This window comes from Triticum urartu, chromosome 3A, assembly GCF_056163025.1.
Source record: "Triticum urartu cultivar PI428250 chromosome 3A, HENAU_Tu73, whole genome shotgun sequence".
Classification (NCBI taxonomy): Eukaryota; Viridiplantae; Streptophyta; class Magnoliopsida; order Poales; family Poaceae; genus Triticum; species Triticum urartu.
In genome coordinates this window covers 16,438,026-16,582,204 of record NC_141875.1, presented here as the reverse complement: position 1 = coordinate 16,582,204, position 144,179 = coordinate 16,438,026, and the positions used below count along the sequence as shown (strand labels likewise).

Sequence of the window (144,179 nt, the reverse complement as noted above, 5' to 3'; positions counted from 1 at the left end):
CTATGGATATCCTTGTTTGTTCCTTGTGGGACTAACCCATGTAGGTATTGAAAGTGCAATTCACTCAAATGGATAGCTCCAAGTGATCTACATCAACATTGAGCATCCACAACTTCAACATCTACATGAAGTCATCATCGACAAAACCCAAGGTTAGTTCACCCCTCTTAGGGGGGGTATCACATCTAGGGGGAGCTTTACTCTAAGACTTGAGCTAAAGCAACTCTAAAGATGTGAACACAACAATGCTTTATGTAAAAGTGGTAACCCCACTTGAGCTTAAACGATGAGTATGACCTATGATCAAGTGTTCTCACTTGACTCCTAAGTCAATATACTCATATATAGATGACCTAGTCATTGCAAATTGCTTGATAGTTGCTAGAATTGGTTGTGCATGCCTTGTCACATATTTCGTTTGCCATCTTATTGTGTGAGCATGCTGGTTGCATATTTTACTCATTCGAGGACATCCACTTGTTGTTTTGATTGTTCGGTTTTATTTTCTTTTGCCAAGTGGATGGACAAGAATGCCTAAGAACCTCCTCTAGCTATCTATGCTTTTCTCGTCTCAAACTCTATTCATGCTACATCACAAAATTTGATCAAGTCAGATTGGAACCACTCTGTGTGAGGAGCGCTCGGAGTCCCCAATTCGTCATAGACTTAAACTTCCAAAACCTCTTTATGATTCTCGGTCTGACCGATACCCCACTTTCGGTCCTACCGAGATCATTAAGTTGATCTAGGTTTTCGATCTCGGTGCAACCGATTTGAACCTTTCGGTCAAACCGAGTTTCAGTAACGGCCTGCAGTTATGAATCTCGGTGCCACCGAGTTGTTCCACTCGGTCACACCGACAGGGTCGGGCTATATATAGTCACGGGCAAAATTTTGGAAATTTCTCCGAACCCCTTCGCCCGCACGATAGCCTGCTCTGCCAACGTGGTCTCCGGATCGTCTCCTCGCCGCCAGCCGCCTCCAGTCGTTGGTCTCCGTCGCCGTCAACAGGAATTCTACCCCGCCGTTGCCGCCGTAGCGAGTCTCCGCCGAACTAGGTTATGGACTCGATCTTTGTGCTATTCTCCAATCCGATTCTTAGCACATTGTGATCATCATGATTCTTGCCACGATTGAAACACTCCTATCTAGTCAATGCGCTCGTAGATTAGGTTTGATTCGAAAATTTTAGGGTTAGGTTTCCGCCGAAACCATCTCGGACCCACTGAGTTGAAAAACTCGGTCCCACCGATTTGGCTTATGCCATGGCACAAGTGAAACTCGGTCTGACCGTGAATTACTTATTGGTGTGACCGATTTTGGAACTCTGTGAAACCCTAGCAGTCTCGGTGCCACCGAACTGTGACTCGGTCTGACCGAGTTCACTAGTTTAGGTGCCAAAACTGCTTCGGTATCACCGAGTTTAAAAATCGGTAGATCCGAGATGATTTCAGTGGGAAACTAAAACTAAGTTTTTGGATCATTCTTTTGCAAAAATCTCTGCATTTTGTGATGCTCATCTATTCTACCTCATCTATAAACTATTCACAGAGTCAGCAGACAGCTTGTTCATCATGTCAGATCAGAGTGACAGCCAGAATGTGTTAGAACAGCAAGTGCACATGAGTGAGGGCACTAGTCTCTCCAGCTCTTCAGATGATGGCAGCAGGAGTACCCCAAGCAATCTGCCTAAAGCTGCCACCAGACAGAGGAAGAAGAGAACTTCAGATTCTGAGGATGAAGATTATGTGGGAGAAGAGGAAGCAACTTCAAAGAGAGTTGAGTCAGCTCAAGGCACAAAGCCAGGGTTGAAAGTCAAAAGGCCAGCAGGCAGGCAGCCTATGTCAAAGGCCAGAGCTTCAACTGAGAAGCCCACTCCCAAAGAGCTAGTTGCTACTGAAGGCAAGAAAAGGAAGGAAAGGGTCAAGAAGACCATAGCCAGAGTGCTTGGAAAGGATTCCATCATGGAAAAGAGGAAGAAGAAGAGGTTGCTGCACCAGCACCTAAGGCACCTAAGCTTATGGGTGATGCTATAAGATCAGGGGCTGCCACATCTAAGCCCAAAGAAGCACCCAAAGCTGCCTCCAAGCCCAAGTCTGCACCAAAGAGGAATACAAGAAGCATACCTGCTACTGAGAAGAACAAGGCCCCAGTGCCTGAAGCTGTAGAAGAAGATGATGAAGAGCAAGTTCTCAGAAAACTCAAGCCCAAGATCCCAGACCACAACGATGCTCATCCTGTGGATGAGGACATGAAGCTCAGGAGAGACTCAGGGCTGAGGAAGTGGAGAGAAGCAGACCAGTATGCTTCAAGGAGGAGGACTGCTGTGGATTACAGATTTCACACCAAGGAACAGCAAGATTTCTATGAGACAGTGCTGCTTGATAAGAAGCCAATAGTCTGTGATATGAGATGGGTTGACTGGCAATACATCAAGGACAACGAAGAGTACTACCCTGGAGTGCAGGACAGCTTCAAGGCATGTGGAGTAGAGGACTTTGTTGGGCAGAAGCTCACAAAGTGGAACGAGGAGCTTATCATGCAGTTCTACTCCACAGCACATTTTTATCCAGATGGAAGGATCACATGGATGTCTGAGGGTACGAGGTACCAATCTACTGTTGAAGAATGGGCTAAGTTGATAAATGCCCCAGAGGAGCATGAGGATGACTTGGATATCTATGCCAAGAAGAAGATGGACCACAACTCTATGTCCAACATGTACAAGGAAATTCCAAACGAGGCACTTGACACTTTCAAGTTTGGGTCTGTGCACTATCTTCTGTCAGAGCTGCCAACCATCAATTGGATATTGAGGCACACCTTATTGCCCAAGTCTGGAGATCACAAGATGATCAGAGGCCATGCAATCAACTTGCTACATATCTTTGATGTGCCACAGAAGTTGAAGGTGATGAGCCTCATGGTAGAGAAAATCAAGAGGACAGCAGCAGACCAGAAGAGGAGCTGTGGATATGCCCCACAAATTCAGGAGCTCATTAACTCCAAGATGGGCATGGGCATATACTTATTGGACAAGGAACACTTGCCCATCCGTCCAGATTTTGAAGATAATCAAGTTGTCATGACTGAGAATGAACCATCGTCTTCACAAGCACAAGCAAAGAAGGAGAAGGCAAGGAAGGAGAAAGCTGCCAAGATGCCAACTCAAGAGGAGGCATCTGAGTATTTCCTGAAAACCAAACAAGAGCAGCTTGGTTACCTGATTGCATCCACCCTGCGGATTGAGAAAGGACTAGCCACCCTAACTCAGAACCAGGCAAGCTTAGAGAGGATCATGGAACAAAAGTTCTATGACTTGGATGTCAAGGTGACAGAGAATCAGACTGCAGTGGAGCAGCTCCAGGATGATATGCAGGAGAGGAAAGGGAAGACAACCACTGATGCCTTTGCCAGAGTGCCACGAGGTCCGAGGTCGTCTGCAGTGCCAGTTCCTGACACAAGAGCAACTTCCTCAGCTCCAGCCGTAGCACCAGCCCAACCTGCTCCAGCGTCTACTTCAGCTCCAACTCCAGCGTCTACTTCAGCGTCTACAGAAGCCTTCGTCCTTGGAGTGCTCCGGGCTCCACCACCACCAGAAGATCAAGCTTGAGCGTCGATCTAGCACTATGCATTTTCTAGAAACTTTTTGGTAACTTGTTGCCAAAGGGGGAGAAAAATGTATAGATCATAGGCTTCGAGAGAGAGAGTGTTGCTTTTTTCTCTCTTGCTTTATTTGGTGGTTTTTTGAACTTTGTTTGCTTTTGAGTGCTTGAGATACTACGTCATTATCTGTGAGACATTGATGATCATGTGTTTGATCATAAGCTACACTTAATGTTTGCTTAATGCTATTATCTTATCTATCTTATGTGATCATTCACTATTCTTGGTGATTAGTGCATGTATTTCATTCTTATCATTTTAAGCGCTCCACCAAGATGTATGTGACATGGAAGAGTAACCCATGACTCTAACTCTTTGTGCATTTGCAGTCTAAAGCAAATTTTAAATATGCACAAATTTAGGGGGAGCTCTTACTTATCACATACTTCTCAAAGCGACGATATATTCCATGCTTATTATCATTTGTCGAAGCTTTGATCTATATGTTGTCATCAATTACCAAAAAGGGGGAGATTGAAAGTGCAACTATCCCTAGGTGGTTTTTGTAATTCATAACAACATATAGCTCATTGAGCTAATGCTATTCCAAGATGATTATTTCAGGAAAGCTCAATGATTGGCATGGCATGGATGGTGAAAGTGGAACCCTCAAAATGCTAAGGACAAAGGATTGGCTCAAGCTCAAAAGCTCAAGACTCTTCATTTTATATTTTAGTGATCCAAGATCACATTGAGTCTTTAGGAAAAGCCAATACTATCAAGGAGGGATGAGGTGTTGCTTAATGAGCCTCTTGCTTCATGTGCTTAGTGATATGCTCCAAAATCCTCAACTACTTTCCCATATCCACATATGACCTAAACCCTAAGCCAAACTCGGTCCTACCGATTCTTCCTATCCGGCGCCACCGAGTTTCACTTGTCATAAGCCACTGCCAAACCCTAGCAATTCGGTTCTACCGATAGGGATCTCGGTCTCACCGAGATGGGATTGCAAATTCTCTGTTTCCCTTTCATAACTTTTCGGTCTCACCGAAAGAGCGGATCGGTCCCACCGAGATTGCAATGTAAATTCAGTGTTTCCTTTTTGTAACTTTTCGGTGTCACCGAAAGAGCAAATCGGTCCCACCAAGTTTGCCTGACCAACTCTCTGGTTAGCTAATTACCAAATTCGGTCTCACCGATTTTGTGTAATCGGTCTCACCGAGATTACGTTATGCCCAAACCCTAACCATATCGGTCCTACCGAGTTGCATGTCAGTCCCACCGAAAATCTCTAACGGTCACTAGGTTTACATTTTCGGTCCGACCGAGTTTGTTGATTCGGTCCCACCGAGATTGGAAAACTGTGTGTAACGGTTGGATTTTGTGTGGAGGCTATATATACCCCTCCACCTCCTCTTCATTCGTGGAGAGAGCCATCAGAACACATACACAATTCCAACTCATATGTTCTGAGAGAGAACCACCTACTCATGTGTTGAGACCAAGATATTCCATTCCTACCATATGAATCTTGATCTCTAGCCTTCCCCAAGTTGCTTTCCACTCAAATCTTCTTTCCACAAAATCCAAATCCTATGAGAGAGAGTTGAGTGTTGGGTAGACTATCATTTGGAGCACAAGAGCAAGGAGTTCATTACCTACACACCATTTGTTACTTCTTGGAGAGTGGTGTCTCCTAGATTGGCTAGGTGTCACTTGGGAGCCTCCGACAAGATTGTGGAGTTGAACCAAGGAGTTTGTAAGGGCAAGGAGATCGCCTACTTCGTGAAGATCTACCGCTAGTGAGGCAAGTCCTTTGTGGACGATGGCCATGGTGGGATAGACAAGGTTGCTTCTTCGTGGACCCTTTGTGGGTGGTTGCTTCTTCGTGGACCCTTCATGGGTGGAGCCCTTCGTGGACTCGCGCAACCGTTACCCTTTATGGGTGGAGCCCTCCGTGGACTCGCGCAACCGTTACCCTTTGTGGGTTGAAGTCTCCATCAACGTGGATGCAGGATAGCACCACCTATCCGAACCACGGGAAAAACATCCGTGTCTCCAATTGCGTTTGAATTCTCCAAACCCTTCCCTTTACATTCTTGCAAGTTGCATGCTTTACTTTCCGCTGCCAATATACTCTTTGCATGCTTGCTTGAATTGTGTGATAATTGCTTGACTTGTCCTACAATAGCTAAAATCTGCCAAGAACTAAAATTGGGCAAAGGTTAAGTTTTTATTTGGTCAAGTAGTCTAATCACCCCCCTCTAGACATACTTTCGATCCTACAGTTTGCACATCCAAGTATCGTGTGAGAACTGAATTGCGGTGCGTAAAAATGAGCTATGGAACACAGTGTAGAATGTTAGTCATTACCTCAGGAAAAACAGAGACGCCACTGAGGAAGCAAAGTGATGGAATGATGACATAGTTATCATATTATTTAAAATTGAAAATCAATTACCATGTACTTCATCTAATAGTCAGACTCTGACTAAACTACCATTTTACCTGGACTACTGAAGGGTGATCTCCAGAAGTTATCATCTCATTCCATTCAGAGAAGCCTCTGCAATTGCATTCTGGAATCTCAGGAATCTTGGCTGAATGTACTACTGAGTTCACGTGGTTTGTCAGATCCTTGTACAACTCCTGCAATTCAGAAAAGAGGGGAAAACTAATAAGAAAATAATGTGTTGGCTTACACAGCCTTACACAGCACAGATGGAAGGCCAGCAGGCCCTTACACCACTAAATATTGTATCAGATTATAGCGCGACATTATTTGTTTTGAGATAAGCTACATTCCATCAGGATAAATGCAAAACAGTTTGTGCTCTACCCTCATGCGGAGCAGTTCTTGAGGGCTACAAGCATCATCAGCCTTGGTCAAGGCCATGACCTCACCTTCAACTCCCAAATCCCACACTAGCACCCAAAGGGGACTCCAAACCATTCCTCGGCCATCACGACAAACTCGATCTGCTCTGCACGTGACGGCCTAATAACCAATTGCATCTACCATTCACATAAGAGACATTTAACAACTCTTTTTCATAACCTCCAATCATAGAACCAATTCACATCCATCATCATCAAGTTGAAACAGGAATTACATGTGCATCTCATAAACACACTTGCTAAAGTTCTAGAGACCAGACTAAACAAGGACAGCTAATTTTCGCTTCAATTATTCAGTCTCAGAATCTACAATTCACCATGCCTATACACAATGACGCCACCCACAGCACACAAAAAATTAAAATTCATCAACACCTATACATACACTTACCTAATTTCGCACTGCAGATCGCTCAATCAGCAACTATAACAGCCGCCGCCGCTACCCTGCTTCTCTTCCTCTCCTTTTCTCCAGGAGTCCAACCCCACTTCTTTCTTTGCTCCGCCGTCCGTGCCCGTCCCATCATCATCTCCCTTCCCGAGCTCCACCTAAGGAACGCCAGGTGCCTCTTGGCAGGAGAGGGGCGATGAAAAATCTCCGCACTCTCTCGATCTCACGGGGCAATGGGCTCCTGTTCGCGCCGCCATGTTGTCGGCATGGATGCCCGGGCTCGCACAGCCGCGGCGGCCTCGGTTCTTTCCTTTCCTCTTAGGCTCCAAAACCACGCCCTTCCCTCCCACTCCGCCACCACTGTTTTCTCGCCCAAATCCACTGCCTGCCGCCGTCCGTCTCATTCAGAGCTTGGTCAACACACTGCTGAGCTCTTTTTCCACAACAATATAACCCTCATAAAAACTGGCCCACTCGGTCCTTCCAGCTGAGGTCCAAAAATACCATCCTCCTGGCCCATGCCAAATGCTCAGCCCAACTGTGTTTTCACAGCCAAAGCCCAAAACTGGCTCTACCGATTCCACACGCCCGCAACTGGGTAAATACCCCAACTTACGTGTCCATCTACCACACCCGTCCACATTTCTCCACACTCTTGACCGTAGCCCTCTAGGGTTTCCTTCTGCCGCCATGCGCGGCTACGAGAAATGCATGTTGTACAAGAAGCACCTCGCGGAGGTGCACGGTTACACAAAGACTGCGACCTCGGCAACCACCTCGGCGAAACTCCGCCGCCACCAGATTCGCAAGAAAAGAGCCCACCGGCGCCGCCAAAATGCTCTGGCTGCGCCGGTCGCCCTCAATGACGCCGTCAACCATCAGGTCTAATTCCGTTCTGCTCCTCGTACAGTAGAAACTAGAAAGCTCAAAACTTCTATTTTTGTCGATCGATGGATGTCGTCGTCGGTTCGAGTGCTTGTATACAGGACATGATGTATGTACCTTAGTATTGTTCAACTTGCAGCCAGATTGCTAATTTACTCCAAAATTATCAAGCACGAATAGAGGGAGGGCTCTCAAATTTGTATCGGTGACTTCTGGTTTGCTTGCTTGTTAAGTTTCTCCTTGTATCACACGCAAAAAAAATTAGAATAAGAAGACCCTCCTTGTATGATTAGGCGCTTCTTGACTTAATTCAACGGCCTGTGTTTTCTCCGTCATTCAAACAAACGCTAGAATACTTGAATCCCCATTTAGCATGCCACCTGAATCCTCAATCGTGTAATCTATACAATGTTAATAGTAGGCATCTTTTAGCCTTCCAAAACTTGTCAACAAGTGTGTACTTTAACATACAATTTTTTTAACAGAAACATACAAGTTGTTGTGAGACTAGGCTGGATAGCAAGAGCATGCTGACACTCGACCCATGATGATCTCCAGGACGTGGCATCGATAGTTACTTTTTATACCAATGTAGTAGTACAAGAGCATATACATTACCAAATTATAAAATGTGCTTCGCACGAAATATCTCATCATTTCAGTTTGATTAGCTAAACTTAATATTTTTTCTCAATATTCACTAAAGGTTCAGATGCAAAGATTATATTGTTTTCTTACAAGTATGGCAAAATTCCCTAGTTCAATCGCTTGACTCGTATGACTAGAGAAGTGTTTCCTCCTCCCCTGGCCGCCATAGAAGACCCATAACGTACCTCACTAGCTTGCGCAAGTTTTATAAGCAACAAAACATTTTTAAAATTCATCGCTCCGCAACAAAACATTTTTAAGATTCATCGCTCCCGCATCCCGTTTTACTCCTCTTTCGTAGATAGATCACATTTCATAATTCTAACTGTGTTTTATGATTTGATGAATAGACTCAAGAGAATGAGAATGAGCAGCAAGAGTACATCATTCACGGTGAGCACTAACCTATTTCTTTATTTTCAATATGTTAAACATCAAGCTCACAGCTACATAACAAAGCATGTGTCTGTCTATTTCTTTATCAACCGCCTTCATTTACTGACTACATCTGTTAGATTCATATTTATATCCTTTCCTACTGATTGGTCTCACGATAGTTCTGTCATAATGTTGTGAATCACACTGCTCTATTCTACTCTTGCTCGCTCAATGTTTGTTTTCTTTTGTAGTCATTAGCTTCACCATGTCACACAATGCTAATCTGAATTTGATGCTTTCTCTATTTTACAAACTGCTTTCACCATATGCTATATTTTACAACTTCACTTCTCTTATTTTAAAAATTAATCTTTAGTTTCATTATATGACATCATGTCTAAAAGCCTGTTTGGATGGCTGCCAAAGACTACCCTTCCAAAATTCTCACCATTCACCACGGCGTGGCCAGATTAAGCAGTGCTAAGGTATATATAATGCCTTTGTGTCCCATCTTCCAGTGTATTGATGGGAGTTTGGGTAACCGATCGACCGATGTTGGCCTCAAGGTCAAGGCTGTAATCCTTCCTGGAGTTGTGCCCATAAGGAGGATTTATATTTATATATGATAATCATAGGAACAATCAGACTGCATTTGTGTTTTTCTTCTTCTTCTGTTCATGCTATCCTTGGTGTTCATATGTATTATTATGCTTCTCAATTGGAAGCTTTTTTCTCCTCTTCCTGTGAAAAAACAAAGAGTGAGGCTATGTCATTCCATAGCATATATATATAATTTACATTTCCACTACCAGTAAACCATGTTGTTGTCAATCTCTGATGTGTAGAGTTGACAGAGAAGATTCGGTGTTGTGATGGTGACACTTTCCTTGAATAATGTTGGAACTGCATGGTCCTACTCCTTCTGGTGAAAGCATTTTTAGGACCTTCAATGAGTTCTTCACTTTTTTCTGTTACCAGTGCTGAGATTGAGTGGGTTTAACTGATATTTGAAAAATGATCTTGATATAGTGAGTTTAACTGGTATTTGAAAAGTTCGAAGGGTTTACGGCTTCAGGCACAACATGCATTTTATTGCTGTGGTACAACCTGGGCTCAAAACATCATTTTCTGTCTAATGATTCAATTAAACCTCTTTTTTTAGTCTACTCTCTTAACCTCATTTCTTTAAACTCTCTTTTGGAATAGTTTTGAACTAATGATTCAAGAAAATTTCAAAACCTATTGCACTTGTTCAGTCCATAGATCAAACTTCACAAAACATAGACCTGAGACTAATCAACTCATAAGTTGCACGCTATCCTGCCTCCCCTCCCCTCGATACGGCTCGCCACACGGCCTAATCGCCGGCCCTAACGCAGAAGGATTCCACCCACGATTTTCTTTTCTGTAAAACGTTTGGCACCTGTGTTTTATAATTCCAGTGCCCAGCGGGTTCAATTTAAGGTACTCTTTAGATCTGAAGTTTGTACTGGAGTTGCTGTTGGTTCATTCATATTCGTTCAGTACTGCCTCTGAATTTTGGTTCTGCAAGTCTTTAGACCTCTTATCTTTGCTATGACTAGATTATAGGAGAATTTTCTGAAACAATAGATAGCAAGGGTGTATATCTGATCGAGCAAGTTGCAGGATGATGCTGAGAGTTTTCAAACACCATTAGGTTATTAGCAATCCTTTGTCAATATTTGCCATCGTTGGATATTCACACAAATTCAGGAATGTATGTTGTCAAAAGATTTTGAACCCTTGGTCTTTGGGTTGTGATCATATTATCCTTTGTTATCCGACTGGAGCTATTGTTGAATATTATTGATGAGTGTTTTGCTATTTTGGATTGTCTTCCAATATTTGTTGTTTGAGCTGTTGTGCTTGTCAGTGGAATAATATCTAGAATTATGCTGATTGGGGCTGCATCCAGAGAACTGTATTCTAAAAGTCTAAACACCTGGAAATTAGTATTGATGGAGACCATTTAATATTTAATATCTCCGTAGGGAGGTTGCTCTGAGGAGAACAAAATGGAGTTGCATCAACGTTTTCCGGACAAAATATCATGGCGGGGCTAGGTAAGTTACCACACATGTAGTATGTAAGTTACCATGATGTTTACACTGAAGTTACGAGGAGCATAGAAAATGTTTGCCTCACCCTTCTCCCCATACGCACTAGAGGAGGGAAATCTGATGGCATCCTAGATTATCCCCATTTCAAAAATTCAAAATGTTTTATAGCTTAAACCGTTGTCATGATTCAAAAATCCCTTTTCACCATCAAATCCACCATGACAAGATGTTCAAAACTTGATCTCATGTTGGTATATTTCAATAATTTTTTGGTCAAAAGTAACCAGGCCCTATGGTATGTAAGTTACCATGCTTTTTACACATAAGTTATCGGTGTATGTTTCAACAACTTTTTTCCCGAGTCAAAGTTACATGGTGTTGTACGTAGTTTATCATGTCTGCAGTGCGTAAATTACCAAATTATTTACACATAAGCTAGGTATGTTTCAACCCCCCCCCCCCCCCCCCCCCCCCGCGAACTTACTGCGGTGTTTGTACGTAATTTATCAGGTATGTCGTGCGTAAATTACCATATTAGTTACACAAAAGTTATCGAGGGTGTGTTTCAACAAAAATAATGCCCTGGTCAAACTTACCATGGTGTTTGTATGTTAGTTATCATGTATGTGATGTGTAAAGTACCATATTATTCACACAGAAGTTATTGGGTTATGTTTCAATAAAAAAAAACCCGAGTCAAAAGTTACCACAGTGCTAGTAAATAACCTGTGAGATCTAGGGTGCGTGAAATTACCATGTTATTTTAGGAGGGGGGGGGGGGGTCAAAAGCATGGTTCTGGTAATGCATGTGCATGCTTTTCATGGTTCATGCACACAACTAGCACGTTTCCTTCAGGGATGTGCAAAGCACTTGAACCGCCTCCAGGCTGCAATTTGTATTGATGCACTAATAAGAAGAGACAAAATGATCAAATGTTGCTACTTTTTTTGAACTTGACAAGAACCAAGTACGGAGTAGTTGGTAAATGGATGAAGGTCTTAAGGTTGTAGTCTTTAGTTCAACTTCTGGCTTTGACATCAGTTTTTGTCCTACAAAACTAAAATGGCGTACTCTGGAGCCACCCTCGTGTATGGAAATTGCACCGTGAGGGAAAAATTGGGTCAATGTCCACTCACCCATGTTGGCCACCATTAAAAGCGCTAATCCCACAAAATATCGATCCAATTAAATAACGTGAGAAGAAAAGAAATCTGGTCGACGCCCACCTGTGATCGCCATTAATCTTCTGTCTTTATTAAAAAAAGAGGTATCAATACACACATAAGTGACCATTTTCTTATTAACTTTTTTTCATATTCCTTCATTTCCATAATAAAAAAATCCTTGCCCCCAACCAGATATAGTACGGACTGTAAAAAAAAATCATGCTTCAAGGAATAATCATGTGGTCGAGCTTCTATGCGTTAGTAGCTACATATTTGTGCATCTCCTTTTGTTTCAGCATATCATATTATATAGCTGCAAACACGCTGGCTTTGGCTATATTTGTAATTTACTAAATACGAAATGTAAATTGTATTTCAAACATTCATGTCAACATGGAAAGACTATTGCAAAAGCATGAGTTGTTGTAGACAATAACTGGTATCCAACAATTAATGATGATACTCTGGGTAAGTAATTCCTGCTACTAGGACTCCTGGAGATAATCATAAAAGGATCAAATTGAAAGCAATAAATGTTTTTTTGTAAAATATATTTAATAATAATTGAAGGAAAAATAAATCATCATTTATAAGAATTACTTAGAACTGTTACTTTGGTATTCTAAACAATATTTCAAATTTCTGAACGGATTTGAAAAAGAATAATAAAAAGTTCATAAAGGATAAAAACGAATTAACAAAAAAAGGGAGGAAAAACGAAAAATTAGAAAAGAAAAAAATATGCTTAGGCCTTGGCCTAACTAGGCGACGGCATGGCTCCTGTCGGGCGCAACTGGGCCGGCCTAAGTGCTCGCTAATCTGAAAAAGTTTATCAATTGTTTTAAAAAATGTTCACAGATTTCAACTGTTTTCAAAAACAAATTCACTAAAAATAATTGAAAAAAGTAGCATCACAATTTTGGGAACCTCAGGTTTGCAGCCGATTTTTTTTGTTTTAGGGACCTTCTAGGATATTGCCAAGACGAATTTTTCTTTTCTTTTTCTTTTAAATTTTTATCTTCCCTCCTATTTCCCTTTTATATTTCTTTTTATTTCCTTTTCGTATTCTTTGACTTTTTCCTTCTTTGTTCTTTTTATGGTTTCTATTTTCATAAATTTAAATTTTTTGAATCCACAATTGTTTTTTCAGAATTTTGAAATTTTTCATCGAGAAAAATGTTCGGAATTTCAAAAAATGTAATTTTTAGTCAATGTTATAAAAATTGATAAATGTTCAGAAATTCCAAATTTTCTTCACATTTCAAGTTTTGTTCATATCTATGAATAATTGTTCAAAATTCAAAAATACAGTTCATAAGTTTAGAGAAATGGTCACGTTGTCAAATTTTGTTCAGAGTTCTAAATAGTGTTCCCATTTTCAAAAATTGTTCAGACATCGAAAAAAATGTTCACATTTTGAGCAATTTTTAAGGACACGAACTTTTATTTGAAATTTATGTATATTTTTTATGAATTTAAGAAAATGGAAAATATAAAGTTCACGAATTGGGCATTTCAAGTTCATCGATGTGACAATAAGTTAACGTTATTGGAAAAAGTTCGTCGATATGAAAAAGTTGACGAACTTGTAAAGCTTTGCCAAATTTTAAAAAGGTCATCCATTTGGATATAATTCCATGAATTTGAAATAAATCATGAAATTTTGTGTAGTTCATGAATTTAAAAATCATGATTTTAATTTTTGTTCACAAATTTAGGCAAATGGAAAATAATAGACAAAAGGAAAAGGAAAAAGACATATAAACAGAAGAATACCAAACAGAGAAGATGCACAAAAAAAGAAAAAAAGAAATTAATTAGGCACAGCAAAGTTGCTTTCCCAGTTGGTTAGATGGTGTGGAAGTACACCAGCTTTCCCAGTCGGTTAGATGATGTGGAAGTACACCAGGAGGTCGGGAGTTCGAACCCAACTTTGACGCACCTATTTTTTCTAAGGTTAAAAACAAGAAAATAAAAATAGCTAATGGGCACATACGACGTATATGATTCGGGGGGGGGGGGGGGGGGACCCGCTATAGATGAAAGTGGGCATGATTTGCCAAAGATCCAGATTGCCTTTTATATGTTTAGTGAGGGCGGTTGTACCGAAGCGGGGCTCGGAATCTAAGAAATAACACGCAAATGAGTATCACAAAGCAAATGACCGTAAAATACACCCAAACTTTAGGCTGCTGCACCGTCAAGCAAGACCTTCACAACTTCTACCATACCACAATAAGGCCGCTTTCGTCAAACGCTCATTCGTGGAACGTCGCGACATGCAGCAACATTAATCTAGAGACAACCATAGTAGCATGGCGTGGTTCCCTCTTTCTCCTTAGATCAGTGGCGGAGCCAGAAAATATGTATCATGGGGGCCAAGTGCTACTAAAGCAGGTTGGGGAGGGCCAGAGTTTTGAAAAATAGTTTTTAGCACCAAATTATTACTAATTTTGCCACTGTTCATAAATTACCTGCAAAATCTTGGTGTTTGGGGGGTGGGGGGGGGGGGGGGGGCAGGGCCCCTGCTGGTCCCCTGTCTTCGCCACTGTCCTTAGTAGCATGGTGTGGTTCCCTCTTTCTCCTTAGAACATGAATACGATGATCACAAGGTCCTATAGGGTTGAACACAAATTTTGGCGGAAAAAGGAAACTCAAACACCCATAGCCAAAGATCACATTCTAGAGGTGCTGAGCACACCAAAACAAAAAGTGTCTTGTGGAACATAAACAAATTACAAATTGAATGAAAGGTGGCCGACACAAAAAGATAAAATTACATTCAAATAAGGAGGGTGGAAACTACTAAGAACATCGGTCTCACTTGCTTCTAAATATGTAGCACACACATCACTTTAATTTTGTTGCATCTCTATATGAAGCAAAGCCTGGAGCACACATTCCATCACAGAAGGTGGGTCACCTTGAAGGAAGTTGTCCACCATCCTCTGTCCCTCCAGGAAACCCCCCAAGGAGTAGAAGCCAATCCAGCATCCGAGGAAGAGGGCCAAGTAGACCCACGACGAAGGCAGGGGCCAACTTCACCGGCGGGTAATAAACCTGAGGCCCATCAAGAATTTGGGGACATTGATGAGTGCGGTGAAGAAGAAACCCGGCATGTAGATGAACAAGCGCCTGGACCATTGGGCATGCTCCGGCGCCACCACCACCTTAGGATCCTCGACGACGTCGGCCATGCATGTGTGCAGTGACGATTCTATGTGTTGGCTGTGGGACCAGCTGACCTCACAACTTTGAAGAAAATAGAGTAAAAGCACTATATATTGTGAAGAAAAAAATTCAAAACATTAGCAATTACCACATGGATTCTTGGGGCAATCGTGTAAAAAGTACGTTGGTGTATGTACTTTCGTGGGATCTACAGCTGTGGAGATAAATTTACGCGAAAAGTCATTTATTCCTTCAACTCGTGGTACGGTACCAAGCCAATACTTCTCCTTGTCGGGGATGGCTACCAAAACCAGCACGGACACATGCACGTCTTGTTTGACTCCAACACCGAGGAAATTGACTCAGGTATTGCCGTATTGGGATAAGTTGATCAGCCATCACAAGAGTCCCTAAGAATAAGGCACGCAGCCGTCGTCTAACTGTAAGATCCTAAAGACTGGGACAAGGAGTAACGTGTACAAACAGTCAACATATACAACATGCCTCAGCACCGACAGTCGAAATCACACGGGCCGGTCGGACACGAGACCAGGACATGGCCGACGTTCAGCTGAATCTAGACGGCAGCACGACGGCGGCAGAGGCGGAGCCCGTCGAGTGCAGTAGGCGTGTGTTCATATGCTTGGTGGGTTGCATGACCGTCGCGCTCGGCGTCATCCTGGCATGGATGTTCGTGTACGAGAAATCCCTTCGGACATTGTCGACAGCGGCCAAGCTCTTCGTCGTGCTTCTGACCGGTGCCGTCTCGTTCTGCTTTGCCTTCTCTTTGGGCAAGTTTGCTCTTCTCCTCATTGAGTGGTACCACGGCAATCCCGAGGGACAGAGGCTTGTGGATAGCTTGATCCAATCCGATCGGCCCTTGATCAAAATGTTGTAGGTGCATATTGTTTTTTCTTTTTTGAGGTTTTGTAGATGCATAGTTTGATCATCTTTTCATCATTAATTTTGAAACGCTGTGGTAATTAGCGTCTAGAATATATACCATTATCAAAGTGCAATGATATTTTTTGTTTAATTCTTTGTATGTGCAATGAGACTATTCCACATGTTGCCAGCAGCCGCGTCTCTCCACTTGCTTCCTCGCCGCTGCCGCCTCCAACACCTAGGACGTCAGAATTCCACCATCACCCTTTTTTGCACCTACAAATCTGGATCTGGTACTAAATGGTAGTCCTCCGAGAGTCTCTCTCCATCTCACGATATCTGGACACAACAAGAGGACTCAATTCTCCGGTAGACACAACGGCAAGACAATTAAGCAAACACCTCTCAGGCAGCATGGCTAAGAACAGAGCGCACACAAACACCAGTGATCTCCAGCTCCTCTTTCAGTGGGTTTGCCTTCCTTGTTGCTATTTCCTGTAGCTACTCACCTCGTCAAGACACTGGTGGGAGTTCCACAAATTGGATCGTCCATTGCCGGTGCCGCACCACCGTTTTCCCTCGACATCGCCCCAAACCCCATGTCTACAACACAGATAGCAGAACAGGGTGAGCACGTTGACCACAGGCACATTAGCCCTGGTCTATGACATCTGACCAGCGGCTCCGTTACACACTATATTATAAGATAAATGTTACAGCAAAGAAATAACAAGAGAGCAGGATTAGATTAACTAACACTTCTCTCCCTATCTTTCCTCGATCCCAGAAAAGCCCCAAAGTGCACCAAAATCCTCAGGGCTTAACAGTTAACAATGTTCCCCTGTAAACTACTCCCTCTGTAAAGAAACATAAGAGCATTTAGATCACTATTTTAGGGATCTAAACACTCTTATATTTGTTTACAGAGGGAGTAGATTGCTACTTTAGGCTTTTGTTTTTCTTTGTCGGTGGTTTATGCCTTATCTTGACGGTCCTTCCTGCAATAGTCAATGCATATTTTTTGCACAGGTGACACTTTGTTTCCTCCTAGACCTTTTCCGGGCGGCAACGACGAGTAAAGCTTTATCTTGACGGTCTCACCACACTTTTTTGGGAGGATTGTTGGATTGATGGTATGAGGGTTCAGGAGATTGCTCCAACTATATATGACATGATCCCACCGCGCATCAGATCGTCGAGGATGGTTGCCCCGGCCATGGAAAATGGGTCATGGGCAACAGACATTGGCCCAAATCTTGGGGTGGATGCGCTTCAGGAATTCCTCTTGCTATGGCTGAGAGAAGGCACGTGGGAGCCTGATGCGGATGTGACGGATACTGTTTCTTGGTCCTGGGAGGCCAACCGCCACTTCTCGGTGAGGTCGGCGTATGCGGCTAGGTTTTGGGGCCGAACTGTGGTGTCCTCGGCGGAGCTGACTTGGGAATCTCAGGCCCCATCGACATGCAAATTCTTTACTTGGCTCGCACTACGGGACATGTGCTGGACTTCGGATCACCTTGCACGGAGAGGACTACCGCATCAGGATGCATGCCCCCTGTCCGATCAAGAGGAGGAAACTATCAATCATGTGCTACTAACTTGTGTGTTTGCCAGATCGACGTGGGTTGTGATCTGTGAGGCCTTGGGCAAGCCGGACTGGACGACGAAACCAGAAGACTCCCTTGACTCATGGTTATGTGGCATGCAAGGGCCTAACAACCTAAGAGGGAAGGATCCCCACACTATCTTCATTCTAACGATTTGCGAACTGTGAAACCATCGGAATGCTATCGAGTTTGACGGGGCATCTCCTTCGAAGGAATTACTTCTAGGAAGGGTGAGGTCCGAAGGCATGGTATGGTTGGTAACCGGCAAGTTTAAGCGGAATGTGGACCCCCTTCTCTGTAGATTAGAGAGGTGGGCGAGTAGTGAGGAGTAGTGAGGATGTAATCGGGGGCTCGCTAAACTATGATGTGCGCACTCGTGCATATTCGAGAAAAAGAAGAAAAACAAACTTCTCTACACTCAAAGTTCATGCCAACCAGCAGACTATATGCATGGAGCACATGAACTTTAAAACATACACATACCCTAGGACTACTGGGTCTGAAGATGACTATGTCCTTTGTTTGACAGCAGAAACTTGACATGAGGATCAACGTGAAGATGGACGCACTAGTTAAGTTGAGTTCCTGCATGAGGCTATGCGTTGAGTCTGTATGTAGCACGCTAAGATGTGACAACGTGGCTAGTAATCCGGAAAATCGTTCGTTCAAGTCTACAAGTCGGCGTGAAAAGGATGACGATGAAGATGTGACCATCATTGCGAGAAGAGAGAAGTGGTCCGGTAAGTCGCGTCATCGGAGACAACTAGCGGGACAAGATGTAGAGGCGATCGTCTGCGTGTCTTATCGAGTAAAAAGTCTGATATTTGGATTACGGGGTGAATGTTAGGTAATCCAAATTATGTTAGTCTAATTAGAAGAGTTTTCATTGGAGTATGCTAGCCGGTCAGTTGTAGTATACTACAGATTGGCTCTTGCCGTGGTAGTGTACGGCTGAGTTAGATGGCTAGTCCGGTTAGGTTTCTTAGTACGTGTCCGTGTAGATTAGAAATTTGCAGTCTAGGTCGGTGGCTTGGAGTCAGGTTTTGCACCTGTATATAGATGGGTAGTGTGCGTGAGTTTTGTAATAATCAAGAGAAAAAGGAGAAAAGCAATAAAGAGAGGAATTAGAGGGTGCGAGACGCATCCTTGGCTATCAGTTTTGTGTGCGCGTGTGTTCGTGTTATTTTGATGTGATCGATCCTGTGGGCGAATTTCCAACAATTGATATCTAGAGCAAGGTTCGAGTGAAGCTGCACTTGCCCCGGGGTGGCGACCCTGCTAGCGCCTCGGGGCGGGCAATAGAGTCGTAGCGACGAAGAGGAGCGGGCGACATAGTTGCTGGGTGGTGCAGCGATGTGGAGGAGCAGGCAATTGTTCGGCGGAGCGGCGACAAGAAGGCGGCGAGGACGCTGTCGCAAGCGAGGCGACGGGTGATCGTCGTTCGACAGAACTATATACCTGGAGGAGGGCGACAGGGCTATCGTCGGTAAGGCGTTGGTGATATTCGATGGTTATGGAGGTGCTGAAGTTGCGACACCGAGGAAATCATCGAGATCATCGTTGGAGGGTGCAAGGTGGAGATGGCGAAGTTGCGAGCCGTCATCAAAGTTGTGCACATAAGTTCTTGTAAGGTGCGTCCAAGAGCTCAGATGTGTGAGTTTTCTGCTGCAGTTGAGATGCGTCACTGGCAGAGGAGAATTGCGAGCGAGAGCGAGCGAGAGCGAGCGGAAAAAGGAATTTGTGCCTTGCGTTTCCGTTCGTGGTCGTGGAATTCCGGCGAGTTCATATACGGTGGAGATGAGTTGCACGTATATGGCGAGTTGTGTTGCCGCTGGACATGATGTGTCGTTCGATAAGATGTGGCATCGGCGACAATGAAAAAAGATTGGAGATGTGGCGGGTGAAGAGATGTGTCTCCCCGTGCACAAGCAAGCGATGAGAAGATGAAGATCAACGTGAAGATGGACGCACTAGTTAAGTTGAGTTCCTGCATGAGGCTATGCGTTTAGTCTGCATGTAGCACACTAAGATGTGACAGAGTGGCTGGTAATTCGGGAAATCGTTGGTTCAAGTCAAAAGAATGACGATGAAGATGTGACCATCATTGCGAAAAGAGAGAAGTGGTCCGGTAAGTCGCGTCATCCGAGACAACTAGCGGGACAAGACGTGGAGGCGATCGTCTCCGTGTCTTATCAAGTAAAAAGTCTGATATTTGGATTACGGGATGAATGTTAGGTAATCCAAATTATGTTAGTCTAATTAGAAGAGTTTTCATTGGAGTATGCTAGCCGGTCAGTTGTAGTATACTACAGATTGGCTCTTGCCGTGGTAGTGTACGGCTGAGTTAGATGGCTAGTCCGGTTAGGTTTCTTAGTACGTGTCCGTGTAGATTAGGAATTTGCAGTCTAGGTCGGTGGCTTGGAGTCAGGTTTTGCACCTATATATAGATGGGTAGTGTGCGTGAGTTTTGTAATAATCAAGAGAAAAAGGAGAAAAGCAATAAAGAGATGAACTAGAGGGTGCGAGACGCATCCTTGGCTATCAGTTTTATGTGCGCGTGCGTTCGTGTTATTTTCATATGATCGATCCTGTGGCCGAATTTCCAACAACCAACACCAATCGTGTAACAAATATATTCTCTCTGTTGTCGGCCTTTTGGGAGTGCATATCTAGATGAGGGAATTGACTATGTACTTCAAGGGATGTTGTTTTATGTTCTTCTTGTAATGCCTCGGCACCATGAATCTACAGAATTTCAAAATTTGCGCACATTAATTAAAGCAAACAGACTCGTGCGTTCAAGCAATCATGTTTGGACAGAATACGAGTCCATGCGAAGCATATGGCAATGGCTGCGACTAAGTGGAACAGCCAATGGTTGAAGTGACTAGATAATAAGGCCTGTTTTCTACTAGTGGGGGCACCCAAACAATAATGTTGAAGAACATGATTTGGAGGGCTCGGGCATCACCAAAAGTTAAATACTTTGCATGGTTGGTCATGCAAAATAGGGTTGGGACGCGGATTGACCTGCTAAGAGAGGGTGGCCGAATGGTGGCTTATGCCCCCGATGCAAAACAAAGATTGAATCCGCACATTTTACAAATGTTGTTTCTGGGTAAGGTTATGGAGGTTGTGCAACCAATGGTTGCACCTTGATGTCCTTGATACCTCCACTTGGGCCTTGGGAGAGCTACATCAAGTCTTGGTGGATCAACATGTCTAGAGCGGATGTCCCAAATAGGAACGCAATGGCCTCTCAGCCCTCTCTCATCATGCTGGTCAACTGGGAAATTTGAAATGAGAGGAACTCTATTTCAACCATTCAAGAGACTGCCCTTTGGAGTTTGGACCACCACGGATGCTAAGTACTTCGGACAAATTATCACGCGAGAGTAATTAGTTTGTAGTGTTTTATGTGTGTGTGTGCGGGCACGCTATATAAACTCTCCTTCTCTTTAATTGATGATTGATGGATGAGACTATATATATTAAAGATAGTATAATCGCACCCAATCTCTGCGCTCAGTGATTTGGGTTTTCGGCCGTCCGTTTTTACGATTTGGTCGTTTTCGGCCGTCAGATCTACTTCTCTGTCCGGTTATAAGTGTGCATCTAGCATACTACTCCCTCCGTCTAGGTGTGTAAGTCACCTTACGAAAATCAAATAATCCCAAAACACTTAGGCACGGTACATTAACTCCTTCCTCGTTTTTTGTTTTGTGACATATCAACCAATAAGAGATGTGGGTCATGCATGCTTTCAATGACTTGAGACTACCAAACATGACATGCAGTGGTTAGTTCATTGCATGCAATGCTATTAATTAGCAAAAAGACATTAAGTTTTCTCGTTTTTCTCTTCGCCTTGGTCGCGGTGCACAACATAAGATAACTTACACACCTAGACGGAGGGAGTATAATTTTTCCCCAGAAAAAGTGTACATCTACACATCCTATGTAGTTAATAAATGCAATTGCCTCCTAGTAATCACTGCCCCCACTCTATCCTCCAATCTCATTCTTCTCCCCCGCATCATCCCCCCAATCCTCATTCTTCTCCTTTAATTTAATTGGTGGAGACTAATAAGAGGAGAGAGAACTAATGTGTCACCCATTTTCTAGATGTACAATTATCACGGGAAAGAGGGAGTGGGTGTTAAGCCTGTCCCCGCGTGTGGTAAATTAGTGGCCCAACTGTCCAATCGGCTGCTGCTCCAGAGGCCAAAACGGAGCCGTCTGGTTAACTGGGCCATTAGCCAGCGACCGGGGAACATTCATCCAGTCCCGATGGGAGGACCTGGATTGGATCGACGAGAGGTGAGGGATCGATGCAAGCAGGAGGTCCGGTTGTGCGGTTAACCCCGAGCGCGGTCAGGGCGGCTCCAACACGGACTCGGCACCCCCGTCGCTAGAAGCCACTGCCCCCGTCGCGACACGCCGCACGCTACCACCCCCGTCTCCGCCCTTGCAAGGGAGAGGTACTCCTTGTGCATTTAGTGCCCACTCACCTCGCCCCTCTCTTTGATTCATCTGTACATTCTCTGTCCCTCCTCCCCCTGCCCAGGCCTGTTTCTCTCACAAACAAAAGGTATGGAACCCTAGAAGTTTGATCTGCGTGGGTCGGCGCTTACGCAAAGATTTTGCACCGATACCTTTATTTGGGCATGTCGGTCGGTTATCTCGAGTTGGAGATGAAATTGGTTTGGCACCCTAATCTATGATATTTGATTTCTTACCTTTTTGTCAAATTTGCATCGCATATTCATTATATATCAGAATGATTAAGAATGACTGTTTTTCAGTCATCTTGCAGTTTTTGGGATGAGCGGGAGCACGAAGTGCTTTGGCTGTTCGCCGCCTCGAGCGAACACGGGATTGGGCGGATGCCATGGCGGCAGGTGCTTGCGTGGTGAGCAGCAACCTCCGGCTGATTGTTGAGACCAGATTTCGGCACGGCCAAAGAACTTAATTAAGATGGTCTCAAATGGAGAAGTGCTGAAAGTGAGAAAGTTCCGTCTCGTCGAAAGGAGAAACTTTAATATTTGGCCCATAGCCATCCGGTCTCATCTCTAAGGCCGAAGTTGTGTTCTAAGTACTCAGATTTTGTATTCAGAACACTATTCGTCTGATTACACCCCCAAAGATGGCCTCATATGAGAAAAGTTTCTACATGGATTGTCTTCGTCTCGTTGAGGCGATCGATTCTGATATAAAAACGTCTAAACAGAAGTTCGTATGCAAAAGTTAGAGCCAAAACAGTGTGTTGCATAAGTCTGCCCCGGAAGTTCCGGGCAAAACTTCTGGGGAGGTTCCGCACTAAACAGAAACTTTGCACGTGGTGCGCCCCGAAAACTGGAATTTCAACATTATTTGCAGATTTGCAGGCCCAAATCCAACCTCAAGATGACCTCGCATGAAAAAGTGATCAACTGAAGAGTTTTTCTCCATTGCGATATTTACAACTTTGCTTTTGGGACCATCGTGATCCGAAACCATATGTGACCTACAGGAGCTGTGCAAGAGGGCTACTTGATGTAATTTCAGCCCGGAAGTTCCGGGCTGACCGGAAATTCCGGCCCTCGTAGTCCGAGTTAGGTTATCTTTTGATGTTTTGGACGGGATTTGAGTCCTTTTCTTGTACGAAAAGTCCATCCGCCTCATATATATGTAAGAGGTGACGGCCGATTGAACAACAACACACAATCGAACAATCAATCTACTTTTTACCCTAGTTTTACATCTCTCCCTTGTTCTTTCTCTCCCGTTCTTCGTTGAAGGGCAGCGATCCTCGAGGCCCTAGGGGCGGGCAAAACCGACCTAGGGCAGCCCATAGCCATCGTGCGTCCAGACGGGGTCCCTCCCGGGCGCGTGGGGTTTCGGGTCCTGAAAAGCGCCCGCCGGATTGCTTGCGTACCGCGCTTCCGGACGGGTCTCCTTCTACATGAGTTGTGGTGCATCACCCTCGGCGTTGGAGGTACACGGTGACGTGTTCGTGCGCGAACACACTTTTTGGCGACTCTGCTGGGGACAGAAAGATCAAGAATCATCATCAACCATGTCTAATCTCCCCAAGCCCTCAGAAGTTGACGCCGATGATATCATTAAGCCCAGTCTTGATGAACTATCGGAGGAACATATCCAAGCCTATGAAACACGCAAGAAGCAGCGTGAAGAGGCTTTTGAAGCGCTCAAGAAGAAGCACGAGGAGGAGGATTTGGAGGCGTTTCTTGCAAGTTTCAAGAAGGACCGTCAAGGCAACATCACTCCGGTTGGAAACGTCAATTTTCCTCTCCTCATTGACCAACAAGATGTAAGCAATGTGAGTAAAGTTTTTCTCCAGAGCAAGTGACTGTGATTGAAAGTTTTGTTAGTAAGGGTAATGTGATGACATGTAATTCTTTTATGGCAAATACTAATGCTAAGAAAAATATGCCTGCATCATCTAGTGGTACTGTTGGGGTATCTGAAAACCCTAGTCCAACTTCACCTATTTCATCAGCACCTCCTATACAACAACAATATAGTATGTCGTTGAATTTTACCCTAGTCAAACCAACCATCTTGCGCTTGTACCTGCATATCCTAATCCTATTATGAGTGTGCCCAATTCGGCATCAATGCCGAATCACTTTGTCACACCACCCATAGGCGCAAGCATGTTTGGTCTACCGCCGAATTATGGTTCGGCGCCCATCCCACAAGTTGCACCAATAGCTAGTACTCAGGTTGCTCCTATGTCATTGCCACAAACATCTTCGTCTACCTCAGATCCAACTTTAGCTAAATTAAGTGAGGATTTGTATACGATGTTTCTAGAAACTTTCGGAAACGAGGCGAAAGTAAAGAGTCGTGTGTACCAAAAGCCTTATCCTGAACACTTTGATGCAGTTTTCTACCCTCAAGGTTATAAGGTTCCTGATTTTGTCAAATTTAGTGGAGAGGGCACGAAAACAACATGGGAGCATGTCAGTCAGTATCTAGCATAGTTGGGTGAAGCAAGTTCCATAGAAGAACAAAAAGTGCGTTTATTTCCCTTGTCTTTAACTGGCATCGCATTTTCATGGTTTGCTTCTTTGCCACATGGCTCAATTCTCTTATGGTCGCAATTAGAGCAAAAGTTTCATTATCACTTTTATAGCGGCGATAATGAGCTGAAGTTGTCACATCTTACATCAGTTAGGCAAAAACATAATGAATCGGTCACCGATTATGTCAAGAGATTTAGAGATATAAAAAACCGATGTTATAGCTTAGTGATAACTGAGACAGACTTGGCGGATCTTGTTCTTAATGGTTTGAAAACTCACATTAATGAGAGACTAGAAAGTTATGAGTTTTTGAGCATTAATCAAGTCTTACAAAAAACTTTGGCCCAAGAGAGTCGAAGTAAAGAGGTCCATAGGTCTTCAACCGATCGTCCTAGAATGCATATGGTTGAACACAATGTGTTTGATATCTATACTACTAAATTTCTTTGGTCCTCAAAGGCCAAACCCTATATGTGCAATGCTCTTTATCCGATTCGCAAGAATCGTGATGAGGAGATGAGGTTTACTTTTGATATATCAAAGTGTGATAAAATATTTGATGCTCTCTTGCAAGACAAGGTGATTAGAATATCACACACCATACCGCCGTTTGAGGAGCTGAAACGGCGTGCCTATTGCAAGTACCATAATTCATTTTCTCATGCTACTAACGATTGCAATGTTTTTCGACGACAGATACAATCGGCCATTAATGACGGACGATTGAATTTAGCTGAGATGCAAGTTGATAAACAACCCTTCTCGATAAACATCATGGACTTGGGGGGAAATAAAATGTTGATTCGGCCTAGCATAGCCGAATCTGCTAATAATGATAATGTTATTGTTGGTGAACCCAGGAAAGGCAAGCAGGGCGACAAAGTCTTGGGACGAGAGGTTGTGCTTGATAAGCAACCCCATGGCAAGGAAGTATTGAGGATCACCATAAAAAATCCTGCACTGGGGGGCAACCACAAGTATAAAAAGATACTCATGTTAAATTTATCAAGCCCAAAAATTCAGAAGTTGGCAAGTGGGAAAAGAGTGAAGCTAAGCGCAAGCAAATCAGACCAACTTTTGATATGTTGCTATCCAAATATGCAAGTCAAGCGGCCGGTTCTAGCTCTAATCGGCCATCACATTCAAAGCGTTCAAGATCACCTCCGGAACAAGAGTTTCGATGCTATGCAAGGCCATATGGGTCATGGGCACAAACACCATGGATGTCACAACCCCCCTATGGGCTATATTACATTGGAGACTTCAATGAAGGATGGGGGCAGCCCCCAATGGCTCCTTCTGCTTTTCATATGGGGTGGGCAGCACCTAGAAGGCCTGCTCGCAAGAGGCTTTATTATCCCAAACAAGGCCGTTTGAGCTATGGTGCTAATCAGACAACAAAAATTTCTCCAAGCAAAGCCAAACCTAGGGATCTCAAATATACTCAACCTAAGTGGTGTCCTCCCGGTTTAACTAAGACCATGAAAAGGAGATTACAACGTATGAGGAACCACGAGAAGGTAAAGCAAAATGAAGAAAAGCAAATGGACGAATTGTTCCATGAAATTCGGCCCATGACACTCACAAAACAAGTGTGGAGGCCTAAACAAAAAGAAAACGCAGATGCTTCTACATTAACTACAGCAACACCTTCACCACCAAAAGAGGATGATGCGACCCCTATTACATCGTCCACATCACCTGAAACATCCCCTTCAATTGAGGAGACTTTAAGCCCAATATACACATTGGGAGATGAAGATGAGATGGTGGGTTACGAATCTACGCCGGTTCGGGAAGGTATTGATATTAATATGGTGTATTACTTACCTGCCGAGTTTCGTGCTATAGGTGAAGAAGGGGAGGTAGCCCAACTAGATTTTGGTCCTAAGAATGTTATCTTCGAGAAACCAAAAGAACCGGTGAAACACTTGAAGCCATTGTACCTCAAAGGTCATATTAACGGTTCGCCAGTTGCTAGGATGCTCGTTGATGGTGGTGCTGTGGTAAATCTTATGCCCTACTCGGTCTTCAAGAAGTTGGGGTTAGATGATGATGCATTGATGAAGACCAATATGGTACTTAACGGGTTTGAGGGTAAAGAAAAGACAGAGGCCAAAGGTGTGATGTGCATGGAACTCACCGTGGGAAGCAAAACTTTGGCCACCACATTCTTCATCGCTGAGGTGCAAGGTAACTATAATGTTATATTAGGCCGGGATTGGGTTCATGCTAACCAATGTGTGCCATCTACCATGCATCAATTCTTAATACAATAGATCGATGATGAGGTAGAAGTCATTCACGCGGATAATTCGGCTTGTGTTGCTTTGGCCGATGCATCGGTGGATTGGAATCATCCCGATATTACTTGCTTAACAGGGCGTGACCTCTCCGAATTTGATTTCCTTAGTGCTATGAGGAACGGATTCATTCCCATCTCTTTAAAGCCGATTGGTGTTAATCGGTTCCAAGGTATAATGTAAACAAGAAGTTAAAATCAATGGCCGATATAGAATTATCGCCCTAAGCATAAAGATGGCCGATATATAAATTATCGCCCTAAGCACATAAAATGGTTGATGGAGTGTAGACATCGTCCTTAGAAAAATTACCGTGCAAGTTATTTTTCGGCACACAAGTTTGCCCAAAAACAGGGGGGCATGTGTTGACACCAGATTTTGGCACGTCCAAAGAACTTAACTAAGATGGCCTCAAATGGAGAAGTGCTCAAAGTCAGAAAGTTTCGTATCCTCAAAAGGAGAAACTTTGATATTTGGGCCATAGCCATCCGGTCTCATCTCTAAGGCCGAAGTTGTGTTCTAAGTACTCAGATTTTGTATTCAGAACACTATTCGGCTTATTACGCCCCCAAGATGGCCTCATCTACTACCCCTATAAAAGGAAGAGAGGGCGAAAAACCAAATCATCCTATCCATCCAAACCTGCAATCTGATGGTCTACATCGCTTCAAAACACCAAACACATTTTATGCTTTAATTACCCACCATATCATTATGTTTAATTAATTACCAACCATGCCATTACCTTAATCCTCTCCTCTTTCATCACGCAGGAACAAAACCAAAACCGCTGCCCATGCCTCACCGCCAGCCACACCCCACGCCTCACCCCACCTCTTTCCCTACAACCTCGCCGCCAACTACCGCCTCCACCTGTGCCTCGATCTCCATGCGCCGCCGTCCGCCAGACCGCCTCGACCTGTGCCTCTCCGCGCGCCGCCGGACAACCGGGCCCACGCGCCGCCGGCTTGCCTCGACCTGTGCCTCTCCACGCGCCGCCGTATCGCCGCGTCCACGCTCCAGCCGCCCGGCCGCGTCGTCCACGCGCCGCCTGGACCGTCACGTCCATGGCGCACGGCCGCGTCGCCCACCGGACGCCCGGACCGCCGTGTCCACGCTCGAGGCGCATGGCCGCGTCGTCGTCTACGCTCCAGGCGCAGCACCAGGCATCCACGCTGCAGGTGCCTTCCCCTCCGATTCATCCGCCGCCGCCTTCGTCCCCATCCCAACTCGCCGCCTCGATTCGCTCCGCGTCTCCAACCGTACCAAGATCTCAACCCCATCGTCCTCTTCGACCTCCCTCTCTTATTCCCCTGTGCCTGGGCGAGGTGGGTCATGACGTGCACACGGCAAAGAGCAGTTGCGGCTCCGGCACCGGTGGACCTCCTGCGGCTGGTTGTTGATTGCCGCGACATCAATGGGTGGCGCCGCCGTGGAAAGCCTCCACGCTCTACAGCCCTTGCACGGCGAGACTTCCTTCTCCTCCCGCCTTGCCATGATGCGCGGCTCCTCGGCTGCGCGCGCCCCGGGGACTCCCTCTTCTTCCACTACAACGGCCACAGCCTGGGGTTGCTGCTGTTTGAGACCCGCTAGGACGACGACAAGGGGTTTGACTCCACACCAATGTCATCAAGGTAAGCTGGCTTGGTACACGAATTAGACTCACAGATTAGTTCAATATATAGTGAGTCAGCAAGCAAGCGATTAATAATTATTCCCAGGTTCCTGTTTCAGACAATCCTGATGTTGCTGTTTTTTAGAGCAATGCTATTGGCCTATTGCACACTACGGTAAATATTTGAATCCAAGTTTTATTGATTCTACACTGCCTAAATTAACCACTATTTTCTTTTCTTCCTTCAGTTGCTCGGTCAAAGTGTGACAACCTGCTATGAGGTGGTTCTCTTATTGAATATGTGAGTAATATAAGTACTCCTATCGTCATAGCTGAGCAAGCTTTAGTGCATTATTTGTTAATAATGGATGGACTTTACTGCCACAGAGGTTGATCAAACTATCACAGGGTGGTTGTACCTAAGGCATGGTTTTGTGAGTTACAGTGCCCATGTAAGTGTATATATTAGATATCAGAATTCGTTATGTTCAAGCATTAGAACACTGGAAAATTCTAACATTTACCACTACAGCCTGAGGAATTCACCGTTATTGGATTAAAGAGAAAACACCGAGCCTTTGTTTGAGCAATACAAATAAATTATTATGGAATATACTATAAACTCTAAAATCATGATTCATAAGCAGGATAGAATAATTTACCTATAGATTCAAGTGTGTCTATACAGGTGTGAGGAGGTTATTTACCTTCCACTGAAAGAATAGGTTCCCGTGAGCTTCCACTGGATTTTTCTTATCTAGAATAGAGTTGGCATCTTTAATCCCATCGAGTCGATGTGCTGACACTGCTCATAATCATGACACATTTGTACTGTTTACAGAAATTTTCACTTTGGAAGTGGAAGTAATGATAGTGAGAAGAAGTCAACTAAGCAACAGAAGGTTAAGAGTTCAACTTGAATTATGTATCAAATTAATTATGTCAGCAAGATGTCTTAGATTTTAATTAGATGAAATTTTATTACCTTGGCCATTTGTTGGAGTAGAGTAGAGTAGTCGGTGACCACAAACCCCCCTCGCTATTTTTAGATATTGAGGATCTTTAGGATCTTTGAAGAACAACGTGACTGTACATCTACTCTAGCAATTTTTCATATTGGTTGTATATGTCCTATAAATGGCTTGGATTCCTATAATAATAAGGAGATCATATGTGGCTGATGTTTTCTGAAATGACCAATTAGTTTTGTTGTTTATCAGATATTCCTAATATTGGTGTTATTGCAATCCAGGAACTTGCCTGTATGGTGTTTGCTAGAATAGAAGAATCTGCAAAACGGTTGGTATAACCTGTTTATCTGCAGGGATTACATCTTCTTTCTTGTTAACTGTGGTAACAATCATTGATTACAGCTAAACTAATTATAATGCGAATTGTTTCTTTCTGTGTATGTGTGCAGAGGTCGGATGTGGGCTGTACATGGGCATTAACTCGTTCCTGGGATTCAGGAGGGAGCATGTGCCATGGAACTTCAAGAAGACAAGAACCATGCGTACCTCCACGTCATGCAGCGGCAGAAGCCGGATCACGATGAGCCAGAGCACCCGCTGATGAAGTCACTGTCCTCACCATCAGTATGACAAACTTGTCGCTCATTAGATCATGCACGTATCGTCTACATCTATGCACAGCCTGTGGCCTACGTGAATGACATGCTTTGGTTGGCAACGTAATATCTTCTGTTTGGCTCTGTTTTTTTAATAATGATGACACCCAAAAAATACATTATCAATGGATTCACATCATGTGTTATTCTGGAGCAGGTTACCATACATGACTGAAACTATGCAAAGTACACATGATAAGATGTGTTCTGTCATAGCTGATTGTTACAAATGATGTATTATTGTAATGTTGACATTTGGATGCCCTCGCTCCAATAAACATGCACACAACCAGCTGAGGCACCTGCTTTGTTAGGATCCAAGGAGTGTACCCCTTGGAGCAACATAACCAACATGCACGCACGCATGCAGTGTTACTGTCGAAGTACCTCAGAGTTCTAACTTGCTATGTTCACCTGGTAAAAACACCTTCAAATTCTACTACATTAATGACATCTTCACCTTTATTTATGAGTTTGTCAGCTCTTCTTCTAAACAGGTTCAGCCTCTATGGTACCAATCTCCGAGAGTACTTCTCTTCCGGTGGCTCAAAACGACAGCTGCAACCGCCGGTGTGAGTGTCGAAGAGTGTTAACCATCTACCGAGGAAGCGTCATTTGGTATGAAGGTCCAACATTCTGTTGTAGGAAAGGTAAGGTCAAGGTATTTATCCCAGAGGTTCCTTAAGAGATGCAACAATTGTTTACAAGTCAAGTAGATAAGGATGAAACTACTTTAGACAACACATTAGATATTTCAACTCCCACTTCTCCTTGACAGGTCTTGGAGTTATCCTTGACCAACAGGTCAACGCCATGGCAAGAACCGGCGTATGTATATTTCGTGCTCATGGTCAGTTGTACCATCGTCTGGACCATCTTGTACAAGGTAGTCATAGACCCAGACATATGCAACTATATATTTATGATACGGATGAAGCCTCGGAACATAGGGTGAAGCGCTCTCCGGATATTTATATCAATCTCATACGAAAGATTCTACGTATATTGGAGAACAACCCGTATGTTCAGTTGATCACATGTCAGATTTTTATCTTTCTTATTATTCTATATACAACCATATTATTTGAACCTTCACGTAGTATAAGTTTTCTAATGTTGTATTTTTATGGCTACCCAGAGGTTCTCATCATTGATCTACTACTTGAAGAAGATAATGGTGAAGGAAATATGCCCTAGAGGCAATAATAAAGTTATTATTTATTTCCTTATATCATGATAAATGTTTATTATTCATGCTAGAATTGTATTAACCGGAAACATAATACATGTGTGAATACATAGACAAACAAAGTGTCACTAGTATGCCTCTACTTGACTAGCTCGTTAATCAAAGATGGTTATGTTTCCTAACCATGAACAATGAGTTGTTATTTGATTAACGGGATCACATCATTAAGTGAATGATCTGATTGACATGACCCATTCCATTAGCTTAGCACCCGATCGTTTAGTATGTTGCTATTGCTTTCTTCATGACTTATACATGTTCCTATGACTATGAGATTATGCAACTCCCGTTTGCCGGAGGAACACTTTGTGTGCTACCAAACGTCACAACGTAACTGGGTGATTATAAAGGAGCTCTACAGGTGTCTCCAAAGGTAAATGTTGGGTTGGCGTATTTCGAGATTAGGATTTGTCACTCTGATTGTCGGAGAGGTACTCTGGGCCCTCTCGGTAATGCACATCACTTAAGCCTTGCAAGCATTGCAACTAATGAGTTAGTTGCGGGATGATGTATTACAGAACGAGTAAAGAGACTTGCCGGTAACGAGATTGAACTAGGTATTGGAATACCGACGATCGAATCTCGGGCAAGTAACATACCGATGACAAAGGGAACAACGTATGTTGTTATGCGGTCTGACCGATAAAGATCTTCGTAGAATATGTAGAAGCCAATATGAGCATCCAGGTTCCGCTATTGGATATTGACTGGAGACGTGTCTCGGTCATGTCTACATTGTTCTCGAACCCGTAGGGTCCACACGCTTAAGGTTACGATGACAGTTTTATTATGAGTTTATGCATTTTGATGTACCGAAGTTTGTTCGGAGTCCCGGATGTGATCACGGACATGACAAGGAGTCTCGAAATGGTCGAGACATAAAGATTGATATATTGGAAGCCTATGTTTGGATATCGGAAGTGTTCCGGGTGAAATCGGGATTTTACCGGAGTACCGGGAGGTTACCGGAACCCCCCGGGAGCTATATGGGCCTTAGTGGGCCTTAGTGGAAAAGAGAAGGGGCAGCCCAAGATGGGCCACGCGCCCCTCCCCTCCCTTGGTCCGAATAGGACAAGGAGAGGGGGCCGGCCTCCCTCTCTCTTTTCCCCCCTCCGCGAATCATATTCCAACTAGGATTGGGGGGGGGGAATCCTACTCCCAGAGGGAGTAGGACTCTCCTGGCGCGCCTCTCCTAGGCCGGCCGCACCCCCCCCCCCTTAGTCCTTTATATAAGGAGGCAGGGGCACCCCAGAAACACACAAGTTAATCCACGTGATTTATTCTTAGCCGTGTGCGGCGCCCCCAGCCACCATAGTCCTCGATAATATTGTAGCGGTGCTTAGGCGAATCCCTGCGGCAGTAGTACATCAAGATCGTCACCACGCCATCGTGCTGACGGAACTCTTCCCCGACACTTTGCTGGATCGGAGTCCGGGGATCGTCATCGAGCTGAACGTGTGCTAAAACTCGGAGGTGCCGTAGTTTCGGTGCTTGATCGGTCGGGACGTGAAGACGTACGACTACATCAACCAAACGCTTTCGTTGTCGATCTACAAGGGTACGTAGATCACACTCTCCCCTCGTTGCTATGCATCACCATGATCTTGCGTGTGCGTAGGAAATTTTTTGAAATTACTACGTTCCCCAACAGTGGCATCCGAGCCTAGGTTTTATTTGTTGATGTTATATGCACGAGTAGAACACAAATGAGTTGTGGGCGATATAAGTCATACTGCTTACCAGCATGTCATACTTTGGTTCGGCGGTATTGTTGGACGAAGCGGTCCGGACCAACATTACGCGTACGCTTACGCGGGACCGGTTCTCCCGACGTGCTTTGCACAGAGGTGGCTTGCGGGTGACAGTTTCTCCAACTTTAGTTGAATCGAGTGTGGCTACACCCGGTCCTTGCGAAGGTTAAAACAGCACCAACTTGACAAACTATCGTTGTGGTTTTGATGCGTAGGTAAGATTGGTTCTTGCTTAAGCCCGTAGCAGCCACGTAAAACTTGCAACAACAAAGTAGAGGACGCCTAACTTGTTTTTGCAGGGCATGTTGTGATGTGATATGGTCAAGACATGATGCTAAATTTTATTGTATGAGATGATCATGTTTTGTAACCGAGTTATCGGCAACTGGCAGGAGCCATATGGTTGTCGCTTTATTGTATGCAATGCAATCGTGCTGTAATGCTTTACTTTATCACTAAACGGTAGCGATAGTCGTGGAAGCACAAGCTTGGCGAGACGACAACGATGCTACGATGGAGATCAAGGTGTCGCGCCGGTGACGATGGTGATCACAACGGTGCTTCGGAGATGGAGATCACAAGCACAAGATGATGATGGCCATATCATATCACTTATATTGATTGCATGTAATGTTTATCTTTTATGCATCTTATCTTGCTTTGATTGACGGTAGCATTATAAGATGATCTCTCACTAATTATCAAGAAGTGTTCTCCCTGAGTATGCACCGTTGTGAAAGTTCTTCGTGCTGAGACACCACGTGATGATCGGGTGTGATAGGCTCTACGTTCAAATACAACGGGTGCAAAACAGTTGCACACGCGGAATGCTCAGGTTAAACTTGACGATCCAAGCATATACAGATATGACCTCGGAACACGGAGACCGAAAGGTCGAGCGTGAATCATATAGTAGATATGATCAACATAGTGATGTTCACCAATGAAACTACTCCATCTCACGTGATGATCGGACATGGTTTAGTTGATTTGGATCACGTAATCACTTAAAGGATTAGAGGGATGTCTATCTAAGTGGGAGTTCTTTAAGTAAATTAACTGAACTTAAATTTATCATGAAACTTAGTACCTGATAAGTATCTTGCTTGTTTATGCTTGTTTGTATATAGATGGCTCATGCTGTTGTTCCGTTGAATTTTAATGCATTCCTTGAGAAAGCAAAGTTGAAAGATGATGGTAGCAATTACACGGACTGGGTCCGTAACTTGAGGATTATCCTCATTGCTGCACAGAAGAATTACGTCCTGGAAGCACCGCTGGGTGTCAGGCCTGCTACTGGAGCAACGCCGGATGTTATGAACGTCTGGCAGAGCAAAGCTGATGACTACTCAATAGTTCAGTGTGCCATGCTTTACGGCTTAGAATCGGGACTTCAACGACGTTTTGAACGTCATGGAGCATATGAGATGTTCCAGGAGTTGAAGTTAATATTTCAAGCAAATGCCCAGATTGAGAGATATGAAGTCTCCAATAAGTTCTATAGCTGCAAGATGGAGGAGAACAGTTCTGTCAGTGAGCATATACTCAAAATGTCTGGGTATAATAATCACTTGATTCAATTGGGAGTTAATCTTCCAGATGATTGCGTCATTGACAGAATTCTCCAATCACTGCCACCAAGCTACAAGAGCTTCGTGATGAACTATAATATGCAAGGGATGAACAAGACTATTCCCGAGCTCTTCGCAATGCTAAAAGCTGCGGAGGTAGAAATCAAGAAGGAGCATCAAGTGTTGATGGTCAACAAGACCACTAGTTTCAAGAAAAAGGGCAAAGGGAAGAAGAAGGGGAACTTCAAAAAGAACGGCAAGCAAGTTGCTACTCAAGAGAAGAAACCCAAACCTGGACCTAAGCCTGAAACTGAGTGCTTCTACTGCAAGCAGACTGGTCACTGGAAGCGGAACTGCCCCAAGTATTTGGCGGATAAGAAGGATGGCAAGGTGAACAAAGGTATATGTGATATACATGTTATTGATGTGTACCTTACTAATGCTCGCAGTAGCACCTGGGTATTTGATACTGGTTTTGTTGCTAATATTTGCAACTCGAAACAGGGACTACGAATTAAGCGAAGATTGGCTAAGGACGAGGTGACGATGCGCGTGGGAAACGGTTCCGAAGTCGATGTGATCACAGTCGGCACGCTACCTCTACATCTACCTTCGGGATTAATATTAGACCTAAATAATTGTTATTTGGTGCCAGCGTTAAGCATGAACATTATATCTGGATCTTGTTTAATGCGAGACGGTTATTCATTTAAATTTGAGAATAATGGTTGTTCTATTTATATGAGTAATATCTTTTATGGTCATGCACCCTTAAAGAGTGGTCTATTTTTATTAAATCTCGATAGTAGTAACACACATATTCATAGTGTTGAAGCCAAAAGATGCAGAGTTAATAATGATAGTGCAACTTATTTGTGGCACTGTCGTTTAGGTCATATCGGTGTAAAGCGCATGAAGAAACTCCATACTGATGGACTTTTGGAACCACTTGATTATGAATCACTTGGTACTTGCGAACCGTGCCTCATGGGCAAGATGACTAAAACACCGTTCTCCGGTACTATGAAGAGAGCAACAGATTTGTTAGAAATCATACATACAGATGTATGTGGCCCGATGAATATTGAGGCTCGTGGCGGATATCGTTATTTTCTCACCTTCACAGATGACTTAAGCAGATATGGGTATATCTACTTAATGAAACATAAGTCTGAAACGTTTGAAAAGTTCAAAGAATTTCAGAGTGAAGTTGAAAATCATCGTAACAAGAAAATAAAGTTTCTACGATCTGATCGTGGAGGAGAATATTTGAGTTACGAGTTTGGTGTACATTTGAAAAATTATGGAATAGTTTCGCAACTCACGCCACCCGGAACACCACAGCGTAATGGTGTGTCCGAACGTCGTAATCATACTTTACTAGATATGGTGCGATCTATGATGTCTCTTACTGATTTACCGCTATCATTTTGGAGATACGCTCTAGAGACGGCCACATTCACGTTAAATAGGGCACCATCAAAATCCGTTGAGACGACGCCTTATGAACTGTGGTTTGGCAAGAAACCAAAGTTGTCGTTTCTGAAAGTTTGGGGCTGCGATGCTTATGTGAAAAAGCTTCAACCTGATAAGCTCGAACCCAAATCGGAGAAATGTGTCTTCATAGGATATCCAAAGGAGACTATTGGATACACCTTCTATCACAGATCCGAAGGCAAGACTTTTGTTGCTAAATTCGGAAACTTTCTGGAGAAGGAGTTTCTCTTGAAAGAAGTGAGTGGGAGGAAAGTAGAACTTGACGAGGTAATTGTACCTGCTCCCTTATTGGAAAGTAGTGCATCACAGAAAACTGTTTCAGTGACACCTACACCAGTTAGTGAGGAAGCTAATGATAATGATCATGAAACTTCAGAACAAGATACTACTGAACCTCGTAGATCAACCAGAGTGAGATCCGCGCCAGAGTGGTACAGTAATCCTGTTCTGAAAGTCATGCTACTAGATCATGATGAACCTACGAACTATGAAGAAGCGAGGGTGAGCCCAGATTCCGCAAAGTGGCTTGAAGCCATGAAATCTGAGATGGGATCCATGTATGAGAACAAAGTATGGACTTTGGTTGACTTGCCCGATGATCGGCAAGCAATAGAGAATAAATGGATCTTCAAGAAGAAGACTGACGCTGACGGTAATATTACTGTCTACAAAGCTCGACTTGTCGCAAATGGTTTTCGGCAAGTTCAAGGGATTGACTACGATGAGACCTTCTCACCCGTAGCGATGCTTAAGTCTGTCCAAATCATGTTAGCAATTGCCGCATTTTATGATTATGAAATTTGGCAGATGGATGTCAAAACTGCATTCCTGAATGGATTTCTGGAAGAAGAGTTGTATATGATGCAACCAGAAGGTTTTGTCGATCCAAAGGGATCTAACAAAGTGTGCAAGCTCCAGCGATCCATTTATGGACTGGTGCAAGCCTCTCGGAGTTGGAATAAACGCTTTGATAGTGTGATCAAAGCATTTGGTTTTATACAGACTTTTGGAGAAGCCTGTATTTACAAGAAAGTGAGTGGGAGCTCTATAGCATTTCTGATATTATATGTAGATGACATATTACTAATTGGAAATGATATAGAATTTCTGGATAGCATAAAAGGATACTTGAATAAGAGTTTTTCAATGAAAGACCTCGGTGAAGCTGCTTACATATTAGGCATTAAGATCTATAGAGATAGATCAAGACGCTTAATTGGACTTTCACAAAGCACATACCTTGACAAAGTTTTGAAGAAGTTCAAAATGGATCAAGCAAAGAAAGGGTTCTTGCCTGTGTTACAAGGTGTGAAGTTGAGTAAGACTCAATGCCCGACCACTGCAAAAGATAGAGAGAATATGAAAGATGTTCCCTATGCTTCAGCCATAGGCTCTATCATGTATGCAATGTTGTGTACCAGACCTGATGTGTGCCTTGCTATAAGTCTAGCAGGGAGGTACCAAAGTAATCCAGGAGTGGATCACTGGACAGCGGTCAAGAACATCCTGAAATACCTGAAAAGGACTAAGGATATGTTTCTCATATATGGAGGTGACAAAGAGCTCATCGTAAAAGGTTACGTTGATGCAAGCTTTGACACTGATCCAGACGATTGTAAATCGCAAACCGGATACGTGTTTACATTAAACGGTGGAGCTGTCAGTTGGTGCAGTTCTAAACAAAGCGTTGTAGCGGGATCTACATGTGAAGCGGAGTACATAGCTGCTTCAGAAGCAGCAAATGAAAGAGTCTGGATGAAGGAGTTCATATCCGATCTAGGTGTCATACCTAGTGCATTGGGTCCAATGAAAATCTTTTGTGACAATACTGGTGCAATTGCCTTGGCAAAAGAATCCAGATTTCACAAGAGAACCAAGCACATCAAGAGACGCTTCAATTCCATCCGGGATCTAGTCCAGGTGGGAGACATAGAGATTTGCAAGATACATACGAATCTGAATGTTGCAAACCCGTTGACTAAGCCTTTTCCACGAGCAAAACAAGATCAGCACCAAGGCTCCATGGGTGTTAGAATCATTACTGTTAATCTAGATTATTGACTCTAGTGCAAGTGGGAGACTGAAGGAAATATGCCCTAGAGGCAATAATAAAGTTATTATTTATTTCCTTATATCATGATAAATGTTTATTATTCATGCTAGAATTGTATTAACTGGAAACATAATACATGTGTGAATACATAGACAAACAAAGTGTCACTAGTATGCCTCTACTTGACTAGCTCGTTAATCAAAGATGGTTATGTTTCCTAACCATGAACAATGAGTTGTTATTTGATTAACGGGATCACATCATTAAGTGAATGATCTGATTGACATGACTCATTCCATTAGCTTAGCACCCGATCGTTTAGTATGTTGCTATTGCTTTCTTCATGACTTATACATGTTCCTATGACTATGAGATTATGCAACTCCCGTTTGCCGGACGAACACTTTGTGTGCTACCAAACGTCACAACGTAACTGGGTGATTATAAAGGAGCTCTACAGGTGTCTCCAAAGGTAAATGTTGGGTTGCCGTATTTCGAAATTAGGATTTGTCACTCCGATTGTCGGAGAGGTATCTCTGGGCCCTCTCGGTAATGCACATCACTTAAGCCTTGCAAGCATTGCAACTAATGAGTTAGTTGCGGGATGATGTATTACAGAACGAGTAAAGAGACTTGCTGGTAACGAGATTGAACTAGGTATTGGAATACCGACGATCGAATCTCGGGCAAGTAACATACCGATGACAAAGGGAACAACGTATGTTGTTATGCGGTCTGACCGATAAAGATCTTCGTAGAATATGTAGGAGCCAATATGAGCATCCAGGTTCCGCTATTGGTTATTGACCGGAGACGTGTCTCGGTCATGTCTACATTGTTCTCGAACCCGTAGGGTCCGCACGCTTAAGGTTACGATGACAGTTTTATTATGAGTTTATGCATTTTGATGTACCGAAGTTTGTTCGGAGTTCCGGATGTGATCACGGACATGACGAGGAGTCTCGAAATGGTCGAGACATAAAGATTGATATATTGGAAGCCTATGTTTGGATATCGGAAGTGTTCCGGGTGAAATCGGGATTTTACCGGAGTACCGGGAGGTTACCGGAACCCCCCAGGAGCTATATGGGCCTTAGTGGGCCTTAGTGGAAAAGAGAAGGGGCAGCCCAAGATGGGCCATGCGCCCCTCCCCTCCCTTGGTCCGAATAGGACAAGGAGAGGGGGCCGGCCTCCCTCTCTCTTTTCCCCCCTCCGCGAATCCTATTCCAACTAGGATTGGGGGGGGGGGGGATAGGGAGTAGGACTCTCCTGGCGCGCCTCTCCTAGGCCGGCCGCACCCCCCCCCCCCCTTTAGTCCTTTATATACGGAGGCAGGGGCACCCCAGAAACACACAAGTTAATCCACGTGATTTATTCTTAGCCATGTGCGGCGCCCCCAGCCACCATAGTCCTCGATAATATTGTAGCGTTGCTTAGGCGAAGCCCTGCGGCAGTAGTACATCAAGATCGTCACCACGCCGTCGTGCTGACGGAACTCTTCCCCGACACTTTGCTGGATCGGAGTCCGGGGATCGTCATCGAGCTGAACGTGTGCTAAAACTCGGAGGTGCCGTAGTTTCGGTGCTTGATCGGTCGGGCCGTGAAGACGTACGACTACATCAACCAAACGCTTCCGTTGTCGATCTACAAGGGTACGTAGATCACACTCTCCCCTCGTTGCTATGCATCACCATGATCTTGCGTGTGCGTAGGAAATTTTTTGAAATTACTACGCTCCCCAACAAATGGAGGTAACACGATGCGAGAAGAAAATACTATACCTGTTGTGCTTCACTTGGCCTTCAGTCAGCAAGATCAGCAGCCAGCTCCTACCTGTAGTTCAACCTCTCGGGATTCAAAGACTTCCGCAAGGATTGGTTACAAGAGAGTCTTTTCCTTCCTATGATCTTGTGTATATCTTGTACAGTTCTGCTCAATGTTGCGCTTGAAATATGGCATTGGATTGAGCTCATGTGTGAGACTTATGGATTCTGAACCTTTTGCTTTGCAATGTGTGATAATGATGTGTGAGACTTATATATTGTGACACCAAATTTATGTGATGTGTGCAATTCTATAATGCGAGGCAAAACTAAGTTCTGTCCATTTTATTGGATTTTCAACATATGGTATACCCATGGTGGTCTAACAATGCCTAAATGATGCCAATTTTGTTTGTCTAATATACTACTGATAATTTTGGATAAGTTTAAGACATTTTGTTCAAATTTGTGAAGTCTGAACACACTTTTGGGTGTGGTTAAATGTACCGAGTTGTTTTTGCTTTACATGCTGAACACACTTTTGAAGTACCTTTACTTGTAAGCCTTATTTTTCTTTTTTCCAAATACACTCTCAGCAAATGCCATGGAAACCTAGCACGTAAGCAAGCTTGTTTGCCTAATTTTTTTAAAAGAAACTGCATGTTAATTCTCACATATATTTGTATATTAGCCGAGACGTGCATTTGCACGTGCATGCTTACCAGTATGAGAAAAGTTTCTACATGGCTTGTCTTCGTCTCGTCGAAACGATCGATTTTGATATAAAAAAGTCTAAATTGCAGTTCGTATGCAAAAGTTAGAGCCAAAACGGTGTGATGCATAAGTCTGCCCCGGACGTTCCGGGCTAAACAGAAACTTTGCACGTGGTGCGCCCCTAAAACTGGAATTTCAACATTATTTGCAGATTTGCGGGCCTGAATCCGACCTCAATATGACCTCGGATGAAAAGGTGATCAACTGAAGAGTTTTGCTCCATTGCAAGATCTACAACTTTGTTTTTGGGACCATCGCGATCCGAAGCCATATGCGACCTGCAGGAGCTGTGCAAGAGGGCTACTTGATGTAATTTTAGCCCGGAAGTTCCGGGCTGACCAGAAATTCCGGCCCTTGTAGTCCGAGTTAGGTTATCTTTTGATGTTTTGGACAGAATTTGAGTCATTTTCTTGTACGGAAAGTCCAGCCGCATCATATATATGTAAGAGGTGACGGTCGATTGAACAACAACACACAATCAAACAATCAATCTACTTTTTATCCTAGTTTTACATCTCTCCCTTGTTCTTTCTCTCTCGTTCTTCGTTCGTTCTTCGTTGAAGGGCAGCGATCCTCGAGGCTCTAGGGGCGGGCGAACCAACCTAGGGCAGCCCATAGCCGCCGTGCGTCCAGACGGGGTCCCTCCCGGGCGCGTGGGGTTTCGGGTCATGAAAAACGCCCGCCGGATTGCTTGCGTACCGCGCTTCCGAACGGGTCTCCTTCGACATGAGCTGCGGTGCATCACCATCGGCGTTGGAGGTGCACGGTAACGTGTTTGTGTGCGAACACTGATCATCACGTCACGGCACCCCCCCCCCCCTCCCCCCGTGCATGTGTGCCACTGAACCATTCCTTTAGCTCAAGGGACACTACAAATCTTCAGCTGTAAGTGCCTTTCCTTCATAATACTATGCTCCTGCATATGCTTCTTTGGCTGACACATTTGCTTTCCACAGCAGGTTATTAGCCTGTACAAACTGTAGGTCTTACACTAACATGACAGGCCCATATTTTCTCTTATAACAAGTACTCATTTTGGCCATGTTGCAGTTGTTAGAATTCTGCTCATGGGATCGATCACATCAAAACACAAACACACACGACAGAAAAACTGATAGCCAAAGGTACGTCTCGTACCCTAAAAATTCCTCTTTATATTTTCTCCTTTTCTTGCCATGGTTACAAACTCACGCAGGTGCTACATATATATATGCAGGACCTGCCGACCCAACTCAGCCTAAACCTACTCGTATATGACCTCCTAGTAGGACACCAATCAGCACACCTGCAGGACTCTCCTAGTTAACGCAACTAGTACTCCTGTTCCTTTCCTAACATCATAACACGAACTAGACACATGCATGCATGTCTACGTACACAACTAGGACACGGCTAAAGATCAACTCTAGCCGGACTAGACGAGCAACGCCTGCACAACATGTACATGCACAGAAACCTATCTAATTAGAATACCCAAGATTATGTTAACAATCTCTCTCTAATCTTGACCTTGTCTTCCATGCTTCTTCGATCTTGACGTTGATGATTCACCATGTCGACTTATCTCCTCGCACCACGACAAGTCAAATTGCCGACTAGATTGTTGTCAACATTCTCCCCCTCAATTTTGACTTGGCGAATTTACGGACCACCTCAAATATATCTTGGACTACCCAGCCTCGCTAGTAACCTGTGGAAAACACCACCCCGTGAACTTGGCCATCCACCCTAGCAAGATACATGCCGACTCCTTGTGGATCACACCACCCTGTGGACTACACTACCCACTCCAGCCTCATGTAGAGACATGGCCTCATTGAAGAGACTCACCTTCACTGGTTTACCGCCCCCACATAGTTGAACTTGATCCTCTCGTCGAGACACATAGACGACCTTGGCTTCATCTTCAACTTCTCCTCACAGAGACGAGCACTTGGACATGACGACGTCTGACACGACGATGACCAACTGACCGACCGACCGTTCTAACCTGCACGCCTCCTTGACTATAACTCCCGGATGACGATCTTGACGACTTTCCGGCACCGCATCACCGCACCACCGCTCCCGTCAATGATCTCCATCCGCCACCTTGCAGACGACAGCCTGCCGTCTCCCTCCATGTCACTCCGCCGAACAACGATCGCTTGATCCCTACTCGTCGCTGCAACACCACCAACGACTTCATCGCCCGCCCCGAGGCGCTAGTCGGGTCGCCACCCCGAGGCAAGCGCGGCTTCAAATCGACCTAGCTCTGATACCAATTGTTAAAATTCTGCCCACAGGATCGATCACATCAAATCACGAACACACGCGACAAAAAAACTGATAGCCAAGGGTACGTCTTGTACCCTAAAAATTCCTCTTTATATTTTCTCCTTTTCTTGCCACGGTTACAAACTCACGCAGGTGCTACATATATATATGCAGGACCTGCCGACCCAACTCAGCCTAAACCTACTCGTATATGACCTCCTAGTAGGACACCAATCAGCACACCTGCAGGACTCTCCTAGTTAACGCAACTAGTACTCCTGTTCCTTTCCTAACATCATAACACGAACTAGACACATGCATGTATGTCTACGTACACAACTAGGACACGGCTAAAGATCAACTCTAGCCGGACTAGACGAGCAACGCCTGCACAACACGTACGTGCACAGAAACCTATCTAATTAGAATACCCAAGATTATGTTAACAGCAGTCAGTGGGCGCTTACGGAAGGATTTTGCATAGAATGTCTACCTTTATTTTGGCATGCTGATCGGTCATTTTGAGTTGGAGATGAAATTGGTTTTGGGCACCCTAATCTATGTTTTTATTTTACCCTTTTGTCAAATTTGCATCGCACATTTCGTTATACATATCTGAATGATTAAGAATCTGAAGGTAGGACTGTTTTTACTCGTTTCTGGGACGAGTGGGAGCATGGAGCGCTTTGGCTGTTCAGCAACTCGAGCGGACACGGTGCTGGGCAGGTGCCATGGTGGCCAGTGCTTGCGTGGTGAGAAGCAACCTCTGGCTAATCCTCAGTGTAATGGGACGCCCTCTCACTCCTGTACAAATCTTCAATCGTATGTGTCTTTCCTTCTTATTGTACTATCGTTGCCTCCTTTATTAGCTTCAGATTTGGTTGGTCCTTTGTTCGCTGAATTGCACAAGTCAGATTTCTTCTTGGATGTCTATGTGTGCATTCTCTTAATTCTTCGATTCATGAAAGCAAAGTACCGAAAATGTGCATGTTATGACTGGCCAATACACTGAGAAATAATAATGGTGTGCAGCTTTAAGGATCGATTAGTTAGCTACATATCAGATAAACACATTTTGTGCATCATGTATTTTCTCCCCCCACACTAAATTTTTTTACATGTTTCCATTGCAAAATATCAAAACGTTGTATTGTAGTATGTGTTCTCCCTTTTTGCCAAGGAAAACAAATTTCAGTTTTATCTTATTCTTTTTTAGAAACATTAGTATACACTGTGTACTACTAATCTACAGTCCCAAATATGATCGGTCACACTTTCCTTTGCTTAGTTTAACCATCTACCCCATCACGTGTTCTCGCACCGATTGAAACCTGTTAGACCGAAGAAAAACCATGTCCTGCCATACTACCCCAATACATTTTCTATTTCTAACAAATAGATCACTAGATGCAAATCTAATTAAAGTTCATGACTAATGTCTTTCAATATTTAAGATTAAGAAAATTCTATATAGACGGGCGCGGCAACGCGCGCCATCAATGATCTAGTATAGGTAAAGATAAAGATGAGTAAAAGGTCAGCTAAACACTTGTTTAGACTTCAATAAGACACGTTGTAATTTCAGAGAGGTAATTAAAAATGATGACACCTTTACATAGCTTTAAAGACCATATAGGTGAATTTTACTCGCCATGTTTTATCTGGGCGACAGCCAAGAGCTAACTTCTGACTGACACCACTAGAGGGTATAACTGCATGCATGGCGGCTGCAATAACACGTGAGAATTTGGAATATCATCACTGACACGCAAAGGTTAGAGGCTTGGGATAGTAACAAAGCTGCAATACAGCTAACTCGACTTTGTCTCTTTCCTTTTTTTTCCCTCTTTTTCTTTGTGCCTTTGATTGGCGCCCAATCAGAATTGTAGCTAGATCTTGAAATTTAAATGCTACTGGTACATCACAACTAGAGTGCATGCCTTTAGTAAAGCTAAAGGGTTCCTAAATGCGTAGTACTCCGTATCGAGCATCTGAACAAGTTAATCCGACATGTACTAAGTTAATAGTACTACTAATTGTGAGTGGTGGCTAGGCATGCGGTTCACCCATGTAATAGAACAAGATACGTGCTCCATCCTGCTGGCTAGGCATGTGGAGGTCCTCGGTTCGACCCTGAGGAGCAACTCTCTCATCTTTTTCTGGCGAAGAATAAAAATTGTCAGACGATAAAATTCACAAAAAAACTGTCAAACGATAAAATTCATACACAAAAAAACTGTCAGACAATAAAATTCACCTATAGAAGCAATCCGTGCTTTATTAGTAAGGTAAAGTATAAAAGGTCAGGTAAACGCTTGTTTAGACTTGGATAAGACATGTTATAAGTCCAGAGACTTAATTAAAAATGCATTTTTAGGACCCTGGAGACCTAGACGACACCTTTACATAGCTTTAAAGACCATATATGTGAATTTTACTCGCGATGTTTTATCTACGCGACAGCCAAGAGCTAACTTCTGACTGACACCACTAGAGGCTATAACTGCATGCATGGCGGCTGCCCTGATACGTGAGGATTTGGAATATCACTTTGGAAGATCATCATGGACACGCAAAGGTTAGAGGCTTGGGATAGTAACAAAGCTGCAATACAGCTAGCTAGCCTGTCGACTTTGTCTCTTTCATTTTTTTTCTTTTATTCTTCTTTTCCTTTGTGCCTTTGATTGGCGCCCAATCAGAATTGTAGCTAGAACTTAAAATTTAAATGCTACTAGTACACCACAAGTAAAGTGCATGCGTGCGAACCAACCTATGATTGAAATGGTTAGGTGGACAGTGGTATCCTTAACCCATCAGGGTTTAAGTCCTAGTGCTCGCATTTATCCTGAATTTATTTTAGAATTTTCGGGCAATACGCTTTTAGTTGGAGGAGACGTTCCATCTATTAGATTCTATTTATAACAGGTCAGGTAAACCCTTGTTTAGACTTGGATAAGATATGTTATATTAAAAATGCATTTTAGGACCTTGGAGTAGACGACAACTTTACTAGCTTTAAAGACCATAGGTGAATTTTACTCACCATGTTTTATCTACGCGACAGCCGACAGCTAACTTCTGACTGAGAGCACCTAGAGGTTATAACTGTGTGCATGCATGGGGGCTGGGGCAATGCTACACCTACGTAACCTTTTTTATGTGTCTTATGTACTATCCGATCTGGTAGTTTTTTATTGGTAATTACTTACGCGCCCGGGCCCATCCTGAAAATCAGGGGGGGGGGGGGGGGGGTTAATTAGCGATGAATGGATTTACGTAAGTTTCGTACACCAATTACGTAGGTGTAGCATTATTGTGGGGGCTGCCCTATAGCAATGCTACATCAACGGATTGGTTACGGGATTTTACGGGGCTGGGAATACGTGGCTGTTTTTAGTTGGTTATTAGTGGGAAGCGGGGCCCATTCTTGAAAATCAGGGGGCGGAGGGTTAGTATTATGGGATAGGTCCGTACTATTTTCTCCATAATCATCTGTTGATGTAGCATTTTTGGCTGCCCTAACACGTGAGACTTTAGAATATCATCATCGACACGCCAAGGCTAGAGGCTTGGGATAGTAACAAATCTGCAATACAGCTAGCCTGTCGACTTTTTCTTTTTCGTTTCTTTTTTTCTTTTTCTTTTCCTTCTTTTCCTTTGTGCCTTTGATTGGCGCCCAATCAGAATGGTAGCTAGAACTTGAACTTTAAATGCTACTAGTACATCACAACTAAAGTGCATGATGCCTTTAGTAAAGCTAAAAGGTTCCTAAACAGGAGTATATGTGTATCGAACATCCGAACAAGCACTAAGTTAATCGTACTACTAATCGTGGGTGGAAGCCGCGACCATTGCAGACTACTAGACCTGTGCCCTTGCTTGCCGAAACACACACACACACACACACACACACACACACACACACACACACACACACACAGAGAGAGAGAGAGAGAGAGAGAGAGATGTTGGATGTGTGGAGTTCTGCTGTGGGATGGTGGGACGAGTGGCAGCTGCGCATCCTCGTCCTCGGCAGCCTCGGCATTCAATGGTTTCTGCTGGTGGCTGCCCCCATGCGCAAGTACACCGTCCGGCGCTACTTCAGGCTATGCATACGGCTTGCATACATTAGCAGCGATGCTCTGGCCATCTATGCGCTGGCTACCCTCTTCAACCGTCACGTCAGGGCGACCAGCGGCAGCAGTAGCTGTGATGGCATTGTGCACAACAAGGCGAAGATCCTGGAGGTCCTATGGGCTCCTGTCCTGCTCATCCATCTCGGCGGGCAGCAGGAGCTGACTGCCAACACCATCGAAGACAACGAGCTGTGGGTAAAGCACACCGTGACCCTAGTGTCTCAGGTCGCGGTTGCCATGTACGCCTTCTACAAGTCGTGGCCTAACTACAGCGACTGGAAGCTATTGGCATCAGCGATCCTGCTCTTCGTCCTTGGGGTCGTCAGTTTCAGTGAGAAGCCATGGGCCCTCAAGAAAGCCAGTATTAAAAGATTGACGTCTGTGTCAGCGCCGATACAAGGAACAAAGAAGCGTACAAGATTGGCGGTGTACTTGGACGATCTTTTGTTCTCCGATTGGTACAACTGCTTCACCACCAAGTCCGGCGACAAGAAGCAGCCGGAGCTGGCGGCGGGCGAGGAGTATTTTGTGGACTTGTCGGATGAAGAGAAAGCCTATATGGTGCTCTCGGATATGTCGCTGTCAGCTGCTGCCGATGACCTTGTACAGCGAGGCAGAGCTCGAAATGTGCAGGATGTTCTTCGGCCTCTGAGCACCAAGGCGGAAAACGATATGAAGCGCTGGCTGCGTGGTGCGTATGGGCTCATATATACCAGAGGTAATTTGGTTTTCACTGGCCCATACCTGGTTTACCATGTGCTGGTGGTGCCGATCCTGCACATCGCCGCCCTCACGCTGTTTGCGACGGGCGACAAGGATGGGTACAACCGCACGGATGTGAAGATCACATACGTCCTCCTGTGCCTCACCGCCGCGCTGGATGTTTTTGCGGTGTTCATCCGCCAGCTACTGCACCGGGCCATGTCTGCAAAGAGTGTCCCGTCCTTGTGCGAGATGGTACCACGCTACAACCTCGTGGACGCGGTTCTCCGGCGGAGGCATAAGGTTGGGTGGCTGGTCAAGTGCGCTGCCCGCATGGGCTGCAAGGAGTACTTCGAGTGCCAAGGCGTCCGTCAAGACTACAGATTGTACAAGAATGTGTTGGAGATGGTCCTTGCAGATCTGGTGGATGCACAGGGCCGCGACCTTGCCAATTACAGGGTCTTCACGGTGCAAGACGAATCAGGCACCGCTGTGCTGCCGGCGGAGGATGTTGGGGCAGGTGCCGAGATAATGCAGCAGAGAAGCCCGGGAGCGGCCAACTGGGCTCTAAGTGAGGAGCTGCAGAAGGTGTGCGGCCCCAAGGTACGGGGAGCCCTGCGCGGGTCGTTCGACAGGAGCGTCCTCGTTTGGCACATCGCCACTGACCTCTGCTTCCGCATGGAAGGTCCTCCTCCCGCCGACGGCGAGGGAGACTCACACTGGCTTCGCATCAAGTGCACAGAAGCAATATCCAGCTACATGGCTCGGCTGCTTAATTTCCACCCGGACATGCTGCTCACCGGCAGCAGGCAGTACCTGGTCAGTGAAGCCAAGGATGAATTCGAGTTCTTGTTGGACCGCGCCATGGTAGGTAACAGAGGCAAGCTGCTCAGTAAAGAGGACCTGACCAAGATCATCGACGACGGGCTGCTGAAAGGGGAACATTTCCACATCCCCAATGCATGCAGTCTTGCAAAGGAGCTGCTGAAAATTGAACCGCCGTCCACGCGCTGGAGGGTGATGTACCGGGTGTGGCTGGGCATGCTCTTCTACTCCGCCAGCATGTGCAGGGGCTACCTGCACGCTAAGAGCTTGGGTGAAGGTGGTGAGTTTCTCTCCTACGTCTGGCTCGTCCTCTCGCTCAAGGGTGCCAAGACCCTGGCCGACAAGCTTCAGATGCTGGAGGGAGACGACGAGGAATCAACACTGGCCGACAAGCCTCAGATTCCGGAGGGATCGGAGACGACCAGGAACCAACACCCTGGTGGAAACCCGCCAGTATTTGGTTAGGAAATCATCCGTCTATGATGCTTCAATTCGACCACCGATGCCATGATTTTACATATCAATTCTACTGTTTGATTGTTTTTTTGTCTAATTTCTAGCTAGCGTTCTCCGATCCAACTACTGGCCGGTTTGTTTGCTGCCTTCCTTGCCTGGGCGTTCGCCCAGGGCTTAATTGATTCAGTTTGTTTCATTTTTTGTCTTTGTGCGATGAGTAAAATGCAGCGTAATAGTGACCGTATAATCAGCACAACATGTATGTAGTGATCGTATTCTTGAGTACAGTGATGAAAGTGAGCGTACACAACAAATACAGTGACCACAAATACATTTTACTCTTGTGTGATACTGATGTCTACTGCTGCACGTACCATTTCTAACCCCTCCGTTGCAAATTGTAGGTCGTTTTGACTTTTCTAGATGCATAGATGTTTGCGTCTAGAAAAGGTAAAACAACCTACAATTTGGGACGGGGGAGTATATTATATCTCTAATATTAGAACAGCTTCAAAGGATTTTTTATGTCCTTCCTAATTTATAGAATTTTGGTTGAAAAAAAAGAAACTTCAACAGGCTCTTTAATTAGCGGAATCAATAATTTTGACTTTCAACCTGAACTGTTTAGGTGCCGTCAGATGCTCTGCACTAATCTTAGAGCATGTGTCAATGCCAAGTTGGCAGAAAACAATCATTCGGAAGTTTACTAGACCGACTGAACAACCTCGTCTACTCCCTCCTTTCCTCTTCACCCGCCCACGCCCTTCCATCCTCTCTATCCACTCGGTCACCCACCCCGCTTCCTTTTTTCGTTTCCTCCCCATCGAAATCTCCTCTAACGGATGGCGCCGCGTGAGTGAGCTCGTGGATCCCGGCGAGCTCCCCGCGCGAGTGAGCTCCCGAATCCGCATCAACATCCGTTTTTCAGGATACGATATGCAATTATGTGAATCCGCTGGATATGGATGCGGATACGGATTTCGATCAATCGGATATCCAGCGAATATGGTATCCCTAGTATCCTGCAGATGTGGATTATCCGCTATTTTTTGTGGATTATCCGAGGAAAGAAATCGGATTATATCCGATAAAATAAGCCCAAACGGCGGTCCATATGTATGCCCATTTAAGTTAGTGATTGTAGATTTCCAATCATCCCATGTACTCTATCATAATCTCGTACGCAATCAACTCATGCAAAATTGGTAGTATAGCGGTGATAGCGCATACATATCCTTCTCTCAATCGCCATATTGCATTGTTGCTTCTCCCCGGCCGTCGGTTGCATCTCTGATCTCTCCTATAGTCTGGCGGTTCAATCTCGATGGTCAAAGATGCCCGTGGCCAATCAGTAGGTCCCAACAATAGAGGTAAGTGAATTTGCAGTTGCACAGTCATGCGCAAGTTTAGAGCACCGATGATCTGTGGTCATGTCCGGCTGTCAGTGGACACCATGAGCAGTCGCACGCCCGCACCAGGACACCAGGCACGCCATGTCACGCCCCAAAACACGGCTCGGACGTAGCAACCACCACGCGTTTATAAACAAAAGCTTATAAACGTGTGAGGCCTAAACTAAGACATTTCACCATAATACACATATATATAGCATGCACTCTTTATTCTGGGGATACATAGCTCTTGCTGAAAATAAAGTACTTTAATTTATTCCCTCCCGGCGCGTGCTACGCCTACTGCTCAAAGCCATGCTTAGGATCGTTACCATTTTGGGCTGCAACAAATAGAAATTAAGCAAGGGCGAGTATGATGATTCATACCCAGCAAGTAGCATTTATTCAAGAGTACGAAAGGAGAAAGTGTTACGGATATCACAACTGTATAATTCAATTTCAAGGAAATGATACCGCAACAATGGAAAGATTTAGCGGCGAAAAATAAAGTAGTACAAAAGGCTGAATTAAAAGATAATATCGAACAGAGTTCGACGGAAATACTGGAAATATTTACGACAGTGTATAAGGAAAATATTCGCATCACACGTGACCAGCAAGCTTCCCAACTCGGGAGTCACAGGGGTGAAATTTCACACTTTTACACTCTTAAGAGGGGTACTCCGACATTGACTGTCTCGACCAAAACCACGTGGGTTCCATAAGAGCAGAGTCCTTTGGTCCCCTGAGGTGCAACAACTTGACTTACTAGTATGGGTCTTTCCCAAGGATCCATCACCGATACCCTGTTCGGAACAAGTGTCGCCCCCAGCAGAGAACTCAAACAGTTTCATACATGAACTGTGACCGGTACAATACGTTTGCAGCCGTGACACCAATATAGACAATATGTGAATATGAAAATAAGGAGGTCAGTGATATTATGAAGCTTATGTAATAATCCTCATGTCTCCGCGTAAGTCCAAATAATCACGACGATTACTTGCTTACCGAAACATATTTCTTTTCAACAGCACCGTGGCCAACGAACAGAGAGCAATTGCAGAAGAACTCATATATCACGGTACAGTAGCTAGTAAAAGAAATACTAGCAGCGGTATATCTCTAGATCAATGTAACAAAGTACAAGTCACAGGACCAAGCACAGCAACAGAATATAAACAAAGGAACTGCTACTTGCCTGATCGACAGCTCCGGCCTACCGCACGGCTGCTACCAGCACGAACGACACTGCTTCTATCTCTGGTAGGCGATCTTGTCTGGGGTCCTACACTACAGCACCTGGTCGCTTTATATACTGGCCAAAAGTAACCAGCTCCTTGTGAACGTATTTATTGCTTGGTGTCCCTTGGGTTCATCTACTAGCTACTTCAGACTAGCCACAGTGGGAGTAACTTCAGCAGTAACATTGAATCCAACTCAACAAATTTGCTTATGTGGCAATGAGTTAATGAGGAGAGAAGTAGTTGTAGTAACTTAGCTAGTTACTGTAACATCACATGTCCCAATACAATATGAGTCTATAACGTAATAAATAAATCTCTGCATGTTACCACACTTATGTTACTACGCACTGTGACGGTAGTAACATAGTCTAGGGATATGTGTATGGGGAAATCCGTTGGTGCTCCTAGGAGCGCGCTCCTGCACGTGAAAAATGTATTTTAAAATGTAAAAAAAAATTCAAACAAAACTTTGGCGCATACATCTCGACATCATATGTGTGCACGTCAAGTTTTGGAGAAAAACCGATATTTTTTGTGGCTTGTGTAAAAAGGACAAAATGGCGTCCTGTGAAAATTATTTTTTAAGACTGGATGTTGTCTTTTTCACACGCGACGCATAAGTTATCAGTTTTGGCGAAACGACTTTGTGAACATGTAAAATATCGATATGTAAGCGTCAAGTTTTTGTTTGAATTTTTTTGACATTTCAAAATATGTTTAAAACACATTTTAAAAATCAGGAGCGCGCGCTCCCATGTGCCAAAAGGCCACTCTCTATGTGTATGTTACTAGTGTATGTTACTCTTCACTGTGACTAGTCTCAGTTCATCCACTGTTCTATGCATGCATGAGTTTCTAACTAGAGCAAATGACACGTACATGTCAGAGTCCAGCGAGGAGGCACGTAGCCATGCAACAAGCCTTCTCATCACCGCATTCAAAAATATCTACTGCCCTAGACGGTAGTACAGTGCAGTACAAGAGCTAGCTGGCCTATCGAGAGAAGAAAATGCAGCTAACCTTAGGCTGGTCATAGTGGGGAGTAACTTAGACTAGTGTCATGCATATGACACTAGTCTAAGTTACTACCTTCATAATGCAAAGTAACATACTAGTAGTATCATAGATGACTTCATTTATTAGCTCGTAGACTCATCTTGTCTTGGAAAGCGTTATGTTACAGTAACATATTATGTTACCACTTCTCATTAATTACTTGCCACATAAGCAGAATTTTCTCGAAGTGTGCTATGTTACTAGCTAAGTTACTCCCACTATGACTAGCCTTACTGAGCTAATCGGCAGGCTACTCGTACATGCATTAAGGCAACTAGGTGACTAGATGAATGCTACATGCATGCAGTGCATCGAGTAGGCACAATGGATTCGGTGCATGCCATTGATGCATGCATGTAAATGCACGGGACTAAAGCAAATGTAGTACTCCTCCATCTTCTAAGCTAACTTATGTAGGGAAAAGTCTACTAGTGATTAGCATGCACGGATTGTAAGATATTAGTCAATCCAAAACTGTTAACAAATACTAGCATGTTAGAGCTCTTAGAAGACTGATATTAAGAAAAAATTAATTCTAATGCATTTTAATTATTCTTAAGTAACACACGGGTATTACACGCCAGCATCGTAGAGCGTCAATGCTCGTGGTTGACTCTTCTTATGGCCATGATCGGCTGCCCAGACACGACGATGGGCAGCGTCCGCCCGTGCGGCGCACGCACGTCGGGACGGCGGTCTGCCATGGATCCAACGTGGGTTTGCACCCAATACCAACCTCCAAATTTCCCCAATCATCAGAAAAAAAAAATCCCACCTAGCTTTCTAAGTCTCTTGACTCTAAAAAGGTACCAGCTAGGTTTCAAATTCTTTTGACTCTGAAAAGAAATCCTACCTAGTTCTTCCATTCCTTCCCGTTATTTTCTTATATCTGTACTCTATATTCGTATATGATACTTACCTAATTATTCTGCGCTCACAAAGTCTGAAAAACTGTGTTATTTATTTGTACTTGATTATCTTTGCTTGGCATTTTAAACGTCGGCCACTCCTATATTTGTGTGACGTTCTGGATGCATTTGCCATCGTGCACATATAGCTGTCGTTTGTCCAGCATCGCGCTTTTGTTTGAAACCTCTATGCATCCGGAGTTTTAATCTCGACTGAGATTTTCAGAAACCGGTAGAAAGCAGGCCTTTCCATTACCCAGCAAAAATTTGAACACCTTCCAATTTTTTTTTGAATTTAAACATTTAACCAGTGTCAAATAGCGATCGTATGCCTTGACAAACAAAAAGACAACCTTTAGCATTGTCGTAAGGCAGTTGTTGTAGCTCCACGGAGTCGCAGGATCGAATCGCCATTTTTTTCAACTGGTCTTTTAAAGTGTTTTTGAGTTTAGAACAAAAATTCTAGCACTAAGCGGGAGGGGTGGTTAGAACCCACAAGCTTCCGATGAAAGGAAATACGGGCTGACCATTCCAACAGGAACAACGTTTTGTAAGGAAAGGCTTAAACATATTATGTTTTGAAGCAAAAGAAATTTGAATTCAACATTCATTTGAAAATTTCGGGTGAAAGAAATCCAAAAATTCCATCTAACATGGCCGTGGTAGGAACGAAAAGATCCAACAAAGATGTGGGTTGGTACGGAGAAGCCTTGTGATGAGTAGTGGCCTTGTTCTATGTTTCAATGATGACCTCCATTGGCAAACTTTTGGAGTCACCTTGGCTCGATGGAAACAAGGCTAAAGTCGATATTGCACCTTTCATCTTTGCGCTCCGCCCGCGAGGAAAAAACTAGAAGGTGAGGGGGCCATGGAGGATGATGATGCATGAATCCGCAAGCTCAAATGCGACTCCCCAATGATTGGTGGCCCATCAAGGAGACTGCTCTTTGGACCACCATGGAGCACTTGAAGATAATCACGACACCAGAGTAACTATTTTGTAAACCATGCATAAAAGGCTCGACTCTAGATCTACATGAAACTGACTCACGGAAGAACAAGGGCGGGCTCTATGAAATAATCTTCCACTCTCAAAGGTATCTCATAAACAGATATCCAAAGTTCAACACACTAGTGCAGAACCGGGCAATAGCACCGGTTCGTAAGGCCCTTTAGTGCCGGTTCCATAACCGGCACTAAAGTGTGGTCACTAAAGCCCCCCCCCCCCCCTCCCCCCCTCCCTTTAGTACCGGTTCAGCACGAACCGGTGGTAAAGGGCAACCACGCGGCACGAGCCAGCTCCGGGGGCCGGGAGCCCTTTAGTACCAGTTGGTAACACCAACCGGTACTAAAATGTTTGGGGGGGTTTTGGTTTTATGATTTCTTTTTCATTTAATTTTGTGTTTTCCATTTTAATTCTTTTTCGTTTGCTGATATTTACGATACTACACATTGTACACGTTATGCATATTGCCTTCGGAGCCAGTGGCATTAGCCTAATTGGTGCCTTCGGAGCACGATGACAATTGGAAGTGGTTCATGACCTGGTCGATGGGGGCGGTAGCGGGTAATAGTATTCTCCCTTCGGATTTATGACCTGGTCGAGCAAAAATCCCGCTATTTCCTCTTGAAGTGCTTCTACGCGCTCCGTTTCTAGGAGCTTGTCCCGCACCTCTTTGAACTGTTAAGAAGGAGATCAATATGCATGTGTATTAGTTGTGTGACTAGATATCGATAATGGTGTAAAAATTGTGAATAGTGTTCTGACAAGCGTACCCATTCCTGTCTTTGAGATCTGCTCCTTTCGAACGCCATCATGCGAATGTTCTCGCAAACGCAGAATGCACACAGATTAGTCCCATGCACCTGCTTCAGGACCTTTATTACGAGAATGGAATTTAATTTGATCAGATAATAATTAATCAAGCATGATAATTAAAGAGATGGCAGCTAGCTAGCTAGCTAGTACTACTTAATTACTTACCTTGGGTCGAAATCATTTCAGCTGTCGTTTCCATTCGCCTTCCGTGACGCTGATGAACCTTGTCCAAGCCCTGCCCGCCGACAAAGAAAATGAATAAAGGGGTTATTAAATAGTTCATATCATGAAATGACGAACTAAATAGGCCGAGATATATAGTTAATAATGATTGAAATTACCTGTTGACTATCCCAAACAAGATGTTATAGTCACTATTTGCTTTGAGTAGTGAGTCCACTATTTGAACTGTTCTAGCGTCAACTTTAATGATACACAAGATCCAGTGAAATATGCATGCACACACGTTTGCATGTCTTAATTAAGCGGGCATATGTAAGCAAAAACATGTAGCTAGCTAGTAGGCAAAAACAGAGAATTCGTAGTACAAGAAAGTGTGACTCACTGGAAGTTGTAAGGAAGTAGTATATCTTCATTGTATTTGAGGCGCTTCAAGAACTCTAGCATGCTGTCCTCTACCTACTTTTCATGATGCTTGTTTATTGTCCATGTGTATTCATTAACAATGTTTGGGTCAATGAACCCAATGACATAGCGTCCACCTTTTCTCATTTCATACATCTTCATCCTGCATAATACCACAGAAAAGAATATAGTGAGGATAGTTACAGGTAATGATTGATCAAAAGGATCACTACAGCTAGCTTGAGACTTAAATTACAGAAAGAAATCACTTACAGACAATAGCAACTGACGATAGATTTGTCGAGTGCGTCTTGATTGTATAACTGAAATAGTTCAGAATACTCAACGGTCACAGGTTTATCATGATAGTAATGATCCTTCTTGACTTGCACCAGGAGGCACTCTCGATCGGATCTCTTGGTAATGTCCATGTACCATTGATGCAATTCATACATTCTCGTTGGGAGCTTCTTGACCTCTTCTGGCTTGACCAAAGGTTGGCCCCGGGCATATTTCTGTTTTATTTCCTCCTCTGTAAGCACAGGCATGTCCTCGATCTCGAGGAGTTGTCCAACAATGATTTTGAGAGTTTCAGCCTGCATTATATGCTCCTGGGTTATTACCACATCGCCCACCTCGGGAACGTAAACTGTTTGGCCACAGTAATATTGGGCGCGCGTATTATCACGTGTTGTTGGTGGCACAACAAGCGGGGGGATCGATTGCGCCGCCTGTTCTCCCAGCTGGGCAACGGTTTTCCCGCATTTTTTGACAGCTGCTTGTTGTTTGCTCGAGCTCGAGCTCGCCTTTTTCTGTAGACGTTGTCGATGTAACTTCCTGATGTGGCGCTCATAGTCTGTGTCAACAGGCTTAGGAGCTGGTGGTTGAGCCATACGAATGAAGTGGTCAACTACTTCCACAGGCACTTCCTCCCTTGGCGGCGGTGGCGGTTTCGGTCCAAAATGGGCGTCGACTTCTGCCCACACTATGGCATTGGTTTGCTCCTCGGTCCTGTCGTAAGCCCTCTCAGGAAGAGGAGTAGTGAGGTTTGGACCATATTTATATCGCTTGCCTCCGCCTGTACTTCCTGTACTATGACCTCGACTCGTACCGCTACGCACCATAGCTGCGGGGTGTCTCTTCTGCGATTGCTGAGGCGGCGGAGACGGCTAACGGGGCTGAGTTGGACGAGGAGGAGTGGCCTCAAGCTGTGCCGGACTTGCAGTGGCCTGAGGTTGTGCCGGACTTGGAGGAGGAGTGGACGTCTGACGCTGTGTCGGACTTGGAGGAGGAGTGGCCTGACACTTTGCCGGACTTGGAGGAGGAGGAGTGGCCTCACGCGTTGGTGGACTTGGAGGAGCGGGAGTCTGCTGACTCGGTGGCGGACTTCGATGAGGAGTCGGGTGACGCGGTGTCGGTGGCCTTCGAAAGATGATGCAATCCTTTCTCCATAGGATGATACGATATTTGGCATCTCCGAGTGTGTGCTCCTCGTCACCTCCAGGAATGTCAAGCTCTAGCCCCGAATATTGGTCCACCACCTCATCAACCACGACACGAGCATAGCCTGCTGGAATCGGGTTGCAATGGAAGGTTGCATCGAGGGAATTTGTATAAGCAACGCCGTCCGCCACCTTCAAGGATATGTTCTTAATTTTGAAGTGTAGCTCGCAGTTAGTGTTCTCCGCGATATCATCCACAGGTTATCTATCCAGCATTGCGTCAAACGGGGCGGAACCCACGCTGCTTCTCGGCATGGATGGGGCGATGGTATCCAATGCTGGATCATCCGCTAGCTGCTGCAGCTGCTGAGACCCCCTTTACTGGCTAAGTGAGTCGATATGCTCCTGCTGCCGCTGGAATTTGATTGCCAAGTCCGCGTGCGCTGATTCTAGGCCTTCAAGGCGTTCATAGTCGAGCTTCCTCTGCTCCTCCTCCATCTTCCTCATCTTCTCCTCCGCAATCTTCTTTCTCGCACGGGTTCTGTAGTCGGCGTTCTAGTCCGAAAACCCCTCATACCACAGAATAGCACCCATGCCTCGTGTTCTTCCCAGGTGTTCAGGATTTCCCAGGGCACGCGTAAGCTCGTCGTTCTCTCTGTTGGGATCGAACAACCCGGATCGAGCCTCTTCTATTGCAACAAGTAGCTTATCTTCGGCTCCGTCCAGACATGCCTTCTAGGAAACTTTGCCTGTCTTCGGGTCCAACTCCCCCCCTCCCCCCATGCGCATAGAACCAAGTCCTGGACCTGGGGGGCCAGCTCAATGTTTCTGGAGTGACACTTGCATCCAGCATCTCTTTCTCAGACTTATCCCACTTAGGCATTCCCACCGCATAGCCACCTGGCCCCAGCTTATGAAACTTATCCTTTTTTGCGGCATTGGCCTTGTTTATTCTTGACCGTTCCTTAGATAATTCTGAATCCTTGAATTTCACGAAATCGTCCCAATGAGCACTTTGATTCACTAGTGTTCCCTCGAATACTGGAGTCTTCCTTCCTCCCTTGACGTACTTGTCCCATTCACGATTCTTGTGGTTCTTGAATGCAACCGCCATCTTTCTAAGAGCAGCGTCCTTGACTTTCTGCACATCTGCTTCTGTGAAATGATCTGGTAGGGTGAAATGTTCCATGAGAGTATCCCAAAGCAGACTTTTTTTGTCTGTCGTCGACAAAAGTAAGATCTGGACGTGGCTTTGCTGGCTTTCTCCATTCTTGAAGGGAGATCGGGAGTTGGTCCTTCACAAGAACTGCGCACTGACGAACGAACTTGTCCGCAATCTTCTTAGGCGCTAATGGTTCGCCATTAGGTTTGATTGCCTCGATATTATACTTTACGCCCTCCTTCAACTTTTTGTTCGGGCCTCGTTTCGTCCTGTTGCCTGAAGATTTGCTCGATCCGGATGGCTGAAAGAAGAAAGATCGATTCGTTAATATATCTTCAACTCATTTAAAACATGTGATGATCACCAGATGCCTGCTTATATAAATATATATACATCTCCGGTGTTGTCATAATCGTAGTTCATGACTTCATCAATTCGGTCGTCGCGATCGAATATCATATCACCCTCTCCGGTGTTGTTTAGAAATTCGGAGCCGTCATAATCTTCTTCATTCTGATCATCATCTGGCCCGCGTATTATATCGAACATGGTCTGTTCTCCCTCTCTGTTGGTATTGTCCGCCATAGCTTTTATTTAACTATGCCAAAAGAAATATAAAACAATTTAGTATTCAAATTACATCGTCTCGAATAATAGATATAATCTCGAATACATCGTCTCGAATAATAGATATAATCTCGAATACATCGTCTCGAATAATAGATATAATCTCGAATACATCGTCTCGAATGATAGATATAATCTCGAATACATCGTCTCGAATAATATATAATCTCGAATACATTGTCTTGAATATTATATATCGAGTACATCACTGGCTAGGTAGCTAATAAAGATCGAATACTACAGAAGAATCTAGGACACTCGTGGTTCCTGCGGTGCGGGCGGTGGACACCCAAAGAGAAGGAACCCTCACAGGATCATAGCTGAAGTGAGATCCCTGAATTAGAAACTGCCAGGTATTGGAGAACCTGCGGCCCTCTAACGCAACCATGTAGCAATGGACGTGCTCATCCTCCTCCCTGACACGGCGACGTACCACCTCCGGCGGGGTCGGCTCCCTCCGCACCGAAACTGGCCCACGCGAACACCACCAAATGAGATCAGGATCGACGACGGGACCCGGGGCCGGGTTCCTCATCAAGCGGCGTGCCCCTCCAGGCAGCACCTCCCAGTGCCAGCCTGGCGGAGCCCAGTCCCGGACATGGGTCAGTCAGACATCGTCGCGGACGGGTCGACGGCGAGGATGCGGGCCGGTCATCGTCGAGAACAAATACTAGCTATATGCCCGCAAAAAGTAACATTTTTTTAATGATTGGATTTTGATAACTAAAATTTCTAACATTTCTATAACATTTCTAATATTTCTAGAACTAAAAAATTCTAACTTTTTTATAACTATTTCTATAACTAAAAAACAGAAAAATTTCTAACAATTCTAACTTTTTTATAACTATTTCTATAACTAAAAAAAGAAAAATTTCTAACAATTCTAACATTTCTAACTATTTCTAAAAAACAGAAAAATTTCTAACAATTCTAACATTTCTAACAATTCTAACATTTCTAACTATTCTAACAATTCTAACATTTCTAACTATTTTTAAAAAACAGAAAAATTTCTAACAATTTCTAAAAAACAGAAAAATTTCTAACTATTTGTATAACTAAAAAACAAAAAATGTATGTGTGTGTGCGCACGCTCACCGGCGAGGCGAGAGGCGACGGGGGACGGCGACGGGCGCGGCGACGACGGGGATGACGACGACGGGGACAGGGACGGGGCGACGATGACGGGGACGGGGACGACGCAGGACGGGCCGGGACGGGGCGGCGGTGACGACGGGGACGACGGGGACGGGGACGGCGGGGCGGCGACGACGGGGACGGGGCGGCGACGGGGGCGGCGACGAGGGATGGAGACGTACGGGGGGCGCGGCGGGCGACGGTGCAGAGGAGAAGAAGTAGATGAGAAACTGAAATTTTTGTAAGTGTTGTTTATATATGAGGGGCCTTTAGTACCGGTTGGAGCCACCAACCGGTACTAAAGGCCTGTTTTGGCCAGGCCAAGCGGCGGGAAGCGACCCCCTTTAGTACCGGGTGGACACTCCAACCGGTACTAAAGGCCCCCCCTTTAGTACCGGTTGGTGCCACGACCCGGTACTAAAGAGGGTGCGCTGGCGCAGGTGCGGTGCGGCAAGTTTAGTCCCACCTCGCTAGCCGAGGGGCGACCGCACTGGTTTATAAACCCCCGTGCGGTAGCTCTCTCGAGCTCCTCTCCAAAGCAGGCCTTCTGGGCCTACATGTTCTGTGCTGTCCTATTGGCCTACTGGGCCTTTGCGGGCCTACATCCTGGCCCAACAACAGGTTGGGTTTCTAGTCGTATGCCGGCCGCTTTGGCCTAGTAGGCAGGCATTTTTTTTTATTTTTTTTGCTTTATTTATTTTTGAGTTGTTTTTTTTGTGTATTTAGAGTTTCTTTGTGAATATTTTTGCTTTAGGTACAAAAAATTACAAACTTTCTGTTAGTGCCCGTAGTTTTCAAATTTGAATAGTTTAAATTTTGAATTATTTGAAATTAGTGTGAATCACTAGTTTGTGAATAACTTAACTTTAAAAATCAGTAAAGGCATGAAAGAATTTGTTTGCACATAAAATTTCTTCGCGTTTCAAATGCCAAAACACATAATTAACCACCCTAACTATTATAGAGATTCCCTTCTGGGTGTGAAACACAGAAGAAAGTGATGATAGTGAAGCCGATCACATCCCAGATCTTTGGGTGTGAAACTTTTTCTTCGCGTGTGTCCCTTTGCGCCGTAACCATGGAAAATCTTCATCATTTAACGGGATGCTCGGGTCAATATTCACTGTGAATGGAGCAATTTCATCAAACTTTTCATAATCTTCTGACTTGTCTGTCTTGTCATCCACTCCCACGATGTTACTCTTCCCAGAAAGAACTATGTGCCGCTTTGACTCATCGTACGATGCATTCGCTTCCTTATCTTTTCTTTTTCTTGGCTTGGTAGATATGTCCTTCACATAGAAAATCTGTGCCACATCATTGGCTAGGACGAATGGTTCGTCTGCATACGCAAGATTGTTGAGATTCACTGTTGTCATTCTGTACTGCGGGTCTTCCGTTACCCCGCCTCGTGTCATATTGACCCATTTGCACCGAAACAAAGGGACCTTCAAACCATGTCGATAGTCAAGTTCCCATATTTCCTATATATAACCATAATATGTTTCCTTTCCCATCTTAGTTTCTGCATCAAAGCGGACACCACTGTTTTGGTTGGTGCTCTTCTTATCTTAGGCGATCGTGTAAAATGTATTACCATTTATCTTGTACCCTTTAAAAGTCATTATATTCGAAGATGGTAACTGGGACAGCAAGTACAGGTCATTTTCAATAGAGGTGTCATGCATGGTACGTGTCTGCAACCAGCTGGCGAAACTCCTGATTTGTTCACGTGTAATCCAGTCATCAGACCGCTCCGGGTGTTTGGAGCGTAGCAAATTCTTGTGTTCATCCATATACGGAGCCACCAAGGCGGAATTCTGTAGAACTGTGTAGTGTGCTTCAGTGAGAGAATGTCCGTTCATACATATTATTTGTTCCCCTCCTAGTGTGCCTTTTCCATCCAGTCTGCCCTTATGCCGCGATTCAGGAACACCAATCGGCTTAAGGTCAGGAATAAAGTCAATACAAAACTCAATGACCTCCTCATTTTGACGGCCCTTGGAGATGCTTCCTTCTGGCCTAGCACGGTTATGAACATATTTCTTTAAGACTCCCATGAACCTCTCAAAGGGGAACATATTGTGTAGAAATACAGGACCCAAAACGTTAATCTCTTCGCATAGGTGAACTAGGACGTGCGTCATGATGTTGAAGAAGGATGGTGGGAACACCAACTCGAAACTGACAAGACATTGCACCAAATCATTCTCTAACCTTGGTATGATTTCTAGATCGATTACCTTCTGAGAGATTGCATTGAGAAATGCACATAGCTTCACAATGGCTAATCGAACGTTTTCCGGTAGAAGCCCCCTCAATGCAACCGGAAGCAGTTGTGTCATAATCATGTGGCAGTCATGAGACTTTAGGTTCTGGAATTTTTTCTCTGCCATGTTTATTATTCCCTTTATATTCGACGAGAAGCCAGACGGTACCTTAGTACTGAGTAGGCATTCAAAGAAGATTTCCTTCTCTTTTTTGGTAAGAGCGTAGCTTGCATGACCCTGATGTATGCCGTCTTTTCTGTGCATACGTTGCTGGTCCTCTCGTGCCTCAGGTGTATCTTTTGTCTTCCCATACACGCCCAAGAAGCCAAGCAGGGGCACACAAAGATTCTTCGTCACGTGCATCACGTCGATTGCGGAGCGGACCTCTAGGTCTTTCCAATAGGGCAGGTCCCAAAATATAGATTTCTTCTTCCACATGGGTGCGTGTCCGTCAGCGTCATTCGGAACAGGTTGTCCACCAGGACCCTTTCCAAAGACCACCTTCAAATCCTTGACCATATCATGTACATCAGCACCAGTACGGTGGCGAGACTTCGTCCGGTGATCCGCCTCACCTTTGAAATGCTTGCCTTTCTTTCTTATGGGATGCCTGCTCGGAAGAAATCGACGATGTCCCATGTACACATTCTTACAATTAGCCAAATATATACTGTCGGTATCGTCCAAACAGTGCGTGCATGCGCGGTATCCCTTGTTTGTCTGTCCTGAAAGGTTACTGAGAGCAGGCCAATCATTGATGGTCATGAACAGCAACGCCTTTAGGTCAAATTCTTCCCCCATGTGCTCATCCCACGCACGTACACCTGTTCCATTCCACAGTTGTAAGAGTTCTTTAACTAATGGCCTTAGGTACACATCAATGTCGTTGCCGAGTTGCTTAGGGCCTTGGATGAGCACTGGCATCATAATGAACTTCCGCTTCATGCACAACCAAGGAGGAAGGTTATACAAACATAGAGTCACAGGCCAGGTGCTATGGTTGCTGCTCTGCTCCCCAAAAGGATTAATGCCATTTGCGCTTAGACCAAACCATACGCTCCTTGCGTCATCTGCAAACTCCTTCCCGTACTTTCTTTCGATTTTTCTCCACTGCGACCTGTTAGCGGGTACTCTCAACTTTCCGTCTTTCTTACGGTCTTCTCTGTGTCATCGCATCGCCTTGGCATGCTCTTTGTTTTGGAACAAACGTTTCAACCGTGGTATTATAGGAGCATACCACATCACCCTGGCAGGAATCTTCTTCCTGGGGCGCTCGCCCTCGACATCACCAGGGTCATCGCGGCTGATCTTATAGCGCAATGCACCACATACCGGGCAAGCGTTCAAATCCTCGTACTCACCGCGGTAGAGGATGCAATCATTAGGGCATGCATGTATCTTCTGCACCTCTAACCCTAGAGGGCAGACAGCCTTCTTTGCTTCGTACGTACTCTCGGGCAATTCGTTGTCCTTTAGAAGCATATCCTTTATCATTACCAGCAACTTTCCAAATCCCTTATCAGATACACCATTCTCTGCCTTCCATTGCAGCAATTCCAGTGTGGTGCCCAGCTTTTTCTTGTCACCTACGCAATTCGGGTACAACATTTTTTTGTGATCCTCTAACATGCGCTGCAACTTTTTCTTCTCCAAATCACTTGCGCAGTTTCTTTTTGCATCGGCAATGGCCCGACCTAGATCATCAACGGGCTCATCTGATGCCTCTTCTTCAGCTTCTTCCCGCATTACCGGCTCAGCTTCTTCCCGCATTACTGGCTCAGCTTCTTCCCCCATTGTTGTATCATCGTATTCAGGGAACCCATGGCCAGGATAGCTGTCGTCGTCCTCTTCTTCTTCATTGTCTTCCATCATAACCCCTCTTTCTCCGTGCTTGGTCCAAACATTATAGTGGGGCATGAAACCGGACTTAAACAGGTGAACGTGAATGGTTCTTGACGTAGAGTAATTGTGACCATTCTTACAGCGAGCACATGGACAAGGCATAAAATCATCCGCCCGCTTGTTTGCCTCAGCCGCAAGCAGAAAAGTATGCACGCCCTCAACGAACTGGGGAGAGCATCGGTCATCGTACATCCATTGCCGGCTCATCTTCATTACACAACAGCGAATAGACCAAATTAATACAAGTTCATACATAAATTTCATACAGCACTTAAATGCAACAAACAAATAACTCTCTAACTAAAGCATTTAAATGCAACAACAAATACGATCAAGATCGCAACTAAGGTAACAATGGATCCAACAGCATAATGATACCAAGCCTCACTATCGATGGCATATTTTCTAATCTTTCTAATCTTCAAGCGCATTTTCTCCATCTTGATCTTGTGATCATCGACGACATCGGCAACATGCAACTCCAATTCCATCTTCTCCCCCTCAATTCTTTTCAATTTTTCTTTCAAGTACTCGTTTTCTCTTTCAACTAAATTTAACCTCTCGACAATAGGGTCGGTTGGAATTTCCGGTTCACATACCTCCTAGAAAAAATTTCTATGTCAACTTGATGGGCATAATTTGTCATAAACACGAAATGCAACTAGTTTTAAAAGAGAATATATATACCACATCCGAATCATAACAAGGACGAGGGCCGACGGGGACGGATATCAAAACCATGGCACTATATGTATAACAAACAAAGTATGGGTAAGATAATTATACGAGTAACTATATATCCAAATCACACAAATATCAATTTTTATATAAAATTTCATGAACAAGAGGCTCACCACAAGGTGGTGCCGGCGACGGGACGGTGCGGGCGATCGACGGTGGTTACGACGGAGATTTAGAAGGCACTAAGTAAACCACACCTACATATGCAAACTAAGTGTTATTTTTGACCTCAACTTGCATATAAATCAAATACTAGCACACACACATATATATATATATATATCCTCCCAAATTACTAAACTCACAAATTAATCACTATATAAAGCATTGCAAGAGCTAATCTAGCAATGAGAGATGAAAGGACAAAGTTGCTAACCTTTGTGATCATTTGAATAGATGGGGGCCTTCAAATCTTGACAAATTTTGGGCAAAATGTGTGATGAGCTCGAGAGGAAGAGGGGAAGAACAGAGAGGAGAGGGGAAAGAGGAAGAACAGAGCGAGCTCGGGTGGAAGAAGGGTTTATGTAGGACGACCTTTAGTACCGGTTCGTGCCAAGAACCGATACTAAAGGGGCTGGAGGGGCCCCAGTCTGACAACATCCTGCCACCACTCTCATTAGTACCGGTTCGTGGCATAAACCGGTGCTAAAGGTTCGCCACGAACCGGTACTAATGAAAGCGGCCCGGCTAGCCGTTGGAACCGGCACTAATGTATACATTAGTGCCGGCTCAAATACAAACCGGCACTAATGTGCTTCACGTTTGACCCTTTTTCTACTAGTGACAGCTGAAAGAGCAACCACCAACCAAGCAGTTAACTACTCCTACATGAATTAGTACAATTCCACATGACATCCCACTTGGATATGATCAAGCATTTGATTCACCATCTCAAAGAAAACATAAAAAACATCTGACTGGAGTACTGGACACCACCATATTCAGGCAAAAGAAGTTCTATTCTCCACATGATTGGAAAGGTAAGCGACACCTTTTCATAGACCTTACTTTTAAGACTATCCTGTTGATATCTCCAATCTCCGACATGAGGCTTCGCATCACCAAAATGTAGCTCAGAAATGCGCTAGCAACATACCATCCAGCAGCACTAACCCAGCGTTTTCCTATTAGATAAGCTACAGCCACGCGGCCCTGCGCAGGAATTCAAACGACGAAACAAAAGGGTCTTTAACCGAAACAACAGCGTTTTCCTATGAGATCTTGAGAGACATATATATCCAGGAACCAAAACGCTGAAACCAACCGGAAAAACGACGTGTCCACGACCTTCAACGTTCATAACCGCAGATTTTGGAGAATCTGGCAGCTAAGGGTCGTTCATCTTCAGACTCAGAATAATCAGGAATCAATCTGGCAGCCAAGGGTACAGGTCGCTCATGGCTAGGATCAGAATGATGAGGATTCAGGCCATTTCCTTTTCTGCGACCTAAAGCTCTGTGTTGTTCATCAGAATCAGAATCATAAAAGACATTGCGCTTTCTGCGGATGGTGGCTCTGAGCATGATGCCGTTTCCTTCATCAGATACCTTGCCCTTGGGCACAATCAGGTCATAGCCGGTTGGTAGCCCATCAGACAGTGATGAGGTTCTTACCCTGCAACAAGAATGCTGAGAATCGTCGGTTGTCGAGCTGTTGTAATACAAATCACATGTGAACTTGGGTTCTGTCACCCGAGGTTGTACACACACGACAGAGATGGCATGCCCAAATGGCTCAGATGCCATGTTGAACAGAAAAAACTGGTCGTCTTCGTGGCAGTGCAGAACACGTAGGCCTGGTTCCAAGTAGATATAAACATTCACCAAGCTAGGATCATCGCAGGTAGATATCGGACACTTGTGCTTGCCGGTTATATGGCCTAGGAGCGCCATTGTTGATCCAGCGAAGCCGCAGCCAGACTCTGGGCAGAAGCATGGGGCGTTTGGGCACACCTTTTCGTGTTCTTCCTTCTGATAGTAGCTGATCTGCTCAGCACATCCATACTTGGCATTGGAGCAAGCAACAGTGACTGACTTGACGACATGTTCCATCCCAAAGCAGCGCTCGAAGGAAGTTACAGCAGAGCACAAGTGGCACTTCTTGTCCAGGATCTCACTACGGCAAGACAAGCATATGAAATGTCCCAAAGAACACTGTGGAAACAGGAAAAAAACAGGGATCTCATGTGAGCATAACTTTTAACAGAAAAACAGATACTACACAATGGCATGGTACGTTAGTACTGCAGATTTAATTATTTTGTCTACCATAGCTAATTATGATCATAAGAAACTCTTTCTTCACAACTAGCACTACACCCAACGATAGATTCATCACAGCTCTGATTTTACCCCCAGCTTTATCAGAGGTTGGAGTCTGAGGGAAAATAAACATATGCATAGAAATAAAAAAAAACAGGGTTCTCACGTGAACATTTCATTATTTTTGTCAAGCATAGGTAATTATGTTCATAAGAAACTCTTTCCTGACAACCAGCATTACACCCAACTATACACATTAATCAAAGCTCCAATGTTATCCCGAGCTTTATCAGATGCTGGAGTGGAGGACAAGTAAATACTCCCTCTGTAAACTTTTATAAGAAGTTTTAGGTATGCATATATGTAGTGCATTTACCTGGAATATCGGAGGTCTGAGGGGCTCAGAGCAGACAGAGCAGTCGAGGGTCTCCAACCTCATGGTGACATTGTGCCTCTTAGCATTGCTATCTCCCTCTAGCTGAGCTTCTACCCGTCTCTTGTTGGAGCTACTACCATCCATGGCCACCAAAACTCAAAGTAACTATCACTAGCTTACTTGATATTGCTAGTTTGCTACTACAAGCAGAACCAGGCCCAAACCGATTGATCAACACAATCTCACCGCCCCGTGTCCCTGTTCCACAAAAATACAACAACGGTCATGGAAGTGATACTGGTGTGGCAGGCAGAAGCTAGAAATGCTTCATGTTCTCTTGCTAAACTAAAGAGAGAGAAAACAACAATGCAAGCATCTAAAGGGGGCACTAATAATATTTTACATATAGATGTAATATGTTCCTGTCCAGTAGACTTCTGCCTCGAAAAGAAAATTGAACATTTGAGCTGTTTTGCATTGTTTCCTTGATCAATTCAGCAGAAGTGTAAGAGAAAATAACAGCAATGACACAGCACGCAGAAGCGAAAAGATCGACGGTTCCTGCCAATCTAGCAAGGAAAATAGTAATCTGCTCCTGTTCGTGTTCCTCAAAATGACATAGCTAAAGGGGGCAGTAAAAACAAAAATTCGCATATAGATGTAATCTGCTCCTGTGCTTCTACGCTTCCAATTTCTAAAGGAAAATTAAAAACTTGAGCTGTTTTGCTTTATTTCCTTCATCCAATCAGCAGAAGTAACTAGGGGAAATAACATGAATAGCCCATACACAAAGAATTTATTCCGGTTCAGAGTTGGCGTGGCTGCGAAGTGCGATTCCGGCGGAGGGGGGGAGGTGCCTAATCGAGAGGGAACGGACGCAGAACGCACCTCGTCGAATGCGTCGTCGCGCTCGCCGATCTCAGCCCCGACGACGATGAGGACGAGACGAGCGCCGGAGCGACGGCGGCGGAGGGTTTGGAAGGAGGCAGGGCAAAAAAGGTTAAACCGTGCGTTATATTTTTTTTAGGAACAGGCATAAACTGTGCGTGACTGCTGCGTACGTTGTAGGTGGGCTGGGCCTAGGCCTGGGCCTGGGCATGCAACTGTTGCCTATTATAAGATCTTGGGCTGTTTCATTCTTACGAGTGAGTTGCTTTGAACCAGGCCTAAAAACAACCTTTCTCTTTTTTGTTTTTGCTTTCCAAAAAATCTTTCTCACCTAAAAAAAAAGTCATCCACCCATGCCTAACCAAAGATCCTCATCTCAAGAAAGCCCTAGCTGGAGTCATAGCATTGCTGGCCAACCCTAGCTAGCCGTCGCCCCCGCCAAGTGTCTTCTCCACGCCGCCGCATCAGTCCCCCTCTTCTCTCCCGTCTAGCGGTCTCGCCGTCGCAAGAGGAGTGTGCACCCATTAGTTACCTTTTTATATTTTTCTTAGCTTTTGTTTTTCTGGCGGCATCGACGAGGTGGCTGTGGCAATGTCATGTGGGATAAGGTCTCTCTCCGGCCCCCCTTAATGATTCCGATCCATGTCAACAAAGGGCTTGTGAGAGTTCATGTCGTCATATCTGTTGCCTCTCTTCAGATCTTGGAAGTTGGCGTGTCTATCAATGAGAACAATTGGATGGCTATGGGTGCGGTGACTTCGACATCTTCTTTCACGTTGTTCTACGGCATGATTTAGTTTCTCCAACTCTCTGGACCAGTAGTGATAAACTACAAGCATGTACTGTGTGGAGTGATGCTCCAACCGATGTTTCTTCAACTACTCCTAGATCTCGTTTCAAGCAACAAGTGACTATTGCAGTGTTTAAAGTCTGGTATGTCGCTGGCGTTTGCAGGTGTTCATTTCCTTTATTGTTGGTTCGGTTCATCTTTTAATCTCTAGTGGGCGGCAATAAATTGGAGAAAGAAGAAGGCTAGTATGATTTCCATTGTATTTTTATTTTTTACTGATCGTAATGCTTCTATCTTTTTTCATTGTACTCCATGGTTGCCTTGATAATTATCAGCTCAAATGTCCTTTGAGGTATTTCTTAAAAAATTGATTGAAGATCTAAATGAAGCTCTTACTAGTTTCCAATTATCACATTTGTTCCTAAAAAATCTTATCCATCTATTTATCCTAAAAAATAATTACCACATGCTCAGAATTTCAAAGTCCAACTACAAAAGGAATGTGATAGTTCCAATAGCTTGACTCAATAGATGATGTCAAAAAATGGTACTAGCTCAACTCAACATATAAACAAGAAGATATCGATCAACAAGCAATCAAGTACACCAGCTACAGACCACCATGGATTGACTCACATAATCAAGCTTCTGATTATCCATTGCCCGATCCATAAAAAAAGTTCAACTATTCTTACCGACCTTCATTTTCGATGAGATGTGGAAACTAAAGTAATCGCCATCGCCATCAGTTCCATAAAGGGTACGCCCACCACGAGCCATGTACCTTACCCAAAGGGTGGTTGGTAGCATGATACCATTTGGTCGTTGAAGACCTTGCCCTTGGGCAGAATCAAGTCATAGCATGTCGGTAGTCCATCAGATAATGAAGAGTCTCTTATCTCGCCACATGAGGTTTCACAATAGCAACTCATAACGAGTCGTACTTCATTTTACATATAAACTTGGGGCCCAAGTCGTTAGGTTGGACGCAGACGACCAAGTTAGCATGTCCAAAGGGCTCCAATGCCAAAAAGGGTTGTCGAAGACTACTGCTTCCTCTACAGCGAGGCACCGATGAGATGAGAGGTGGCAGCATGATTTGTCAAGACGAGACGTAACATTACAGGCAGTGTGGTGAAGTAGGAGAAGAATGTGGGCTGGATATGGGTCAGGGCGTAGTAGCCCCAGTGTGCAAGTTCTCATGGGCTGCAAGGAACTTGGGCTATGTATTCTTTCAGCTTGTCTAGTTGCATTGAGCTGTTTCTCAAAACATAATTGCTTTGAGCTACACTTTGTATCACTGAAAAGTTCAAATTTTCATTAAAAACAAACTTTAAATTACCATATAAACATTTTTATGTCTAGACACTCTAGTAGTATAGCTCGCTGAAATGAAGCATATCGCAACCACCAAGGTACTCCCTCTGTATTTTTACTTTGCAAACTGATTTTTTTCTAAGTCAAACTTCACAAGTTTGACCAACTTTACGGAAAACAATATAAAAGTTTACAAAAACTCTAGTAGTATATATATAATAACATATCCAAATGATATTGATTTGGTATTGTAGATGTTAATATTTTTTTATAAACTTGCTCAAGGTTTATGAATTACTTAATATCAAATATATATGCATAAAATATAATCTAGGATAAAAACGAGAGATAGATGTCGCTGGCACAATTGCACGGGCCAATGCGCTAGTTTCTTTTACATGAAAAAGTAATGTAAAGAGGGTTTGTTAGTTTCGAAAAAGAGAACAAGATAAGCACCCCTTCTGTCGCCCAAAAGACCAGAGCCAACGGGACCAAATAGGCTAAACTACTTAGCACCAAAGGGCAACATAAAGTGCATCTTGTGACGGCTTGCTTAACTGAAAAAGAGTCATGCCTTGCTTAATTTGAAGATCTCACGCTGAAACTCCTCCATTAACAAGCATATACAACATGTAAAGCGCACCCACTCCGGCCAAAATCCATTGCAGCCTCCCCCGGTTAGCCGTGAAACTAACATAAACTCATGGCACCGGCGACGAGTTGTCATGGATCGTCCAAGCAAGCAAACACCAAAGTTTGCTAGCCGTCGGGCACTTTTGGTTGGGGTTGGGTTTGGTGTAGGTGTCACAGCACACCCAAGTCTGATCGTTCCCCTGTTAAATACCTCATCCTTCTTCCCCTGACCTAATGTTTTTCTTTGCGGGGTCCCCGGCCTGACCTAATGTTAATTAGGCACTTGTAGGGGTATGTTACATTTGTATGTTAAAACTCTACCTACCTGGTATTCCTCCTCTGTCATCACCACCACACCATCGGCTTTGCCACTTGCAGGGATATGTTTGTTAGCTATGCGAAGCCAAAATGGTGAGGACGAAAGCATTTTGCACGCGTATGTTTATGGAATATGTTCTAGAACTGAGTACTGGACTAGACCATTGGGACTGAGTGTTCTTATTGGAATTCAGGTTCAGTCCGATTTGGTCCGCGGTCCCAGTTGAAATGAAAAAATATGGGGGGAAAGGAGGGAAAATGACGGGCAAGCACAAGAAAAATGCCAACAAAAGAAGAACAAAACCAAAAACGACAGCCTAGCTACCTGGTCATGCTTAAGTGCAGGTGTGCATGTACAATGGTAGAGATTGGAAGCACCTATAAATTAAGGTATTCGCGTGCATGGATAGTTGTTAGTATAATGATGGATAGCGTAGAAAAACATATATGTGATTTTGCTGATGGGGGCAGCAGAAAGGCAAGACTTTCGCGCCGCCGGTGTATTAATCTGCAGGGGGTGGAACAGTGGAAGCTCAGAGATAGTACTCCCTCCGGTTAGGTTTATAAGTCAGGCAGGGTTGTTTAGGTCTTTAATCTGACTAGGGAAACTTGTACTACATTAAAACAATATTTAGGTTCGTCATCAAATAAATCTTTTACCATATAATTTTCTTGGCATATTATACATGTTTATTTTATTAGTTAAATAGAGAATAAAATCATGTGCCTAACTAATAAACCCAACCGGAGGGAGTAGCTCATCATCACCATCAAGAAAAATGTCAGCCAGCACAAGATTAAAGCCAACAAAAGAAGAATAGAAACAAAAAAGGGGAAGTCCGGCAATAAAGATATCCGAAAAAATCAACAAAATGACGGCCTACGTAGTCACCTTCAAGCACTACTCGATCTGCATGCACCATCAGTGGCGGAGCTACTTGGAGGCCAACCTGGGCCATGGCCCCCCCAGCTCATAGGAAAACATGCAAATATGCCTTAATATTTGGTCTAATTTTCGACTAAAATCAGGCTAAAGCAATCATGTTTGCCCCCCCTTCAGCCCATGACCCCCCATAATTTCATCTCAAGCTCCGCCACTGGCACCATGGTAGAGATTGGTGCATGCGGTTAGGCATTCGTTGTGCACTCTAACCATCCAGGTTTAATTCTTAGAATTGATGCATGATGTATATGAAGCTCCATACAAACAAATCAGAAATTCTGCTCATCAAACACTGAACACAAGTTTGAGCACATTTGGCAACCAAATTTTGCAAGCACCTACTCCCTCCTTCCATCTATATAGGGCCTAATGTGTTTTTCAAGACAACCTTTAACTATTGACAAGATTAATAGCACATGAGATGTATACTATGAAAATTATATTATTGGAAGCTCCTTTGACATACAAAATTGAAGGTATACTTTGTGTAAGTTGCATGTCATATATTATTGCTCTAACGTTTGGTCAAACTTAGCCTCGAAAAACGCATTAGGACATATATAGATGGAAGGAGGGAGTAGAACCTTTGATCATAATCAAGCCACAAAGTTAAAAAAAATATTTGCTAGTTTTTTTCCTGTTCATCATGGGTGTAATAATGCACCAGGGTATAGAAAAACCACACTCGGGTGGGACTACCCATCAATATAATGCTTATGATACTCATAGTTAAATATCATTGAGGGTCAGACTTGGTCAAGATAAAAATCCAGCTACTAATACTGAAAAAACGGTTGTGTGCATCTCTAATTCTTTATTTGGTGCAGAGGTCGAGAGAAGTGAAATTCTCTCTCAAATTTGAAGCGCATGGGATTCGGAGGGTGAAAACATATGCGTATTAGCCCACTTGCAGGGATATATATGTTAGCTATCCGAAGCCAAAGGGAGAGGACAAAAGCATTTTACACGCGTGCATGGAATATGTTCTTAAGGCTTGCTTGGTTGGTTCTCTGAACTGAACTAGACCATTGGGACTGAATGTTCTTATTGTAATGCAGGTTGATTCCGATTTGGTTTGTGGTCCCGATTTTTCTGAATAACAAAAAATGTGGTTTTGCTGATGGAGGCAGCTGAAGGCGTTTGCGCGCCCGGTATATAAATCTGCAGTGGCCAGTGAGTAGAACAGTGGAAGCTCAGAGATAGTAGCGCCCACCATCACCATTATCATCAGCAGCACTATGTCGGCGCCGAAGATCGTCGTCCATGGCAGTGGTGGCGAGCTTCAGGAGGGAGATGAGGAACACTACCCCGACGTCGAGGCGGGTGACGGCGGTGGCACAGCGACGACGAGCAGTACACGGGTGGTGGCGCCGGGGCGGGAGCGTCTGGTGTCGCTCGACGTCTTCAGAGGGGTCACCGTTGCGGTCAGCGAACTTTCTATCTTTCTACCTATCCCATAGAGTATTGGTCACAGAGCACACAATGGAATACATAGCTTCATGCATGCATGACGTGAAAGCACCGGGAAAAACAAGGTAGAGACTAGAGACTCGAAAGGGGTTACTACGACACATTACACATAAAAATAGACAAAAGAGATAATTTGGCATAAAGACATTCTAGCCCTTATTTTATAAGGTCATAAGTTGGGCTTCAACTTAACTTAGACCAACAAAATCCGTCGATGCTTACTCCAACCACTCAACCTGACAACCACTTGCTAACTTCATGCGACGGAAGAGAGAAATCGTTTTTTTATTTCTTATGGTCTGGTCCTAGCACTATGACACACTAACTTTGATTGTTGTTGTTGTTATTGTTGTTGTTGTTGTAAAGGCCTCTCCTCACAATGCTATTAATTGCAATTTGAAAGCCTCCAATATGAATTAAAATAACTCATGAAAACTATTTGTTTTTTCTGAGTAAATTATATGTGTCCTAAGCTTTTCGGAGACCTCAACACTGAAATCTTTGGACCTCCATGAAACATTGTTTGGAAGAAACTACCTTTACATTAAATCACATCTCTTCCATTTCATTTTTAAAAAGAGTGAAGGTTTGTCACTTTTTATTAATTAAGGTCTAACTAGAAAAATAATGCTGCAACTCAGAAGCCACAGGTAGAAGCCTCAAAAATAATTTTAACCTCTCCCGCCCCATATTAATTTAAACTAATGAAATATCTATAAATTACAGCTCATGATCATTGTTGATGATGTTGGTGGTCTCATTCCAAAGATAAGCCACTCGCCGTGGGATGGCGCCACACTAGCGGATTTTGTGTTCCCCTTCTTCCTCTTCGTCGTGGGAATCTCATTGGCCTTCGCCTATAAAGTACTACTAGTGCTCGTAATATTAAATTATCAAACACTAATACCAACTCACGACTAAACCATGTTTTGTGCAGAGGGTGTCAAATAGAGTGTCAGCAACCAAGAAGGCCGTGCTCAGAGCTGCAAATCTCTTTCTTCTAGGCCTCTTGCTTCAAGGTAAATACACATGAGTTTAGCTTGTGACCTTCATCAGAAGACATGCCAACTGTGGTATTTTGCCATCCTATCACTTTTGATTACAAACATAATCTGGTTTATTACATGATTGTTTGTCCACAAACTATAACAGTGTCACAACTCTATAATAATATAATGTAAATAATTGCATTAGAGGTAATCATGCATCATGTTTTAATTCAAAGAAATTTGAATTGAGGAATATTTCAAAGCCTCAAATTAAATAAAGAGCTAAAACCCTAAAAATGTATTGAATGAACCCAAAATACGCTTCTTTAATGTTTGATAAAAAGATATTCTTAAATTTTAGTAGAGTAGTTTATTATACAACTCTAGTGATCATAATATAATATATTATTACACTAGTGAATTATACGATGGTGGTGTAAATTATAGTTAATAAAGGTGGACTAATAATTTGGTCATGAAAATAAAAGTACCCTTTTTAGCAATAGAAAAATCCAAGTGGTTCTGAGAGCAAACATTTTATAGTTGTAAAACTATGAACTTCTATTTTCAAGGTGGCTTCTTCCACAACATACATGATCTTACATATGGGGTTGATATTGGCAAGATACGATTAATGGGTGTCTTACAGGTACCAATCATCGCCAACCTATCCATTACGAACATAATTCTTTGTCCTGTCACACACACAACAATTTTATGTTTTATTTTCATGTAAAGAACAAGAGGGAGATCTGTGCATGTGATTCAGCGCAACAAATACCGTTTTACTTGATATATCTCACTTGATGTAGAGAATTGCAATAGCATACCTACTGGTGGCGCTGTGTGAAATCTGGCTACGGGATGTTAGAGAAGGTGGCATAGGCTCTGGCTACACAATAATCAGAAAATACCGATGCCAGCTGTGAGCATAGCACACTGACCTATACAAAATTGTTGGCATTTAAGTTACTTAACTAGCTAATTGGCATTCTTATTATTCAAATAATTCATCCCTTCAATTATTTTTGTGAAGTCTTGTGGGTTTAGTCCTCACGGCCACATACACGGTGATTTTGTATGGTTTGCCCGTGCCGGACTGGGTGTATGATGTCACATCACCAAACTCAACCATGAAGCATTTTATGGTAAGCTTTCACTTCTAAAAAGTATTTTGCTTTTCGTATTCGTATGCATTTTTCTTAAGAACCTTTGTCATTGGATTTTCTATGATAAAATGCAGGTGAAATGTGGAGTCAGAGGGCATACAGGACCAGGTTGCAATGCCGTTGGCATGATCGATCGAAGTATCTTTGGAATCCAGCATCTTTATACACGCCCGGTCTATCTCAAAACAGAGGTATATATTCAATCAAATAGTAACCGCAAGAGATAGTGGGGTCATGAAATTCTAATATCTTGTTTTGTTCAATATTCCTAGTATGGTCATGACATATTCTCTCATCTTTCCATTTGGAACTTGTAGTGGTGCAGCATCGACTCTCCCAACAATGGACCACTCCCGTCTGACGCGGCACCATGGTGTGAAGCCCCTTTCGATCCAGAGGGCCTCCTAAGGTGTGGAAATAGTGACATCTTCCTCGTTAACCATTGACCAATTGAAGATGCATCTGAATCTCACTATATACTGATCATCTTCATGTACAATGTAGCTCCTTGATGGCAATAGTCACCTGCTTGGTCGGGCTCCAGTTTGGACATGTCATCATCCACTTTAAAGTATATATATCCATGTCATCATCCACTTTAAAGTATATATATCCTTCTGCCTCACCAGAATCTCAGTTTTCCTTTTATATGATGGCCGCTGGATTACTCTCTCCCCGATTAAGCAACTCTGAGAGACTTTTCATGGCAGAAGTTGTCGCTTGTCTCAAATGAGGAAATCAATATGTTCATGGGTGATTAAGTTTGTCTGTCATTTAAACTTGTTGCTATGAAGTGTCCCTAGAGACTAGTCCAAATTGTTGTTATGCGTTAGTTCACCGTCAACAAAATCCTAGTTCCCGATGATAAACTCTACATCATTCATGCAGGGGAACGACGAGAGAATGGTGTGGTGGTCCCTCTCGGCGTTGATCTTATTGGCTCTAGGGTTCTCACTCGACTTGTTTGGTAATTATTTTGCTGATTAATTAATTATCTTGTGATTGCAAGAAATAATAAGTTTGTGACTTTGTAAACATCATGGTTAATGAGGTGTTTTGGGTTGACATATATGCAGGGCTGCCTATGAACAAGTCACTATACAGTCTTAGCTACACTTGTATAACGTCCGGCACGGCTGGCCTTTTCTTCGCGGGGATCTATCTGTTGGTTTGTAACTATAAACAAAGGAGTTTAAGTATTTAATTTTTTCTTAATTATAAAAAATCTAAGATTAATCCCAAATTCAACAACTTGAGTTTATATTTCACCTCTCAACTCAAAAACTAGACGAATAAAAATCTCGGCCATGAAAATAAAGGATTGATACTCTAAGGTTGTTCCGATGGTAGTAGTTGGCATTGGACCACCCAATAAAGTTAACAAAAAATCTTCAAGAAAGCATACAAAAAGCTACGAGTTCTTTTTATAAAAAATCCCAAAACTTTATTAAATAAAGATATAACAATCACAAAATGTAGAAATTGAGGAGAAGGAAAACTATACAAGAAACAAATAAATTAGGAACATGGTGGTTTCAACTATCTATTATTTTACATAGTATGTAAAAATTTCATTGATTTATAGTAAATTTAATGGTATGCTTTATTTATATGTTTTACTCCAATTTTCTTGAGTTTATTTACTGACAACAGGAAACCACTTTCACATTATCCAAAACATCCCCAGAATAGTCTCATGAGGGTAATGTGTCTGGTTTTGGTTGCTCGGTTTAGGTTTTGGTCGTTCAGTGCAATTTGACTAGTTTAAATATTTACGCATTAAATCTACTCCAATAAGAAAAGCTAAACATAAAACAGAGAAGAGGAAACTGAGAAACAAAAGTGTTGGAGTCATGCATGTTTTTGCTTGCCTTTGGAGCACTGTCTTGAACATTTGTAGGGTACAGTTCAGTCCCGAGAGCATCACAGACGTAAATGCTTGGATTGAGCATGCCCTTGCAGCATGAAAAAAAAGTTTTGTCATGGGCATGGACTAGGATCTATCTCTAATATTTCACTTGATTCTCTCCATTTTATGTACAAAATATTGATTTTGTAGGTGGACGTGTATGGTTACAAGAAGCCGGTTCTCCCAATGGAGTGGATGGGAAAGCATGCTCTAATGATTTTTGTTCTGGTAGCATGCAACGTCGCGCCAATCCTGCTCCAGGGGTTCTACTGGAGGGTACCAAATAATAACGTTGTAAGGCACCTAAATTCTCTTCGATACCTTCTTTTCCAGGAATTTCCTTTTGATACTAATTAACTAGCGATGTTTGTGTGTGTGTGTGTGTGTGTGTGTGTGTGTGTGTGTGTGTGTGTGTGTGTGTGTGTGTGTGTGTGTGTGTGTATGATTGATGTCATCGTTTTTTGTCTGCTTGTTTTCTCAAACAGTTGAAACTCATTGGAAGAGGTGATTGATCTTCCCAGTTGCAAGCTATAGTTCAACTAATGCTCGAAGGAAGCATATTATCAACTATCACTGCACAAAGCCATCATCTATTTCACTTTAAGTCAATGCAATTTCGTTAACCTCAAAGGAAATTTAATGTTTGGTTTGTGAAATTGAGCACGCGTTAAGTAATGGTTCTTCCAGACAGTGCTAGCTAACTACAAGTGCGTGCATGTGTATTTTGTTGTAATTTTTTTAAATAAGAGTTATAGAGATTCTTCGCCGTGTACCTAGATGATACAACTGCAAAGAGTTCAGCTTCCAACCTCTGCATCGTAGATGTACACAACCAACAACATACAAACGGAAACACATATATATTGTTTTCATGAGTAAATAGCATAAAACTACTACTTTACAGGTTAGGGTTCCAAAAAACTACCGGTTTTAATTTTTTCTCAGATAACTACCAAGTGGGTGGTCGGCTGTTTCAAAAAACTCAAATGTTCAAGTGATCTAAAGTTGATCGCGATTATGACAGGTCGGGCCCGCACCTAAACAAACCGTCTGTTTGACCGTTAGGTTGACTGTTAACTTACAAATGGGGCCCACATGTCACTGTCTCTATCTCATATACAAATAAAAAAATCTTCAACCCCCCATTCTTTTCCAAATTTACAAATATGTCCTCACTTTTTACAAAGTAGCCCCTATAAACGTTTCTAAAAAGCAATCGGGTCCCTGCTGTTTTTCTGAAAAAGCAATCGACAGCCGCTCCTCTCCTCACGGCCCCGACCTCGCGGCCGGCGTCCACCTCTGCGCCCGGCGACATCCGGCAAGCCTCCAGCGCCGGCGACCGCCCTCGGCACCTACTGCCACACCACCGCCTGCCTCTCCCTCTCCTCGCCTCCACCTCGTGCGCCCCGCCTCCGCGCCTGAGCTCACGCAGCTGCTGCTCGCGGCCATGGCCGCCACCGCGTGCGCCCTAAGCTGCCAGGCCCGGCGAGCTCTGCCTCCGGCCGTCCCCCAACCTCCGTCGCTCCAGCCACTGCTCCGGGCGTCGCCCTGCACCGGCCGCCCTCCACGGCCTCTGCTGGTGCTCCTTTGCAGCCGACGAGCCGCGACGGCCTCTGCTGATCTGGCGCATGCGCCATGGCCGTCGGACCTGGTCTCTTCTGGCGGCGGCAACTGGTGGCTTTCGGCGGCGGCGAGCTGGTGGCTTCCGGCGGCGGAGGAGAGAGGGAGGCTGGGAGGGGTGTCCCCGTCTTGGGAGAGGACAGAGTCGCCGATCTGGCACATGCACCCTGGCCGTCGGGCCTGGTCGGTTCCGGTGGCGGCTAGCTCGTGGCTTTCAGCGGCGGCGAGCTCGTGGCTTCCGGCAGCAGAGGACAGAGGGAGGCCGGGGAAGGGTGTCACCGGCTTGGGAGAGGACAGAGTCGCTGGCTCGGGAGGGAGGTGCGTGCGTGCTCAGGGAGAGTTCAGGGGAGGGAGAGAAAGAAAAGTGAAAGAAGAGACACTAACATGTGGGCTCCATTTGTAAGTTAACGGTCAACCTAACGGTCAAACAGACAGGTTGATTAGGTGCGGGCCCAACCTGTCATAATCGCGATCAACTTTGAATCACTTGATGATTTGGGTTATTTGAAACAGCCGACCACCCATTTGGTAGTTATCTGAGAAAAAATTAAAACCGGTAGTTTTTTGGAACTCTAGCCTGTAAAGTAGTAGTTTTATGCTATTTACTCTGTTTTCATAAAGACAATCGAAGAGGAGGGGATATGTCATTGTTAGCACCTTTTTTGCGAGAATAACTTTCGATCTATTCATTAACTGTCAAGGTGGTACAAAGAACGCCAGAAGAAAAAAATTACATCTTGGTCCGTAGACCACCTAACGACTACCAGCACTGGAGCGAGCCGAACGCGGCGCCCACTTCGCCCCTCATTCGAGCCGGGCAAACCTTATTGTAGTAGACAATTGGAAAGTCGTCGTGCTAAGGACACATAGGACAAGCACACCAGAACAACAAGCGCCACCAATGAAGAGAAGCACAGATCGGAAGGATCCAACATGTAGACACACGGACAAAGCAAATGAAGACATGATCCACGTGGATCCACCGAAGATAAACATCGACCGAATCCTGCGAATCTGCCAGAAAAAAAACCTTCACACGCCCTCCGATGATGCTAGAAACACCACCCACACGGGGACTAGGCGGGGAGAACTTTATTCCATCTCCAAAGAGTCGTCGCCGCCTCGCCTTCCTGAACAGGACACAAACCCTAACAAAACTCATTAGAGCACGAAAAACGGAGCCCTTCCGCCGGCAAAGGCTAGGATCCATCGTGCCTCCATGACCCTAAGACCACATGAGACGAGGTAGACTGACGGCTGCACCGACGGGGGGCACGAGAAACCCTGGCCAACTGGTCAAAGAAAGAAGTCATTGTTAGCACTTGCGAATCTATACTTCTATACTTTTTTATTTTTTACTAATAAAGCAAGGTGCGTTTCTCCAATATTTTCATCCGTTCACCGTCGAAAATATTTTTTCTATCCGAGGTGGTACTAAATTTTTGTGCATCTACTAGAAAAGACAAAAAGTTTCTCCAGAATTCCGCAATTGGTCCGGGCGCACTCAGCCCAACAAAGCCAACCCAGTAATTATCCTGCACAGGCGTTAAAAAGACCTTATTTGTCGCACATGGCGACAAATAGCTCAAGGAACGCACAGGTCGCCCAAGACTGGGCTGGCCCCTTTCAACTAAATTTTTATACCTGTGTTTCGTTTTCCTTTTCACTTTTTTTATTATGCCGTGAAATAAAATTATACAAAATATATTCACAATTTAATTTTGTGTTCAAATATTCAAACAATCAGCATTACAAAATTTTATTCTTGTTTTGAAAAATATTAGAAACTTAAAAAAACTGGTTTCGGAATTTCTTCAACATTTAAAAAATGTTGCCATTTAAAAAAGATTCTGTTTTATAATTTTTCGAGATTTTTTTATAAACTTAATATTTTATAAAATGTTCCATATTCAAAAAATATTCCTATTTTATTGACAAGTTCACAAAAACAAAATAATGTTTGCGTCTAAGAAAACATTTTAATTTTTTTCTTCTGAATGTCCCCCTTTTAAAAAAATAATAATTTTGTGTTTTTATAAAAGGTTAATGGTTTCAACATATTTTTTCGAATTTAAATAACTATTCCCGTTTCTATTTTTTGTTTTTTTAATTATATGGAATTTTCAAAAAAAAATGTTCACATTTTGTTAACTGTCCGGGCTTTCAAGTTTTTAACATTAGTGCTAAAATAATCAAAGAGAATAAACCTTCATAATAAAGGGACATGCATGCCTGATTATGCTTGTGTAAGAGGACTTATGCGCTGCAATTAGTAATTCATCCGGTTACACCGTCGTAGGAGAGTGGTCGAAGCAACCGTGACCCGATGGTCGTCACACATCCACCAAATGAGGAGGCATGCAAAAGAAAAAAGAACGAGTTGGGTGCTCGCCACCACGCCTACCAACCCCATGACTATCAAGATTTCACGAGCCAAACATGTGCAGTGAGAAGACCGCAACTCCTTGCTCTCTCGCCTACCGTTGTGGAGACCTTTTTTTGGACACAATCGATTATCTTTTCCGTTGCTTGTCGTAAATAAAATATCTCTCCCGTTGCAGCGCACGGGCATATGTGCTTGTTAAACTTAACAGAGGTTGTGTGTGGGGGAGTATGCGAAGGTCGCCGTACACCGAGACAAAAGTTGGCATGACGATGTTTATGAATAGGTTCGGTCGTCTCATTCGAGCGTGACTTGACTTAATCCTATCTTGGGATAGGTGATGAAGAGAGCGTCTCGGCTATCTACTTGAATCGAAGATAAGGCCGCCTCAAGACTTCCCTCGCTTTGCCGGGAGAAGTGCTCAATTAGTGGCTCAGGTAGAGCAAAAGGCCACCTCAAAACTCCCCTCCCTCTCATCATCGTTCTGAGCCTTTCAAGGTCTCTCGAAGCTGGCTGCTTTATCCAAATCCTTCTCAAGTCATTTGAATGCCTCTCCCTTGAGAGAATGATTGCATGCCTATGTGGGGCTTTATATAGGCTATAGGAGCCCTTGATACATGGCCAAGATATCCATGGTGATGGTAAAATTCAGTTTGGTCTATGGGTAGACCAGGGTGGAGGGGGTGGTGCAGGGTCCACGGTGGACTAACCCACTCACACCTCCACCTTCATCCTTGGATTATCCCTGTTAGCTCATTCTTCTCCTTTACTTGTTGACCATTGCGAGTTGACTGGACATCTGTTAAGTTGACTTTGTCAATTTGCCATTAGACCAATGTTGTACTAGATGGGATCCTCATGTGTTACTGACTATTCACACAACACTCGAAAATGTTTCAGTTGCTAGAGATAAAAGTTACACACGACCAATGCCACTAGAAGGCTCCACAGCTGCTCCACCGGCAAAATTCATGATTACTCCCACAAAAAAAATTCTGCGTGTCCAACAACTCTAGTAGTATAACTCACCGAAAAAGAAGCAGAAAGTAACAAAGTACTCCAGCTACAAATTATGGAGGATTTCGTTCCTATCTTCAGATAACCAGACAACATCTGATCATCCACTGCACGAATTCAGTAAGAAAAAAACATCGCATCTTATCACCTGCAGATACTGCACCGCTATCTGCGACCTTGTGATCTCGTGTACCCATGCAGAAACGAAAAAGAAAAGAGATATACAAATATCATAACCGCAAAAGGTCATGGTTCATACTCGGCAGTCAGTCATGTAAATGCAGAGATATGTACCTGCATAGCATACAGTACTGTTTTCTAGTAGCCACATTGTTGAAGCAACTTGCGGTCTTCTTGTAAAAACTCAGGGTAACCTCTACTAATTTATTCATGACCATTACATCATTTGGAAGGTTGCCCATGGAAGAAACTTCGCCAGGAGCTTGATTTCCTCGTAAATTGGATCAGCGGTATCATCATCAAACCCAAAGCTGCATTCAGACTCTGCAGCCACACGCTGCCCAGTAATGTGTTCAAGGAGCTGAAGCAATGCTTAACAACGGTGAGGCGATACTTGAGGCCAGAAATAGAGACTTCACATATATATCCTGGAACCAGAACGGTGCAAGCCAGGCAGAAGAACAGCAAGTGCACGGAAAACCTTTAGCGTACGGGAAGCCTGGAACATAAAGGCCTCTCATCCTCACCATCAGTATCAGAATACGCCCCTTCTTTGAACTGCAGGAGTCTAAGCCGTTCCTCGAATAAAGGGTCTGAAAGCTATAGGTAAATCATCCTCATCACTGGTGTCAAAATAGTGCCTTTCTTGAACTGCAGGAGCTGGACGCATTCCTCGGAGACGGGCTCTGCTGAAAGCTATAGGTAAATCATCCTCATCGGTATCAGAATAGTGCCTTTGTTGAACACCACGAGCCGGAGCCATTCCCTGAAGACGGGGTCTGCTGACACTTACAGGTCTAGCATCCTCCTCGTCCTCCTCCACCTGCCCATCATCATGATAAGTATTGGGCCTTCGTTGAACAGCAGGGTGGGATCTTCTGAGAATTAAAGGTCTTTCATCCTCCTCCTCAGCAGGGTGGGATCTTCTGACACTTAAAGGTCTTTCATCCTCCTCCTCCTCCTCATTATTCTCATCATTCTCCTCCTCCTCCTCATTGTCCTCATCATTCCCATCCTGCTCCACCACCTCCTCCTCCTTAGCAGGGGGAGATCTTCTACGACTTTTAGGTATATAATCCGCATCATCATCATCATCATCACAAGTATTGGGCCTTTGTTGAAGTGCAGAAGTCAGTCCCTTCCCTCGAAAACAAGATCTGCTGTGACTTATAGTTTGATAATTAATGGTGGCTCTAAGCATGATACCGTTTGCATCGTCAGAAACCTTTCCCTTGGGAAGTATTAAGTCATACACTGTCGGAAGCCCATCAGAGAGTGAAGAGCTCCTTATGTGGCAGTTTGTACTTCCACAACAGCCAGTTGTTATGCAGTCGTAACTCAGATTACATGTGAACTTCGATTTCCTCCTGTTTGGTTTGACACAGACGACTGAGATGACATGTCCAAAAGGCTCTGATGCCATGCTGAGCAAGAAAAAGTAGCTGTTCCTGGTGCATTACAAAACATGTAAGCCCGGCTGCAGGCAGAGAGACACTGTGCCAGAGTCTGGGAGGGTTGTCAATGGACACTTGTGCTGGGTCGTGAAATGTTCCAGGAGCACCTTTGTTGGTCCAGCGAAGCCACAACCAGGCTCTGGGCAGAAGCATGGGGCGTATGGGCATGCCTCCTTGTGCTCTTCTTTCTTGTAGTAGGTGACTGTCTCGGCACATCCGTACATCTCATTGGAGCAAGCTACTGTGACTGACTCGACAACATGTTCCATCCCAAAGCAGCGCTCGAATGTAGTCTCTACAGAGCATAAATGGCACTTGCCATCCAGTTGATGCGTACAGCAATGCGAGCATACGAAATGCCCCACGGAGCACTGTGGAATAGAAAGAGTTAACTGGGTCTCATGAGGATAAATTTTAACATAAACGTACATTTTAGTTTCAAGAAACATAAAACAACAACATGATAGGTAAGTAACATTATAGTTCATTGTTTGAGTTGCCATAGCTATATTATGTTACGCTCACAAGAAACATGTCCTTGCCAAGTAGCGCCATGTCCAAAGATAGATTCATCAAAGCTCTTATTTTACCTTGAGCTTTATCACTGAGATAAAAGCTTGAGTTGAAAGACGAGACAACACGCCGTGCATTTACCTGGAGTATTGGAGGCCTGAGGGGCTTCAAGCAGATGGGGCAGTCAAGGTGCTCCATCCCCACAGTGACATTCAGCCTTTTGGCGCTGCTCTCTCCCTCTCGCTGCGCTTCGGCTTTTCTCTTGCTGGAGCTACTGCCATCCATCGCCAACAAAATTCCAAGGTGCGCGCACTGGCTTGGTTGGTGTATGCTAGTGTTACAAACGCAACCCGCGCTAACTTGTCAACACAATCTCACCGCCGCTATGCTCCCATGTTCTACAAGATACACAGATAAAAGTCACAAAATGGCACTTATTCAAACGGGACTGAATAATCGATCAAACAGGTTGAGGACTGCAAGTTTTAACAAATATATGGTGGTGCTCTTGTTCTGGCAGAAAAGTGTATTTGAGCCGATTTGCGCTATTAGGCGTGCGCCGATACGATAGCGGTACGTTATTGGGTAATCAGAGCGACGATGCATATGCAAGTAATCTGACAGAGAAGCAGTAAAAAGAAGAAATTTGTATTCAGATTCAGAGTTTTGGCACTGCCGACGGACCTAGGTTTTCGAATCGAGAGCGATGTGGATGTACCTAGGTTTTCTCCGTATGGGTCTGTCCGCTGCAAGACCTAGTAGCCCTCGCTGGCTCGAGGTCGCCGTTTCCTGATGGCCGCGCCACCGGATACGAGGTCGCCGCCTCCGGCGACCTCCCTCTCCGAGGAAAGTGGGGAGAAGACTGATGTTCCCTCGCCGGAGAGTCCTCCACTGGACCCCCGCCGCCCGCGCGCGCCGGTCGACCCGAGCCTGACCGGAGAGATGGGGTTGGGGAAAAGGAGGATGCGAGCGCGACGGCGGCACGGCAGCGGAGAGCTCGGCGGCGCCAGAGGGGGGAGTGGCTGGCCAAGCTTTGGGTGAAGAGAGAGTGGGCTGGATGATGGGCCTGGCCGTTTGCGTTCTGGGCATTTTTTTTCCTTTTTGTGTGTGATTTGCCTTCGTACTAAACTTTAAAACCTCCGCTAAAAAAAACTAAACTTTAAAACCTTTTCTCAAAAAAAAACTAAACTTTAAAAACACTAGAAAAAATAAAACTTTAAAATTTGCTAAAAAAAACTAAAATTTAAAATAGATTCTAAAAAAACCTAACTTTACAATAGTTTCAAAATACAGAACAAGTCGCATATGTCATCTTTTATGAACTTTATTAAAAAAATCTCTTGTGTAGGCTTTTAATTCGTGCTCCTAAAAGCTTAACAGCATCTTTGTCCTACAAACACCAACAGAAAAAGATGATATCATATTCAATAATCAATATTTGATCATACACTAGTAGAAAAAGGGCCTGTTGTCCCAGTTCGTAAGGGCCTATTGTCCCGATTCCTGAACCGGGACTAAAGGGCCTGTTGTCCCGGCCATCTGTCCCGGTTCTGGATTGAACCGGGACTAAAGGGACAGGGCATTAGTACCGACCCTTTAGTCCCGGTTCAGGAACCGGGACAACAGGCCCTTACGAACCGGATAGGCATCCACGCGTCAGCATTTCTGTGGCTGGGGTTTTTTTGAAAGGGGGGGGGGGGGTTTGGGGGTTTTGGGGGATTAATTTAGGTGTTTCATATATTGTGTTAGCTAGCTATAATTAATAGAGAGAAGTGTCATCTCTTATGTCCGTGCTTGCTCGACGCTATGTACTATACATACGTATAGAGAGGACTAGACACGCTAGCTAGCTAGTAAGCAAACGAAGGAAACAGAAGATCGTCATGAACATATATGCATACAGAGAGAAGTGATATCGACCACCTCTCCTTCTCCGAGAGATTGGTCGAACAACAAGTTCTCGTATATCTATACGCCACTACCAGCTACATATATACAATAATTATCTTTTACAAATATAATCTCCTAACATACGGACTCATGGTCCACATAGTATTCTCTTCAGCGATCACGTGGTCAAGAAAGAATGCCGCCAATTCCTCTTGAATTGCTCGCATGCGAGCTGGTGCTAGGAGTTCATCCCGCTTCCGAAATATCTAATTTGAAGAAGGGGGTCAATATATATATATATATATATATATATATATATAAATGAATGAAACTCAACACAAATGATGGTAATAAAATAAAATTGTGAATGTTGTTATTTACGCACTTCATATTGTTCGCCAGAGTAGCCCCGCTCACAGGTCGTGTGGCAGATTGACTCGCAAACGTAGTATCCACAGAAATCATTCCCTTATTTCTGCCACAACCACTTTACAAGAAATAGAGATCAATCAAACTGATAAGCAAGAATGCCAAATGGTATTGATGAAACTAGCGCTTGAATCAATAGGAGATGCGCGGAACATGCTACTATAGTACTTACTTTCGGGTGTCTAAATTGCAGCTTCTTCGGAAGTCCCGAAGCTTTTTTGGTGAATTTTTTTCAAACCCTGCCAGACAAAGAAAACAATTACTTGATATATCAGTAAATGAACAAAGTTACTAATATGATGGACAATGATCGATTTAACTTACTTCTCGAGCATTTGAGTCATGTCCGCATAGTCCTGGGGATCTTTTCGTCTTGAGTCTAAGACGGTTACTAGTCCCTGCTCAAGCTTAATCTCTAGGAGAATATAGTGGAAACTGCACACGCATGCATAACTCATCAATTACATTACTATAACCTTGACTAATATATAAGGGAAACCGAATACGCACAAAACAGTAACACTCACTTGAAGTTGTAAGGAAAGAGTATTATATCTTTGTTTTCATTTATTACCAACGATCATAGCAAGTTGGCCTCGGTATCTGCGGCATGAAATTTAACCTCAGTTGCATCTATGAGATATGTGTTAATGAACCCAATATCACCGACTTGTCTTTTCTTCAATTAGGCGATCTTCAATCTGCATAATATAGTGAGGATAATTATAAATACATGCAATGAAAGAGCTGAGCTATATAGAGAGACTTAATGACAGAAGTAGTACTACTTACAGAAAGTAGCAGGTGACCGTTGCTTTATCGAGGGCCAATTGATTGAAAAACTGAAAGAACTCCTCAAATGGAACAGGCAACAGATCAATTCCAACGAGGTCATGCTCCTTTTTAACTTTCACATACAAAGTACTCCTCCCCCCAGACTCTCTGCAGATTTTGAAGTACCAATCATGCAATCTTCGCATCATCGTTGATAGAGATCTTTCATCTTTGACGAGAGGCTTCCCGTACTCGTATCTTTGTATCTGCACCTCCATGAAATCATAATGTACATCGTCGAGCAGGTAATCTCCAAGATTGCTATAACCGGGCACCATCCTCGGATCATTAGCGACGATGTCGCTAGGCACCTTGAGCAGGGAGCACGATTGCTTCGCTTGTTCGCCGAGCTATGCAATTTGTTTCCCAGCTCGTCGTTCTTTCAGCCTTTGATCACTGACAGTACTTCCCGACCGCTCCGCTTTGGCAAATTCCTTTCCAATAATGCGGTCATAGTTTCCTTTCGGCAGAGACTTGGGTGGTTTTGTCAGGGCAGCCAGAGTGCGCTTCGCTTTCACCGGATCTACCTTCTCCTCTTGAGGTGGATGTTTCTTTGCTTTCACCCCTTCAAAGAAGTTCCTCACTTCTTCTCGCGCGATCTCGGCATTCTCCTCCGGGGTCCTCTCGTATGGTAACTTCTCTGGAGTCTTCAGAGAAGGACCGAATCTGTATGTCCTCCCACCTCTGGCTGTACTGCTAGACGCCGGCAGAGCAGACGGAGCGGTTGTCTTCTTTACTTGCTTACGAGGCGGAGGATAAGGACTACGACGCGCCGGAGCAGCCGGAGCGGCGGCAGGTCTCTTTCGCCCTTGCTGACGAGGCGGGGAAGGAGGAGGCTGGCTGCTCGGGCGCGCCGGCGCAGGCGGAGAAGGAGGCGGAGTGCCGCCACGCGCCGGAGAAGGAGCCGGCCGAGTGCCCTGATCGTCACTCGCCGGAGGAGGAGGCGGTGGAGGAGGCGGAGTGCCCTGACTCGCCGGAGGAGGAGGCGGTGGAGGAGGCGGAGTGCCCTGACTCGCCAGAGGAGGAGGAGGCGGAGGCGTCCAGTTCGGAAGGTTGATGAGCTCCTTCCGCCATAGGCATGGAGTCTTCAGAGCAGAACCCAGCCTAGTCTCCCTTCACCGGTAGGGTGGTCAAGCTGGAGGTCCTCAAATCCCTTCGTTATTTCATCCACCATCACCCTAGCATATCCTTCTGGAATCGGCCGGCAGTGAAAATTTGCGCCGGGTTCAGTAGGATAAACAGAACCAACAGCCGCCTTGACCTTCAAATTCATCCATTGCGTCATAAGGTGGCAATTTTGAGAGTCCGTGATAGCATCCACGGGATAGCTGGCAAGAGCCGTCAAGACATGCTCCGGCTGAAGCAGCTCGGTGGAAGCCACGCTGCTTCTCCGCTGAGATGGCGGGGTAGCTTCGGGGGAAGCTTCGGCAGTTCGTTTGCTGCGATTTGCTTCTCGTTCCTCTATCGCTTGTACCCTTGCTTGCAGCGCCTGCATTTGGGTCTGCTGCACTTTTTTCCTCCTCTCCTGGCATTTGTAACCGCCTGCGTCCGGAAACCCAACCTTCCACGGAATGGAGCCTGGCGTGCCTCGCGTCCGTCCAGGGTGCTCAGGATTTCCAGGGCCATTGTGATCTCGTCGTTCTCTCTGTCTGGAACGAACGTCCCTTGCTGCGCTGCTTCGATATACTGCTGAAGCTTCCTGACGGGTATGTCCATTTGATCGTTCGTCCAAATGCACTTCCCTGATACAGGGTCCAAGGTTCCGCCAGCCCCGAAGAACCAAGTCCGGCAACGGACTGGCCAGTTAATTGTCTCTGGTTCGATCCCTTTATCAGCCAGATCATTCTCAGTCTTGGTCCACTTAGGCCGGGCTATGAGGTAGCCACCTGACCCCGTGCGATGGTGATGCTTCTTCTTCGCAGCATTTTGCTTGTTTGTCGCCGACATCTTCTTACTCTTTTCCGATGTCCTGTGGGCCACAAATGCGGGCCAGTGATCTCTGATCTTCTCATATCTTCCCTTGAATTCTGGTGTCTCTTTATTTTCGACAAACTTATTCAGCTCTTTCTTCCACCTCCTGAATAGTTCTGCCATCCTCTTAAGAGCAAAAGACTTGATTAATTGCTCTTTAACTGGCTTCTCCGGATCATCCTCTTGCGGTAGGGTGAAATTTGACTTCAGCTCAGTCCAAAGATCATTTTTCTGCATATCATTGACATAAGACACCTCAGGGTCTTCTGTAGCCGGCTTTAACCATTGCTGGATGCTGATCGGGGTCTTGTCCCTAACCAAAACCCCGCACTGAGCAACAAATGCGCTCTTTGTCCGGAGGGGTTCAATCGGTTGGCCGTCGCGCGCGATTGCTATGATCTCAAACTTTTCATCCGAGCTCAACTTTTTTTTCGGGCCTCATCTCTTTACCGAAGTTGTGCTCGATCCGGAAGGCTAGAAAAAAGAACAAAGACTTAATTAATATGTGTACATACCAAAACAATGAGTGCATCAATTAGCTAGTAAGCGGAAGCTTAACTAATATATATACCTGGCCGGACTCGGTTCGGTCACCGGAGACGTCATCAGGGTCTCCTTCTTGCACCGGCATTGGGTCACCGGAGCCGTCCTCACGGTCTCCTTCTTGCACCGGCATTAGGTCACCGGAGCCATCATAATCATAGCCAGCTGCTTCCAGACCATCGGTGTCATTGAGAAACAACGAGCAGACGGCATCACTTCCTCGTGCGATTATGTCCCCCAACAACTCTTCTTGTACTTCGTCTCGGGCAGTGTCCATAGTTTCTACAAATATTTACAACATGGCAATTATTATTCAAACATGATAGATGGATATATTAGTGTCAAACGTAGAACTAATATTAATTAGTTGCCTCGACGCTGCTTCTCTAGGGTTTGGGGTGGCCTCGACGCTGCTTCTCTACGGTTTGGGGTGGCCTCGACAACGCTTCAAGGATAAAAAAGAAGAGGAAGAAGAAAAAAAAAGAGGAGAAGACAGAATAGAGGAGAGAGACTCCTCTATTCTTTCTTCTTCTCTTTTTTTCTTCTTCCTCTTCTTTTTTTATCCTCTTCTTCCTCTCATGTTCGACCCCCCCTCGTGTTGAAGTTATCGAGAGGGGGTATATCAACCCCCCCCCCACGTGTTGAAGTTATCGGGAGGGGGTATATCGACCCCACCCCACGTGTTGAAGTTATCAGGAGTTTATATCGACACGACATACGTACATGCGGGAAAATAATATTATCGGGGAGGGGGTATATATATCGACCCCCTCGTGTTGAAGTTATTGGGAGTTTATATTGACACGACATACGTACATGGGAAAATAATATTATCGGGGAGGGGGTATATCGACCCCCCCTCGTGTTGAAGTTATCGGGAGGGGGTATATCGACCCCCCCCCCCCACGTGTCGAAGAAAAAAAAGAAAAAAAAAGAGGAGAAGAAGAAAGGAATAGAGGAGAAAAGAGAAAAGAGAATATATATTCTATTTTTCTCTTCTTCTCCTCTATTCCTTTCTTCTTCTATTCTCTTTTCTCTTTTCTCCTCTATTCCTTTCTTCTTCTCCACTTCTTTTTCTTCTTTTTTCTTCTTCTTATTTATTTCTCCTCGTCTTCCTCTCCCCTCTTCTTCTCCTTTCTTCCTCTTCTTATTTCCTTTTTCCTCTCATTCTTTTTCTTCTTCTTCCTTCTTAAAAATACATGAAGTAGTATTGCTTGTTTTTTTTAAATAATTTTCAAATACAAATTTTAGAAAAAAAGTAAAGGTTTTGCCTAATTCACTGTTCATATGAATATGCAAACATTTGCATATTTACAATAATCAATATCACCAAAAAAATTTATGAACAGAAAAAAAAAATTCTGTTAATCTATCTTTTGCATACATATACACACATACATATACTATACATATACATATAATCAGGAAAAAACATATATGAATTTGCAAAAAAATTAAAAACAGGGGGGAAGAGGGGGGGCGGTGCCGGCCCTGACCAAAGCGAGAGGCGACGGCGGCGCGAGGCGGCGATGGCGAGGCAGAGGCGGGGTGGCGATGGCGTCGGGGTGGCGACGCGGGGAGGCGACGGCGTAGGGGCGCGACGCGGGGCGGCGACGGTGTCGGGGCGGCGCGGGGAGGTGACCGCGACGGCGCGGGGTGGCGCGCGGCGACGGAGTCGGGGCGGCGCGGGGTGGCGACGGCGTCTGGGCGGCGCGGGACGGTGTCGGAGGCAGGGCGACGACGGCGACGACGAGGCGCAGAGGGGCAGCCTGGCGGCGTCGGGCGGGGAAGACGAACTGAATGGAAATTTCACAAGTGCTAGTTATATAGCAAAGGCATTGGTCACGGTTTGTGGCACAAACTGTGACCAATGCCTCCCTTTAGTCTTGGTTGGTGCCACCAACCGGGACCAAAGGCCTCTTTTCAGCAGCCCAAAGGGCGGGAAGCGGCGGCCTTTGGTCCCGGTTGGTAGCACCAACCGGGACTAAAGGGGGGCATTGGTCACGGTTTGTGCTACGAACCGTGACCAATGCCCCCTTTAGTCCCGGTTGCTGGCACCAACCGGGACCAAAGATTGTGTGCTAGAACTGGCGCGGTGCGATGGGATGTTTAGTCCCACCTCGCTAGTCGAGAGGGGCTTGGAGTGGTTTATAAGCTCTGCCGAGCCGACCACTTCGAGCTCCTCTCTACTACAGTCTTACGGGCCTAAATCCACTGTCCGTGCCTGTGGGCCTACTGGGTCTCCTGCGGGTCTAGATCCTGGCGCATGGTAGGGTTTCTAGTCATATTCAGGCCGTGGGGGCTCAGTAGGAGGCACTTTTTTTGTTTTTTTGTTTTCTTTACTTATTGTTTCTATTTTTAATTTTTTTTCCAGTTTTTTTGTTTTCTTTTCTGCATTATTTATTTTCTTTTATTTTGCTTTATTTTTTAATTCTTTTTGCTTTTAGTTTTAGAAAGATTATAAACTTTCTGTTAGTGCCATTAGTTTTCAAATTTGGAAACACTTTTTTTTGTTTTTTTGTTTTCTTTACTTATTGTTGCTATTTTTAATTTTTTTGTTTTGTTTTCTGCATTATTTATTTTCTTTTGATTTTTGGTTTATTTTTTAATTCTTTTTGGTTTTAGTTTTAGAAAAAATTGCTTTTAGTGCCTATTTTTTTCCAGTTTTTTGTTTTGTTTTCTGCATTATTTATTTTCTTTTGTTTTTTGCTTTATTTTTTAATTCTTTTTCTTTAATTTTAGAAAAATTATAAACTTTCTATTAGTGCCATTAGTTTTCAAATTTGAAAACACTTTTTTAGTTTTTTTGTTTTCTTTGTTGCTTTATTTATTTTATTTTGTTTCTATTTACAAAAAAATACTTATTGTTGCTATTTTTTGTTTTCCAGATTTTTTGTTTTCTTTTCTACATTATTTATGTTCTTTTGTTTTTCGCTTCACTTTTTATTTCTTTTTGCTTTTAGGTCAGCAAAATTATAAACTTTCTGTTAGTGCCATTAGTTTTAGAAAAATTATAAACTTTTTGTTAGTGCCATTAGTTTTCAAATTTGAATAGTTAAAATTTGAATTCTTTGAAATTTGTGTGAATCACAAGTTTGTGATTAACTTTACTAAAAAAATGAACATAGATGCACCTATAGAGAAAATTCGACCTAAATTCATAGTTTTCAAATGAACTCTGAAAAAGTTGGCATTGCATACTCGTGTGTTACAAAGTTGGCATGGTATCATCATAATAGTTGCGGAAGAAAGTCTTCACTTTTTCTTCGCTTGTGTCATTTGCTTATTGCGCCGTAACCATTTATAATCTTCATCGTTTATCAGGATGCTTGGGTCAGCCTTGACATTGAAGGGAGGAATTTCATGAAACTTTTCATAATCTTCAGACATGTCTGTCTTGCCGTCCACTCCCAGGATGTCCCTTTTTCCTGAAAGAACTATGTGGCGCTTTGGCTCATCGTATGATGTATTCGCTTTCTTATCTTTTTTTTTCTCGGTTTGGTAGACATGTCCTTCACATAGATAACCCATGCCACATCATTGGCTAGGACGAACGGTTCGTCAGTGTACCCAAGATTTTTCAGATCCACTGTTGTCATTCCGTACTGTGGGTCTACCTGTACCCCGCCGCCTGACAGATTGACCCATTTGCACTTAAACAAAGGGACCTTAAAATCATGTCCGTAGTCAAGTTCCCATATGTCCACTATGTAACCATAATATGTGTCCTTTCCGCTCTCGGTTGCTGCATCAAAGCGGACACCGCTGTTTTGGTTGGTGCTCTTTTGATCTTGGGCGGTCGTGTAAAATGTATTCCCATTTATCTCGTATCCTTTGTAAGTCAATACAGTCAAAGATGGTCCCCTGGACAACAAGTACAACTCATCACAAACAGTGTTGTCACCTCTGAGACGTGTTTCCAACCAACTGCTGAAAGTCCTGATGTGTTCACATGTAATCCAGTCGTCGCACTGCTCCGGGTGTTCGGAGCGCAGACTGTTCTTGTGTTCATCGACATATGGGGTCACCAAGGTAGAGTTCTGTAGAACTGTGTAGTATGCTTGAGACCAAGAATATCCGTCCCTGCATATTATTGAGTCACTTTTCAAGAGTGCCTTTTCCAGTCAGTCTCCCCTCATACCGCGATTTAGGGAGACCTATCTTCTTAAGGCCAGGAATGAAGTCAACACAAAACCCGATAACATCCTCTGTTTGATGGCCCATGGAGATGCTTCCTTCTGGCCTAGCGCGGTTACGGACATATTTCTTTAGGACTCCCATGAACCTCTCAAAGGGGAACATATTGTGTAGAAATACGGGCCCCAGGATGACAATCTCGTCGACTAGATGAACTAGGACGTGCGTCATGATATTGAAGAAGGATGGTGGGAACACCAGCTCGAAACTGACAAGACATTGCGCCACATCACTCCTTAGCCTTGGTACGATTTCTGGATCGATCACCTTCTGAGAGATTGCATTGAGGAATGCACATAGCTTCACAATGGCTAATCGGACGTTTTCCGGTAGAAGCCCCCTCAATGCAACCGGAAGTAGTTGCGTCATAATCACGTGGCAGTCATGAGACTTTAGGTTCTGAAACTTTTTCTCTGGCATATTTATTATTCCCTTTATATTCGACGAGAAGCCAGTCGTGACCTTCATACTGAGCAGGCATTCAAAGAAGATTTCTTTCTCTTCTTTCGTAAGAGCGTAGCTGGCAGGACCTTTATACTGCTTCGGAGGCATGCCGTCTTTTTCGTGCAAACGTTGCAGGTCCTCCCAAGCCTCAGTGTATCTTTTGTCTTCCCATACACGCCCAAGAAGCCTAGCAGGTTCACGCAAAGGTTCTTCGTCACATGCATCACGTCGATTGAAGAGCGGACCTCTAGGTCCTTCTAGTAGGGTAGGTCCCAAAATATAGATTTCTTCTTCCACATGGGTGCGTGTCCCTCAGCGTCATTCGGAACAGCTAGTCCGCCGGGACCCTTTCCAAAGATTACGTGTAAATCATTGACCATAGCAAGTACGTGATCACCGGTACGCATGGCGGGCTTCTTACGGTGATCTGCCTCACCTTTGAAATGCTTGCCTTTCTTTCGACATTAATGGTTGGTTGGAAGAAATCGACGATGGCCCAGGTACACATTCTTCCTGCATTTGTCCAGGTATATACTTTCAGTGTCATCTAAACAGTGCATGCATGCGTGGTATCCTTTGTTTGTCTGTCCTGAAAGGTTACTGAGAGCGTGCCAATCGTTGATGGTCACGAACAGCAACGCCTTTAGGTTAAATTCCTCCTGTCTGTGCTCATCCCACGTACGTACACCGTTTCCATTCCACAGCTGTAAAAGTTCTTCAACTAATGGCCTTAGGTACACATCAATGTCGTTGCCGGGTTGCTTAGGGCCTTGGATGAGAACTGGCATCATAATGAACTTCCGCTTCATGCACATCCAAGGAGGAAGGTTATACATACATAGAGTCACGGGCCAGGTGTTGTGATTGCTGCTCTGCTCCCCAAAAGGATTAATGCCATCCGCGCTTAAAGCAAACCATACATTTCTTGGGTCCTTTGCAAACTCATCCCAGTACTTTCTCTCAATTTTTCTCCACTGCGACCCATCAGGGGGTGCTCTCAACTTCAAATCTTTCTTTCGGTTCTCACTGTGCCATCGCATCAACTTGGCATGCTCTTCGTTTTTGAACAGACGTTTCAACTGTGGTATTATAGGAGCATACCACATCACCTTCGCAGGAACCCTCTTCCTGGGGGGCTCGTCGTCAACATCACCAGGGTCATCTCGTCTGATCTTATACCGCAATGCACCGCATACCGGGCATGCGTTCAGATCCTTGTATGCACCGCGGTAGAGGATGCAGTCATTAGGGCATGCATGTATCTTCTCCACCTCCAATCCTAGAGGGCATACGACCTTCTTTGCTGCGTATGTACTGTCGGGTAATTCGTTATCCTTTGGAAGCTTCTTCTTCAATATTTTCAGTAGCTTGTCAAATCCTTTGTCAGCCACAGCATTCTCTGCCTTCCACTGCAGCAATTCCAGTACGGTACCGAACTTTGTGTTGCCATCTTCGCAATTGGGGTACAACCCTTTTTTGTGATCCTCTAACATGCGATCGAACTTCAGCTTCTCCTTTTGACTTTCGCATTGCGTCCTTGCATTGACAATGACCCGACGGAGATCATCATCATCGGGCACATCGTCTGGTTCCTCTTGATCTTCAGCAGCTTCACCCGTTGCAGCATCATTGAGCACATCGTCTTGTTCCTCTTGATCTTCACCAGCTCCCCCCGTTGCAGTATCACCGTATTCAGGGGGCACATAGTTGTCATCGTACTCTTCTTCTTCGTCGTCTTCCATCATAACCCCTATTTCTCCGTGCCTCGTCCAAACATTATAGTGTGGCATGAAACCCTTGTAAAGCAGGTGGGAGTGAAGGATTTTCCGGTTAGAGTAAAACCTTGTATTCCCACATTCAGTGCATGGACAACACATAAAACCATTCTGCTTGTTTGCCTCAGCCGCTTCGAGAAATTCATGCACGCCCTTAATGTACTCGGAGGTGTGTCTGTCACCGTACATCCATTGCCGGTTCATCCGCGTGCCTTATATATAATTAAGTGTCCAAATTAATAGAAGTTCATCATCAAATTAAAACCAAAGTGCATACATAGTTCTCATCTAACAACATATAGCTCTCCAGAGCATATAATTAATTAAATCATACATTGAAACTATGTAAAACATTTCAATGCGAAAACAAATGCGATCATAATCGCAACCAAGGTAACAATTGATCCAACGGCATAATGATACCAAGCCTCGGTATGAATGGCATATTTTCTAATATTTCTAATCTTCAAGCGCATTGCATCCATCTTGATCTTGCGATCATCGACGACATCCGCAACATGCAACTCCAATATCATCTTCTCCTCCTCAATTTTTTTTATTTTTTCCTTCAACAAATAGTTTTTTTCTTCAACTAAATTTAACCTCTCGACAATAGGGTCGGTTGGCATTTCCGATTCACATACATCCTACATAAATAAAATCTATGTCACGTTGGTCGGCATAATTTTCATAAACGATAAATGAACCAATAGTTGTAAAGATAATATATATACCACATCCGAATCATAGACAGGACGAGGGCCGACGGGGGCGGATACCAAAACCATCGCACTATATAAGATGTAATAATAAAAGTAAGAAAATAATACAAGTATCTATGTAAACATACAAGTACGAATATTTTTCCTTTCAGAAAGAAGATAAGAACAAGAGGCTCACCACGGTGGTGCCGACGATGAGTTCGGCGCGGGTGATCGACGCGGTGAAGACGGGGACGGGGCGTGACGGACCGCTAAACCTAGACAAATATTGTGTAAAATGGAGCTTGGAGAGGAGAAAGCTTAAGTAGTGTGGCTCGGGCATTCCATCGAACACCTTGTGTGCATAGGAGGTGAGCTAGAGCACCACCAAGCCCTCTCCCCCTCGGCCAGAAAAAAATAGAGCAGTATGCTCTGCTCTTACGCGAGGGGGTATATATAGGCACCTCATTGGTCCCGGTTGGTGGCATGAACCGGGACAAAAGGGGAGCCTTTGGTCCCGGTTTATGCCACCAACCGGGACCAATGGTGGTGGGCCAGGAGCGAGGCCATTGGTCCCGGTTCGTCCCACCAACCGGGACCAAAAGGTCCAGACGAACCGGGACCAATGGCCCACGTGGCCCGGCCGCCCCCCTGGGCTCACGAACCGGGTCCAATGCCCCCATTGGTCCCGGTTCTAGACTGAACCGGGACTAATGGGCTGACCCGGCCTGGACCAAAGCCCTGTTTTCTACTAGTAATAGAGATAGTTTTTTTTTATCATAGAGAAGGTTTAATCTATCCCTAGATCTATAGGGATATATGAATATATTTCAGTTTGCTTCAATTTTGAAACTGTAACATGTTTTTTTATCACAGGTTAATCAGAGAAAACCAAGCCAAAACCAGATTACCCAGTTAATTATGGAAAACCGGACAAAAACCAAACTGTAACATGTAGTGACCAACTTGTTAAACATGTAGACATGACAATTTGTTATAACTTATCTGTCATCATATAGTAACTATATATGTCATTATTACGTCTACCGGCATCACTATGATGCATAGCTTGGACTTAATTTGCGCATACAAGTTATGATTTATGATTCAGAAAAACAATTCATCTTATCAACATCTACAACTTGGAATCTCATGTGTGCATAACTGAAAGATAAGGCATCATGTTATCATGCAAGATTATAGAACACGATAACTGAAAGTTAGTGGTTCACAATTTTGAAACAGTCACGTGTAGCGACCAACTAGTTAAAATTGTAGACATTATAATATGTTATAACTTACCTGACATCGAATAGTTACATTTTTCATTATTACGCCTAGCAGCATCGCTCCAATGCATAGCTTGGACCTAACTAGGGGTTGGGGCGCGCCTCTTGAGGCAGTCTTGTGCGCTTCAATCTTATCTAAGCACATTAGGATGGCTACTTGGGTCCTGATCTCAGCTTTGTTATGTATTCAGTGAGCCATGTACATCAACATTAGCATATGTGAGTAGGAGAAGATTAATTCAAAGATACAAATGGGCTTACTAACATATTCAAAATCACTCGTACTGTACCATAATGTGAAGACTATATAACCCATCAATCAATAATATGACAAACATTTTAAATTGTCTTGCATAACAGAATTACAAATGATTCTCTGATGTATGGTCCCTTTTAGTTCTAACTCACCAATTGTTGTCAAAAGAGAAATTTTCTTTGGAATACATAAGAACAAAATATTCACTAACAGAGACATTTGAACGAAATCCTCCAAATATATGAATTAGACAACGAAAGTAGAAGCAGCGACGCAAAATAGAGATAAAGGACTAAGAGACCGCCTAACTGTAGCACCTTTCGGTAGAACAAATGTCGCCATGCCTCATTGGCCTCATCGGACACATCCTAACAGTGCAGTGCCTCCATTAGTGGCTCAACACCACGCCTCCTCACCATGGTCATCTACTCACCACCACTGCTGTCCGGTCGAGCAGGATATGTGGAAGCCCTGTAATACTTGAAAATGAGTGAAGATATTCAGTAGGATTTTTATGTAACAAAGTTTAGTAGTTCACTGGTTGGCCATTGTGAATGTAATATTTTGATCATTCTAAGCTTCATTTTAAGAGAAATATTATCATAACTAATATCCACACAGCTAATAAGGCAATATTGTAGTTGATGTTTTAATGATAAACATTGTAACTGGATTTTATTGCAGGTATCAGAAGAGCCAAACATGGATGAGCAGGAATCAGCATCTACTAAAAATACCCCTCAAAATTCCGACAACACAAACCACATGCCCAAAACAACCAACCTCCACCAAAATCCATTGGCACGTCAAAATTACAAAATCACATTACCTATAGTTTTGGTTACATCTCATCTTACCAGGACATGATTTTGAATAGGAGGTACAGTTTCGAGCCGAGTTCAAGGTGTGCGATGAGACTGGACCATGTCGATGGCAGGAATATATCCTCCTGCCAGTATATAAGTTCAAGATCTTGCGCATCAAGGCGTTCATCACTTGCTCCAGACCAAATAAAGAAATGCTGCTGCTCGTTTCAAAAAAAAAAAAGAAATGCTACTGCTGGAGACAGGCAATTTCACATATATGTAACTTGTAGTGCCGAAAGGCTAAGAGGAAGGACACAAAAATTTCTAGGAAAATTGGGAGGTCATTTTTATTTCCTGGCTATGTTCATTCCTACAGTTTGCCACACAAGCAGCAATGCACTAATTACCACATCGTGATTAAGCAAGCTCTACTAACTTTTCACTGACAACTCACGCAATTCTGCACACACAAAAGTGAATGTCTCTTTTTAGCTAGCTAGGAGGGAATGTAATTAAACAACAAAGCTACCTTGAAATTAAGGTCAAATGAGGACCTCAGCCTGTTCCCACTGCTGAGCACACGATAATGATCCTCTCCTCCACTGACATCGTGCTGAGATGACGTTCCGAAGCGTCCGTGAGGAGGAGCGACCAAAGAGGAAAGTGTCCATGGGGTGGCACAACAGGGAGTGTATATATATACCCTTCACAGAAATGCAGTATCCTTCAACGCATATACTTATATACTCATTTCACTAAATTTGGTATATACTTCTTTCGCAAAAAAAATTGGTATATACTTCCCCACAAAAAGGTGTATATATGTACTACTGTTTTAGAGTAAGTATATATATTGTAAAAGAATTGGTATATACTCCTCCCACAATTTTTTTGGTATATACTTCTCCCACGATTTTTTTGGTATATACTTCTCCACAAAGAAGACATATATACGTACTATAAAAATGAATATGCTTCATCATGAAAAAGTAAGATATGCACATCATGAAAGTTTAGTGTATGTCATCCTAGAAACTTTAATACGCGCAAGCTCAAAAAAATATGGACCACTTCACAAAAAAACTCATTTTCACAGCAATATTAAAAGTCACGAAGACATACTACATTTAGGCAGTATATACTTCAACGTATACTCATTAATATAGGCGTCTTCACAAGAAATTTTTTGCGGGAAATATGTCTTCAAAAGATGGGGAGTATATAATCCCAGAAACAGGTATATACTCTTAAAAATGGCAGTATATACGAGAATGGCGTTTTGGAGGCCGAGCTCTATGGAGCCCTTTATTTTTGAAAAATTCAAATTCAAACTTCTATGTTTCAAAAAATTCTAAAAAAGTATGCATGTATGTAAGGATGTAACCCACATGTGTGTAAAAATTCATGATGAAATACCTTGAGTTGCGACCTGTATAAAAAAGACAAATTCATGGCTTGGGAGGATGAATAGTATCATGTGTTAAACAGCCCCAGATTTTTTTTTGCACAACCCTCATTTCAACGTATTTTGCCCTGAAAATTTACACACAAGTGTGTTATACCTTCATGTATATCTGTTTTTTTGGGAACTTTTTGAAACGTAAAAATATGAATTTGGATGAAATTTGAAATTTGAATTTGGAGGCCTCATTGGAGCTCGGTCACCAAAAGGGATTTCCGAGTATATACTTGTTAGAAAATATAGCATATACTCCTTCAAAACATAGGTAGTACGCCATCCTACAAAAGGAGTCGGTATACGCTTGTGTGGCAGATGCATGGGCAGTACATTCATACTCAAGAAAACAGTACGTATGTTCTTAAAAAAATTGTACTATAGTTCAAACAAAACATAGTAGTACGACTTCATTATAGCAATAGCAAAAAGATGGCAGGGCAGTACCATAAAAAACCAGCGGCAAGCAAACCATTTTGCAATTCAGATGAAAAGGAAATATTAGCAGTTGTCTGCAGAGCAGTATCCACAGCAGAGGGAACAAATCCAAGTTCTGTACAGTGCACAATCCTCAACAAGGCACCATCAAGCTAGCTTGTTCTCTCCCTACCTCCTTAATCTGATAATACCAACCCCTCGACCCTCCACTCTCAGTTTCATATCAGATCAAGAGAGAGAGAGGACACACCTGGGAAAGAGCGCACACGGACAAAACCCACGCCAGCCCTCTAATCCGTCACCGAGGGGTTGCCTCCTGCCCAGGTCAGGCAAAAAGAACGACCGTCCAAATGGCGCATATCTGTTAGATAAACCAATTAGAAATATTATCTTCCTTCGTCACCTCTTACATATCCTCTGTTGACTTAATATAACATAACTAATGCTGGCACATCATTGCTACCTTGCAAAGGACAGCTGCCAAAGCAAAAATATCAAGAACTTGCAACACCTCCTGGGGTGCTTCTGTGTGCTTCCTTCCAGAAACATCCCGAGGCGATGAAGGTCGGCTCGTGCAACAAACTTAATCACCACCTTAAAATTCCTCTGTCGGCTGAATCAAAAGGAAAAGAAAAATACATTCAGAACACTGAACACATACAAACCAGCCAGGGACAAAATAAATATTGATTGTGAAATAGCTGAACTCTGGGAGTCAGAGCCATCATCATCGTCAAGCAGAGTGATCCAAAACTCTATGGCAGTGAAATGTAATGGGCCTGCCATGTACAGGCTCTTCCTGCCATCGTGTACACTGGCAGGTAACAGACAGGATCACAGGATAGCAAATGATTGATAAACAACATAACTGAAAATGGTAAATATATATAACTGTAGAAAATGATTCACAATATATGTTCACTTACAATGATATTGCCCTTCCAAGTTGCGACATGCAGTGGCCTGTTCCCCTTGTTGTCTTCCAGATGACTAACTGAGACATCAGGCTTCAGCAACTCAACCACAATTTCAGCATTTGTTCCTTTGGACGCCATATGCAGTGCCGTCTGCCCCTTCTTGTCCGTTCTTAAACCAATCCCTAGATCCTTACTTAACAATGATCTAACAACTTCCACATGGCCCATCCTCGCCGCGGTATGCAAAACTGTTTTCCCATTATTTCTCGCAATTTTAGCAAGGCTGGCATCAGTTTCCAGTAGGAGGTTGACAATGTCAATGTGACCCTGAATGGCAGCAGTTTCCAAAGCTGTGGCGTTTACATAGTTTGTGGTCATAGCTAGTGCAGGAAAGGCCTGCAGCAGCTCCTTCAAAACATCTGCAAAATCAAGAAATGGAAGAGGAGAATAAGCCACAATTCTTTTGGAAATTTACCTTCAATTATTATCAAGCAAGTCAGCTAATATGATCTCCAGTATCAGAAAGTCCACAGATCAGAATGATACAAGCTCCAATAGAGAATTAAGCAGAGTGAGAAGACGCCCTGTGCAGGTTCACCGGCTCTTTGATCACTGCTCGGCTGAGGACGTGGGCGATGTGACTTTCAGAGTGATTGAAACCTGCAGTACAAATTCAGATTAGGACACACACGCGTGCACACATGATTTTCTTCAGGTCATGAGAGTGCTGCTGATTAATCATGGGGATAATAGAAGAACAAGAAACACACATCATAGACTCGTAGTGGTGGAGGTCCTTGTCCGGAAGCTGGGCGATGAAATGGTTGGCCTTGCCCGGCCCGTGATGAAGCTGTCCTTGCCCGGCTGGAGGGGGAACCGTAACGCCTTGGTCGACGCCAGAATCACGGCCTGGCCCGTGGCAGCCTTGGCTTGGCTGCGATTATGGCGAGGAGGTTAGTCGTCCTGCCTCCTTCCACGACGTGTTGTCGCACGACAAATTAAATTAGAAACTCTCAATGAGCTAGGATTGTCCAAATTTCTGTACAAATGAGGCAAACCATTGAATTCGTTAGGCGCCCTTCTGTAGAGGCAGATACTGATAGGAGGGTATTTCAGTTTATTATGCATTAAGGTAACATTAATACGGTGTCCACAAACCACCAATGTTGACATTGTTACATCCTCAATTATTCTCGTTGATTAGAGAGGTTATTTTTTAGGAAACGTTTAATATCACCTATCTTGTCTACAACCTAGCAAAGAAAAGATGTAGTTAGTCACTGAAGAAATTGTTCTTTCATTATAAACGAAACTTAATGAGCCGAGATTTATTTGCTAAAAAACAAGAGTGCATCTTAGGCGTGGGTGGGTGTATTTCATAGAAGGATTATCTTGTGAAGCATAAGTAAATGTATATTTAACGAAGACTTTAATTACACAATCACAAAACGGCAGAATTCAGTGAGGGAAGGGCAAAATAAAATAAAGGAAATAGCTAGGGGCCGGGTATTTACCTACTTATGCCTTGCTCAAATTCCCTCCTCATGCCGCTACATTATTGATCTTGGTAGCCTGGCGAGGTTTCAGTTTTGATCTACTAATGCTTGCATCTAGCGGACATATACTTCTAATTTTCTGTTTCTAAAGATTAGGTGGAGTCTTCAAAGGAGAATACAATTAGTAAATAGTAGTTGAAACTTTAAGACCTTCTTCGATCTTGAAAACTGAAATAGAGCGAGGCCTAAGCACTCACCAGTAGATACATGTAGTTCAAATTTCGTGTAAAACACTTGAGCGAGGCCTAAAGATGAGTACCACCATTACAACAGAAGTTTTTTTTATTAACTATGATGCATATGACACAGAAAGGCACAAATTTGCAGGGAAGACTAAAGTGGAACTGGATTATTCAAACTAATTTGGTTAGTAAAAACAAAAATAAAATTAAACCAGTTTACCTGGCACCTGGTCTGAGTTTGCATACAGATTCTGAATATGCAGAAGGGTGTTGCATACTATCCAAGATTGAACTGTCAAGCTTAATCTTAAAATGGTGGAAATAAAAAGAAAAGCATCAAATGATTATTACCAGAAGTTCCTCTACAACTATATAAATTATTAATGCAATCAAGCCTAATGTTTATTATAGCTACTTCTACAAAGTTAGGATGCCTACTCCTTGTATCAACTGATACTAACTTTGTATGTGACACTGAGTACTCCCTCCGTAAAGAAATATAAGAGCATTTAGAGCACTATTTTCGTGAACTAAACGCTCTTATATTTCTTTATAGAGGAAGAACATAGGAGCTCAATTTCAGGAAGGTACATTCAGTAATGTGTATTTGAAAATAAATGTCACGCAAATACAATTGTACTCAGTAATGCTATGAAAATGTCATTTTCTTTACACATATTACAACTTTGGCATGTACATTTCGACATAATAATTTTGGAAACTTCCAGTTTATATTCACTTTGATGAAGCTCACGCTGAAATTTGACTTCATAGACCTGACGTGCCTTATCTTGTTCTTTTTTAGGGGTCCTTATCTCATATTTATGTGTCAAAACACTGGCTAATCCTGTCATGCTAAGTGCAAAAACGTCCAATGTAATCACACAAAGGATTTGGTAAGGCACATTTGGTAGAAGTGCCACTAACCATTTTTTCTTTGCTGCTGCAATGAAATCTTCATAAACATATGTAAAACTACTTTTGAGTTGTAGCCATGTGTATCTTATGAACATATATAAAATACAACTGTGTTTACCTTGAAAGCTGAATTCCTGCGCTATGAAGAATCAATCGAGAAATACAAACCCTGGAGGCACCAAGTCCGAACATAAGACTGCAACCAGTGGTCCTGTGCATCAACAAAATAAATTAATTAGCTTCCCATGGACACCAACTCTAAACAACACTCTATGTTTCCAGGAAAGGCTTGCTAGGAGTTGTCGTGTGATTGTCAAAATTGAGCAGAATCGGTTAGGAAGACATGCTTGATGGTTGAAAAACAAAACTACATAATCGAGCAGAGTCTATATAATCAAAGTAGATTCTTGAGGAACATATAGCCATGTAGCATCATACATTCCAAACCAAATCAAGACTTGGATTCTTGTCACCTAGTACGCTCCATTGTAGCTATCTACCAGCAGCACCCCCATATGGGAAGCAGAATAGAAGACATGTTCAGCTGCACTTGCATACTGCAGGGGAGGAAGACGCAGAACCTAGTTCACCGATGTATCTCACGTAACATTAACTAGTTAATCCATCTCCATATGTGAAGCAGAAGAGAAGACATGAATATTTAATCGGACATGATATAAGACGGCAAGACTCAAATTTTACATGACCATTATATTATCGGAAGTAAGCGAAATGACACCACTGGTGGTATGATGTAATGAACATATCAAACTAAACTAAGTGTAAGTAGAAGCTGAACACACATCTTTACATAATTAAAGCATCCTCAGAATATTCATCTCGCAATAATAAATATAGTTATAGTAATAAAACTAACCAGGTCAATCAGTTTTTTCAGTACAATGAAAACATGGCATTTCACTATCCTGGGACGCATCCCTTTATGGTCTGCAGAGGAGAAGACATTTGTAGACTTAGAAAGGCAAAGTAATATGTAAACATCAGCAAGAGAATGGTTAAATGGCAGTATTTTTCCTGGTCTCACAGCCTACCACATCAGCAAATTACAAACTTTTTATTTAGTTTTTTAAAGATGGAAACCAGCACTGATACGTGCAAAGTTCTGTACACTGTTGGTATGGAGTAGTAAGTTATAACAAAGTTACAAAATTACAAGAAAATAAGGCAGATTAGCACATAGTTAGCAAGTAAAAAACAGGAGCCGCAATACCTTTCAGGGTATTTTGATCTGAAAGCATGAAATAAGGGACCTCCATGTTCTCTCAACATGGATCTAGACACTCCCGAAACCTTGAATCAGAAGAGCAATTCCATGATTAGATTTACTTCTAGGAGAGCAGACTAATGCATTTATCACAGTTGGAAAGCCTAATAAAAACATTAGTTTGAAACCTCACTGTAAACGGCTGTTATTAACAATTTTCTAGTAGCTTTTTACTCGGCCCGTAGTCTTCATACATCACTGTGAAATTACAGAAGATACAAACCGGTACTCTAAAGAGTGCAGACTAATGTATTCATCACAAGTGGAAACAGTAGCAGATACTGTTAAGTCAAAACTTTTCTACTGAGTTTAGTATGCAGCAGTAAATGCTGTTATCAACATTTTCAACTGAGCCTTTCCGCAAAAAAAAACACATTTTGTACTGAGCTCGAAGCTTTCATACAGCAAAGGTTTGTCGGGGACCTGTCAACGGAACACAACGAAGTGGGTAGGGAACGAATGATGGCAACCACGCCGCCCTCTAAACATCTACGCATCACATGTTAGGCATGAACTCTAATTTCTGAGGTTAACAATGGAGAAAGCTGTACGGCAACAACTGTATGACTTGGTCCTTATGCATCATTATTGTTGGATCGATTTTCGGAAAAGCAATCACAAAGACAAAAGGAAGATTAAATCCCATACCAAATTGACCACTTACAGCAGGTAGACTGTAGACCTCTAAGAACCACTTATAAGATCTCGTCGCATTGTCAGTAAGCTCACCGTTTATTAATATACCTGCAACAACAACAACAACAAAAACACATTAGTAATTAGCGCTTTATAAGGGAATTACCCAGCTTTACTGAGTTGATTAACAATTTACTTGAGAGAACACCTAGGTGATCTATCTTGCAATTTGTAGAGACAGAGAGACCTGAAAAACTGTAACTACATTTTTGGAGCTGGTGTCTTGAACTCTGAACATGTCAATCCATCCTCAATGACCCAAAATCGCATTTTTTTTGCAAAGTAGCGCAAGACCGTGTAAAAATAGACACAGGCAGCAGCAAATAACAACATGGACACATAGGCAATACCTCCGCCTGAGAAAATCTGTAAACTGTAGGGCGAAGGCTCTTCTGTAGTAGGCGCACTGGAGGACGGGCTCCTGCATCGCCGGAGAGCACGCAAGCCTCGCTGGGGGGCGTGATGTCAATGCGTGGAACAGACGCTGCGGATGGGACAAGAGGTGTTCCAGCCATCTGATCCACTGCGACGGAGCGCCGTCCCTCCGACCACCACGGCCATGGAACGCCATGCCACCCTCGTGCAGCCTCCCCTACTTCGTCAGCGACCCTGCAGCAGCAACAGCACCCTGCATCCCCACCCCCGCCTCGTCCCCGTCCCGCGCGAGCTTCAGATCGACACAGACGGCGTCGTGGGGAATGTCTAGAGCGACCATGAGCTGGGAATAGAGGCGCATCACGACCTGGTCTTCGTCGTTGCGGGCGAGAGCGGGGAGCCAGGAGAGGTCACGCCCACCGCGCAGTCCCCAGAGACCTCGGCAGCGCACCCGACACCGCGGCGGCTGCCCGAGACCGGCCCTCCATGCCGGCGGCGGTGCAGCGCGGACTGGAGGCCTGGCCCCTCGCTCTGCCTCGTGCTCCTTCCGGAGCTCCCCGCCGCCAATCTGCTCCGTCCCACCTCCTGCCTTCCCATGTTTCTCGCAGATCCGCTGCCGCCGCCGCTCGTGTGCGCCGCTAGAGGGTGGGCAAGGAAGCGGAGAGAGGAAGAGGAGGCGGCGGGCGACGCTAGGAAGAGGAGGAGGAGACGAAGACGTGCGCCAGGAAACAACTAATCGTTGTGTTTGTCTCGTCTTTTTTTTTCCTCGACCTGAACAGAAGCCCTAATGACGTGGCTAGCGCGAGGGCGCGCCGTTGATGCGTAGCTGAATGTTTTGAAAAGGAAGTGCGTACAAGTTACGAGTAACTTCAGGATAACAATTAATCTCATCGACAACTACAACCTTGGAATCTCATGTGTATGCACATAACTAAAGAGAAGGCATTCATTCATGTTATTGTGCAAGATTACAGAACATGATAACTCCAGGTTAGTGGTTCATCCATACAAATGTACTAGCAAAGCATAATATTTTCTTTAGTAGAATCATGGACAACCTCACTAGCCTGGGCAGGTAACTTTTCTGAATAAGGAGATGGTAGCCTGGCCGGAGGGGCATTAGCTTGGATGGAACCCTAGGACATGAAATTATTGTAGGCCAGGCAGAGGACATGAAACAAACACATCGGACCCACACAGCCTGGAAAGGCAACTTTTTTGAAAATTTAACATCCAGCGCACGTAACATTTTTTCTCAGGCATGGAGCCCATGACTCCAACCAAACTGGCTCTTATCGTTTGGTAGTAAAGTTGACCTATAGCTCTAACCATCTGGCTTCGTCCCTGCTGACAAGATGCATTAAGTATTGATTCCTTCAAACAGTGCTAGCTGAATACATGTGAGTGTACGTGTATTTTTCTTACGATATCTCTTTAATAAAGGCGTCTATCGATTCTTCATCACGCATTTAGATGATGTTCAATCCCAAAAGAGTCCAGCTTCCTACCTTTGTTTCACAAATGTATACGACCAACAACATAGAAACACACAACGAAAAACAAACCTAGTTGTTGTTGTCACTGAACCAATGTATGAGTAGGGGATATGGTATTTTCTCTTTGCGGGTGAAAACTTGTATTACTCAACTCTTCAAGTCCTTACAATCATCAGCAGATATGGCCCTAAAGAAACTTCTTGGGCAAATTTAGCTAAGCGATTGCTAACCCTTTTGAGTGTGAGTTACATGAGTAATACCAGAATCACGAAGACACATAAGATGCCTAATCTCTTTAACAAGAGAGGAGTAGATGGATCTATCTACCTCCTTCGCCTGGATAAGCTTGACTGCAGTAAAAGAATCCATCTCGGTCATTATTGGAAGATCACATCTTTGTATGGCAGAAGCCAAGCCCTCCATACAAGCACATAGCTCCGCTTCAAGAGCATCTCGATAGGTGAAAAGATCTCTGCGCAAGATGAAAAATATAAAGCTACCGTCCACATCTCTAAACACCGTACCTGCTCCTGCTGAACTTCCCTTGCCAAACGATCCATCAATGGGACATGTTGGCATTAGCGCTTGCAAAGTAAGTTTGCAGGGTTCCTTATGTGTGAAGGATGACGTACACCAAGACAAAGTAGATAGATCAATGTTTAGGTTCAATCGTGGCGTTCGAGCGCGATTCAATCCATTTTTGGGATAGGTAATGAAGAGAGCGTTTCGACTAGTTGGTCACTCGAATACATGATGCTTTCATACATAGGTTGGTGGAATTGAGTACCTAATTCTTAAGCTGATGAATCTCTCGAGTCTTGACTAAGCTTCGAGTCCATAAATCGTGGCATTTCGAATCTCTTGAGCCATGGGTTTGAGATGAGCATGACATTCCGATCCTATGTTTTTCCTATTCCCGCGTGTTCACTGGTAGAAAAAGGGCCTGTTGTCCCGGTTCGTAAGGGCCTTTAGTCCCAGTTCCTGAACCGGGACTAAAGTGTCGGTACTAATGCCCTGTACCTTTAGTCCTGGTTCAATCCAGAACCGGGACTGATGGGCCTCCACGTGGCCTGTGCGCGGAGCCCACGCAGGAGACCTTTTGGTCCCGGTTGGTGGCACCAACCGGGACCAATAGGCATCCACGCGTCAGCATTTCTGTGGCTGGGGTTTTTGTTTTTTTATAGGGGGGGGGGGGGGGTTGGGGGTTTTGGGGGGTTAATTTAGGTGTTTCATATATTGTGTTAGCTAGCTATAATTAATAAAGAGAAGTGTCCTCTCTTATGTCCGTGCTTAGTCGACGCTACGTACTATACATACGTATAGAGAGGACTAGACACGCTGGTTAGCTAGTAAGCAAACGAAGGAAACAGAAGATCGTCATGAACATATATGCATACAGAGAGAAGTGATATCGACCACCTCTCCTTCTCCGAGAGATTGGTCGAACAACAAGTTCTCGTATATCTATCCGACACTACCGGCTACATATATACAATAATTATCTCTTACAAATATAATCATACGGACTCATGGTCCACATAGTATTCTCCGTCTTCAGCGATCACGTGGTCAAGAAAGAATGCCGCCAATTCCTCTTGAATTGCTCGCATGCGAGCTGGTGCTAGGAGTTCATCCCGCTTCCGAAACATCTAATTTGAAGAAGGGGGTCAATACATACATACATACATATATATATATATATATATATATATATATATATATATATATATGAATGAATGAAACTCAATACAAATGATGGTAATAAAATAAAATTGTGAATGTTGTTATTTACGTACTTCATATTGTTCGTCAGAGTACCCGCCCCGCTCACAGGTCGTGTGGCGGATGGACTCGCAGACGTAGTATCCACAGAAATCATTCCCTTTTTCCTGCCACAACCACTTTACAAGAAATAGAGGTCAATCAATCTGATAAGCAAGAATGCTAAATGGTATTGATGAAACTAGCGCTTGAATCACTAGGAGATGCGCGGAACATGCTACTATAGTACTTACTTTCGGGTATCTAAATTCCAGCTCCTTCGGCAGTCCCGGAACTTTTCTGGTGAATTTTCTCCAAACCCTGCCGGACAAAGAAAACAATTACTTGATATCAGGAAATGAACAAAGTTGCTGATATGGTGGATAATGATCGATTTAACTTACTTCTTGAGGATTTCAGTCATGTCCGCATACTCCTAGGGATCTTTTCGTTTAGAGTCCAAGACGGTTACTACTCCCTGCTCAAGCCTAATCTCTAGGAGAATATAGTGGAAACTGCACACGCATGCATAACTCATCAATTACATTACTATAACCTGGACTAATATATAAGGGAAACCGAATATGCATAAGACAGTAACACTCACTTGAAGTTGTAAGAAAAGAGTATTATATCTTTGTTTTCATTTTTTTTGAACGATCGTAGCAAGTTAGCCTCGGTATCTCCGGGACGATGTTGAACCTCAGTTGCATCTATGAGATATGTGTTAACGAACCCAATATCACCGATTTGTCTTTTCTTCAATTCGGCGATCTTCATTCTGCATAATATAGTGAGAATAATTATAAATACATGCAATGAAAGAGATGAGCTATATAGAGAGACTTGATGACAGAAGTAGTAGTACTTACAGACAGTTGCAGGTGATCGTTGTTTTATCGAGGGCCAATTGATTGAAAAACTGATAGAACTCCTCAAATGGAATAGACAACAGTTCAATTCCAACGAGGTCATGCTCCGGTTTAACTCTCGCATACAAAGTACTCCTCCCCCCAGACTCTCTGCAGATTTTCAAGTACCAATCATGTAATCTTCGCATAATCGTTGTTAAAGATTTTTCATCTTTGACGAGAGGCTTCCCGTACTCGTATCTTTGTATCTGCACCTCCATGGGATCATAATGTACATCGTCGGGCAGGTAATCGTCAACATTGCCATAATCGGGCACCATCCTCGGATCGACGATGTCGCTAGGCACCTTGAGGGGGGGGCACGATTGCTTCGCTTGTTCGCCGAGCTGGGCAATTTGTTTCCCAGCTGCTCGTCGTTCTTTCAGCCTTTGATCACTGACTATACTTCCCGACCGCTCCGCTTCGGCCCATGTCTTTGCAATAATGCGCTCATAGTTGCCTTTCGGCGGAGACTTGGGTGGTTTTGTTGGGGAACGTAGTAATTTCAAAAAAATTCCTACGCACACGCAAGATCATGGTGATGCATAGCAACGAGAGGGGAGAGTGTGATCTACGTACCCTTGTAGATCGACAACGGAAGCGTTAACTTGGTTGATGTAGTCGTACGTCTTCACGGCCCGACCGATCAAGCACCGAAACTACGACACCTCCGAGTTCTAGCACACGTTCAGCTCGATGACGATCCCCGGACTCCGATCCAGCAAAGTGACGGGGAAGAGTTCCGTCAGCACGACGGCGTGGTGATGATCTTGATGTACTACTGTCGCAGGGATTCGCCTAAGCACCGCTACAATATTATCGAGGACTATGGTGGAAGGGGGCACCGCACACGGCTAAGAATATGATCACGTGGATCAACTTGTGTCTCTAGGGGGTGCCCCTGCCTCCGTATATAAAGGCTCAAGGGAGGGGGACCGGCCGGCCAGGAGAGGCGCGCCAGGAGGAGTCCTACTCCCTCCGGGAGTAGGACTCCCCCCCTTTCCTAGTTGGAATAGGATTCGCGGAGGGGGGGGGAAGAGGAGAGAGAGGAGGAAGGGGGGCCGGCCCCCTCTCCTTGTCCTATTCGGACCAAGGGGGGAGGGGCGCGCGGCCCATCTCTGGCCACCTCTCCTCTCTTCCACTAAGGCCCACTAAGGCCCATATACCTCCCGGGGGGTTCCGGTAACCTCCCGGTAATTCGGTAAAATCCCGATTTCACCCGGAACACTTCCGATATCCAAACATAGGCTTCCAATATATCAATCTTTATGTCTCGACCATTTCGAGACTCCTCGTCATGTCCGTGATCACATCCGGGACTCCGAACAACCTTCGGTACATCAAAACGCATAAACTCATAATATAACTATCATTGAGACCTTAAGCGTGCGGACCCTACGGGTTCGAGAACAATATAGACATGACCAAGACACGTCTCCGGTCAATAACCAATAGCGGGACCTGGATGCCCATATTGGTTCCTACATATTCTACGAAGATCTTTTATCAGTCAGACCGCATAACAACATACGTTGTTCCCTTTGTCATCGGTATGTTACTTGCCCGAGATTCGATCGTCGGTATCCTATACCTAGTTCAATCTCGTTACCGGCAAGTCTCTTTACTCGTTCCGTAATACATCATCCCGCAACTAACTCATTAGTTGCAATGCTTGCAAGGCTTAAGTGATGTGCATTACCGAGAGGGCCCAGAGATACCTCTCCGACAATCGGAGTGACAAATCCTAATCTCGAAATACGCCAACCCAACATGTACCTTTGGAGACACCTATAGAGCACCTTTATAATCACCCAGTTATGCTGTGACGTTTGGTAGCACACAAAGTGTTCCTCCGGCAAATGGGAGTTGCATAATCTCATAGTCATAGGAACATGTATAAGTTATGAAGAAAGAAATAGCAACATACTAAACGATCGGGTGCTAAGCTAATGGAATGGGTCATGTCAATCAGATCATTCACCTAATGACGTGATCCCGTTAATCAAATAACAACTCTTTGTCCATGGTTAGGAAACATAACCATCTTTGATTAACGAGCTAGTCAAGTAGAGGCATACTAGTGACACTCTGTTTGTCTATGTATTCACACATGTATTATGTTTCCGGTTAATACAATTCTAGCATGAATAATAAACATTTATCATGATATAAGGAAATAAATAATAACTTTATTATTGCCTCTAGGGCATATTTCCTTCAGTCTCTCACTTGCACTAGAGTCAATAATCTAGATCACATCGCCATGTGATTTAACATCAATAGTTCACATCTTTATGTGATTGGTTCACATCTCCATGTGACTAACACCCAAAGGGTTTACTAGATTCAATAATCTAGTTCACATCGCTATGTGATTAAGACCCAAAAAGTGATCATGTTTTGCTTGTGAGAGAAGTTTAGTCAACGGGTCTGCCACATTCAGATCTGCATGTATTTTGCAAATTTCTATGTCAACAATGCTCTGCATGGAGCTACTCTAACTAATTGCGCCCACTTTCAATATGTATCCAGATTGAGACTTAGAGTCATCTGGATCAGTGTTAAAACTTGCATCGACGTAACCCTTTACGACGAACCTTTTGTCACCTTCGTAATCGAGAAACATATCCTTATTCCAGTAAGGATAATTTTGACCGCTGTCCATTGATCTACTCCTAGATCACTATTGTACTCCCTCTCTAAACACAGTGTATGGTATACAATAGATCTGGTACACAGCATGGCATACTTTATAGAACCTATGACTGAGGCATAGGGAATGACTTTCATTCTCTTTCTATCTTCTGCCGTGGTCGGGCTTTGAGTCTTACTTAACTTCACACCTTGTAACACAGGCAAGAACTCTTTCTTTGACTGCTCCATTTTGAACTACTTCAAAATCTTGTCAAGGTTTGTACTTATTGAAAAAACTTATCAAGCGTCTTGATCTATCTCTATAGATCTTGATACTCAATATGTAAGCAGCTTCACCGAGGTCTTTCTTTGAAAAATTTCTTTCAAACACTCCTTTATGCTTTGCAGAATAATTCTACATTATTTCCGATCAACAATATGTCATTCACATATACTTATCAGAAATGTTGTAGTGCTCCCACTCACTTTCTTGTAAATACAGGCTTCATCGCAAGTCTGTATAAAACTATATGCTTTGATCAACTTATCAAAGCGTATATTCCAACTCCGAGATGCTTGCACCAGTCCATAGATGGATCGCTGGAGCTTGCATATTTTGTTAGCACCTTTAGGATTGACAAAATCTTCTTGTTGCATCACATACAACTTCTTCTTTGATAAATCCATTAAGGAATGCAGTTTTGTTTATCCATTTGCCAGATTTCATAAAATGCGGCAATTGCTAACATGATTCGGACAGACCTAAGCATAGATACGAGTGAGAAACTCTCATCGTAGTCAACACCTTGAACTTGTCGAAAACTTTTGCGACAATTCTAGCTTTGTAGATAGTAACACTACTATCAGTGTCCGTCTTCCTCTTGAAGATCCATTTATTATCAATGGCTTGCCGATCATCGGGCAAGTCCACCAAAGTCCACACTTTGTTCTCATACATGGATCCTATCTCAGATTTCATGGCCTCAAGCCATTTATCGGAATCTGGGCTCATCATCGCTTCCTCATAGTTCGTAGGTTCGTCATGGTCAAGTAACATGACCTCCAGAATAGGATTACCATACCACTCTGGTGCGGATCTCACTCTGGTTGACCTACGAGGTTTGGTAGTAACTTGATCCGAAGTTACATGATCATCATCATTATCTTCCTCACTAATTGGTGCAGGAGTCACAGGAACAAATTTCTGTGATGAACTACTTTCCAATTATGGAGCAGGTACAGTTACCTCATCAAGTTCTACTTTCCTCCCACTCACTTCTTTCGAGAGAAACTCCTTCTCTAGAAAGGATCCATTCTTAGCAACGAATGTCTTGCCTTCAGATCTGTGATAGAAGGTGTACCCAACTGTCTCCTTTGGGTATCCTATGAAGACATATTTCTCCGATTTGGGTTTGAGCTTATCAGGATGAAACTTTTTCAGATAAGCATCTCAACCCCAAACTTTAAGAAACGACAACTTTGGTTTCTTGCCAAACCACAGTTCATAAGGCGTCGTCCCAACGGATTTTGATGGGGCCCTATTTAACGTGAATGCAGCTGTCTCTAATGCATGACCCCAAAACGATAGTGGTAAATCGGTAAGAAACATCATAGATTGTACTATATCCAATAAAGTACGGTTATGATGTTCGGACACACCATTATGCTGTGGTGTTCCAGGTGGCATGAATTTGTGAAACTATTCCACATTGTTTTAATTGAAGACCAAACTCGTAACTCAAATATTCGTCTCCGCGATCAGATCGTGGAAACCTTATCTTCTTGTCACGATGATTTTCCACTTCACTCTGAAATTCTTTGAACTGTTCAAATGTTTCAGACTTATGTTTCATCAAGTAGATATCCCCATATCTGCTCAAATCATCTGTGAAGGTCAGAAAATAACGATACCTACCGCGAGCCTCAACACTCATCGGATCACATACATCAGTATGTATTATTTCCAATAAGTCAGTTGCTCGCTCCATTGTTCCGGAGAACGGAGTTTTAGTCATCTTGCCCATAAGGCATGGTTTGCAAGCATCAAGTGATTCATAATCAAGTGATTCCAAAATCCCATCAGCATGGAGTTTCTTCATGCGCTTTACACCAATATGACCTAAACGGCAGTGCCACAAATAAGTTGCACTATCATTATTAACTTTGCATCTTTTGTCTTCAATATTATGAATATGTGTATCACTACGATCGAGATCCAATGAACCATTTTCATTGGGTGTGTAACCATATAAGGTTTTATTCATGTAAACAGAACAACAATTATTCTCTAACTTAAATGAATAACCGTATTGCAATAAACATGATCAAATCATATTCATGCTCAACGCAAACACCAAATAACACTTATTTAGGTTCAACACTAATCCCGAAAGTATAGGGAGTGTGCGATTATGATCATAACAATCTTGGGACTACTTCCAACACACATCGTCACTTCACCCTTAACTAGTTTCTGTTCATTCTGCAACTCCCGTTTCGAGTTACTACTCTTAGCAACTGAAGCAGTATCAAATACCGAGGGGTTGCTACGAACACTAGTAAAATACACATTAATAATCTGTATATCAAATATACCTTTGTTTACTTTGCCATCCTTCTTATCCGCCAAATACTTGGGGCAGTTCCGCTTTCAGTGACCAGTCCCTTTGCAGTAGAAGCACTTAGTCTCAGGCTTAGGACCAGACTTGGGCTTCTTCACTTGAGCAGCAACTTGCTTGCCGTTCTTCTTGAAGTTCCCCTTCTTCCCTTTGCCCTTTTATTGAAACTAGTGGTCTTGTCTACCATCAACACTTGATGCTTCTTCTTGATTTCTACCTTCATTGATTTCATCATCATGAAAAGCTCGGGAGTCGTTTTCGTCATCCCTTGCATACTATAGTTCATCACGAAGTTCTACTAACTTGGTGATGGTGACTAGAGAATTCTGTCAATCACTATCTTATCTGGAAGATTAACTCCCACTTGATTCAAGCGATTGTAGTACCCAGACAATCTGAGCACATGCTCACTAGTTGAGCGATTCTCCTCCATCTTTTGGCTATAGAACTTGTTGGAGACTTCATATCTCTCAACTCGGGTATTTGCTTGAAATATTAACTTCAACTCCTGGAACATCTCATATGGTCCATGAAGTTCAAAACGTCTTTGAAGTCCCGATTCTAAACCGTTAAGCATGGTGCACTAAACTATCAAGTAGTCATCATATTGAGCTAGCCAAACGTTCATAACGTCTGCATCTGCTCCTGCAATAGGTCTGTCACCTAGCGGTGCATCAAGGACATAATTCTTCTGTGCAGCAATGAGGATAAACCTTAGATCACGGATCCAATCCGCATCATTGCTACTAACATCTTTCAACACAATTTTCTCTAGGAATATATCAAAATAAACACAGGGAAGCAACAACGCGAGCTATTGATCTACAACATGATTTGCAAAATACTACCAGGACTAAGTTCATGATAAATTTAAGTTCAATTACTTAAAGAACTCCCACTTAGATAGACATCCCTCTAATTTTCTAAGTGATTACGTGATCCAAATCAACTAAACCATGTCCGATCATCACGTGAGATGGAGTAGTTTCATTGGTGAACATCACTATGTTGATCATATCTACTATATGATTCACGCTCGACCTTTCGGTCTCCGTGTTCCGAGGCCATATCTGTATATGCTTGGCTCGTCAAGTATAACCTGAGTATTCTGCGTGTGCAACTGTTTTGCACCCGTTGTATTTGAACGTAGAGCCTATCACACCCGATCATCACGTGGTGTCTCAGCACGAAGAACTTTCGCAACGGTGCATACTCAGGGAGAACACTTCTTGATAATTTAGTGAGAGATCATCTTATAATGCTACCGTCAATCAAAGCAAGATAAGATGCATAAAAGATAAACATCACATGCAATCAATATAAGTGATATGATATGGCCATCATCATCTTGTGCTTGTGATCTCCATCTCCGAAGCACCGTCATGATCACCATCGTCACCGGCGTGACACCTTGATCTCCATCGTAGCATCGTTGTCGTCTCGCCAATCTTATGCTTCCACGACTATCGCTACCGCTTAGTGATAAAGTAAAGCATTACAGCGCGATTGCATTGCATACAATAAAGCGACAACCATATGGCTCCTGCCAGTTGCCGATAACTCGGTTACAAAACATGATCATCTCATACAATAAAATTTAGCATCATGTCTTGACCATATCACATCACAACATGCCCTGCAAAAACACGTTAGACGTCCTCTACTTTGTTGTTGCATGTTTTACGTGGCTGCTACGGGCTTAAGCAAGAACCAATCTTACCTACGCATCAAAACCACAATGATAGTTTGTCAAGTTGGTGCTGTTTTAACCTTCACAAGGACCGGGCGTAGCCATACTCGGTTCAACTAAAGTTGGAGAAACTGTCACCCGCAAGCCACCTATGTGCAAAGCACGTCGGGAGAACCGGTCTTGCGTAAGCGTACGCGTAATGTCGGTCCCGGCCGCTTCGTCCAACAATACCGCCGAACCAAAGTATGACATGCTAGTAAGTGAAGGAAATATGCCCTAGAGGCAATAATAAAGTTATTATTTATTTCCTTATTTCATGATAAATGTTTATTATTCATGCTAGAATTGTATTAACCGGAAACATAATACATGTGTGAATACATAGACAAACAGAGTGTCACTAGTATGCCTCTACTTGACTAGCTCGTTAATCAAAGATGGTTATGTTTCCTAACCATGGACAAAGAGTTGTTATTTGATTAAGGGGATCACATCATTAGGTGAATGATCTGATTGACATGACCCATTCCATTAGCTTAGCACCCGATCATTTAGTATGTTGCTATTGCTTTCTTCATGACTTATACATGTTCCTATGACTATGAGATTATGCAACTCCCGTTTGCCAGAGGAACACTTTGTGTGCTACCAAACGTCACAACATAACTGGGTGATTATAAAGGAGCTCTACAGGTGTCTCCAATGGTAGATGTTGGGTTGGCGTATTTCGAGAATAGGATTTGTCACTCCGATTATCGGAGAGGTATCTCTGGGCCCTCTCAGTAATGCACATCACATAAGCCTTGCAAGCATTGCAACTAATGAGTTAGTTGCGGGATGATGTATTACGGAACGAGTAAAGAGACTTGCCGGTAACGAGATTGAACTAGGTATTGGATACCGACGATCGAATCTCGGGCAAGTAACATACCGATGACAAAGGGAACAACGTATGTTGTTATGCGGTCTGACCGATAAAGATCTTCGTAGAATATGTAGGAGCCAATATGGGCATCTAGGTCCCGCTATTGGTTATTGACCGGAGACATGTCTCGGTCATGTCTACATTGTTCTCGAACCCGTAGGGTCCGCACGCTTAACGTTACGATGACAGTTATCATGAGTTTATGCATTTTGATGTACCGAAGGTTGTTCGGAGTCCCGGATGTGATCACGGACATGACGAGGAGTCTCGAAAGGGTCGAGACATAAAGATTGATATATTGGAAGCCTATGTTTGGATATCGAAAGTGTTCCGGGTGAAATCGGGATTTTACCGGAGTACCGGGAGGTTACCGGAACCCCCCGGGAGCTAAATGGGCCTTAGTGGGCTTTAGTGGAAAGGAGAAAGGGGCAGCCCAAGGTGGCCGCGCGCCTCCCCCCTCCCCTAGTCCTATTAGGACTAGGAGAGGTGGCCGTCCCCCCTCTCTCTCTTCCCCCCCCCCTTGAGGATTCCTATTCCAACTAGGATTGGGGGGAATCCTACTCCCAGAGGGAGTAGGACTCCTCCTGGCACGCCCCAAGGCTGGACGCACCTCTCCCCCCTTGCTCCTTTATATACAGGGGCAGGGGGCACCTCTAGACACACAATTGATCCCCGTGATCGTTCCATAGCCGTGTGCGGTGCCCCCTGCCACCATATTCCACCTCGATCATATTGTAGCGGTGCTTAGGCGAAGCCCTGCGACAGTAGAACATCAAGATCGTCACCACGCCGTCGTGCTGACGGAACTCTTCCCCGATGCTTTGCTGGATCGGAGCCCGGGGATCGTCATCGAGTTGTACGTGTGCTAAGAACTCGGAGGTGCCGGAGTAACGGTGCTTGGATCGGTCGGATCGGGAAAACGTACGACTACTTCCTCTACGTTGTGTGATCGCTTCCGCAGTCGGTCTGCGTTGGTACATAGACAACACTCTTCCCTCTCGTTGCTTTGCATCACCATGATCTTGCGTGTGCGTAGAAATTTTTTTGCAATTACTACGAAACCCAACAGTGGCATCCGAGCCTAGGTTTTATGTGTTGATGTTATATGCACGAGTAGAACACAAGTGAGTTGTGGGCGATATAAGTCATACTGCTTACCAGCATGTCATACTTTGGTTCGGCGGAATTGTTGGATGAAGCGGCCCGGACCGACATTACGCGTACGCTTACGCGAGACCGGTTCTCCCGACGTGCTTTGCACAAAGGTGGCTAGCGGGTGACAGTTTCTCCAACTTTAGTTGAACCGAGTGTGGCTACGCCCGGTCCTTGCGAAGGTTAAAACAGCACCAACTTGACAAACTATCGTTCTGGTTTTGATGCGTAGGTAAGATTGGTTCTTGATTAAGCCCGTAGCAGCCACGTAAAACTTGCAACAACAAAGTAGAGGACGTCTAACTTGTTTTTGCAGGGCATGTTGTGATGTGATATGGTCAAAACGTGATGAGATATAAGTTGTTGTATGAAATGATCATGTTTTGTTAAAGTTATCGGCAACTGGCAAAAGCCTTATGGTTGTCTCTATGTTGCATAAGATGCAAGCGCCAAATAATTGCTTTACTTTATCGCTATGCGATAGCAATAGTTGCAAGAGCAATAGTTGGCGAGACGACCGTGTGATGACACATTGATATAGATCAAGATGATGGAGATCATGGTGTCATGCCGGTGACGATAGAGATCATGACAGTACTTTGGAGATCGAGATCAAAGGCGCAAGATGATGATGGCCATATCATGTCACATATTTTGATTGCATATGATGTTTATCTTTTATACATCTTATTTTGCTTAGTTTGACGGTAGCATTTTAAGATGATCTCTCACTAATTATCAAGAAGTGTTCTCCCTGAGTATGCACCGTTGCCAAAGTTCGTCGTGCCCAGACACCACGTGATGATCGGGTGTGATAAGCTCTACGTCCATCTACAACGGGTGCAAGCCAGTTTTGCACACGCAGAATACTCAGGTTAAACTTGACGAGCCTAGCATATGCAGATATGGCCTCAGAACACAGAGACCGAAAGGTTGAGCGTGAATCATATAGTAGATATGATCAACATAACGATGTTCACCATTGAAAACTACTCCATCTCACGTGATGATCGGTTATGGTTTAGTTGATTTGGATCACGTGATCACTTAGAAGATTAGAGGGATGTCTATCTAAGTGGGAGTTCTTAAGTAATATGATTAATTGAACTTTAATTTATCATGAACTTAGTCCTGGTAGTATTAGCATATCTATGTTGTAGATCAATAGCTCGCGTTGTTGCTTTCATATGTTTATTTTGATATGTTCCTAGAGAAAATTGTGTTGAAAGATGTTAGTAGCAATGATGCGGATTGGATCCGTGATCTGAGGTTTATCCTCATTGCTGCACAGAAGAATTATGTCCTTGATGCACCGCTAGGTAACAGACCTATTGCAGGAGCAGATGCAGACGTTATGAACGTTTGGCTAGCTCAATATGATGACTACTTGATAGTTTAGTGCACCATGCTTAACGGCTTAGAATCGGGATTTCAGAGACGTTTTGAACGTCATGGACCATATGAGATGTTCCAGAAGTTGAAGTTAATATTTCAAGCAAATACCCGAGTTGAGAGATATGAAGTCTCCAACAAGTTCTATAGCCAAAAGATGGAGGAGAATCGCTCAACTAGTGAGCATGTGCTCAGATTGTCTGGGTACTACAATCGCTTGAATCAAGTGGGAGTTAATCTTCCAGATAAGATAGTGATTGACAGAATTCTCTAGTCACCATCACCAAGTTAGTAGAACTTCGTGATGAACTATAATATGCAAGGGATAACAGAAACAACTCCCAAGCTCTTCGTGATGCTGAAATCAAACGAAGGTAGAAATCAAAGAAAACATCAAGTGTTGATGGTTGACAAGATCACTAGTTTCAAGAAAAGGTCAGAGGGAAGAAGGAGAACTTCAAGAAGAACAGCAAGCAAGTTGCTGCTCAAGTGAAGAAGCCCAAATCTGATCCTAAGCCTGAGACTAAGTGCTTCTACTGCAAAGGGATTGGTCACTGGAAGCAGAACTACCCCAAGTGATTGGCGGATAAGAAGGATGGCAAAGTGAACATAAGTATATTTGATATACATGTTATTGATGTGTACTTTACTAGTGTTTATAGCAAACCCTCAGTATTTGATACTAGTTCAGTTGCTAAAGATTAGTAACTCGAAACGGGAGTTGCAGAATAAACAGAGACTAGTTAAGGGTGAAGTGACGATGTGTGTCGGAAGTGGTTCCAAGATTGATATGATCATCATCGCACACTCCCTATAATTTCGGGATTAGTGTTGAACCTAAATAAATGTTATTTGGTGTTTGCGTTCAGCATGAATATGATTTGATCATGTTTATTGTAATACAGTTGTTCATTTAAGTAAGAGAATAAATTGTTGTTCTGTTTACATGAATAAAACCTTATATGGTTACACACCCAATGAAAATAGTTCGTTGGATCTCGATCGTAGTGATACACATAATCATAATATTGAAACCAAAAGATGCAAAGTTAATAGTGATAGTGCAACCTATTTGTAGCACTGCCGTTTAGGTCATATTGGTGTAAAGCGCATGAAGAAACTCCATGGTGATGGGATTTTGGAATCACTTGATTATGAATCACTTGATGCTTGCGAACCATGCCTCATGGGCAAGATGACTAAGACTCCATTCTCCGGAGCGAGCAACTGACTTATTGGAAATAATACATACTGATGTATGCGGTCCGATGAGTGTTAAGGCTCATGGCAAGTATCGTTATTTTCTGAACTTCACAGATGATTTGAGTAGATATGGGTATATCTACTTGATGAAACATAAGTCTGAAACATTTGAAAAGTTCAAAGAATTTCAGAGTGAAGTGGAAAATCATCGTGACAAGAAAATAAAGTTTCTACGATCTGATCGCGGAGACAAATAATTGAGTTACGAGTTTGGTCTTCAATTAAAACAATGTGGAATAGTTTCACAAACTCATGCCACATGGAACACCACAGCATAATGGTGTGTCCGAACGTCATAACCGTACTTTATTGGATATAGTGCAATCTATGATGTCTCTTACCGATCTACCACTATCGTTTTGGGGTTATGCATTAGAGACAGCTACATTCACGTTAAATAGGGCACCATCTAAGTCCGTTGAGATGACACAATCTGAACTGTGGTTTGGCAAGAAACCAAAGTTGTTGTTTCTTAAAGTTTGGGGTTGTGATGCTTATATGAAAAAGTTTCATCCTAATAAGCTCAAACCCAAATCAGAGAAATATGTCTTCATAGGATACCCAAAGGAGACTGTTGGGTACACCTTCTATCACAAATCCGAAGGCAAGACTTTTGTTGCTAAATTCAGAGTTTTTCTAGAGAAGGAGTTTCTCTCGAAAGAAGTGAGTGGGAGGAAAGTAGAACTTGATGAGGTAATTGTACCTGCTCCCTTATTGGAAAGTAGTTTATCACAGAAACCTGTTCCTGTGACTACTATACCAATTAGTGAGGAAGCTAATGATGATGATCATGTAACTTCAGATCAAGATACTACCAAATCTCGTAGGTAAACCAGAGTGAGATCCGCACCAGAGTGGTACGGTAATCCTGTTCTGGAAGTCATCTTACTAGACCATGACGAACTTGCGAACTATGAGGAAGCGATGATGAGCCCAGATTCCACGAAATGGTTTGAGGCCATGAAATCTGAGATATGATCCATGTATGAGAACAAAGTATGGACTTTGGTTGACTTGCTCGATGATCGGCAAGCCATAGAAAATAAATGGATCTTCAAGAGGAAGACGGACGCTGATAGTAGTGTTACTATCTACAAAGCTAGAATTGTCGCAAAAGGTTTTCGACAAGTTCAAGGTGTTGACTACGATGAGATTTTCTCACTCGTATCCATGCTTAAGTCTGTCCGAATCATGTTAGCAATTGCCACATTTTATGAAATCTGGCAAATGGATAAACAAAACTGCATTCCTTAATGGATTTATTAAAGAAAAGTTGTATATGATGCAACCAGAAGGTTTTGTCAATCCGAAAGGTGCTAACAAAATGTGCAAGCTCCAGCGATCCATCTATGGACTGGTGCAAGCATCTCGGAGTTGGAATATACGCTTTGATGAGTTGATCAAAGCATATAGTTTTATACAGACTTGCGGTGAAGCCTGTATTTACAAGAAAGTGAGTGGGAGCACTACAACATTTCTGATAAGTATATGTGAATGACATATTGTTGATCGGAAATAATGTAGAATTATTCTGTAAAGCATAAAGGAGTGTTTGAAAGGAGTTTTTTCAAAGAAAGACTTCGGTGAAGCTGCTTACATATTGAGCTCCAAGATCTATAGAGATAGATCAAGACGCTTGATAAGTTTTTTCAATGAGTACATACCTTGACAAGATTTTAAAGTAGTTCAAAATGGAGCAGTCAAAGAAAGAGTTCTTGCCTGTATTACAAGGTGTGAAGTTGAGTAAGACTCAAAGCCCGACCACGGCAGAAGATAGAAAGAGAATGAAAGTCATTCCCTATGCCTTGGCCATAGGTTCTATAAAGTATGTCATGCTGTATACCAGATCTATTGTATACCCTGCACTGATTTGGCAAGGGAGTACAATAGTGATCTAGGAGTAGATCACTGGATAGCGGTCAGAATTATCCTTAGTGAAATAAGGATATGTTTCTCGATTATGGACGTGACAAAAAGGTTCATCGTAAAGGGTTACGCCGATGCAAGTTTTGACACTAATCTAGATGACTCTAAGTCTCGGTCTAGATACATATTGAAAGTGGGAGCAATTAGCTAGAGTAGCTCCATGCAGAGCATTGTTGACATACAAATTTGCAAAATACATGCGGATCTGAATGTGGCAGACCCGTTGACTAAGATTCTCTCACAAGCAAAAACATGATCACACCTTAGTACTCCTTGGGAGTTAATCACATAGCGATGTGAACTAGATTACTGAATCTAGTAAACCCTTTGGGTGTTGGTCACATGGCGATGTGAACTATGGGTGTTAATCACATGATGATGTGAACTATCCATGTTAATCACATGGTGATGTGATCTAGATTATTGACTCTAGTGCAAGTGGGAGACTGAAGGAAATATGCCCTAGAGGCAATAATAAAGTTATTATTTATTTCCTTATTTCATGATAAATGTTTATTATTCATGCTAGAGTTGTATTAACCGGAAACATAATACATGTGTGAATACATAGACAAACAGAGTGTCACTAGTATGCCTCTACTTGACTAGCTCGTTAATCAAAGATGGTTATGTTTCCTAACCATGGACAAAGAGTTGTTATTTGATTAACGGGATCACATCATTAGGTGAATGATCTTATTGACATGACCCATTCCATTAGCTTGGCACCTGATCATTTAGTATGTTGCTATTGCTTTCTTCATGACTTATACATGTTCCTATGACTATGAGATTATGCAACTCCCGTTTGCCGGAGGAACACTTTGTGTGCTACCAAATGTCACAACGTAACTGGGTGATTATAAAGGAGCTCTACAGGTGTCTCCAATGGTAGATGTTGGGTTGGCGTATTTCGAGAATAGGATTTGTCACTCCGATTGTCGGAGAGGTATCTCTGGGCCCTCTCGGTAATGCACATCACATAAGCCTTGCAAGCATTGCAACTAATGAGTTAGTTGCGGGATGATGTATTACGGAACGAGTAAAGAGACTTGCCGGTAACGAGATTGAACTAGGTATTGGATACCGACGATCGAATCTCGGGCAAGTAACATACCGATGACAAAGGGAACAACGTATGTTGTTATGCGGTCTGACCAATAAAGATCTTCGTAGAATATGTTGGAGCCAATATGGGCATCCAGGTCCCGCTATTGGTTATTGACCAGAGACATGTCTCGGTCATGTCTACATTGTTCTCGAACCCGTAGGGTCCGCACGCTTAACGTTACGATGACAGTTATCATGAGTTTATGCATTTTGATGTACCGAAGGTTGTTCGGAGTCCCGGATGTGATCACGGACATGACGAGGAGTCTCTAAAGGGTCGAGACATAAATATTGATATATTGGAAGCCTATGTTTGGATACCGGAAGTGTTCCGGGTGAAATCGGGATTTTACCGCAGTACCGGGAGGTTACCGGAACCCCCCCGGGAGCTAAATGGGCCTTAGTGGGCTTTAGTGGAAAGGAGAAAGGGGCAGCCCAAGGTGGCCGCGCGCCTCCCCCCTCCCCTAGTCCTATTAGGACTAGGAGAGGTGGCCGGCCCCCCTCTCTCTCTTCCCCCACCCCCCTTGAGGATTCCTATTCCAACTAGGATTCGGGGGAGGGGGGGGGGAATCCTACTCCCAGAGGGAGTAGGACTCCTCCTGGCACGCCCCAAGGCTGGCTGCACCTCTCCCCCCTTGCTCCTTTATATACATGGGCAGGGGGCACCTCTAGACACACAATTGATCCCCATGATCGTTCCATAGCCGTGTGCGGTGCCCCCTGCCACCATATTCCACCTCGATCATATTGTAGCGGTGCTTAGGCGAAGCCCTGCGACAGTAGAACATCAAGATCGTCACCACGCCGTCGTGCTGACAGAACTCTTCCCCGACGCTTTGCTGGATCGGAGCCCGGGGATCGTCATCGAGCTGTACGTGTGCTAAGAACTCGGAGGTGCCGGAGTAACGGTGCTTGGATCAGTCGGATCGAGAAAACGTACGACTACTTCCTCTACGTTGTGTGATCGCTTCCGCAGTCGGTCTGCGTTGGTACGTAGACAACACTCTCCCCTCTCGTTGCTTTGCATCACCATGATCTTGCGTGTGCGTAGGAAATTTTTTGAAATTACTACGAAACCCAACAGTAAGCAGTATGACTTATATCGCCCACAACTCACTTGTGTTCTACTCGTGCATATAACATCAACACATAAAACCTAGGCTCGGATGCCACTGTTGGGGAACGTAGTAATTTCAAAAAAATTCCTACGCACACGCAAGATCATGGTGATGCATAGCAACGAGAGGGGAGAGTGTGATCTACGTACCCTTGTAGATCGACAACGGAAGCGTTAACTTGGTTGATGTAGTCGTACGTCTTCACGGCCCGACCGATCAAGCACCGAAACTACGGCACCTCCGAGTTCTAGCACACGTTCAGCTCGATGAAGATCCCCGGACTCCGATCCAGCAAAGTGACGGGGAAGAGTTCCGTCAGCACGACGGCGTGGTGACGATCTTGATGTACTACTGTCGCAGGGCTTCGCCTAAGCACCGCTACAATATTATCGAGGACTATGGTGGAAGGGGGCACCGCACACGGCTAAGAATATGATCACGTGGATCAACTTGTGTCTCTAGGGGGTGCCCCTGCCTCCGTATATAAAGGCTCAAGGGAGGGGGGCCGGCCGGCCAGGAGAGGCGCGCCAGGAGGAGTCCTACTCCCTCCGGGAGTAGGACTCCCCCCCTTTCCTAGTTGGAATAGGATTCGCGGAGGGGGGGAAAAGAAGAGAGAGAGGAGGAAGGGGGGCCAGCCCCCTCTCCTTGTCCTATTCGGACCAAGGGGGGAGGGGCGCGCGGCCCATCTCTGGCCACCTCTCCTCTCTTCCACTAAGGCCCATATACCTCTCGGGGGGTTCCGGTAACCTCCCGGTAATCCGGTAAAATCCCGATTTCACCCGGAACACTTCCGATATCCAAACATAGGCTTCCAATATATCAATCTTTATGTCTCGACCATTACGAGACTCCTCGTCATGTCCGTGATCACATCCGGGACTCCGAACAACCTTCGGTACATCAAAACGCATAAACTCATAATATAATTGTCATCGAAACCTTAAGCGTGCAGACCCTACGGGTTCGAGAACAATGTAGACATGACCGAGACACGTCTCCGGTCAATAACCAATAGCGGGACCTGGATGCCCATATTGGTTCCTACATATTCTACGAAGATGTTTTATCGGTCAGACCGCATAACAACATACGTTGTTCCCTTTGTCATCGATATGTTACTTGCCCGAGATTCGATCGTCGGTATCCTATACCTAGTTCAATCTCGTTACCGGCAAGTCTCTTTACTCGTTCCGTAATACATCATCCCGCAACTAACTCATTAGTTGCAATGCTTGCAAGGCTTAAGTGATGTGCATTACCGAGAGGGCCTAGAGATACCTCTCCGACAATCGGAGTGACAAATCCTAATCTCGAAATACGCCAACCCAACATGTACCTTTGGAGACACCTATAGAGCACGTTTATAATCACCCAGTTACGTTGTGACGTTTGGTAGCACACAAAGTGTTCCTCCGGCAAACGGGAGTTGCATAATCTCATAGTCATAGGAACATGTATAAGTTATGAAGAAAGCAATAGCAACATACTAAACGATCGGGTGCTAAGCTAATGGAATGGGTCATGTCAATCAGATCATTCACCTAATGATGTGATCCCGTTAATCAAATAACAACTCTTTGTCCATGGTTAGGAAACATAACCATCTTTGTTTAACGAGCTAGTCAAGTAGAGGCATACTAGTGACACTCTGTTTGTCTATGTATTCACACATGTATTATGTTTCCGGTTAATACAATTCTAGCATGAATAATAAACATTTATCATGATATAAGGAAATAAATAATAACTTTATTATTGCCTCTAGGGCATATTTCCTTCAGGTTTTGCCAGGGCAGCCAGAGTGCGCTTCACTTTCACCGGATCTACCTTCTCCTCCGGAGGTGGATGTCTCTTTGCTCTCAACCCTTAAAACCAGTCATCCACTTCGGTTCGCGCGATCTCGGCGTTCTCCTCCGGGGTCCTCTCATATGGTAACTTCTCTCGAGTCTTCAGAGAAGGACCGAATCTGTATGTCCTCCTGCCTCTGGTTGTACTGCTAGACGCCGACCGAGCAGACGGAGCGGTTGTCTTCTTTACTTGCTTACGAGGCGGAGGAGAAGGACTACGACGCGCCGGAGCAGCTGGAGCGGCGGCAGGTCTCTTCCGCCCTTGCTGACGAGGCGGAGAAGGAGGTGGCTGGCTGCTCGGGCGCGTCGGCGCAGGCGGAGAAGGAGGCGGAGTGCCGCCACGCGCCGGAGAAGGAGCCGGCCGAGGGCCCTGATCTTCACTCGCCGGAGGAGGAGGCGGTGGAGGAGGCGGAGTGCCCTGACTCGCCGGAGGAGGAGGAGGAGGCCGAGGCGTCCAGTTCGGAAGGTTGATGAGCTCCTTCCGCCATAGGCATGGAGTCTTCAGAGAAGACCCCAGCCGAGTCTCCCCTTCACCGGTAGGGTGGTCAAGCTGGAGGTCCTCAAATCCCTCCGTTAATTCATCCACCATCACCCTAGCATATCCTTCTGGAATCGGCCGGCAGTAAAAAGTTGCGCCAGGTTCAGTAGGATAAACAGAACCAACGGCCGCCTTGACCTTCAAATTCATCCATTGCGTCATAAGGTGGCAATTTTGAGACTCTGTGATAGCATCCACGGGATAGCTGGCAAGAGCCATCAAGACATGCTTCGGCTGAAGCAGCTCGGTGGAAGCCACGCTGCTTCTCTGCTGAGATGGCGGGGTAGCTTCGGGGGAAGCTTCGACAGTTCGTTTGCTGCGATTTGCTTCTCGTTGCTCTATCGCTTGTACCCTTGCTTGCAGCGCCTGCATTTGGGTCTGCTGCACTTTTTTCCTCCTCTCATGGGATTTGTAACCGCCTGCATCCGGAAACCCAACCTTCCACGGAATGGAGCCTAGTGTGCCTCGTGTCCGTCCAGGGTGCTCAGGATTCCCGAGGGCCATTGTGAGCTCATCGTTCTCTCTGTCTGGAAAGAACTTCCCTTGCTGCGCTGCTTCGATATACTGCTTAAGCTTCCTGACTGGTATGTCCATTTGATCGTTCGTCCTAATGCACTTCCCTATTACAGGGTCCAAGGTTCCGCCAGCCCTGAAGAACCAAGTCCGGCAACGGTCTGGCCAGCTAATTGTCTCTGTTTCGATCCCTTTATCAACCAGATCATTCTCAGTCTTGGCCCACTTAGGCCGGGCTACGAGGTAGCCACCTGACCCCGTGCGATGGTGAAGCATCTTCTTCGCAGCATTTTGCTTGTTTGTCGCCGACATCTTCTTACTCTTTTCCGATGTCTTGTGGGCCACAAATGCGGGCCAGTGATCTCTGATCTTCTCATATCTGCCCTTGAATTCTGGTGTCTCATTATTTTTGACAAATTTATTTAGCTCTTTCTTCCACCTCCTGAATAGTTCTGCCATCCTCTTAAGAGCAAAAGACTTGATTAATTGCTCTTTAACTGGGTTCTCTGGATTATCCTCTGGCGGTAGGGTGAAATTTGACTTCAGCTCAGTCCAAAGATCATTTTTCTGCATATCATTGACATAAGACACCTCAGGGTCTTCTGTAGCCGGCTTAAACCATTGCTGGATGCTTATCGGATCTTGTCCCTAACCAGAACCCCGCACTAAGCAACAAATGTGCTCTTTGTCCGGAGGGGTTCAATCGGTTGGCCGTCGGGCGCGATTGCTATGATCTCAAACTTTTCATCCGAGCTCAACTTTTTCTTCGGGCCTCGTCTCTTTACCGAAGTTGTGCTCGATCCGGAGGGCTAGAAAAACGAACAAAGACTTAATTACTATGTGTACATACCAAAACAATGAATGCATCAATCAGCTTGTCAGCACAGGCTTAACTAATATATATACCTAGCCGGACTCGGTTCGGTCACCGGAGCCGTCATCACGGTCTCCTTCTTGCACCGGCATTGGGTCACCGGAGCCGTCCTCATGTTCTTCTTCTTGCACCGGCATTAGGTCACCGTAGCCAGCTTGTTCACCCTCTCCTTCCAGACCATCGGTGTCGTTGAGAAACAACGATACGGCATCACTTCCTTCTGCGATTATGTCCCTCAACAACGCTTCTTTTGCTTCGTCTAGGGCGGTGTCCATAGTTTCTACAAATATTTACAACATGGCAATTATTATTCAAACATGACAGATGGATATATTAGTGCCAAATATAGAACTAGCTACCTAATCATAGTAAGGAATCATATATATTAATTAGTGGCCTCGACCCCCCCCCCCCACGTGTTGAAGCTATCGGGAGGGGGTATATATCGACAAGAACTCCTCTATTTTTTCTTCTCCTCTTTTTTTTTCTTCTTCCTCTTCTTTTTTATCCTGTTCTTCCTCTCATGTTCGAGAGGATCGTCGAGGGGTCGGAAGGTTGCCTAGTGTCAAACGATTCAACAAAACCATGTCTTCATCATTAGGCGAAAGTAACATGTGCATGATGGTATGAAGCTCTCCAAAGTTATTTTGGAACGGAGTCCCAGATAAGATAATTCGCTTTTTGGTACAAAGTTCAGCAACACCTTCCAAATATCGTTATTTGGAAGGCCTTTGCTGAAATTCATACAAAAAGACAAATTATCCTATTCGGGACACCATTCCAAAATAACTTTGGAGGACTTCGTCATGCCCTGGTTACTTCCGACTAATGATGAAGCCATGGATTTCTTCAATACTTTGACACTAGGAAACCTCTCTCGACCCCTCGGCGATCCTCGACCCCTCGAACCCTCGACGACCCTGGAACCCTCGACCCCTAGACGACCCTGGAACCCTCGACCCTCGATCCCTAGACCCTATAGAACCCTCGAACCCTCGACCCTGAAACCCTCGACCCTTGACCCCTTAACGACCCTCGACCCTCTACCCTAGTTCCCGACCCTCGACCCCTCGGCGATCCTCGACACCCTCGTTCCCGATAAAAATTAAGAAGAAGAAGAAGAAGAAGAAGAAGAAGAAGAAGAAAGAGGAGAAGAAGAAAGGAATAGCTAGAGGAGAAGATCGAAGAAAAAAAGAGGAGAAGAAGAAAGGAATAGTGGAGAAGAAGAGAAAATAGAATATTCTATTTTCTCTTCCTCTCCACTGTTCCTTTCTTCTTCTCCTCTTCTTTTTCTTCTTTTTTCTTCTTCTTAATTATTTATTTCTCCTCTTCTTTTCCTCTCCTCTTCTTCTTTCTTTCCTCTTCTTATTTTCTTCTTTCCTATCCTTCTTTTTCTAAAATTGTAACTTTTGCATATATAAAACTTTTCTAAAATTGTAACTTTCTATATAAAACTTTCCTATCGGGAGGGGGTTATATCGACCCCCCCCCTCGTGTTGAAGAAAACGAAGAAGAAATAAAAAGAGGAGGAGAAGAAAGGAATAGAGGAGAAGATCGAAGAAAAAAAGAGGAGAAGAAGAAAGGAATAGAGGAGAAGAAGAAAAAATAGAAATTTTTTCTATTTTTTCTTCTTCTCCTCTATTCCTTTCTTCTTCTCCTCTTCCTTTTCTTCCACTCCTCTTCTTCTCCTTTTTCCTCTTCTTATTTTCCTTTTTCCTCTCCTAAATATATAAAACTTTTCTAAAAATGAAAGTAACCTAAAATGTACTAAATCAGAGAACATATATAGATAATCCTTTTCTAAATATTTAAACCTAACTTTTGCATATATGAACATATATACACAGAGAACATAAAAACATATATACATTTTTATAAAAAAGAAAAATACAAAATACAAACATATATATGAAAAAAAATCTGAAAAGAAGCAATATACACAATACATATACTGACATGTATACATAATATACACAAAGAGGCAATATACACAAGCATATATAATATATAAAAAAACAGGGGAGGGGCGCCGGCCGGACCAACGGGCAGGGCGACAGGAACGGGCGGGCCGGGGCGACGGCGACGGGCGGGGCGGGGCGATGGCGACGGGCGCGGCGGGGCGACGACAACGGGCGGGGCAGGGGCGACGGCGACGGGCGGGGCAGGGCGACGGCGACGGGTGGGCCGGGGCGCGCGACGCGTGTCGGGGCAGGGCGGCGATCGGCGACGACGTCGGGCGAGGGCACGGGAGACGGCGAGCGGGCGGCGACGGCGACCTCGGGCGGCTAGGGGAGGCGACGGAGACGTCGGGGCAGCCGGCGTCGAGGAACAGCGCAGCAGCCTGGCGGCGTTTGGAGAGAAGAATGGCGGGTGGGGGAAATTTCCTAAGTGTTTGGTTATATAGGAAAGGTATTGGTCCCGGTTCGTGGCTCAACCCGGGACCAATGCCCCCCTTTAGTCCCGGTTGGTGCCACCAACCGGGACCAAAGGCCTCTTTTCAGCAGCCCAAAGGGCGGGAAGCGGCGGCCTTTGAGGCGAACCGGGACCAAAGGGGTCCATTGGTCCCGGTTGGTGCGACGAACCGGGACCAATGTCCCCCTTTGGTCCTGGTTCTTCCCACCAACCGGGACCAATGGCCTTGTGCTGCCTCGCGCCCAAAAGTTTAGTCCCACCTCGCTAGTTGAGAGGGCTCGGGAGTGGTTTATAAGCGCTGCTGCGCCCACCCTCCCGAGCTCCTCTCAACTTCAGGCTTTCGGGCCTAATCTGTCACCGCAATGCCTGTGGGCCTACTGGGCCTGCTGCGGGCCTGAATCCTGGCCCATGGTAGGGTTTCTAGTCGTATTCAGGCCGTGGTGGCCCAGTAGGTGGCATTTTTTTGTTTTTTGTTGCTTTATTTATTTCTTTTGTTTTTTGCTTTATTTTTTAATTCTTTATGCTTTTACTTTTAGAAAAATTATAAACTTTTTGTTAATGCCATTAGTTTTCAAATTTGAAAATATTTTTTTTAGTTTTTTGTTTTCTTTGTTGCTTTATTTATTTTATTTTGTGATTAACTTTACTATAAAAATAGTTTTTTCCTGTTTTTTTGATTCGTTTTTTGCATTATTTATTTTGTTTTTTTTTGCTTTAATTTTTAATTCTGTTTGCTTTTAAGTTAGCAAAATTATAAACTTTCTGTTAGTGCCATTAGTTTTAGAAAAATTATAAACTTTCTCTTAGTGGCATTAGTTTTCAAATTTGAAAACACTTTTTTAGTTTTTTAGTTTTCTTTGTTGCTTTATTTATTTTATTTTGTGATTAACTTTACTATAAAAATAGTTTTTTCCTGTTTTTTTGATTTGTTTTTTTGCATTATTTATTTTGTTTTGTTTTTTTGCTTTAATTTTTAATTCTGTTTGCTTTTAGATTAGCAAAATTATAAACTTTCTGTTAGTGCCATTAGTTTTAGAAAAATTATAAACTTTCTGTTAGTGCCATTAGTTTTCAAATTTGAAAATACTTTTTTAGTTTTTTTGTTTTCTTTGTTGCTTTATTTATTTTATTTTGTGATTAACTTTACTATAAAAATAGTTTTTTCCTATTTTTTTATTTGTTTTTTGCATTATTTATTTTCTTTTGTTTTTTGCTTTAATTTTTAATTCTGTTTGCTTTTAGGTTAGCAAAATTATAAACTTTCTGTTAGTGCCATTAGTTTTAGAAAAATTATAAACTTTCTGTTAGTGCCATTAGTTTTCAAATTTGAAAACAGTTTTTTAATTTTTTTTGTTTTCTTTGTTGCTTTATTTATTTTATTTTGTGATTAACTTTACTATAAAAATAGTTTTTTCCTGTTTTTTTGATTTGTTTTTTGCATTATTTATTTTCTTTTGTTTTTTGCTTTAATTTTTAATTCTGTTTGCTTTTAGGTTAGCAAAATTATAAACTTTCTGTTAGTGCCATTAGTTTTAGAAAAATTATAAACTTTCTGTTAGTGCCATTAGTTTTCAAATTTGAAAACCCTTTTTTAGTTTTTTTGTTTTCTTTGTTGCTTTATTTATTTTATTTTGTGATTAACTTTACTATAAAAATAGTTTTTTCCTTTTTTTTGATTTGTTTTTTGCATTATTTATTTTCTTTTGTTTTTTGCTTTAATTTTTAATTCTGTTTGCTTTTAGGTTAGCAAAATTATAAACTTTCTGTTAGTGCCATTAGTTTTAGAAAAATTATAAACTTTCTGTTAGTGCCATTAGTTTTAGAAAAATTATAAACTTTCTGTTAGTGCCATTAGTTTTCAAATTTGAATAGTTAAAATTTGAATTCTTTGAAAATTGTTTGAATCACAAGTTTGTGATTAACTTACTAAAAAATGAGAATAGATGCGCTTATAGAGAAAATTCAACCTAAATTCCTAGTAAATTTCTATGAATTTCAGAGAAATTCACTATGAATTTAGGTTAAAATTTTCTCTATTAGGGCATCTATTTTCACTTTGAGAGGAGCTCAACAAGGCAGAGAGGGAAGGGCTTATAAACCGGTGTGAGCCCCCTTCGGTTGGCGAGGTGGGACTAAACTCGGCCCGCAACGAGGACCAACCCTTTAGTCCCGGTTTGAAAGTTGGCATGGGCCAGGGACTAATGGTCATGGTATTACGAGGGCCGAACCATAAGACATGAAAGCATTTCAAATGAACTCTGAAAAAGTTGAAAGTTGGGATGGTATCATAATTTCACCCACATAGCATGTGCATGTACAAAACAGACAATGGTAGCATGTTCGTGTGTTACAAAGTTGCGGGAGAAAGTCTTCACTTTTTCTTCGCTTGTGTCATTTGCTTATTGCGTCGTAACCATGGATAATCTTCATTGTTTATCAAGATGCTTGGGTCAGCCTTGACATTGAAGGGAGGAATTTCATGAAACTTTTCATAATCTTCAGACATGTCTGTCTTGCTGTCCACTCCCAGGATGTCCCTTTTTCCTGAAAGAACTATGTGGCGCTTTGGCTCATCATATGATGTATTCGCTTCCTTATCTTTTCTTTTTCTCGGTTTGGTAGACATGTCCTTCACATAGATAACCTGTGCCACATCATTGGCTAGGACGAATGGTTCGTCAGTGTACCCAAGATTTTTCAGATCCACTGTTGTCATTCCGTACTGTGGGTCTACCTGTACCCCGCCGCCTAACAGATTGACCCATTTACACTTAAACAAAGGGACCTTAAAATCAGGTCCGTAGTCAAGTTCCCATATGTCCACTATGTAACCATAATATGTATCCTTTCCGCTCTCGGTTGCTGCATCAAAGCGGACACCGCTGTTTTGGTTGGTGCTCTTTTGATCTTGGGCGGTCGTGTAAAATGTATTCCCATTTATCTCGTATCCTTTGTAAGTCAATACAGTCAAAGATGGTCCCCTGGACAACAAGTACAACTCATCACAAACAGTGTTGTCACCTCTGAGACGTGTTTCCAACCAACTGCTGAAAGTCCTGATGTGTTCACATGTAATCCAGTCGTCGCACTGCTCCGGGTGTTCGGAGCGCAGACTGTTCTTGTGTTCATCGACATATGGGGTCACCAAGGTAGAGTTCTGTAGAACTGTGTAGTGTGCTTGAGACCAAGAATATCCGTCCCTGCATATTATTGAGTCACTTTTCAAGAGTGCCTTTTCCAGTCAGTCTCCCCTCATACCGCGATTTAGGGAGACCTATCTTCTTAAGGCCAGGAATGAAGTCAACACAAAACCCGATAACATCCTCTGTTTGATGGCCCATGGAGATGCTTCCTTCTGGCCTAGCGCGGTTACGGACATATTTCTTTAGGACTCCCATGAACCTCTCAAAGGGGAACATATTGTGTAGAAATACGGGCCCAGGATGACAATCTCATCGACTAGATGAACTAGGACGTGCGTCATGATATTGAAGAAGGATGGTGGGAACACCAGCTCGAAACTGACAAGACATTGCGCCACATCACTCCTTAGCCTTGGTACGATTTCTGGATCGATCACCTTCTGAGAGATTGCATTGAGGAATGCACATAGCTTCACAATGGCTAATCGGACGTTTTCCGGTAGAAGCCCCCTCAATGCAACCGGAAGCAGTTGCGTCATAATCACGTGGCAGTCATGAGACTTTAGGTTCTGAAACTTTTTCTCTGGCATATTTATTATTCCCTTTATATTCGACGAGAAGCCAGTCGTGACCTTCATACTGAGCAGGCATTCAAAGAAGATTTCTTTCTCTTCTTTCGTAAGAGCGTAGCTGGCAGGACCTTTATACTGCTTCAGAGGCATGCTGTCTTTTTCGTGCAAACGTTGCAGTTCCTCCCGTGCCTCAGGTGTATCTTTTGTCTTTCCATACACGCCCAAGAAGCCTAGCAGGTTCACGCAAAGGTTCTTCGTCACGTGCATCATGTCGATTGAGGAGCGGACCTCTAGGTCTTTCCAGTAGGGTAGGTCCCAAAATATAGATTTCTTCTTCCACATGGGTGCGTGTCCCTCAGCGTCATTCGGAACAGCTAGTCCACCGGGACCCTTTCCAAAGATTACGTAGTGTAAATAATTGACCATAGCAAGCACGTGATCACCGGTGCGCATGGCGGGCTTCTTCCGGTGATCTGCCTCGCCTTTGAAATGCTTGCCTTTCTTTCGACATTGATGGTTGGTCGGAAGAAATCGGCGATGGTCAAGGTACACATTCTTCCTGCATTTGTCCAGGTATATACTTTCAGTGTCATCTAAACAGTGCGTGCATGCGTGGTATCCTTTGTTTGTCTGTCCTGAAAGGTTACTAAGAGCGGGCCAATCGTTGATGGTCACGAACAGCAACGCCTTAAGGTTAAATTCCTCCTGTCTGTGCTCATCCCACATACGTACACCGTTTTCATTCCACAGCTGTAAAAGTTCTTCAACTAATGGCCTTAGGTACACATCAATTTCGTTGCCGGGTTGCTTAGGGCCTTGGATGAGAACTGGCATCATAATGAACTTCCGCTTCATGCACATCCAAGGAGGAATGTTATACATACATAGAGTCACGGGCCAGGTGCTGTGATTGCTGCTCTGCTCCCCGAAAGGATTAATGCCATCCGCGCTTAAAGCAAGCCATACATTCATTGGGTCCTCTGCAAACTCATCCCAGTACTTTCTCTCGATTTTTCTCCACTGCGACCCGTCAGCGGGTGCTCTCAGCTTCCCATCTTTCTTTCGGTTCTCACTGTGCCATCGCATCAACTTGGCATGCTCTTCGTTTTTGAACAGACGTTTCAACCGTGGTATTATAGGAGCATACCACATCACCTTCGCAGGAACCCTCTTCCTGGGGGGCTCGCCGTCAACATCACCAGGGTCATCTCATCTAATCTTATAACCGCAATGCACCACATACCGGGCATGCGTTCAGATCCTTGTATGCACCGCGGCAGAGGATGCAGTCATTAGGGCATGCATGTATCTTCTCCACCTCCAATCCTAGAGGGCATACAACCTTCTTTGTTGCGTATGTACTGTCGGGCAATTCGTTATCCTTCGGAAGCTTCTTCTTCAATATTTTCAGTAGCTTCTCAAATCCTTTGTCAGCCACAGCATTCTCTGCCTTCCACTGCAGCAATTCCAGTACGGTACCGAGCTTTGTGTTGCCATCTTCGCAATTGGGGTATAACCCTTTTTTGTGATCCTCTAACATGCGATCGAACTTCAGCTTCTCCTTTTGACTAATGCATTGCGTCCTTGCATCGACAATGACCCGGCGGAGATCATCATCATCGGGCACATCGTCTGGTTCCTCTTGATCTTCAGCAGCTTCACCCGTTGCAGCATCATTGGGCACATCGTCTGGTTCCTCTTGATCTTCACCAGCTCCCCCCGTTGCAGCATCACCGTATTCAGGGGGCACATAGTTGTCATCGTAGTCTTCTTCTTCGCCGTCTTCCATCATAACCCCTATTTCTCCGTGCCTCGTCCAAACATTATAGTGTGGCATGAAACCCTTGTAAAGCAGGTGGGAGTGAAGGATTTTCCGGTTAGATTAAGACCTCGTATTCCCACATTCAGTGCATGGACAACACATAAAACCATTCTGCTTGTTTGACTCAGCCGCATCGAGAAACTCATGCACGCCCTTAATGTACTCGCGGGTGTGTCTGTCACCGTACATCCATTGTCGGTTCATCTGCGTGCATTATATATAATTAAGTGTCCAAATTAATAGAAGTTCATCATCACATTAAACCAAAGTGCATACATAGTTCTCATCTAACAACATATAGCTCTCCAGAGCATCTAATTAATTGAACCATACATTGAAACTATGTAAAACATTTCAATGCGAAAACAAATGCGATCATAATCGCAACCAATGTAACAATTGATCCAACGGCATAATGATACCAAGCCTCGGTATGAATGGCATATTTTCTAATCTTTCTAATCTTCAAGCGCATTGCATCCATCTTGATCTTGTGATCATCGACGACATCCGCAACATGCAACTCCAATATCATCTTCTCCTCCTCAATTTTTTTATTTTTTCCTTCAACAAATTGTTTCTTCTTCAACTAAATTTAACCTCTCGACAATAGGGTTGGTTGGCATTTCCAATTCACATACATCCTAGATAAATGAAATCTATGTCACGTTGGTCGGCATAATTTTCATAAACAATGAATGAACCGATAGTTATAAAGATAATATACATACCACATCCGAATCATAGACAGGACGAGGGCCGACGGGGGCGGATACCAAAACCATCGCATTATATAAGATGCAATAATAAATGTAAGAAAATGATACAAGTATCTATCTAAACATACAAGTAAGAATATTTTTCCTTTCAGAAAGAAGATAAGAACAAGAGGCTCACCACGGTGGTGTCGGTGATGAGATCGGCGCGGGTGATCGACGGCGGTGAAGACGGGGACGGGGCGTGACGGACCGCTAAATCTAGACAAATCTCGAGGAAAATGGAGCTTGGAGGTCGAGCTTCGAGAGGAGAAAGCTTAAGTAGTGTGGCTCGGGCATTCCATCGAACACCTCATGTGCATAGGAGGTGAGCTAGAGCACCACAAAGCCCTCTCCCCCTCGGCCAGAGAAAAACAGAGCACTGGGGTGCTCTGCTCGCGAGCGAGGGGTATATATAGGCACCTCATTGGTCCCGATTGGTGACATGAGCCGGGACTAAAGGGGAGCCTTTGGTCCCGGTTCAAGCCACCAACCGGGACCAATAGTGGTGGGCCAGGAGCGAGGCCCATTGGTCCCGGTTCATCCCACCAACCGGGACCAAAAGGTCCAGATGAACCGGGACCAATGGCCCACGTGGCCCGGCCGGCCCCCTGGGCTCACGAACTGGGACCAATGCCCACATTGGTCCCGATTCTAGACTGAACCGGGACTAATGGGCTGACCCGACCTGGACCAAAGCCCTGTTTTCTACTAGTGGTTTAGAATCCTGCGAATCAAAGAGGCCCTCAAGTTTGGAGGTGCTGCATTTTTAGAATCATGAGAATCAAAGAGGCCCTCAAGTTTGGAGGTACTGCACAGATGTTTTTCGGTAGATTGCATAGCCTTATAGTCTAATTAACTGTTTACCATATTGGACAATAAATCGCTGCAAAGTTCACATAGGTTTTTTTTGCGGCAAGGCCAAATTTTATTCATCAAAACACACAAATTGCGGGATACATGTCGTTGCATCATGGGGCTGGCCTAGCCACACATGCCATCCTAAAGCAAAATTATGGGAAAATCTAGCTAATCTATGTGCCTCATAGTTATTGACACAACCTTCAAAAATAAAGTTACATAAAAAAGATGAAGCTCTAGACTTGATCTCACTGGTGATAGCTACATAGCGACCTAAAGTGCCTTTGTCGATATATTGAACCACCTGTTTGGAGTCTGAGGCTATCACAAACTGATTGATATGAAGATCGTCAGCAAGACAAAGCGCCTCGCAACATGCAATCGCTTCCATCGTCGCCGGATCATCCACCCCCGCTACCACAAGCGCTGAACTGAACTGCCCAGGTAGTTACCGTCATTGTCGTGGCATACTACGACCGTTGTTCCTCCTCGTCCCTGCCTGATGCCCGCATCAACATTGATTTTAGCATATTGAGGGGGTGGGGCTCTGGGCCGCCTTGATGCATTCCCGCCCATGGTTGCCTGACCAGCAGCATGGTGAGCTGGCTGACTTATGCTTATTGTTCATAAGCTTGATAGTTGTAGAGTTAAATTTAGGACTCTGATAAGCGCCATATGTGTGGCACGAACACATGACAATTTCAAACGTTTTTATGACAAGTTTAGTGACGTGAGGATGGCAACTTTCTTTCCGGATGATAAGTCTTTTTTTCCGGATGGCAACGCCAGTTGTAAAAAACGTCAGATCCGAGAGCTTCGTGCCACACATATGACACTTATCATTTGGCTAAATTTACTAATCTAACATCATTCGAAAGGTTGCCCTTGGAAGAAGCACCACCGGGAGCTTGATTTCCTCACAAATTGCAGGAGCTGGCATCATCACCGAGCCGAAAGCTGCAATCGCATCCATGCATTCAGACTCTAGAGCCACACGCTGCACACTAATGCTTACTTAACAACGTCTAGCAGATACTACTTGAGACCATAAATAAAGATAAAGACTTGACATATATATCCTGGAACCAGAACTGCAAAAGCCAGGCAGAACAACAGCAACCAGCAAGTCCACGCTAATCCTTTAGCATACACAAGCACGGCTGGCACTTGGAGGTCTGCCGAGACTGACAGGTCTATCATCATACTCATCCTCCTCCTGCGCATCATCATCATAAGTATCAGGACTTCGTTCAGCAGCAGGGGGGAATCTTCTGAGAGATCAAGGTATTTCATCCTCCTCATCATCAGTATCAAGACAGATACTTTGAGGTCCACTGAGACTTCGAGGTCTATAATGAGATGCCCTCCTCATGCTGCGCATCATCATCCTCGCGAACCATTCATCATCATCATCATCATCGTCATAAGTATCGGGACTTCGTTGAACAGCAGGAGTCGTGGTCTCTCTTCGAAGATGGGATCTGCTGATACGTAAAGGTGTATCATCCTCCTCATCACCATCATGGTAAGTATCGGGCCTATGTTGAAGTGCAGAAGTTGGGCCCTTCCCTCGAAAACAAGATCTGCTGTGACTTAAAGTTTGCTGATTAATGGTGGCTCTAAGCATGATACCGTTTGCATCGTCAGAAACCTTTCCCTTGGGAAGTATCAAGTCATACACTGTCGGAAGCCCATCAGAGAGTGAAGAGCTTCTTATGTGGCAGCTTGTACATCCACAACAGCCCGTCGTTATGCAGTCGTAACTCATATTACATGTGAACTTGGATTCTGTCATGTTTGGTTGGACGCAGACGACTGAGATGGCATGTCCGTAAGGCTCTGATGCCATGCTGAGCAAGAAAAAGTAGTTGTTCCCGGTGCACTTCACAACATGTAAGCCCGGCTGTAAGCAGAGAGACAGCATGCCAGAGTCTGGGAGGGTTGTCGACGGACACTTGTGCTGGGTGGTGAAATGGTCCAGTAGCACCTTTGTTGGTCCAGCGAAGCCACAACCCGACTCTGGGCAGAAGCATGGGGCA

The 144,179-nt window shown here is 43.9% G+C and overlaps 4 protein-coding genes, 1 long non-coding RNA gene and 1 other non-coding gene across 15 annotated transcripts in view; 2 read left to right on the top strand and 4 right to left on the bottom strand.

Moving 5' to 3' along the window:
- Positions 1-47,057: 47,057 nt before the first annotated feature.
- On the top strand, positions 47,058-49,648 carry LOC125547661 (uncharacterized). The gene has a single exon (XM_048711471.2). It carries the CDS (start codon positions 47,176-47,178, stop codon positions 49,336-49,338), a length of 2,163 nt encoding a protein of 720 aa, XP_048567428.1. The 5' UTR covers positions 47,058-47,175; the 3' UTR covers positions 49,339-49,648.
- Positions 49,649-66,519: 16,871 nt separating this feature from the next.
- On the bottom strand, positions 66,520-68,496 carry LOC147977887 (E3 ubiquitin-protein ligase SINA-like 7). Its single transcript, XM_087516472.1, has 2 exons — positions 68,257-68,496; positions 66,520-67,772 (listed from the first exon to the last, which is right to left on the bottom strand). Exons 1-2 carry the CDS (start codon positions 68,398-68,400, stop codon positions 66,909-66,911), a joined length of 1,008 nt encoding a protein of 335 aa, XP_087372598.1. The 5' UTR covers positions 68,401-68,496; the 3' UTR covers positions 66,520-66,908.
- Positions 68,497-74,343: 5,847 nt separating this feature from the next.
- LOC125547659 (uncharacterized) lies at positions 74,344-79,541 on the top strand. 3 transcript variants are annotated; one of them, XM_048711470.2, is made up of 13 exons: positions 74,344-74,569; positions 75,342-75,479; positions 75,553-75,634; positions 76,177-76,253; positions 76,417-76,529; positions 76,641-76,752; positions 76,848-76,964; positions 77,091-77,182; positions 77,278-77,344; positions 77,662-77,740; positions 77,850-77,941; positions 78,833-78,976; positions 79,168-79,541. In XM_048711470.2, the coding sequence occupies exons 1-13, from the start codon at positions 74,384-74,386 to the stop codon at positions 79,192-79,194; spliced, it is 1,326 nt and encodes a 441-aa protein (XP_048567427.2). In that variant the 5' UTR covers positions 74,344-74,383; the 3' UTR covers positions 79,195-79,541. The 3 variants fall into 3 exon arrangements, with proteins under 3 accessions (XP_048567427.2, XP_048567426.2, XP_087402120.1); XM_048711469.2 differs by lacking the exon at positions 79,168-79,541 and having other exon boundaries at positions 78,833-79,150; XM_087545994.1 differs by lacking the exons at positions 75,342-75,479; positions 79,168-79,541 and having other exon boundaries at positions 78,833-79,154.
- A 4,363-nt stretch (positions 79,542-83,904) lies between these two features.
- Positions 83,905-86,922, bottom strand: LOC125542391 (uncharacterized). The gene is made up of 3 exons (XR_015617984.1): positions 86,534-86,922; positions 85,991-86,247; positions 83,905-85,707 (listed from the first exon to the last, which is right to left on the bottom strand). It is a non-coding gene; the product is annotated as an uncharacterized LOC125542391 (transcript).
- Positions 86,923-99,451: 12,529 nt separating this feature from the next.
- On the bottom strand, positions 99,452-109,549 carry LOC147977886 (uncharacterized). Of its 8 annotated transcripts, XR_015617981.1 has the most exons (15): positions 108,783-109,549; positions 108,385-108,480; positions 107,683-107,762; positions 107,329-107,399; positions 106,570-106,662; positions 105,754-105,839; positions 105,549-105,596; positions 105,310-105,454; positions 104,566-104,834; positions 103,805-104,455; positions 103,342-103,491; positions 103,129-103,239; positions 102,401-102,517; positions 101,514-101,688; positions 99,452-100,649 (listed from the first exon to the last, which is right to left on the bottom strand). It is a non-coding gene; the product is annotated as an uncharacterized LOC147977886 (long non-coding RNA). The 8 variants fall into 8 exon arrangements; XR_015617978.1 differs by adding an exon at positions 101,036-101,127 and having other exon boundaries at positions 105,310-105,839; XR_015617980.1 differs by having other exon boundaries at positions 105,310-105,596.
- Positions 109,550-143,192: 33,643 nt separating this feature from the next.
- LOC125547662 (E3 ubiquitin-protein ligase SINA-like 11) overlaps positions 143,193-144,179 on the bottom strand; it is a 2,691-nt gene continuing 1,704 nt past the window's right edge. Inside the window, exon 3 of the mRNA XM_048711472.2 lies at positions 143,193-144,179. This exon is cut by the window's right edge and continues 212 nt beyond it. Coding sequence (XP_048567429.2) covers positions 143,420-144,179 — 760 coding nt within the window. The 3' untranslated portion in view covers positions 143,193-143,419.

Bases quoted from the DNA above. Each gene is read 5' to 3' on its own strand.
- LOC125547661 (XM_048711471.2), top strand. From the start codon at position 47,176: ATGTTGGATGTGTGGAGTTCTGCTGTGGGATGGTGGGACGAGTGGCAG.
- LOC147977887 (XM_087516472.1), bottom strand. From the start codon at position 68,400: ATGGATGGTAGTAGCTCCAACAAGAGACGGGTAGAAGCTCAGCTAGAG. The intron at 67,773-68,256 runs GTAAATGCACTA...CTGTTTCCACAG, and splicing joins TCAGACCTCCGATATTCCAG to TGTTCTTTGGGACATTTCAT.
- LOC125547659 (XM_048711469.2), top strand. From the start codon at position 74,384: ATGTCGGCGCCGAAGATCGTCGTCCATGGCAGTGGTGGCGAGCTTCAG. The intron at 76,965-77,090 runs GTATATATTCAA...TGGAACTTGTAG, and splicing joins CGGTCTATCTCAAAACAGAG to TGGTGCAGCATCGACTCTCC. The intron at 77,942-78,832 runs GTTTGTAACTAT...TTGATTTTGTAG, and splicing joins TCGCGGGGATCTATCTGTTG to GTGGACGTGTATGGTTACAA.